The sequence below is a fragment of the Rhinolophus ferrumequinum genome, chromosome X (genome assembly GCF_004115265.2).
Source record: "Rhinolophus ferrumequinum isolate MPI-CBG mRhiFer1 chromosome X, mRhiFer1_v1.p, whole genome shotgun sequence".
Lineage (NCBI taxonomy): Eukaryota > Metazoa > Chordata > Mammalia > Chiroptera > Rhinolophidae > Rhinolophus > Rhinolophus ferrumequinum.
This window is the reverse complement of record NC_046284.1, coordinates 70692409-70836587: the sequence shown is the minus strand read 5'-3', so window position 1 is coordinate 70836587 and position 144179 is coordinate 70692409. Positions and strand designations below refer to the sequence as shown.

General features: G+C 36.7%; 1 protein-coding gene across 2 annotated transcripts; it reads right to left on the bottom strand.

Moving 5' to 3' along the window:
• Window positions 1-31640: 31640 nt before the first annotated feature.
• On the bottom strand, window positions 31641-128689 carry RPS6KA6 (ribosomal protein S6 kinase A6). Of its 2 annotated transcripts, XM_033105704.1 has the most exons (23): window positions 128579-128687; window positions 128139-128391; window positions 109156-109215; window positions 99939-100055; window positions 92439-92520; window positions 91709-91789; window positions 89832-89911; window positions 86605-86711; window positions 86280-86317; window positions 65938-66080; window positions 62863-62933; window positions 62536-62624; window positions 61686-61744; window positions 59910-60012; window positions 58710-58840; window positions 58149-58271; window positions 57567-57656; window positions 56130-56288; window positions 53444-53605; window positions 49122-49198; window positions 46560-46677; window positions 37026-37166; window positions 32825-33248 (listed from the first exon to the last, which is right to left on the bottom strand). In XM_033105704.1, the coding sequence occupies exons 2-23, from the start codon at window positions 128214-128216 to the stop codon at window positions 33123-33125; spliced, it is 2235 nt and encodes a 744-aa protein (XP_032961595.1). In that variant the 5' UTR covers window positions 128217-128391; window positions 128579-128687; the 3' UTR covers window positions 32825-33122. The 2 variants fall into 2 exon arrangements, with proteins under 2 accessions (XP_032961653.1, XP_032961595.1); XM_033105762.1 differs by lacking the exon at window positions 128139-128391 and having other exon boundaries at window positions 31641-33248; window positions 128579-128689.
• Window positions 128690-144179: the final 15490 nt, after the last annotated feature.

Below are 144179 nucleotides of genomic sequence, written 5' to 3'. Positions count from 1 at the left end.
TTCTACTTCGCTCAGATAAGTGTTCAGATGGTTGGACTTAACTCCAAGAAGACAATAATCAGAGGTTACATTTTTGTATTACTGGCCTTCCTCCTTTTTCTAGTTGCCTCCCTCTTTTGTGGGGCTCTAGATCCCACTTCCCTCTTCTGCCTTCATTGTCTCTCATGGATAGGCTTGAGCTTGGGGCTATTCTGTACTGTGTTCCTGGGACTCATCCTGTTAGTCCTACACATTTCTCCCAAGATTTAAGATGACTACGTGACTCATCTTCTTACCTCTTCGCCTAGACAACACACATACTCTCCAAACAGACGGAATTTTAGAATGGGTCCAGCTTATGGCAACCACCTTTAACCTAACTGACTGCTGGATCTGAGGGAAGGAGTCTCTAGGGACTGTTATCCCTGCTTCTACACTCACCTGGTTACAAGCTAATTACACCGTCACTCCCTCAATTTCTTACACTCAACCCTTCCCCAAAGAGTATGTTGAGAAACTGTTCCTAGCCACCTGGAAAGAAAACATGGACAGTAAAAAACAGCAGACTCCCTGTTCCAATAAAACCCAGGCTGTTGCCTGGCTAGATAGGCTAGGCCTTACCACCTCTGCCACCTTCCCACTTTGCTTTGAAAACATCCCTCAGACAACACATCTGGAATTATTCCTTGGACAACTTCCCCCCTCCCAATGTAAGTTCACATTTAAGGTCATCCCAACTTCTAGAGAAGAACGCTGGAACTCCTCAAGACATCACACCCTAAGAACATACAGGGACAGCACTAGATATCACACATTCCTTAGAACAACCTACCCCCACCACCACCAGGGAGGGCATCCTTTTATACTACCTCAAACCAATCCTGTTCAGCAGGATGGTCACATATATTCTACAATACCTCTCAGATCAATCTAGCCTCAGGACTGCTCCTCTCCGCACACCAGTTCTCCCTAAAAATCTACCCTTCCAGTAATTTAGTCCCCACACTCTCCAAAAGAGCCACGGCAGATTGGGATATAATCTGGCAAAAATTAACCGAGACACACTCCTCTTGGTCGTCCAGACCCAAGACCCTTTATACCTATACCTATGGGTTTTGTAAGACTTGCGGTGAGATAATGAGGCTAAGAGAGTCAGGCGGGTTGAGAAAGGTAAGTGCTTTATTCTGCGCTCCCAGGCAAGGTTCACCGTCCGCAGATGGGGGCGATGAAGTCGCGCCCAGGGTAGAGGGAGGGAGGCATATATGCGATTTTTGGGGAGGGGGTTGGCTGAGTGAGGTGGCAGATGAGCAGGCCCCCTTAGCGCAGATCAGGCACAAGGGGCTGTGTCCGGAGTTGCTTATCGTACCAGCGGTCTGCTGCCTTTTCTGGGAAACGCCAGGGGCCTCAGTCTCTGTCATGCGGGGAGGGGTCTGACTTGGCAGAGGGGTATGACTTAGCTCCCGGCCACTTTGACCATGCCCGTAGCTGACCTAACAGGTTTAATCTTAATTTAATACCTGAAGAAGGTCTTTTTTTTCTTCTGCAGTACTAAGGCCTATATTACTTTACCCCTGGCTGGACAGGCCACCATAGCCTTATTTTCATAGCTCCTATGGCAGACTATGCTCCTGGCACCAGCTACATGCCACATGTTTTAAAACAATCATGTCCTAGCATGTGAAGGGCTGCAGTAATGCCAGTTTTAATCCTGCTCTTAACCGGAGTTTTGGGAGCATTTGGTGCAGCCTTAGGTAGAACTTCTGTTCATCTATCTGTCCAACTAGCAAAGGCATTAAAAGAAACCACTGACAGAATATGACAGCTTGCCCAACATGTAGATTCACTAGCAGGGGTAGCTCTCAAAACAAACGGGCCCTAGATTTGTTAACCTCCTATATAGGAGGGACCTATGTCCATCTTAAAGAAGAATACTGTTTTTACATAAATCATACTGGGTTCATAGTTACTCATTTAGACACTGCTGATGAACTAATAACGTCCATAGAAAGTGTTTCAGACTGGTGGGCGTCCCTTAAAGCCAGACTCCTACAATGGCTATGGCCCCTTGTAGCCCCTCTAATAATCCTCCTCCTTCTACTTTCATTCGGGCCCTGCATCCTCAACCTAAACTCACTCGGTTTATTTCTTCTCACCTAGAAGCCATTAAGTTACAGATGGTACTCAACATGGAGACACGTATGGACCTGCAAGAGCTGCCCATCTACCGGGGACCCTTAGATAAACCTCTGGATAAGCCCTAGTTGCTGGTCTCTTGTCTACGCCCCTCCTCAGCCTGAAGTAGCCAGAGCGGTCATCACCCCTATGCCCTAACGGCAGTTAGGGTTAGGTCTTCAGAGAGCGGATTGAGACAAGTTAGTTAGTGTGTTGTTAGGTAGACAGGGAGGTCCCAGGTGGAATAAACAAAGGCAGCCATATCCTGAAAGTCCAAGTTTTGAAATCACTCCTTCGCTCCAGGACAAATTGTAACAGTGCCTTGAGGTTAACCATAAAATTCCTTTTGGCCGGACAAATGGAGCAGATTTGATAGATAGGAGTGGGTTATTTTGTTAATACCCTCAGGATGGACAAACAGAACAAACCTGGTAGACGAATTTCATTAGAAGGCACCAATTCCCTTCTTCAAACAGGCAAGAGAAGATATAAGAATAAGAGCCTTTGCCTCATTCTGGGCACCCCATTCTAGACCCCTTCCCGCTCGGGAACTCTGACCCTTTGCTTTCAATAAACTATCCTCTTTTTTAAAACTCCTCCCCTCTCCTTGGTCCATGCTTCCATTCTTCGGTCTCACGAGAAACGATCCCAGCATTCTCTCAAAAATCTCCTACATCACAATTACTGAAATTTGAACAAGTTTTCTTTATGTGGTATTGTCCTTCCTATGTGAAACTTCCTTGGGAAAACCTAGAAATTAGTAATTAATGTGTTTTCTGGCCTGGCAGCAACTCAATGGATTTAAGAATTTCACCAAAGAATAGTCGGAAACAAAACAAACCGTTAGAGATTATGTGTGAAGGAAGAAAATGACACAGTACTGCCAGGGTAATAGCTATAGGTAAGGTAAGTGCTTTTTTCATGTGTATATTGCATAGGTATCCTCAGGGTACCTTTTTATGGTACCTGGAAGCCTTAGATAATGATTTTCAGACAGCCTTATTCATAAGCAGTGGCTGCGTAAATGGTATGATGGAATGACTGAGGGGTAAAGAAAGATCATTCCTTGATGAAAAACAGTGGCCAGATCGGGAGCTTAAAATGCAAACGTTATAAATGTTGAAGTAGAGTTGAGTGCTAGAGAGAAATAAATTACATTAGATGCATTTATCAAGTTAGTTGATTTTTTAATGAGACTAGAACATGGAACTGGTGATTTAGTCAGAGAACTAAAAGGAGATAAAAGTCCAGGCCTGGCTTGTGGAGTTAGGTTGACAGATGGCATTCCTAGCAATACAGCTACAGTAGCTGAGGGCACTGGTTTTGAAGGGGTACAGATCACTCAAGGTGAGAGGCACAGTATAGGAAAGCTGCTGAAAACAAACTCACAGTTTTACCAAGAGCTGGTCCTTTTGTCCAAAATTGTCACTCTGAAAAAAAAAAACCATATATATATATATATATATATATATCCAACAGCTTACTTTCCTAGTGAAAATAAGCTAATTGGGTATCACAAGAATCCCAACTCAGAGTTTTACAGTAATCCAGCTTCCCTCCACTTGTGAAATTCACATCACGCCTCCAAGATATCCAACTTGTGATTTCCATACGCTGTCCACTACCTCCCATCTTTCTTCCTCAGCCACCCCCACTCTTACTCCACTCTCATATTTACATCCAGTGCTTTGTGCACTCCTTATTTTCCCTCTAGATTATCCCCATTCTAATCTTGCTTTCCTTCATACCCACCTAGATCTCAAAGTATACCATTTCAATACTGTACTCAACAGCACCCTAGATTTATTATTTTTTGACCCTGTTAAATCCAAGTAACCTCATTTGTCACTCTAGTCCCCAGGTCTACAGAGCATCCTAGAAAGATGCAAGAGTGAAAATGCAGAAAAGTCCTGAGCAAGGGTGAAAATGCACATCGGGTCCCAAGTTCTCAGAAAGTCAATATCATAGCTATTGGCATTTAAAATATACAGTTAAAGTTCTTCAACATTAAGACTTGGCACTCACACATGCTTACTTGGTGGGAGTGAAAATTGATAACTTCCTGGAGGACAAATTGGCAGTACCACCCAAATTTTTAAAGTATATATTTGATGACCCTGTTGACCCAGAAATCCCACTTCTAAGAATCTATCGATCATCTGTGAATACTGGTATAAATTCACATGGTTATTCTTTCTAGCATTGTTTTTACCATGGGAAAATTGTATGTATTTCAAAGGCTATCAATTAATAACAGACTAATTGAAACATTATTGTACATCCACAAAATGGAATGTTAGGTGACCACTGAACAGAATGAGGTAGGTACTGTTGTAAGAGACTGTTAGCATGTAAGAGACTGTTAGCATGAGAACTGCTATCTTCAGGTCAGGGTTAACAGCCCCTAGCCTGAAACAACATAATTATAAAATTCCAGGATGTGGGCAGTTGCAGCATGGCGACTAGAAGTCCTGTAGCTTATCTTATACTCCTGGTCTCCTTGTCCTGCAGTAAATCTTATACTCTTTGAAGCTATGCAAGTCCTGTAGCTTATCTTATACTCCTGGTCTCCTTGTCCTGTAGTAAATCTTATACTCTTTGAAACTATGTAAGTCCTGTAAGTTTATCTTGTACTCTCAGAAGCTATGGAAAGCCTTGAAAATGCTATATAACCCCTTGGCTTTAAGTGTTTGGGGTCCTTGTTAAAAACCCGCTGCGTCGGGCAGAGACGGGGACCCCAGCCGGCTGGTAATAAACCTCGCTGTGTGACTTGCATTATTGTGCGGGTTCTCTGTCTGTCTGAGGGGGACAATTCCGGATCTTAACACTGTCATGAAAAGAAATATTGTTAAAAAATAAAATCTTGCTAAGTTTGAAAAAGTCAGGTGTAAAGTTATATACTATAATCTTACATTTGCAAAGAAAAATGTATACAAAATTATTTTTATATGCTTAAGAAAATATTTGGAAAGGAATACTGTAAACTATTAATGCAGATGATCTCTGAGAGGTAGAATGGAGAAAACATGAAGGGGCAGGATGGAATTTGAGTTCTTCCTGAAACAGTTCAAGATTATTTGAATGTTATAACAAGCATCCATCCTTTTGTAATAAAATATATAAGCTTTTCACATTTTATGGCAAGGACTTAACATTGATCTGTACACAGAAATGAAAGGGATAAGAACTCTATATCCCTTACTGTATATAAAAGGTACAGGAAACAAAGATGAGGATGACTGAAGGCAATATTGAAAGCCATACAGTAGTACTCTTTTCTTAGGGTACAAAGTGAATTTGTCTTAGGAACTTTATCTTATTTCGATATCTATAATTTACAGTGAGGGGCACTTTGATCTGATATTAAGTCTCTTACTAAAAACACTCCAAAAATCTCCTACAAAGGAGTTTAACAAGTCTCCTTTAGGAAAAAAGTAACAATTCAACAACTTCCCCCCCACCCCGCTGTGTTACAGAATAGCCCAAGGTGAGATTTGGGGTACAAGGCTTTGAAGGAGAGGGAATTAAATGTGGAAAGTACAAGATAATGAAAAATAAAAGGGAGACACTCCAGATTCCAAACATTCTGCTGTTTGGGATCGGAGAGCTAAGGAGTACACTTCAGATATAACTGGCTGAACTCACTTCCCTGAAGTGTATGTCAATGAAAAACCATCCAGCCTAAGAGTAAGCTTATGAGTTTATATGAGCCAAACTGACACAATTGCTGGGAAGCAAAGTCTCGGATTGAGAAAATGCTCTGGAAAATGACCGTTTTTCAACTTATTTTATACATTAGAATCAAAGGAGGAAGGTTGCATGAAATCCATTGGTTGTAGATTAAGGGGGTGGGAGAAAGCAAAGTGGGGAAATCCCTGGGATTGGATAAAAAGCAAAAAGAAGAGACACATTTCTTTTACATTGGTGGGCACAGGATAGCTAGTAGCATTTTACAACACCTAGAGATGGTATTTGGGGAACAAGACAACAAGGAGGGATTTTATAGTTTCTTGTTCTGGTGTGGTGGGTTGTGCCCCCTGGGGGGTCTGGAAAAAGGGATTACTCTGACATTCCACCTTAGTTAGGAATTTTTATGTTCACGCCATCCTTTGTGGTTATTTTCAGTCCCCTGAGCTTGTCAGGTTTGACATGTGGCCCCTTTTCCGTCCACATGTACAGAGCTTTTATGCACATCACTGCACTGTCTCCCAAACCTCACCCCAGCCTATGTTTCAGTGCCAGTTAAATCAAGCAGGAGGAGGAAAGGAAGGTTTAATTCTACTTGAGTTACCATTAACATTGTCATTTATTTCATAAGTATAAAAAGCAACCTAGAGGGGATTGTTTCTGAAAGACAACCTTTTCTCAGAAAGCAGTTAGCACACCCAGGATATGTAGTGACTACCAAAGATGAAGTTCTGCTTAGTTTACTTCTTCAGACAAGAACTAAGGAAAATTGTTCCTTCCCCCACACAAGCCATTATCTTGCTAATTAGACTAATGAGGGATTGCTAGTCCTCCAAAATGCTGTGTGCTGAGCCCATTTTCTCTTTGTGGGGCCTTCACATTTCACTGATGCATTAGAATGAGTTTTTCTTCTCACCCAGAGTTGAATGTACTCTACTCCCACCCCCAAATTTAAAGCAGGTGTTATGTGCTCAATAAATAACTTGGGTTTTTTTCATGTCCATTTTCTCTCTTTTCCTAATTCCTTGATGTTTTCTTTTCTTATGGTTTTGATTTTCCTATGGTGAGGAGAAAAGAGAAGTGCAGTCAAAAAAACATGATTATAGCCATGAATCTTTCCTCCACACTGACTGTGGGGGCAGGTAGTGCTTATTAAACAGAACTATCGGGGTCTTTTTTGTTGTAGCTGCTCGCTCGCGGGACATGAAAGAATTCATGAGTCAGGTAGAAATACAGAAAGATATACTAAAATAAGAGAAGGGTCGGCTGGGCAGAGTGTGCTGGAAACAACTGCAAACTACTGCGTCGAGTCTTTGTTTGTCTGAAGTTTTATACTTTCTAACCAGTATGTAAATTGCTTCAGCCTGTGATGGAATTTACTATTGATTTAGTCTTTGTCCGTTGGGGCGGGAGAAGTGGTTAAACAGGTTTTCGAAACCTTTGCATATGTAATGTAGATTAAAGTTGGAGTCAGCAGGGGATCCTATACAGATGCAAAACCGCTCCCAAGTCACAGGGACAGCACTGGGCTGAAGTAAATAGAAACATTGAAAGAGGTATGCATAGTAAATGTATAGGAAGCAAAGAAAGAAAAGAAAGCTTTCAAAAATTCCCAGGCTAAATTACTCTTGTTAAATTGAATTACACCAGAGGTCCAAATCTCAAAATGGAAGATTTAGTGCCACCATTACAATCCCATCTCATCAGTTTTTTCATTAACAGTTATGTTAAACTAATCCCTCCGGGCCCCGCCAGTGGCTCAGGTTGGAGCACCGTGATACTAACTCTGATACTAACTCTGTCGCCCATTGGATTCCCACATGGGCCAGTGAGCTGCGCCCTCTACAGCTAAGATTGTGAACAACAGCTCTCCCTGGAGCTGGGCTGCCAGGAGCACCCGTGGTTGGCGAGAGCTGCCGTGGGCTACCGTGTGCTGAAATGAGCGGCCAGTGGCCAGCGTGAGCGGCTGGCAGCCGGCGTGAGTTGCCGTGAACTGTTGTGAGCGGACTACCGATGACCGGCGACCAACTGCCTCAGCTGTGGGGAGCGCAAGGCTCAAAATACCATCATGAGCTAGGGAGCTGTGTCCCACACAAGTAGACTGAGAAACAATGGTTTTAACTGGAGTGTGGAGGTGGGTGGAGGTGGAAGAAGGGGGAAAAAAACCACTAATCCCTCTGTGGCCACAGCACCCTGGGCTCATAGGTGGTACTCGGAACAGAATCTTATGGGGTCTTACTGGCAGTTTTTTCTTGCTTTGTTAATTATTACAAACTATTTAACTGGAATTTTATAAAAGTTTTCAATGGAAAGCTTATCCGTTATGAACTCTCCAAGGATAATGCCACTAATTTCTAATTTTGATTTTATAAAATGTGCAGCTCCAGAGCACCAAAGCAAGTTTTTAAAACTATACGTTCACGTGCAGTTGTAAGAAATAATGCAAAGAAATTCCATATACTTTGTATCGCTTTCCCCGAATGGTAACATCTTGCAAAATTATAGTACAATACCACATTCAGGACAGTGCGAGTGGTACAGACCAGACCATTTCTATCACCACAGAATCCCTCATGTTGCTCTTTTAGAGTCACTTCCCTCCAGCCCCCATCTGTAAACTCTGGCAACCACTAATCCATTCCCCATCTCTAGAACCTTATCATTTCAAGAATGTTACATAAATGCAATCATACACTATATAACTATGGAAATAGCATTTTTTCCTCAGCATAATTATTCGGAAATTTTTCCAGGTTGTTGTATATATCTATTCTTTCCTTTTTATTGTTGAGTAGAATACCACTGTTTGTTTAACCATTCACCCATTGAAGTATATCTGGGTTGTTTCCAATTTGGAGCTATTATGAATGACGTTACCAATGTTTGTATACATATTTTTGTGAAAATACGTGTTTTTTCTCTGGGATAAATCTCCAGGAATAAAATTGCTGGGTTGCATGGTGGTTGAATATTTAAAAAAAAAAAAAAAAAAAAAAAAAAAAAAAACACTGCCAAACTGTTTTAAGAGTGTCTGTAACAACAACATAGGAGAGATCCACTTTCTGCATATGACACATTTTTTAAATCTTAGCTGTTCTCATGGGTGTGTGTAGTTGATACAGGAGAGTTAGCATGTCCCTAGGTAGACAGGGAGGTCCCTGGTGGAATAAACAAAGACAGTCATATCCTAAAACTTCAGGTTTTGAAATCACTCCTTTGCTCCAGGACATAATGTAACAAGGCCTTGAGGTTAATCATAAAATTAATTTTGGTTTGACAAAAGGAGCTGATCTGATAGATAAAGAGTGGGTTACTTTGCTAATTCCTTTAGGATGGGCAAGCAGAACAAACCTGGTAGACGAATTTCATTAGAAGGCACCAGTTCCCTTCTTCAAACAGTTCCCCTTTTAAGGAGGCAAGGGTAGGTATAAAAGTAAGAGCTTTTGCCTCAGTCATGGGGCACCCCCCCCATTCAGGAACCTCTCCCGCTTGACAGCTGCAACCTCTTCTCCTGCCTCTAATAAACTATCCTCTTTTTAAAACTTTTTGCCTCTCCCTGGTCCGTTTCCATTCTTCGGCTACACGAGACACGATCTGGGCCCGCACTCAGAAACTGCCTGCAGATCCAACCACCTACATCATAGTGATATGACATTATGGTTTTAATTTGCATTTCCCCAGTAGCTTATAATGTTTAATACTTTCTCACAGATTTATCTGCCATCTGTATATCCCCTTTTTTTTTAAATTAAAGTTTTTTGGGGTGAAAATTGTTGGTAAAGTTACATAGACTTCAGGTGTACAACACTGATACATCACCTACAAATACCATTGTGTGTTCAACACCCAGAGTCAGTTCTCCTCCCATCACCATATATTTGATCCCCTTTACCCTCCTCTACCACTCCCCTGCCTCCTTTACGCTCTGGTAAACACTAAACTACTGTCTCTGTCTATGACTTTTTGTTCTTTCAGTTGTTTGTCTTGTTATTTTGTTGTTTTTGGTTTATATACCACATATCAGTGAAATCATATGGTTCTCTGCTTTTTCTGTCTGACTTATTTTGCTTAGCATTATAATCTCAAGATCCATCCATGTTGTCACAAATGGTCCTATTTCATCTTTTCTTACCGCCGAATAGTATTCCATTGTGTATGTATATCACAACTTCTTTATCCATTCATCTATCGAAGGACATTTTGGTTGTTTCCATGTCTTGGCCATTGTAAACAAAGCTGCAATGAACATTGGAGAACACGTGTCTTTATAAATAAATGTTTTCAGATTGTTTGGGTAGATACCCAGGAGAGGGATTGCTGGGTCATATGGTAATTCTATTCATAATTTTTTGAGGAACCTCCACATTGCCTTCCATAATGGCTGCACCAGTCTGTATTCCCACCAACAGTCTATGAGGGTTCCTTTTTCTCCACAGCCTCTCCAACACTTGTTACTATTTGTCTTGTTGATGATAGCCATTCTGAATGGGGTGAGGTGATATTTCATTGTGGTCTTTATTTGCATTTCTCTGATGATTAGTGATGTTGAGCATTTTTTCATATGTCTATTTGCCATTTGTATGTCCTCTCTGGAGAATTCTCTCTTCAGGTCGTCTGCCCACTTTTCAATTGGATTGTTTGTGTTTTTTTGTTGAGTTGCATGAGTTCCTTGTATACTTTGGATATTAGCCCCTTATTGGAGGGACTGTTTGCAAAAATCTTCTCCCATTTAGTTAGTTGCCTCTTTATTTTGTCGCTGGTTTCTTTTGCTGTGCAGAAGCTTTTAAGTTTGATACAGTCCCATTCATTTATTTTAGCTTTTACATCCCTTGCCTTTGGACTCAAATTCATGAAACGCTCTTTGAACCCAAGGTCCATAAGTTTAGTACCTATGTTTTCTTCTATGCAGTTTATTGTTTCAGGTCTTATTCTTAAGTCTTTGATCTATTTTGAATTAATTTTGGTACATGGTGACAGAGAGCAGTCCAGTTTCATTCTTTTCTATGTGACTTTCCAATTCTTTCCACCACCACTTATTGAAGAGGCTGTCTTTTCTCCATTGTATCTTTTTTGCTTCTTTGTAAAAAATTATGTGGGTTTATTTCTGGGTTCTCAATTCTATTCCATTGGTCTATGTGTCTGTTTTTCTGCCAATACCATGGTGTTTTGATTATTGTTGCCATGTAATACAGGCTGAAGTCAGGGAGTGTGATACCTCCAGCATTGTTCCTTTTTCTTAAGATTGCTTTGGCTATTCGGGGTCTTTTGTGGTTCCAAACAAATCTGATGATTTTTTGTTCTATTTCTTTAAAAAATACCATTGGGATTTTGATGGGGATTGCATTAAATCTGTATATTACTTTGGGTAATATGGCCATTTTAACTATGTTGATTCTTCCAATCCATGAGCATGGAATGTCTTTCCATTTCTTTTTGTCTTCTTCAATTTCTTTTAAAAATGTCTTACAGTTTTCAGTATATAGGTCTTTCACATCCTTGGTTAAGTTTACTCCTGGGTGTTTTATTCTTTTTTTGCAATTGCAAAAGGAATTGTATTTTTCGTTTCATTCTCTGAGATTTCATTGTTAGTATATAGGAATGCAATGGACTTTTGTACGTTGATTTTGTAGCCGGCAACTTTACTGTATTCGTTGATTGTTTCTAATAGCTTTTTGGTGCTGTCTTTAGGGTTTTCTATATATAGCATCATGTTATCTGCAAAAAGTGACAAATTAACTTCTTCATTCCCAATGTGGATGCCTTTTAGTTCTTTCTCTTGCCTGATAGCTCTGGCAAGGACTTCCAACACTATGTTGAAAAGCTTAGGTGATAGGGGACAGCCCTGTCGTGTTCCTGAACATAGAGCAAAGGGCTTTCGTTTTTCACCGTTAATTATGAGATTAGCTGAAGGTTTGTCACATATGGCCTTTATGATGTTAAGGTATTTTCCTTCTATACCTATTTTATTAATTGTTTTAATCTTAAATGGATGTTGTATCTTGACAAATGCTTTTTATGTATCGATTGATATAATCATACGATTTTTGTCCTTTATTTTGTTTATGTGGTGTATCACATTGATGGATTTGCATATATTGAACCATCCTTGTAACTCTGAGATGAACCCTACATGGTCTTGATGAATAATGATTTTCATGCGTTGTTGCATTCAATTTGCTGGAACTTTCTTTAGGAGTTTTTCATCTGTGTTCATCAGCAATATTGGTTTGTAGTTTTCTTTTTCTGTGTTATCCTTACCAGATTTTGGTATCAGGGTAATGTTGGCTTCATAAAATGAGTTAGGGAATACTGTCTCTTCCTCTATTTTTTGGAAGAGTTTGAGTAGGACAGGTATTAGGTGCTCTTTGAAGGTTTGATAGAATTTACTAGTGAAGTCATTGGGTCCCGGACTTTTACTTTTGGGAAAGTTTCAGATGACTGATTCAATTTCCTCACTGGTGATCAGTCTATTTAGATTTTCAAATTTTTCATGATTCAGCCTAGGAAGGCTATATGTTGCTTAGAAGTTGTCCATTTCTTTTCGTTTATTGAATTTTGTGGCATATAATCCTTCGTAGTATTCTTCGATGATCCTTTGTATTTCTGTGGCATCCGTGAAAACTTCCCCTCTTTCATTTCTGATTTTCTTTATTAGTATCTTTTCTCTTTTTATATTAGTGAGTCTAGCTAGGGGTTTGTCAATTTTATTAATCTTTCCAAAGAACCAGCTCTTTGTCACATTAATTTTTTCTATTGTCTTTTTCTTCTCTGTTTCATTTAGTTCTGCTTTGATTTTTATTATTTCCTGTCCTCTGCTGACCTTGGGTTTCATTTGTTCTTCTTTTTCTAGGTCTTTAAGGGGTAACGTGAGGTATATATCTGGGATTTTTCTTGTTTCTTGAGACAGGCCTGGAATGACATAAATTTCCCTCTTAAAACAGCTATTGCTGCATCCCAAAAATTTTGGTAGGATGTATTTTCATTCTCATTTTTTTCTATGTGTCTTTTGATCTTTCCTCTTATTTCTTCTTTGACCCAGTCTTTCTTTAAAAGTTTGTTGTTTAATCTCCATGTATTTGTGGTTTTTCCTGCTCTCTCTTGGCAGTTGATATACAATTTCAAAGCCTTGTGATCAGAGAATATGCATGGTATGATTTCACTCTTCTTAAATCTGCTGAGGCTAGTTTTATGTCCCAATATATGGTCTAACCTTGAGAATGTTCCATGTACACTAGAAAAAAATGTATAGTCTGATGTTCTAGGATGAAGTGCTCTATAAATATCTATTACGTCAATTTCATCTAATGTGTCATTTAGGGCTGATATTTATTTATTTTCTGTTTGGATGCTCTTTCCATAGCTGTCAACGATGTATTTAGGTCCCCTACAATAATTGTATTTTGGTCAATTTCCCCTTTCGTTCTTTAGTAGTTGCTTGGTATATTTTGGTGCTCCCTGATTGAGGGCATAAAAATTGATGACTGTTATGTCTTCTTCTTGTATAGTGCCCTTTATCATTATGAAATGTCCATCTTTGTCTCGTGTTACCTTTTGTATCTTGAAGTCTGTTTCATCTGATATCATTATGGCTACATCTGATTTTCTCTGGATACCATTTGCTTGGCGTGTCGATTTCCACCCTTTCACTTTGAGTCTATGTTTGTCCTTGTAGCTGAGATGTGTCTCTTAGAGGCAGCATATGGTTGTGTTTAGTTTTTTGATCCAATCTCCTATTCGGTGCCTTTTTATTGGTGAGTTCAGTCCATTGACATTTAGGGTGATGATTGATATGTGAGGACTTCCTATGATTCTATCTTTGGTTTTCTGGTATGACTGTGTCTGCATTGTTTCTTTGCCTTTTTGTTGTAGTCTATTATTTCTCTGTGGTGGTATTCTATATTTCCCTCTGTTTCTACTTTTATTACGTTATGTATTTCCGTTCTGGATTTTTTTTTTTTGTATGGTTACTGTCACGTTCAGCGCAACACAGGCAGTGAGAGAAGGAGAAAGGGTGGCGAAGTGTTAAGAAAGAAACAGAAATCAAGAAACTTATGAAACAGGGGGCCAAGGGTCTCTCAGCCTCAAAGGACTGAGAGCCCCGAATCGGCCCACCTTTTGGCTTTCATTGATGTACACACGAGGAAGTAGCATTGTTTTCTCCACGGTCTGTGAGTCTCATACATCATACCAGAAAACTGATTCAAATCAATCACCCTTGCCTACAAACAGCTGGAATAGAAAGTCCCATGATGTCTTAAGAATTATGGTATGTGCCTCCCCAGGGACAAATCTTTTATGCTGAAACTTATTGATAAGAATGGAAGGAGAACTGATGTTATCACGTCATTGACTCACTTCCAAAGCAGGTTGTGGGAAGGAATATCGCCACATAGGCCAAAGCTCTCCTTAGCCGGGAGAAGGTGGGGGCTGTGCCCACCTCTATCAACCCCGTGAGTTCTCCTGGTGGTCCCTTCCTGGTTCCACCTGGCTTGGGGTGTTCCTTCCATGAGAAATGTTACCCGTCATTGGCTGACCAACCGTCTTTTGTGGGTCAACAGAGAGACGTGAGGTGTAAGCACAAAGGTGAAACAAAGTCCCTGAAAGGAACAGTCTCATAGACTCTTCTTTTTTTAGAGATAGGCACGAGGGGACAGACAGTTAGGCTGCTGAGTGACAACAGGTTACCATTAAGTTTATGTAAAGGAATGCTACATATTCAGAGTATTCCATTTTCTTCAGCATGCTTACTTTCTCCATTTCCATATTCCAGTTCAGGCCTTTACTCTCCCCCCTTTTATGTTTTGGTTGCCACAGATTATCCCTGTTGATGCTGGTCAATAGCTTCCTTCAGTATTTCTTGTAGTGCAGGTCATGTGTTAGAAAATTCCCTCAGTGTCTGTATGTCTGGAAAGATCTTTATTCCTCCTTCACATCTAAAGGATATCTTTGCTGGGCATATTATTCTAAGTTCATAATTTCTCTCTTTTAATAGTTTGAATATTTGGTTCTACTCCCTCCTGGCTTGTAGAGTTTCTGCTGAAAAAATCTGATGATATGCTAATGGGCTTTCCCATTGTTGTAGGTTACCGACTTTTCACTGCCTGGCTTGAGGATTCTTTCTTTGTCATTGATTTTAGAGAGCTTCAATACAATGTGCCTTGGAGAAGGCCTGTTGGAGTTGAGGTGATTAGGTGTTCTATTTGCTTCTTGGATTTGAGGATCCAGTTCTTTCCACAAGTTTGGGAAGTTCTCATCAACAATTTGTTTGAATATATTCTCTGTTCCCGTCTCTCTTTCTTCTCCTTCTGGTATGCCCATTATTTTTATATTGCTCTTTCTGATGGAGTTAGACAGTTTTCTAGAGATTTTTCATTTACTTTAGTCTCAAGTTTCTTTCTTCTCCCGTCTGTGTCATTTTCAGGTTTCTATCTTCAATGTCACTGATCCTTTCCTCCATCTGGTCAACTCTGCTACCTAAGCTGGCTATTTCATTCTTCATTTATTTTATTGAGTTCTTAATCTCCAGAAATTCTTTTGGGTTCTTTTTTTGAAATTTCAATCTCTTTGGTAAAATGTTCATTTTGTTCTTTGATTGTGTTTCTGAGTTCATGAAACGGCCTTTCTGTGTTTTCTTGCATCTCATTGAGTTGTTTCAGAACTGCAATCTTGAATTCTCTGTCATTTAAGTCACATGTTTCCATATCTTTTTCATTTTCTGGAGACTTTTCATTTTCTTTCTGAGTTGTCTTGTTGCCTTGGTTATTCATGGCAATTAATGATTTATTATTTCTCTTCCTTGACATCTACAGGAGTGGATTCTGCAACAGATTGATTGGAAGGGGTATTTCTTTTGTTTTCCAGTAGGTATTGGTAGAATGTTTTATTTTCTCTCTGACTGCAGCTTTTTATTGTCTCTCACACTGCAGTATTATGTCTTCTCTGCACTATTCCAGCTTCTCACACAATGGGGGCCTTCCCTGGAAGGTGGGCTTCTCTTTTGTGAACAGTTTGCCTGGGTCATACAGCGCCTGCTCAGTGGAGGGATGTGGAGAACTTCTGAAGTTCCACAGCTCTTCCTGCACCAGATTCAGAGCCCATGTGTTTCAGGAGCTCTGTTTACTCCTGCAGGGATCCACCCAGATAGGTGGGGACAAGGGCAGGGTTCGTTGTGAGAGATGGCCCAGAGCAATGTTGGGGACCACCACCACAGCTTCCACAGCTCCCTCCCATTTTCCAGAACTAGCTGAGCTCCGAGTCCGTGTCAGTGGACTGCATTTCTCAGAACTGCAAATATTCTGTTCTTTTGCTCTGACACTGCTACTGTTCTGCTTCTAACAATGGGCAGGTGAGGGTAGGGCGAGATCTGGGAGGGTAAGGAGAGGTCAGCTAGGCTCCTCTCTTAAGCCTTTCATCCTCTGCTTGGCAGTGAGGGCTTAAACCACCATTTTCATCCTTCTTCCCTCAGTCTTTGCTCCAAGGTCTCTGCCGTGAGCATTGGGTTCAGCCCTGTTATATGATGCTCCCTCAGTCCTGTGGGCCATTAGTGGAGCCCTAGCAGTCTGAGTTCTTCCTTCTCCCACAGCTGCAGTAGTTCTGGAATGCAGCGAGCTTCGAGTAACGAGGTAGGTCTGCGTCCTGCACCCACATGGCCCCGTCTCTGCACTTCTCCCTTCCCTCTTCCCCCAGTTGTGCAATTTGCCCACCTTTAGGTGATTTCAGTAGTGTGCCTCTTAGTCTTGCCTGTGTGCTGCGCAGGGAGTCCTTTGTGGAGTTATAGTTGTTCAATTTGTTGTAAATTTCAGGGAAGATTTCAAGAGGCTCACCTCATGCCACTATTTTTATGACAGCCATCATTTGTTGAAAAGGCTATAGTTTCCCCATTTAATTGGTTGCACCTTTGTGAAAACAAAATCGATTGGAGATATTTGTACTACTCTGTTTCTGTATTCTCAATGCTATTCCATTGATCTGAGCATCTATTCCTTCACCAATACCACACAGTCTTGATTACTGTAGTTATATTGTAATCTTGAAATATGGTAGATGGGTTCTTCTTCTTTATTCATCCTTTTAAAAATTGTTTTAGCTATTCTATTTCTTTGCTTTTTCATATAAAATTTTAAAAAAAAATTTTATTGGGGAACGTTGATGAACAGTGTGTTTTTCCAGGACCCATCAGCTCCAAATCAAGTTGTTTATCTTCAGTGTAGTTGTGGAGCGTGTAGCTCACTTCCAAGTCCAATTGCCATTTTCAATCTAGTTGCAGGGGGCACAGCCCACCATCCCATGCAGGAATTGAACTGGCAACCTTGTTAAGAGCTCATGCTCTAACAACTGAGCCGTCTGGCTGCCCCCTGGCAGATCAGTAGCAGCTCATCTCATTGTCTTCCATCTAGTTTTGAAGGGCACATCTCACTGGCCCATGTGGGAATCGAACCAGCAACCCTGTTGTTAAGAGCTCATGCTCTAACCAACTGAGCCATCTGGCCGCCCTTCATATAAATTTTTAAATAAGTGTTTAAATTTACAAATATTTTCCTGGGATTTTGACAGGAGTTTCATCAAATCTGTATATCAGCTTGAGAATTGACATCTTCACTCTGCTGATTCTTTCAATCCATGAACACTGTATTTTTATTTCAATATTTTTTTAAATTTTTTGATAGCCTTTTGTAGTTTTCAGCATACAAGTCCTATAAATGCAGCTAGATTTTCAACTGTTTCATTTTTTTGAAAGATTATAAGTGGGTTTGCATTTTTCATTTTGGTGTCCACATGTTCATTTTTAGTATATAGAAATACAATGTATTTTGTATGTTGATCTTGCATCCTGCCATAGTGCTGAACTTATTTAGGATTGCTAGGAGATTTTTTGGTATATTCCTTGGGATTTACTACATAGACAATCATGTCCTCTTCAAATACGGTTTTATTTTCCTTTCTTGCTTTATTAGACTGATAGAACTGCTCTCATTATGTTGAATAAGGGCAGTGAAAGTAGACATTCTTGTCTTGTTCTCAACCTTAAGGGGAACGCATAGATCTATCACCATTAAGTATGTTAGGGATTCTGTATGTACTCATTATGAGGTTGAGAAGGTTTCCCGCTATTCCTATTTGTCTGAGAATTTTTATCATGAATAGGTGTTGAATTTTATCAAATAGTTTTTTTCGGACTCAATTTGTATAATTATTTAATTTTTCTTTATTAGACTGTTAATATGGTGAATTATACTGATTGATCTTCAAATACTGACCAAGCCTTGCATCCCTGAAATAAACTTCACTTGGTCATGGTGTATAATTCTTTTTATATGTCTCTGAATTTTATATTTTCCTAAGGATTTTTGCATCTATATTAATGAGGATTTGGTTGTGTAGTTTTCCTTTTTTATTGCCTTTGCTTTTTGCATCATAGTAATTCTACCTTCATAAAATGTATTGATAAGTGTTTTTTAATTACAAATTTAATGCACTGAATAGTTGTAGGACTTTTCAAACCATCTATTTAATATTAGGTGAGATGTGGTAGTTTGTGTTTTTCAAGGAATTGGTCCATTTCATCTAAGTTGTCAAATTTATGTGTCTAGAGTTGTTTGTATTATTCTGTATTTGTATCCTCTTTTTAAGTTATTTTTTCCCCCTTCTTCAGCCTCCACCCCCTACTCTGGTTCAAGCCATTGTTTCTCAGTTTAGTTGTGTAGGACACAGCTCCCTGGCCCATGCTGGTATTATGAGCCCTGCACTCCCCCCGGCTGAGGCAGTCAGTTGCCAGTCATCAGTCAGCTGCTCATAGCAGCTCACGGCCGCTCACGCTGGTTGCCGGCCACTCATGGCAGCCCACAGCAGCACACAACAGCCCAGGCCGTGGCAGCACTCAGCAGCTCACCTCCAGAGAGAGCTAGTGTTCACAATCTTAGCTATGGAGGGCGCAGCTCACTGGCCCATGTGGAAATCGAACTGGTGTGGCCATCAAAATGGCAGCGTGAGGTGAGCCTCTGTAAAGCTCCCCTAGAATTTACAACTAATCAAACAATAATAACTCCACAAAGGACTCCCTGCACAGCAGACAGGCAAGATGAAAAGGCCCACTACTGAATTCACCGAAAGGTGGGCGAATCCCACACGAGAGGGGGAGGCAGGAAGGGAGAAGTGCAGAGACGGAGCCGCGCGGGTGGCGCAGGACACAGACCTAGTTCAGTGCTCCCAGCTCGCTGCATGGCGGAACTACCGCAGCTGCAGAAGAGGGAGGAACTCGGACTGCTAGGGCTCTGCTTATGGCCCACAGGGCTGAGGGGGCAGCATATGACATGGCTGAACCTAACGCTCACGGCAGAGACCTCGGAGCAAAGACTGAGGGAAGAAGGCTGAAAACGGTGGTTTAAGCCCTCACTGCCGAGCAGAGAATGGAAACCTTAGGCACTGAGACTAGCTGCCCCCTCGCTACCGTCCCAGAGCACAACCGGTCCCCACCTGCCCGGTGCTAGAAGCGGAACAGTAGCAGTGTCAGATCAAAAGAACCAAATATTTCCTGTTCTGAGAACTGTGGACCGCAGACAGAGATTCGCAGCCCTAGTTCCGGCAGAGGGGAGGGAGCTGTGGAAGCAGGACCGGCTGTGGTAGTGGTCGCCGCCATTGCTCTGGGCCACTTCTCACAACTCACCCCGCCCCTGGCCCCACCTATCTGGGTGGATCCCTGCAGGAGTAAACAGAACTGTCGAAACATACAGGCTCTGAATCTGGTGCAAGAAGAGCTTTGGAACTTCAAAAGCTCTCTGCATACCCACAAGGACACTGCGCCCTGTGACCCAAGGGAACTATTAACAGAGGAGAAGCCCGTCTTCCAGGGAATACCCCATTGTGTGAGAAGCTGGAGTAGTCCACAGAAAACATAGCACTACCCTGTGAGAGAAAAAAAAGGCTGCAGTCGGAGAGAAAATAAAGCATTCTACCAACAAGTACTGGAAAACAAAAGAAAGACTTCTTCCTATCAACCTGTTGCAGAAGCCACTCCTGTAGATGTCTAGGAAGAAAAATAATAAATCAGTAATTGCCATGAATAACCAACGCAACAACACAGCTCAGAAAGAACGTGAAAAGTCCCCAGAAAAGGAACTTAAAGATATGGAAATATGTGACTTAAACGACAGGGAATTTTCTAATACATGACCTGCACTACAAGAAATACTAAAGGAAGCTATTCGACCACCAACAGGGACAATTGGTAGCAACCAAAACATAAAAAGGGGGAGAGTAAAGGCCTGAACTGGAATCTGGGAATGGAGAAAGCAAGCGTCCTGAAGAAAATGGAATACTCTAAATATCAAACATTCTTTTAAATAAACTTAAGGGTAACGACTCAAGAAAAATCCAGCACTAAAATATATCCTGTAATAAAAGAAGAAACAGAGGGAAACATCATAGAATACCACCACACAAATAAGAGACAACAACAAAAAGGCAAAGAAACAATGGAGACACAGCCTTACAAGAAAACTAAAGATAGAATGACAGGAAATCCTCACATATCAATAATCACCTTAAATGTAAATGGATTGTACTCACCAATAAAAAGGCACAGAGTAGTAGATTGGATCAAAAAGCTAAACCCAACCATATGCTGTCTCCAAGAGACACATCTCAGCTACGAGGACAAGCATAGACTCAAAGTGAAAGGGTGGAAATTAACACTCCAAGCAAATGGTACTCAGAGAAAATCAGGTGTAGCCATTATGATATCAGCTGAAACAGACATCAGGGTGAAAAAGATAACAAGAGACAAAGATGGACATTTCATAATGGTAAAGAGGACTATACAACAAGAAGACATAACACTCATCAATATTTATGCCTCCAATCAGGGAGCAGCAAAATATACCAAGTAACTACTAAAAGAACTAAAGGGAGAAATTGACCCAAACACAGTTATACTAGGGGACCTAAATACATCACTGACAGGTATAGATAGATCATCCACACAGAAAATAAATAACGAAATAGCAGCCATAAATGACACATTAGAGGAAATGGACATAATAGACATATATAGAGGACTTCATCCTAAAACATCAGACTATACATTCTTTTCTAGTGTACATGGAACATTCTCAAGGATAGACCATATATTGGGACATAAAATCAACCTCAGCAAATTTAAGAAGATTGAAATCATACCAAGCATATTCTCTGATCACAAGGCTTTGAAATTGGATATCAACTGCAAAAAGAAAGCAGGAAAAAAAAACACAAATACATGGAGATTAAACAACCTACTTTTAAAGAACGACTGGGTCAAAGAAGAAATTAGAGAACAGGTCAAAAGATACATAGAAACAAATGACAATGAAAATACATCCTACCAAAATTTGGGGGATGTAGCGAAAGCAGTTTTAAGAGGGAAATTTATATCATTACAGGCCTATCTCAAGAAACAAGAAAAATCCCAAATAAATCACCTCATGTTACACGTTAAAGAACTAGAAGAAGAACAAGTGAAACCCAAGGTCAGCAGAAGAAAGGAAATAGCAAAAATCAGAGCAGAACTAAATGAAATAGAGAACAAAAAGACAATAGAAAAAATTAATGGGACAAAGAACTGGTTCTTTGAAAAGATTAATAAAATTGACTAACCGTTGGCTAGACTCACTAAGATAAAAAGAGAGACGACACTAATTAACAAAATCAGAAATGAAAAAGGGGAAGTTATCACGGACACCACAGAAATACAAAGGATCATCCAAGAATACTATGAAGGACTATATGCCACCAAATTCAATAACCTAGAAGAAATGGACAAGTTCTTAGAAACATATAGCCTTCCAAGGCTGAACCATGAAGAACTGGAAAATCTAAACAGACAGATTACCAGTAATGAAATTGAATCAGTCATCCAAAACCTTCCCAAAAGCAAAAGTCCGGGACCAGATGGCTTCACTAGTGAATTCTACCAAACCTTCAAAGAGGATCTAATACCAATCCTGCTCAAACTCTTCCAAAAAATTGAAGAAGAGACAGTACTCCCTAACTCATTTTATAAGGGAAACATTACCCTGATACCAAAACCTGGTAAAAAGGTTTTGATACCAAACCTGAAAAAAAAAGAAAACTACACACCAATATTTCTGATGCATACAGCTGCAAAAATCCTAAACAAAATTCTAGCTAATCGAATGCAACAATACATTAAAACGATTATGCATCACGACCAACTGGGGTTTATCCCAGGGGCACAAGTAAGGTTCAATATATGGAAATCCATCAATGTGATACGCAACATAAACAAAATAAAGGACAAAAATCATATCATTATATCAATTGATGCAGAAAAAACATTTGACAAGATACAGCATCCATTTATGACTAAAACACTTAATAAAATAGGTATAGAAGGAAAATACCTTAACATAATAAAGGCCATATATGACAAACCCTCAGGTAATCTCATAATTAATGGTGAAAAACTGAAGCCCTTTGCTCTAAGTTCAGGAACACAACAGGACTGTTCCCTACACCTCTGCTTTTCAACATAATGTTGGAAGTCCCTGCCAGAGCAATCAGGCAAGAGAAAGAAATAAAAGGCATTCACATTGGGAATGAAGAAGTTAAATTGTCACTCTTTGCAGATGACATGATGCTATACATAGGAAACCCTAAGGACTCCACCAGAGAGCTATTAGAAACAATCAACGAATACAGTAAAGTTGCTGTCTACAAAATCAACGTACAAAAGTCCATTACATTTCTATATACTAACAATGAAATCTCAGAAAAAGAAAAAAATAAAAACAATTCCTTTTGCAATTGCCACAAAAAAATAAAACACCCAGGAATAAACTTAACGAAGGATGTGAACTACATATATACTGAAAAGTGTAAGACATTTTTAAAAGAAATTGAAGAAGACACAAAGAAACGGAAAGATATTCCGTGCTCATTGATTGGAAGAATCAACATAGTTAAAATGGCCATATTACCCAAAGCAAGACACACATTTAATGCAATCCTCATCAAATCCCAATGGCTTTTTATTAAATAAATAGAACAAAAAATCATCAGAGTTGTTTGGAACCACAAAAGACCCCAAATAGCCAAATCAATCTTAAGAAAAAGGAACAATGCTGGAGGTATCACACTCCCTGACTTTAGCTTGTACTACAGGGCTACAATAATCAAAACACCATGGTATTGGCAGAAAAACAGACACACAGACCAGTGGAATAGAATTGAGGACGCAGAAATAAAACCACATAAATATGGACAGATAATTTTGACAAAGAAGCAAAAAACATACCATGGAGAAAAGACAGCCTCTTTAATAAATGGTGCTGGCACAATTGGAAAGCCACGTGCAAAAGAATGAAATTGGACTGCTATCTGTCACCATGTGCCAAAATTAACTAAATATGGATCAAAGACTTAAGCATAAGACCTGACACAATAAACTGCATAGAAGAAAACATAGGTACTAAACTTATGGACCTTGGGTTCAAAGAATATTTTATGAATTTGTGTTGAAATGAAAGGGAAGTAAAAGCTAAAATAAATGAATGGGACTATATCAAACTTAAACGATATCTGCACAGCAAAAGAAACCAGCGACCAAATAAAGAGGCAACCAAGTGAATGGGAGAAGATTTTTGCCAAACATTGCCTCTGATAAGGGGCTAATATCCAAAATATAAAAGGAACTCATGAAACTCAACAACAAAAAAACAAACAACCCAATTGAAAAATGGACAGAGGACCTGAAGAGACATTTCTCCAAAGATGACAAACAAATGGCAAATAGACGTATGAAAAAATGCTCAACATCACTAATCATCAGAGAAATGCAAATAAAAACCACAATGAGATATCACCTCACCCCAGTTAGAATGGCTATCATCAACAAGACACATAGTTACAAGTGTTGGAGAGGCTGTGGAGAAAAAGGAACTCTCATACACTGTTGGTGGGAACGCAGATTGGTGCAGCCGCTATGGAAGGCAGTGTGGAGGTTCCTCAAAAAATTACGAATAGAATTATTGTATGATCCAGCAATCCCTCTCCTGGGTATCTACCCAAAAAATCTGAAAACATTTATCCATAAAGACACATGTGCTCCAATGTTCATTGCAGTTTTATTTACGGTGGCCAAGGTATGGAAATAACGAAAGTGTCCTTCGATAGATGAATGGATAAAGAAGTTGAGGTATATATATACACAATGTAATACTATTCAGCAGTAAGAAATGATGATATAGGAACATTTGTGACAACATGGATGGATCTTGAGAGCATAATGCTAAGCGAAATAAGTCAGACAGAAAAAGCAGAGAACCATATGATTTCACTGATATGTGGTATGTAAATCAAAAACAACAAAAGAACAAGACAATCAAGTGAGAAACAAAAACTCATAGACACAGACAATCATTTAGTGGTTACCAGAGGGTAAGGGGGGTGGGGGGTGGGAGATGAGGGTAAGGGGGATCAAATATATGGTGATGGAAGGAGAACTGACTCTGGGTAGTGAACACACAATGGGATTTACAGATGATGTAATACAGAATTGTACACCTGAAATCTATGTAATTTTACTAACAATTGTCACCCCAATAAATTTTTTTAAAAAAGTTGTGGTGTATATACACAATAGAATACTATTCTGAGGTAAGAATAGATGAAATAGGACAATTTTTGACAGCATGGATCGATCTTGAGATTATAATGCGAAGAGAAATAAGTCAGACAGAAAAAGTAGGGAACCACATGATTTCACTGATGTGTGGTATATGAACCAAAAGCAACAAAAGAACAAGACAAACAAATGGGAAACAAAAACTCATAGGTACAGACAATCGTTTAGTGGTTACCAGACGCTAAGTTGGGAGGGGGGTGGTAGATGAGTGTAAAGGGGATCAAACATATGGTGATGGAAGGGGAACTGACTCTGGGTGGTGAACACACAATGTGATTTATAGATGATGTAATACAGAATTGTACACCTGAAATCCATGTAATTTTACCAATAATTGTCACCCCAATAAACTTTAATTTAAAAAAAAACACAAAAATTAAAGAAAGTAATCAAGGATTAACTTTTTGAGTGGTACAAGTGTGTACCGATATTGCCTAGCTAGGTTGTACATGAGAATGAAGTATATTTTATAAAAATGCTAATGGAGGACAATGGGTATCTTCTTTTATTTTTATTTTTTAAAGGAAAAAAGGTAGTAAAGGAATAGACACGTTGCTAAAGGAAGATTATGTGATTTTAAGAAATGATGGAGAGAAAACAGAATTGCTAATCTCACATTTTACTTCCATTTTTTCTGCCAAAGGGAGTAAGCTTCACATTGAAAAGATAAAGTTAAACATAGTTATGGAGACACAAAAATAAAAGATAACAGGTAAAATTACGTAAATGAATATTAGTGTCAAGCCCCTAAGTGATTTACATTTTTTGGCAGTGAAATAACTTGCAGATGTGATCACAAAATCATCAGTAATCTGTGAGAAATTATGGAAAACAAGAGGACTTGACAAAAAGCCAAGAGTTTTGAATGTGATGTCTGAGGTTTTGTGTTTTGTTTTTTTTTTTTATTAAAGTTTATTGGGGTGACAATTGTTAGTAAAGTTACATAGGTTTCAGGTGTACAATTCTGCAATACATGAGCTATATATCACATTGTGTGTTCACCACCCAGAGTCAGTTTTCCTTCCATCACCATATATTTGGGTTTCTGAGTTTTGAAACAGATGGGAGGAAGTGGATTCCAGAAACTGTAAGCTAGTAGTATACTTTAGATCCCTAGCAATGTTCAGAAAATAACTTAACAAACGATACATTTAAGAAGTGAGCGTCTTTGGGAATCAAATCATACAAATTTACTTTATTAATAGGATTATTAGACTGGAAATCAGAATTGTAGAAATAATGGATGTGAAATTCAGCATGGCATTTAACAAAGTCTTTACACCAAAGTGGAAAAATGTAGAACTATGGGTTGAATAATTGTTTTATTATGTGGTTCTACAACTAGTTACAAACATTCAAAGATTCATGTGAACCTGTAGGAAGTGTAGTTGTATGTTGCAAAGTAAAGCAGTTTGGCACTTAATCATTTGTACAAGTATAGACTGAGGTGGAGGAGGAGACAACATGGATAGATGGCAGTATGTGAGAGGAAAACCAACCCAACCATTGCAAACTAAGCTAAAAATTTCTGCTATGCATTAAAATTATGGATCTAGGGGTGGACAGGTGGCTCAGTTGGTTAGAGCGTGAGCTCTGGGCAACGGGGCTGCCGGTTCAATTCCCACATGGGCAAGCGAGCTGGGCCCTCTGCAACTAGAATGAAGTCAAGGAGCTGTCGCTGAGCTCCCAGGTGGTCAGATGGTTCAGGTGGTTGGAGTGTGGGCTCTCAACCACAAGGTTGCTGGTGCAACTCCCACAAGGGATGGTGGACTGCGCTCCCTGCAACTAACAAGGGCGACCGGACCTGGAGCTGAGGTGCACCCTCCACAACTAAGATTGAAAAGACAACAACTTGACTTGGATGGAGCTGATGAGTCCTGGGAAAAACACTACTCTTCCCCAATAAAAAGTCCTGGAAATACACACTGTTCCCCAATAAAGTCCTGTTCCCCTTCCCCAATAAAAAAATAAAAATAAAAAAATAAAAGTATGGATCTAGAAAAAATTAGTAGTGGACCCCATATGGAGTACTTACTCCTGAAATTAATGCTTTAAGAAAGTCAAGGACAAGTGATTAGGATGGTGAAGAATCTGAAAAAAACTGTCATATGAGGAATAGTGTAAAGAATTGTAACATTTAGCCAGGGAAGTAAAGACTGAAGAGCTGAGGTTAACAATGAAAACATTTTTTTTAAGTACTTGAACGCACTGTGATTTGAAAAAGAAAGCATATTTGTTTTCTGTTTATCTTAAAATTGATCTTAAATAAATTGATCTTAAAATAATGTATTTAAATATTTATCATGCATTAATATAATTATATATAATATGTATTTAAATTTATATATAAACTTAAATTGATTTTATTTAAAAATATTTAAATATTTGTATTTAAATATCAATTAATATTAATTTAAAGTAATATAATTAATCAATTTAAATATATTAATTAATATTAATTAATATTTATATTTAAATAAAATTAATTATTATAATATATAGTTTATAATTTTTATATAAATATTTATTATAAATAGAAATATATTAATATAAACTATATTTAACATCAATTAAATTTATTGATATATATTAACATGATTATATATAATATATAAATTTAAATTGATCAATATAATTTAAATATTAAATATATTAAATTTTATAAATATATAATTTAAAATTAAATATTTATATTGTATAATTATTATATATAAATTTATAATTATATTAAATAAATATAATATATTAATATATTATATATTACATTATAAATATATAAAATATATAATTAATTATATATTAATATTATATTAATTATATAATAAAAGTTTTAGAATTAATAAAATAGGCTCATGAACAATGTATAGCAACTTTCAGTGAAATCTGCAAGTAGCTGTAGGTGTTTATAAAAGCAGACAGTTTTATATCCATAAATGATCAAGCAAGGTCAACTCTAAAATGTTAGAAAGTTGCAGCCTTTTTATTTAGTACTCAGAGTATGCCATTAATTTAACATATCTTGATAAATGTTGCTCAGTTTTAACAAGAACAAAAATAAATATAATTTCTGTTATCTTTGGCATGTTGTAAATTTGAAATGATAGCCATTTCTTTAGCAGCACTGTGAGGGAAAAAACACTGTAAAATGCCCTCCTGGATTGGGTCTTACATGAAAAATGTAGTACAATGAAAACTTTAATGTCAAAAGGAACAGTGCTTTAAAGGAAACATTTATAAAATCAATGATGGCATAAACTCCATAAATGTAGTCAGAAGAAAACAGTTATCTAAACATTGGGGACTTTTTCTTTCAATTGCAGCTTTTCAGTTTTTACAAGTACACGTGAATCAAATTTACATACAACTTCTATTTAACTCTATTTCTGTCTTGAGAAGTGCAATAAAACGCCAGTGAATATCATATTTTCTGTATCAGAAAGTAAGTTTAGGAGTCCCCAAGTGCTTGGGAAGTGTTGGGAAGAGAATTTTTTTTTTTTTTATTGTGGCAACTGCAAACTATACTCTGTGCATAAACCCAATGTTAACTCAGAACTTCTAACATATGCACTGTTTTTTAAAAAATCAACAGAAACACCATTCTCCTTTTTTTTGTGCTGTGTGGAATTTAGTGAAAGATAAATTCTCATTTCTAAACCATGCTGGCATTTGGACATTTAATTAAGGTTTCTCTTGTATAACTTTTAAATGGCTGTTTCTTGTGAGACTGCTTTTATGATGTTAAAAATAATTTAATCATACTATACAACAAACTTACATAATTTTTTTTGCTCTAAGTGGTCTCAATTTCAGAGTGAATTTGAAAATAGAACTCAAATGTGACCTGAGCAATATTAGTTGATAGAAAAGAAAAAAGCAAATAAATCTAATTGGTCACATTATAACAATTTATTAAGGAACTAATGCTCTAGAACCGTCCCACATAAAATTAGATGCTTAAAAATACCTTTTAAAGAGGTTAGTTCATGTAATTAGACAAATGAAAGCAAAACAGTCATCCAAAGACGTTCTATTGTACAAGCTTTAGAAATGTTAATATATGTCTTCAAAACAATCTATCAGGCTAAAATCTGAGGACCCTGATTAGCCACACAGATAGGTTTCCTCGCTGGGTCATAATGCAATCAGGGAGTAGTGATGGCAATCAAAGCATGGTGTTTGCACGGCTAATTTTCTTGTGCCTCTCACCAGATTTCACTGTGTGTGAATACACACATATCTGTGCTTGTGTGTGTGCCTGTAAATATAAATAAATGAAATCTTCGTAAAACAGTAAAAAAAAAAAAATTGTGAATATAGAACAAATCCTAACTTGGCAATCATGTATATATTTCTAAGTATTTAGTTAAGATTTCTTGCTGGTCAATAAACTAAAAGGTACATAATTTATGGACTACAATTTAAGTAAGCAAGCTTGAATTTGTGTATTCTAAAAATACTTTTCCTGTTTTTCTTCATATTACAAAGAAATCAAATGCTTATAATTTAGGACTTACTATACCTTAAAGTATTAGCAACAAACTCAAGTGATCAAGCATTACCATTGTACTCAATTTACATGGAATTCACTATATTGTAAGACCAAAACTAGGAACACTGCATCCATGAGGAAAAATGTATTTGTGAATAATCACTATCAATGCCACTACTCTTGCATAGGAAGGCAGACAGCGCTCTACTGAATTGTTCTTTTAATTTTAGCATTTATTTTCAGATACACGCCAGAATTACCTGAATAAGCTTTGAAATGTAAGAAATTGTTCTTAAGTTTAATTGCGTTGACAAATTTGTACTCAATATGGCTTGCATTCTTTTTGAGAAATAACATTGTGATAAATAGGATCTCTGTGTCCTGAAACCTAAACAAAGGATTTGGAGACTTGGACTGCACTTAGTTTCCATTCAACCTCTGTGCTTTTTTTTTCTATCAATACAATGGGAATAGGGGCCTGGGGGTGGTGGTGCAGGCGGACTCAAGTAGTGTGAAAAACAATACAGATAAACATGGCTTTAAGAACAATTGCCTCCCTCCACACCATTCTGTCATAGAAATTCATTGTGATTTAAAAGTTTGGAATGTTTTTTAAGAGAATGTAAATTGAGAAGTACAAAGCAGCGAGCTACGCAAAAAACAATCTGGCCTTGGGGCAGAACTGTGTTAAGTTCCTTGCCTAAAAAATAACTTGCCTGATAGTAATGAATTTTGTTATTCTCATCTAGTTAGATTGCCTAAAAATCCAGCAACTAGAAACTCTTTTGATTAATGGACATCTTTCTTGAAAAATGCCAATTATCTATAAGCCACTGACACAAAAATGTTAATGAGATGTCTCTCCTTAACAGTTTAGCTGAAAATAGCTGCTCTGTGTGAATGAAAGTTCTTATTTTTGGAAAGGGAATGGGAAGGTGAAGGGTGTGAAGTCCTTTTGGGGCACAGAATCCTTCTGGAGCAATTTAATCATGGAGTTCTCTGTGAGGCAATGAAATAGGATAGCACGTGGGGGCTGGAAAGCCAAAGGAAAGAGAATGCCAAAGACATAACTTTGCCTAGTTTAAAGCCTATGATTTCTAGTTAGCCTTAAGGCCAAGGTAAGCGATTCTTTTCCTTCAAATATGAAGTCTCTTGTCAGGAAAATACTATTGATCAGTATAAATGTGTTTCTGTGGTCAGTACTTTTTAAAACATGTTTCAATTAACACCAAGCATGTAGTCTTGAGTTGTGAGTTGACTACACATATGAAATTCCTTTGGGCTAATCAGAGGTGCTATCAAAATGTTTTCTTAGTGTAATTACCGATGGCAATAAATTATAAAAATCAATGTTTAGGTATTACTGGGTCTAACAAAATAGGCTAAAGTTCAATTTTCATGAAAGAACTGAACCCCCCCCACCCCCAAATCATCTCCGGCACATTTTCTTCCAAATGGTTTCCTGAGTTTATTCATGATAATATGTGCTTTAGGACATTAGACTGTTACTCTATCTGAGCAAAACTGGTATTTTCCCTTTGAGAAAAAAAGCACATTCTCTCCCTTCCAGACTACAATGAAAACCCCAAACTGTGCTATCATTAACTACTACCAAGATGCATAAACTAGAAAGATAAGCAATGCAAAATAATCGTTCACGAATCCATTAGAAACCAAGGTTTCTTCAAGTCTTATAGAAAGGATTTGTTTTTATAGGTTAAGCATTTATAGAAGCCCCAGCAAAAAATGTCCCATTCACATCTGAGTTTGTTGCTCTAAGAGTTCTAGCAGAAATGGACATTAGGCATCCCTACCTGGGTTCCTTCCACAAAATGAGGGTGTAGTTTGAAGCTTTCCCTTATAATAAGGTTCCCCCCACTACTTTTGTTAAGTTACCATGTTTGAGTTTTCCAGCAGAAAACTCTTGCACAATTATAGGGAAAATCCACTAGCATATTTGTCTTTTACACATTGTCAATCCTCACTGAATGATGAGGAATTATGCTGTTCATTCCTTAATTCTGATTGTGTTCCTTTCATAAAAGCACTTATGTCATGATCTTTGTGTGCGAACTCATTGCAAAATTAATTAACATCTACTTTTAAAAACTACTGATTATGGAAAGACTGAAAATTATTTTGTGATCATTTCCCAATTTCACTTACCCTAATTCTATTACTAGAAAAGTATACGTGGAAATAGTACCTGTTTTGAAAAGTTCAACACCAGAATCATACCTCTGAGTTTGTCATATCAGTTTTGATAGGAAGGCATAATAGCATAAACAAGATAATGACAAGAGGAAAATAAGTCAGAATATATGGACACAAATTGTTACATGCAAGTACTTCTAGTAATAAAACAAAACAAGGAAAGAAAAAGCCAAATTGAGACATAAAAATCCATGAGATATGATACCAGTCTATTTCTAAGCAGTTTTCTATGTGACATAAGATGTTCTTTAAAGTCTTTCAATTACTGCAAAAAGACACCTCAAATGAGGATACATACTTTTTAATACATCACACCCAAGAAACAGATCTTTGTGCATGGAATATATATCACTTACATTATAAAGAGACTATGAATAGTTTCTTTTTATTAAATACCAAAGTTAAAAGTCTCCTAGGCTAAGTTGTATACTTCAGGAATCAGAAATTAAGTTGTATACTTCAGGAATCAGAAATCAACTGTCTCTCTGAACTACACAAAATAAAATACACAGCAAACAGTACACCTAGCACACACAAGTAGTTCACTTATATTCACTATAAAAAACTAATATTCTCCAGTTTACATTCCTGTGTTCTGTCAGTAGTAGTAGTAGTAATGGTATTTTCTTCAACAAAACAAAAAGATTCTTTAAAAGTCCCTCATTTAGAGCAAACAATACATACTACAGTGGCTCTGAATCATAAATTTAGTAAGACCCATTTGACCAAATTTTTTTATAATGATTTTAAAATGTGCTCAAATTTTATGTAGGTAATTACTATTACTTCCTATTTAAAACGTCAGTTTATCTTCTTGAAGTATAACTATTATGTAGTACTGTCTAAAGTTTACTGAAATGCATTATACTACATCATGTGCACTAAGCCCAAAAACCCAACTACAGTAAAATTTCAACTAAATTTCCATAGGATTCAAGGTAGACTAATATGCTACACTGTAATTCAAAGCACACGGAAGTCCCAAAAACAACATTGTAGTTCATTTTAAGGGGCACAGATGATGATTAAATTCAACGGGTTCACTTGAAAGTCAGCTATGTAACACCAAGGTAGTGTCAACACCACAAACTTCATTTTCAAATGTTTAATTATAACCTATTCAGTAGATAACAACACCAATATAAAGTCTTTGGCTAAAAAATTCTTCACTTACACTACGGTTCCATTAGATGTGAAATTTACAGAAGCCTTATGGAAACCTTTATTTCTAAATGAGGCCACTTATGGATAATATACAGGTCTGTCTGCAAACATCTGTGATTCAATTCTTCTGTAAAAATTTTTGCACCAACAGTATCAGGAGTTCACATTATTAGCACAAATGAATTTGCTCGGGCACCAAACTATTATGTCTATTTTTTAGTAACTAGAGTGGAGTTACTACCAAATGAATGGAGTCCTTTGGTTGTACACAATAATAAGCTCCTACAATATATTTTTTATTCATTTTTCTTTTTTAAAAAAAGCCTACTCTTCAGGATCTGATGTTAAAAAACACTGAAATTTCTTGGCATTAGACTAGTACAGTCGCATCTTGATTGTTGGTAATGATTCCCCAAACCATTATTGTATGAAACCAGTAAAACTATTAACGCAACTTTACTTGAAAGGAACTTTAGAAGTTAGTGTGCACAGAAGTTGTTAGGAACTTGTGGACACCAATCACATACTTAAATAAATACTTGGATGCTACTGCAAAACAACATTATGAATACTGTAGAACTGTATGTTTATTTTTTAATCTCACTCCCCCTAAATAAGGAGGCTTAAACAGAATATTCAAGTAACAGTAGCAGAAAACAATGCCTTTCACGTAAGATTAGGCAAAAAACAACGCATTTAATTTTCTCTTCATCCAGGTTGGCTGAGGAACACGAAATCTTATAAGCCAGTTGATGTTCCCTTTTTCATGCTCCTTCGCTGAGCTAAGCTTGAAGCAGCAACAGGCTCTAGGACTGGTTGAAAGGTCTCGTGAGTCAGAACCGAATATGTGGCAACCATTGCTCCCTAAAATAATGAGAAATATTGCAAACTGAATAATAATCACTAGAATTAAAAACAAAACAACTCTCACGTTATATCATGAGAAATTTAACTAGAATAGAACCTTTCCCCCATGAAAATAACCAAGTATACTTGATCTGTGCACTTATGCTCACTTGATGAATTAGTTCCTGATTACTTATATATTTTTATTTCAATAACTATGCCTCTTACAAATTTTTAAAACACTAAAATATGACAAATCAACAGTAAGGAAATTGAAAAATCATTCAACACCTCCCCAAAAGCAAAAGTCCAGGACCAGATGGCTTCACCAGTGACTTCTACCAAACATTCAAAGAGGATTTAATACCTGTTCCCAAACTCTTCCAAAAAATTGAAGAAGAGGCAATACTTCCTAACTCATTTGTGAGGACAATACCCTGATACCAAAACCTGGTAAGGATAACACAAAAAAAGGAAACTACAGACTAGTATCTCTGATGAATACAGACACAAAATTCCTATACAAAATACCAGCAAATCGAGAACAATACATTAAAAAAAGATTAGACATCACGATCAAATGGGGTTTATTCCAGGGGCACAAAAATGGTTCATTTTTTTGGTAGATACCCAGGACAGGAATTGCTGGGTCATATGATAATTCTATTGTTAATTTTTTGAGGAACATCCATACTGTTTTCCATAGTGGCTGTACCAATTTACATTCCCACGAGCAGTGTATGAGGGTTCCTTTTTCTCCACAGCCTCTCCAACACTTGTTAGTATTTCTCTTGTTGATGATAGCCATTCTGACTGGGGTGAGATCGAATATATGCATATCGATCATGTGACACACCACATAAACAAAATAAAACATAAAAATCATGATTATATCAATAGATACAGAAAAAACACTGGACAAGATATTAACATCCATCTATGACTAAAACACTTAATAATTCAGGAACAAGACAGGGACACACCTTCACCACTGTTATTCAACATCGTATTTGAAGCCCTAGCCAGAGCAATCAGGCAAGAGAAAGAAATAAATGGCATCCAAATTGGGAATGAAGAAGTTAAATAGTCACTTTTTGCACATGACATGATTCTTTATATAAAAAAATCCTAAAGACTCCACCAAAAACCTATTAGAAACAATAAACGAATACAGTAAAGTTGCTGGCTACAAAATCAATCTACAAAAATTCATTGCATTCCTGTATACTAACAACAAAATTTCAGAAAAAGAAATGAAAAAAACAATTGCTTTTGCAATTGCAAAAAAAAAAAAAAGAATAAAACACCTAGGCATAAACTTAACAAAGACGTGAAGGACCTATGTACTGAAAGCTATAAGACATTTTTAAAAGATTGAAGAAGACACAAAGAAATGGAAAGACATTCCGTGTTCATAGATTGGAAGAATCAACATAGTTAAAATGGCCATATTACCCAAAGCAATACACACATTTAATGCAATCCTCATCAAAATCCCAATGGCTTTTCATTAAAGAAATAGAACAAAAAATCATCAGAATTGTATGAAATCACAGAAGACCCCAAATAGCCAAAGTACTCCTAAGAAAAAATAATAAAGCTGGACGTATCACACTCCCTGACTTCAGCTTGTAATACAGCGCAAAAATAATCAAAACACCATGGTATTGGCAGAAAAACAGACACACAGACCAATGGAATAGAATTGAAAACCCAGAAAAAACCCACATAAATATGGGCAGATAATTTTCGACAAAGGAGCCAAAAACATACAACGGAGAAAAGAAAGCCTCTTCAATAAATGGTGGTGGGAAAATTAGAAAGCCACGTGCACAAGAATGAAACTTGACTGCTATCTGTCACAATATACCAAAATTAACTCAAAATGGATCCAGGACCTAACATAAGACCTGAAACAATAACCTGCATAGAAGAAAGCACGGTACTAAAATTATGGACCTTGGGTTCAAAGAGGATTTTATGAGTTTGACCTTAAAGGCAAGGGAAGTAAAACTTAAAATATATTAATAGGACTATATCAAACTAAAAAGCTTCTGCACAGCAAAAGAAACCATCATCAAAACAAAGAGACAACCCACCAAATGGGAGAAGATATTTACAAACAAACACCTCCAATAAGGGGCTAATACCAAAAATATATAAAGAACTCATACAACTCCACAACAAAAAAACAAACAATCCAATTAAAAAATGGGCAGAGGGCCTGAACAAACACTTCTTCCAAGAAGACATATGAATGGCCAACAGATACATGAAAAAATGTTCAACTTCACTAGCTATTAGGGAAATGCAAATCAAAACCACAATGAGATATCACCTCACCCCAGTCAGAATGGCTATCATCAACAAGAGAAATACTAACAAGTGTTGGAGAGGCTGTGGAGAAAAAGGAACCCTCATACACTGCTCGTGGGAATGTAAATTGGTACAGCCACTATGGAAAACAGTATGGATGTTCCTCAAAAAATTAACAATAGAATTATCATATGACCCAGCAATTCCTGTCCTGGGTATCTACCAAAGAAACCTGAAAACATGTATCCGTAAAGACATATGTAGCCCGATATTCACTGCAGCATTATTCATGGTGGACAAGACATGGAAACAACCCAAGTGTCCTTCAAATGACTGGATAAAGAAGATGTGGTACACGTAAACAATGGGATATTACTCAGCCACAAAGAAACATGAAATACTGCCATTTGCAGCAACATAGACGGATCTTGAGATCATTATGCTAAGCGAATTAAGTCAGACAGAAAAGTCGAGAACCATGTGAAATCATTCATATGTGGGATATAAAACTGAAAGCAACAAAGGAATAAGACAAAGAAATAAAAACTCATAGACACTGACAACAGTTTAGTGGTTACCAGAAGCTAAAGGGGGAGTGGGACTAGAAGAGGGGAAAGGGTGTCAAATATATGGTGATGGAAGGAGAACTGACTCTGGGTGGTGAACACACAATGCAATACATAGGTGATGTATTATAGAATTGTACACCTGAAATCTATATAATTTTACTAATCAATGTCACCCCAATAAACTTAACTGGAAAACACTAAAATACATCATTTTGTCAGTCTTTCATCACTCATTTAATTTAGTTTTAAATATTTAAAAACTTTTAGTTTTTAATAGGAAATGTATATATTTAAGGTATACAAACATATTTTGATACAGTAAAATGATCACTGCAGTCAGGCTAATCAACATATCTTCTCCTTAGATAGCTATCATTTTGTGTGTGAATAATATTCCATTGTGTGGACATGGCTGTGTGCATCACAATTTCTTTATCTCGAAAAAGACATCTACGCTTTCATGTTCATTAGAGCATTATTCACAATTGTCAAGATATAGAAACAACCTAAGTGTCCATCAACAGATGAATACATGAATCACTAAAATATAAAATCTAGGTTCAGTGTTTATAAATATAGGAATGTGCACCAATGGTTATTAATTTAGAAACCAACAGCAATCTTTGTTTACACATGAAACTTGTCATTAGTCCACTCCTAGACCTAGTGTCTCCTAAGAACAAGTCAAATACAATCAAGAGACTTATTTATCATCAGGAAGGCAGTAGGTAAATAAGGTTAAGAAGAGTCCATGGCTGTTAATTAAAAACAAACAAACCAGAACAAATCTATAAATACATCTTTAAAAAATAAAGATATTTTAAGATAATTACATAAGTATCATCGGTGAATAGTATGCAATGGCTTTATTAGGTATCAAGCATTTAGAAGGTACATAAAAGTGTTTCACCTTAACAACATATGCTGTATCATTTCTATTTGGCTGATCACTGGGCAACTGTTCTCTGTGAATTATCCACGAGTGTTTTAATACTTGTTCTGTAGTGTACCGCTGATGTGGGTCCATATGTAGCATATGGGAAAGCAAATCCTAAATTAAACAAAAAAATATATATATGAAACTATATATCAGTAAAAATTTTAGTAAAATATATTATTTCAAATTTTCTCAAAATATGAAAGCATTAGTATATTTGTAATCTGTTTTATTCGACCTACCCTTAGGAGAAACAAACCTATATTCTGAATAGTTAACTGTCCAAAGAAAATCTTGAAATAGATATATAGCAAATCTTTATGTTTTTAAAATCAGGGGATATAAAATCTGTGTGTGGAACTAGAATGTGGTTAGTGAGGAAAGAGAAAATGTAACGTTGCAGGAGTTATCCTGGAATATGTTAAGTGGTCAAAAGAAGAAAGTAACTTGCTCTTTGCTGGTAAGTTGGCCCCAAAGTATAAGGATATGTGTAGGTATACAGATATCACATAGAAGGGAGGATCCCATGTCACTAACACACCTAGTAACTAGGAGTTTACTGCATAAAATACTAAAGAAAGCAAAACATAAATCCAAGGTTAGAAGCTGACTGCTAGGATAGGAGTGGTCAGAGTATCGTTAAGTTTTTCATCAGATAAGTATGAATATGCTTATTTTTACCTTTGTTATAATAAAAAGTTATAAATATAATATAACCTTATAGTAAAACACAATTTTAAATATATGAAATTATGTACTAATTTTAAGTAAACCCTCTACCAACTATCTTTTAGAAAAAACAGAAGTAAACTCTCCTTAACAAAGCATCTTCTAAAATAGAAACAAAATCATCATTTTGTGAACTTTTCATCAATAGAAATAGTAACATCAGAATTTGAAAAAAAATGTAATTGGTTAAAGCTATGTAAGAGAGTAGAACCAATAACAAAATATTGGAAAAAGAACAGATGTGAAGAAAAAAATGGAAAATAATATAATAAGTGATTACATAATAAAACAGACCTAAATGATAATCATAAAAATGATAAATGTGCAACAATACAAGGACTTCTGCCTCTGGCCAAGATAGAATGTCAGAGAGTGGATACATCCACCTGCTTGAAATGACCCCTCTCACGCCCCACTAAAAACACGTAAAATATAGGAAACAACAGCTTTCCAAAGGTCAGATATGAGGCAATGAAAGAGAGTAATCCCTAAGAGATGGGAAACAAATCAAGTAAGCCTTATGATTGCCCCAGCTGAACACCTTGAAGAGTTTTCAGGCTGCTGTGCAGGTAAGAGAAACCCAGGCAGAGCATGGCATTTCCTAGAGTTGAGGAGACAGAGTTAGGGGAGACCAAGGAAATTAGTGTTAGCAGGGTAGACTACCAGAGAGGTGAGAGTTGCACAGAAAGAACTACAGAAACCTGTAGATGGTTTCCCTGAAGTTTTCAGCAGATTACTGATAAACCCATATGTGTGACCGAAAAATAAAAGAAAAATAAAATAAAAACTACCAACGGCAATGGGAAGAACTATCTGAAAGGATCGGAGAGAAATCAGAGCTCATGCAGGGTAGAGAGAATATTTATTGCCTATTCCCATCAGCCAGACTGGAAAATCTAATTCATGGAGTATTTTGTAGAGTACTTGTAAGCAAACTGCCTGAGTAGTGAGTAGCCCTAGACTAAACACTGCTCTGGTCCTGCAGAAGCCCCAAAAGTAGCAAATCATTTTCCCTAACTTAACTGTGGTCCAGAATAAAGCTCAAGAATATTTATAGAAATACAAAAGTGTACAGCAGCCACCGGGGTAAAATCCACTTGTCTGGCTTCTTATCAAAAATTATGAGGTATATGAAAGAGAAGGAAAATAAAATGCATAATGAGAAGAAAAAAAAAATCAATCAAAATTGACACATGTGACTTTGGTGATGGTTTCTTGGTTTGTAAACATGTCATAACATTATAGACTTTAAATACATCCATTTTGTTGTATTATCAGTTAGTTATACCTCAGTAAAGCTGTTTTAAAAAATCAATGGCCTACCCACTCACCAAATATTCCCACTCACCAAAGTATGTTTCTATATATGAAAATTAAATAGGAAAACAATGCTACTCTGCTCATAATTAAGCCTTATCTATCTGATCTTCTGTACTTTCCTGAGGATTCTGGGGGATAATTGAAAGGTACAGGTAGTGATGGTGAGAGAATGAAAAATAATTTTAGAAGATGAGTCTCTACAAATATTGAAATACACTGCTATGCCTTAAATTTCAGCCATGAGGGTCCCTATTGCTAATGGAAAGTTCAAAGATCAACAATGATTGTCAGAGTGCTTTAAACATTCTTTTTTTTTTCTTCATAAATTTTATTGGGGAATATTAGGGAACAGTGTGTTTCTCCAGGGCCCATCAGCTCTAAGTTGTTGTCCTTCAATCTAATTGTAGAGGGCACAACTCAGCTCCAAGTCCAGTCGCCGTTTTCAATCTTTAGTTGCAGGAGGTGCAGCCCACCATCCCATGTGGGAATTGAACCGGCAACCTTGTTATTGAGAGCTTGCCAACTGAGCCATCCAGCTGCCCCTCCAGCAGCTCGATATGTTCAGTCTAGCTGTGGAGGGCGCAGCTCACTGGCCCATGTGGGAATTGAACCAGCAACCCTGTTGTTCAGAGCTCGTGCTCTAACCGACTGAGCCATCTGGCCACCCCTAAATATTCTTAATATCAGCTAACACTTACTGAACACTTATATATGCCACATATATTAACCTGTTTAATCTACATAACAACCCTGAAGTAGATACTCTTACCATGTTCACTTTACAGATGTGGAAACTGAGGCATAAATAGGTTAAGCATTAGTCCCAAGGTCACATAGCTAGTAAGTAAAAATATGCATCCAGGCAGTCAGAGTCTGGCTCTTAAGTACTAAACTATACTACCTCTCATTCTTTCCCAGTAAACTCAATATTGATGCTTGAACTTTATATAGTTATCACTGCTTTCTTTTTTAAAGTCATAACTATCATGAATACATAGTAAGTGCTCAATGTTTATAGCATTAAGTAAGCATTCGTGGAAAATATCAAAATTCCCGTTCCAGAAAAAAAAATTCAGTTTTTCATAATGAAGTACAAGAACACTGAAGTTTTATCAAATATTCATTGAAAAAAATTAACTGAAATTAAGGACAGTTAAAGCTAGGGAGGTCATATAATTTGTTATCCAAACCAACCAGGGCACTTGAGAATGAAAGGCATAAACCAGGACAGTCCCAGGCAAAGTGTGATGTATGGTCAACCTAGTAGTTTAAGCAAAAAGGATGTAATTACTCCTGGGGTAAAATTCAGCTAAGTTATATAAGACTAAGATACTTTTATAAATGTTCCACAGGTATTTAAACACATAAAAATGGCCAAATTATAGACTGATTTCCAAAAGCAAAGTGGATTCTCTTGAAATAAAAATAAAATTGCAGTAAATATATCCATACCTTAAATGCCTACGTTATAATTATTGTTTCTGAGGAAAGATATGAACAGAATGCTGATTGGTTTATGCTATCAAATGCCTCTATGGCGGTAGTATCAACATTTGCTACTTTCTTTTAAAGGAATTGAATTTTAATAGGACTTAAATTATCTTATGTTTTCTTTTTAACCTCTTTCAGAAATAAGATACAAGATATCCTTGACAGAATGACAAGCAGAGGATGGATGACAAATGAAAGAGACGAAGTGTCATTATCTTAAGTACTCTTCATTAAATTTTCTTGATAGCTAAGAGGAAAATGAGCTTACCCACAGTTCACAAAAATTGTCACTTTCATATGAATAATTTTCCATTTTCTCAAAGTGGATATATTAGTAGTGCTGGCAAGTTTTTTAAAAAAGATACTGAGCTATGACAAGAATGATCACTTATATACAATCAGTTGGGTATTTAGTTAAGTAACCTAATTGGAAGAGAACTGTTACTAGTAAAGAGTGATTAATGTAATCTAACATAGAGCTCAAGGATTTCTTATTGTTTTATATCCATTTTAAGTAAAAGCCAGCAAAATTCCAAATTCTTTGAACATACAAGAACACAGGAGAATAGCAATTTTCTTATTCTCATAGTACTCAGGTGAAAAATTCAATTAAAGTTTGGAAACGACTAATAATTCATTGTTTCTACTTCAATTTTAATCATATGACTGAGATAATTTTTTATCACAGTTATTACTAATTATACTGTAAGCCATTTTCATTTGGTCAACTGTGTTACAATTCATAGTTCCACAGCATAAAAGACTGAGTTCCATATATATTTAACACTTTCTGCCTTGATTATAGGTTAACAAATAAGAGGTATAAAACTAAGAGTAAAATGCTAATTATTGAATTTGTCTGTGTATTTCCCAGCTTTCTTTAGGCATTGTAGTCTTTCTATACTATAATTTGGCAGAAGATATTTGAAAGCTATAGTACTAGAAGCCCTAGAAGGATTTCAATATAATGTTTTACCTGTAAAACTGCTCTGTAATGCAGATTATGTTAAGAGTAATATAGCTTCAGATACTTAATTTCTATACTACAGAAAAGAAGTGAGTGAAAAATAACAGCTTTCCTTTGAGCTCTCTATTACTAAAGGGTTATAGACCTTTTTCTCCTCCATTCCATCCACACAAGCCAAGCTAATAAAGCCTTACTTCCTCCAGAAAGTCTTCCTTAGAATGTGGTAGGCTGAAAAAGAGTACTGGACTGAAAATCAGTTCCAGCTCTGCCAGTGATTAGTGTGTGACTTTGGACAAGATAAACTCTATTTATCTTGGTTTATCTATCTGCAAAATAATGGACCAGATCCCTTTTAGCTCTACAAATCTATGATTTGTAAATACATCAACAACAAAAAAATCTATTAAAAGCAACCTCAAGTCAAATGGAGAAGAAATATTTGTGTAAAACTTGATCACTTATTTCAAATTTATACTCATTTACAATAGGGCAGTATTTATCTTTATATAATGGACCAAAAAAGCTTGCTGTGTAAATTAACAATGCAAGGTTTACCTGAAGATTAAATAAATGTCTAATCACTATGCAGTATACCTGAAACTAATGTAATATTGTATGACAACTATAACTGAAAAATAAATTTAAAAATAATCTTAAAAAAGATTAAATAGTTTACGAAAAAGTATTCAAGTATTTATTATGCTAGATGTGTAAAGAAATACAAGAATAAATATGACATTTAAAGCTCCCTGAGTGGGAAGACTAAAAATGTACACAAATGAATATATGACAAAGGAGAATCTGGTAAGTGTTTTAAATAATACACATACAACATAGTAATGGGTACAAGGTTAGAGGAAAAGCAGAAGTTGTTCTTTTTAAAGGAGGTCAGGGAAGAAGTCATAAATAATTGTCCCATAGAATTTCTACTGAGCAATTCTTTGTTGGCTAAGGGTATATGTACTTGAAATAATTAACACTTTATTTAAAATAGTCTAAAATATAGGTAGAATGGTCTTCTAAATAATTAATCAGGTATTATTGTGTTTATTTTTAATACAGAGTGACACCATAAAATTTTTGTTACTCTCTTGTCTCTTCTACTTTTGCTTTGTTTCGCAGATTCTTCTCTTCATCTCTCCAATGCCTTCAAAGCCTGGGTTTAGAGGTGAGGACTAAGCTGAAATTATTATAGCTAAGACTCACAAAGCTCTCATGACTTCTATCACCTCCACCATTTAACTGAATAAACAAAGTCTAGGAACTCTGAATGGATAGGAAGCAAACAGAAGCATCTTCTATATCCTTCTAGTGGTGGTACTAACCAATAACAAAAAAAGCATTCAAATGGGAAAAACAGCTTGTCAGGAACTATAAGTATTAGGCTGGTGCAAAAGTAATTGTGGTTTTCACAATTATTTGTAACCTTTTAAACCGCAATTACTTTTCACCAACCTAAAAAAAGAATTGTCATGAGGTGGCAGCAAATACCACAGTTCTCACCACTAAAGAAATAGGGGCTGGCCCGGTGGCTCAGGCTGCGGTTGGCGCTCCGTGCTCCTAATGCCAAAGGCTGCTGGTTTGATTCCCACAAGGGCCAGTGGGCTCTCAACCACAAGGTTGCCTGTTCGACTCCTTGAATCCCACAAGGGATGGTGGGCTCCGCCCCCTGCAACTAAGATTGAATACCGCTTCTTGAGCTGAGCTGCCGCTGAGCTCCCAATAGCTCAGTTGGTTGGAGCGCGCGGGCTCTCAATCACAGGGTTGCTGGTTCACTCGTCGACTCCCACAAGGGATGGTGGGCTGCACCCCCTGCAACTAACAACAGCAACTGGACCTGGAGCTGAATTGTGTCCTCCACAACTACGATTGAAAGGACAACTTGACTTGGAAAAAATCCTGGAAGTACACACTGTTCCCCAATAAAGGCCTGTTCCCCTTCCCCAATAAAATCTTTAAAAAAAAAAAAAGAATACTAGTTTAAGGGGTTATGGGCAACTGAACAATAGTTTACCTTCAGCACTAATTTAAAATACGCAAAAAAATCAGTGTTAAAATGTATATGAGATAGTGTTTTAAAAGATACATCCAGTCATTTTGCTCAGTAATTTACCATCACTTTCGGAAAAGTTTCAACGACAGAACTAAAGTCACTTAACCCATAAAAAGGGAATAAATGAAAGGCCTTGTGTCATATTTCAACAATATCCCTAGTACCTTTCCCACCACCCTTTAACTCCGATTCAAGCCGTTGTTCTCAGTCTAGCTGTGGAGGGTGCAGCTGCCTGGCCCATGTTGGTATTATGAGCCTTGCACTCTACCCGGCTGAGGCAGTCGGTTGCTGGCCGTTGTTCGGCCGTTCACAGCAGCCCAGGTCCAGGTCAAGCCCAGCTCACTGGCCCATGGGGCAATCGAACCGGCGACCTAGGCGTTAGGAGCACGGGCTCCAACCATCTGGCTGCCCCATCTAGTATCTTTTCCTATGTTAATTTCCCTAGAATATCAGACTAAAAGTGAAGGTGAGAATAAAACGTAACTTTAATATGTACAAGTATTATTCCTTAAGCACTAGGCAGACATAAACATAAAACGCATGCAACACTGAAAACTAAAAATCTAAGCACAATTGGAATATAAATAGCTATTTCAGCATCACTGTTGCCAGTTTTTTGTTTTTGTCTTTTTAAAGAATGGAAGAGGATCATATATATAGCTTTAAACATTACAATTGTTCCTCGGGAAAATACAATTTCTGATGCACAAACTGGCTGATGAGAAAATACATGTTTAATTAATAACACTAGTAGTTTCAATCACTTTACAAGGGGAACTCTGACAAATTATAAATAAACCAAATGCATAGAAATGGAATTTTGGAGTTGGAAGTGTTACTAGGAAAATGATGTTGAACACCTCGGTTCTTGTCTTCTTGAAGGAAAGAATTCAATCAAGAGATAGAATTTTATACAGCATGAACAGAAGTTTGTTAGTAAAAGAAAGTACACTCTGAGACATTGAGGGGCTGACCCAAGGGAGGAAGAAGCCACACCTCACATTGTATGAAGGCTTTTATGTCTATGGGTAGAATTGCCTCCCCCTCTCCCTTCTCTTATCTCTTTCTCCCTCTGAGGTGCCTAGTCCTCTGGCATTCAGCAATACATTTCTTTGATTTAGGGGCATGTGTAAACCCGGAATCCTGTTGGGCTAGGAAGGTACTGATGACAAACAGGATGTGCGCCCCCCCATCCCCGTTTTTAACAACACATCTCTGATTTACAGGTATGTGTAAGCCTGTAGTCCTGCTGGGCAGCTGCCAGGCATCTTGACCCAACTAAAAACTACAGCAAGAGGCTTTCTAACTGGGGCTAAATCTCTCCTTCTCCTGCTCATTTCTATCTATCTACCTACCCTATCAGAAGGACACAAAGGGAGAAATTAGTCCCTACATTTTACAGATGAGAAAACTGAAGCAGCTAGTTAGTAGATCAAAATTAACACTCAGATCTGGCTTCCAATGTAGTAGAAGGAATACCTTCTATTACATCCCACAGCACACTTGTGTTACGGCTAAGATCCAAACACAATCTGTTCTCTGGTTTTCTGATGTTTAAAAGGTAATAACAATCACATCCCTGATTTATTTATTCTACAATGATCAAGACATGAGATTTACTCCATAATATACCCTCCAGAATAGCTAGTGTTCTTGAAACAATTAGATTTTATCATTAGCAGATATTAAACATAAACAATTCCTTTTGTCTTAAAATGTTTTCTACTTCAAAAGGTGGCTTAAAAGCTTCCGGTCTCTATAAGACACATGCTGACAACCCTTGGGCTTATGTTTTTTTCTTTAAGGAGGGCACAGCTCAGTGGCCCATGCGGGGATCGAACTGGCAACCTTGGTGTTATCAGCACCATGCTCTAACCAACTGAGCTAACCGGCCACTCCTGGGTTTATGTTTTAAAACTGAAAAATTTTAAATTATAAATGTGAAAATTAGCAGTCAAGGTTTGGTCAATGGTTTTTTTCCTAAATTACATAAGACCAGTTACTCAGCAATAATACAGCAGTCACTAGCCACATACTGCTATTAAACACTTATGAAATATGGGTAGCCCAAATTCAAATAGGCTGTTAAGTATAAAATACACACCAAATTTTGAAGACTAGAAAGAAAAACGGATGTAAAACATCTCACTAATATTTTATATTGAATAGATGGTGAAGTAATTTAAATATACAAGGTTAAATAAATTATATTATTAATTTTCACCTGTTTCTTTTTGGTTTTTTTTAATGTGGCTACTAGAAATTTTAAAATTACATATGTGGCTAGCATTATATTGGCTATGACATCAATAATAAATATCTAGATAAAAAGTTTGTATATTCTCTAAGAATAAGTTAACATAAAAATTGCCTACATAACCACTAGTCAATGTATGTGCTAAAGAAGAAACGATGTGTAAAAAGACACTATGTGAAGAAAGAAACTTTAGTTGGCTTAAACATTCATTTTTCCTCAGAATATTTATATTTTTAGTTTTGGTTAATACTAACATTATATTCCCTAATAAATACCGTGTTTCCCCGAAAATAAGACCTAGCCGGACAATCAGCTCTAATGCGTCTTTTGGAGCAAAAATTAATATAAGACCGGGTCTTATGTTATTTAAGACCCGGTCTTATACTAAAATTAATTTTTGACCCGGTCTTATATTAATTTTTGCTCCAAAAGACGCTTAGAGCTGATTGTCCGGCTAGGTCTTACTTTTGGGGAAACACGGTATAAACTGATAAGAGACGAATAGCCCAGAAGCATAGCAGAAAAAAGTTAGCCATTGTCTTGTTCAATCCACACATACACGTTGAGTTAAAAAACAAATACTGACATATAACACTATCAAGTACTTTGCAAATACAGACTAGACTATAACTTAAACATTTCAGCAATTTAACATGAATGCAACAAAACAAAACATATATCTAATTATACCTTTGCTCCATCCGAAATATTGTCCCAGTTTCCACCACTCAGAGAGAACTTTCCGTTGCCTATGCGCAGCAGTATCTCTTCAGGAGTATCATTGGGGCCATTAGTAAATGGAGTGTAGCTATTAATAAAATAGATTTTAACAGAGATGAGGGTCTAACATACATATTAAATCTAATTGAAAGTGATGAGTAGAAGACTACATGTAAATATTTACTATAGCAAATTAAAAAAAAAATCATCTATTTATTTCCCTTTACTGTTCATATCAAATTTGATACTTCAAACAATGAACTTAATCCTAATGAATTATTTAATAAAATGGAGTTTTGCCTATGTCAATTTTTTTACTTTTGATCAGCGAATCAATGTAAAATAAAATAAAAACTGTGGCTTTTCATGTAAAACTAGTCTTAAAATCAGAACAGAATAAACATGCTAATTTTGTATTCACCCAGGCATAAATTAGCAAACCAAATATACCCATCATGAGAAAACTGATAATTTTGTATATTCATAAAAATGTATTTATTATATTGGTTCAAATTTATTCACTAGCATTTTATGAATATTACCAGTTTAAACAGGTTAACAATACTTTTAATTAATGTCTATGAAAAATGGGTTAGTAAACTCAGTATAACAAAAAACCCTCTATAGCCATTAAAATTATGTGGAGCAATATTCATGGACAGGAAGATAAAAATACTGTATAAAGTTAAAGTAGTGGTAGAAGTGGGAAAAGGGGGTCAAATATATGGTAATGGAAGTAGAACTGACTCTGGGTGGTGAACACACAATTCCATATATTAGATGGTGTATTATAGAAATATGTATTTGAAACCTATATAATTTCACTAACCAATGTCACCCTGATAAATTTAACAAACAAACAAAAAAAGAATGACAAAAAGAATGATCAGTTTTGTACCATTTTAACAGATGGAACTGAAAATGGTATTCAAATTTGGGAATGGAAAGACAGGGTTAAAAAGCATGAGAAATGTCTTAATATGTTAATGTCTTAATTCACCCATGTGACAATTAAGTTGAGATAAAACTAAACACACATTTATACACACCATCATGTTTTGTATAGTCATAAAGTACTTGAAAGCAGCACTCTAGAAATGATATCCCATTGTTTGAAAACAATAGTGTGCTGACTGCAGTTCATAAGCAAATTTTAGCTGTCCTTAATTTAACACTTGCTGTGGGCTATAACTAAATATTTTGCTAAAGTTTGTAATATATCTAAAAGTACTGATGTATGTATTCATCACTAAGCCAATACATAGTTTAGTTACCATTTACATAACTTACAAAGTTTCTATTATGTCAAGCATACTTCAATTGTATTAAATGGCTTCTTTATAAAAAGGCACACCTAAGTACATTATAATTGCATTATAATTCTTCAAATTATATTCTATGCATTAGACTTTGCTAAACCTAGCTTTTTTCTACAGCCTTAAATTTTTGCTCCTAAATAAAAATATTAAGAGTAAAACATCTCGAAAAAAATTAATTAAACCAAATGAAAGCAAAGGGAAAAAATAAGATAAAAACAAAAAATGAGAAGAGAATAATGAAGCAATAAATCTAATCATACATCAAAAAAGAGTAAAACAGCACTTGTATTATTTGTAATTACCAACAATAACATAATACAATTATTACTTTTAAAAATTATTTCTTTAGCCTTTTAAGAGAAGGCAGCTGTGTGTGTTTCTGTAATTTAGTATTCTGCTACTATTTAGATTTGTTATAAAGCTCAATCTTACTAAATCTCTATTGCCAGGAGAGCCAGAATTCAACTACTTTAAAAAAATTAACTCATGGGATAACTGAATAGCTCAGGTGGTTAGAGCGCGGTGCAAATAACAAGATTGCTGTGTTCGATTCCCACATGGGCCAGTGAGCTGCGCCCTCTACAGCTAAGATTGTGAACAACAGCTCTCCCTGGAGCTGGGATGCCCTCAGCGGCCGGAGGTTGGCATAAGCTGCCATGAGCTGCTGTGGGCTACCCAGTGTGGCTGGGTGGCCAGCGGCAGCCATCGTGAGCTGCCAGACGACTGGCGACTGACTGCCTCAGCCAGGGGGAGCGCAAAATACCAGCATGGGCCAGGGAGTTGTGTCCTACACAAATAGACTGAGAAACAACAGCTTGAACCTGAGTGGGGAGTGAGGCGGGGGCGGAAGAAGGGGGGGGGAATTAACTCAGTATCAAGTTCAGTAGGCAAGTACCTGTTGAAACAGAAAATTATTTTATGCTCAAAGAAACACTTTCCAATAAGCAAGGCACTCAATGTAAAATATCAAAATAAAATATATGCTTTAAAGTATTAGCTCTAATGAAAACTCTTTTAATTATATACCTGAATATTGCCTCATTAAATGCCTTACTTTAGTTTTTAAATTTTGTTAAGTAAACAATATGTAATATTTTGAAATGTTGATAGCAATTTCCTTAAGGTTATTTTCATCTGTCCTCTTTCTAGATGAAAACATACAGGTGAAATTCAAATAATGATGTGAGTTATTTTGAGTATGTAAGTTTCTTACCCCGCCAACATTGTGTATAAAAGGACTCCCAGACTCCAAATATCACAGGCAGCATCGTAGCCCTGTTGCATAAGAACCTGAGAAAAGAAAACTCATTATCTGGTACTACTCAGTATAAACTCAATTTTCTCATCTGAAAGAAATTTGTGCTTCTAATACTCTCACAAATGTTCACAACTTAAACACTTAAGATTATTTTAATCTTTTCAAAGATAGACTCACTTAATGTTAAAAGCAAAGTCTTCTGCTATTACCAAGCATTGAATAAATGGCTATTAATAAAGTGATTAAGTAACATGGGTCACACAAAAACACAACCTTGTAAGGTATGATCCCTGAACTCAATGAACTTTGATTTCTCCTCTTATGAAAATCAGATACAGACATCAAAGTTTAAGACTAATTTGTACAGAGAACTTAATGTATACTATACACAGTACTGTCTTTTAATCCTGACACTGACTCTATGAAGTGATATGATTATTTCCATTTTGAAGTTGAGGAATCTGAGGCAAATGTTAAGTAATTTGCCCAGTATAACAAAAGTAATAAGTAGTGGAGTAGGTATTATTACTCTAGAGCCTGTGCTTTTAATATTTATAACTGTCTCCTTACTACACGAGATGATATATGATCTTATGAAAAAGATGAATTTATATTTTATATACAAGGCTTATGTCTTGAAAAGATCAGTATATTTCTGGATCACAAATACACATTTGATAAATTCTGGTTTCATCAATTTTTCATACAATAATTTAGGTAGCTGTTTTTTGCTGTTGGGGCTAGTGTTAATAAAAATTAAATAATAAATTTTATATGCATTAAGTTTTCTCTATGAAGTTCATAGAGTTTGTTAGAAAAATAAAGATGAAATGAAGCCTTTTTTCATTTAGAAAAATAAGTCCTCTGCTAAAGCCTTTAGACATAGGAACCAAATAAAAACATTAACACATTAATAAAATGGGGACGGTATAACCACCATCACGGACATTTTATTTGTAAGTTTGGCTTCGACAATTGCCGGATATGAATATAGTTACCTTCCTACTTGCATCAACTTAAATACAAGAAGATAGAAGTCAGAATTAAAGTTATTAATGCCATTGTAACAGTGACCCTGTATCTTTTATTTTTGAAATGTAAACCTCTGATATAATTTGATTTGACTGAGGTTTGCCTTGGGACTTTTTGAAAGTTTTTTTTTTTTCCTTTCTTTGCTTCCCTCCCCTCCCACCAAACCTTGATGACTGTTTACTGTACTACATACACTATGCATACCAGTTCCAATGGTTTTATTTACTTCGGACCAGTGTGCACACCTGCGTCAGCAACTTGGGAGGGGTTTTCGGCATCTGTGTGGGATTCACTGCTGACCCTGGGGCAGACCAGCCTCTAGGAAGTGCTTTTTCCTGGAGGTGCCTAGCCAACTTCTCCTTCTTCCTCCTTCTGCCACTCCTGGTGTGTCTATAAAACCTTTTGGTAATATTAAGAGGGGAAAGGCAGTCTTTGTGAGAGGGAGTCCACTGTCTTCCCTTAATGCTGGCATTTTGGAATAAAACTGCTTTTCTTTCTACCAACCTTGCCTCTCGCGTTTTGGCTTGGCGAGCAGCCGGACCTTTTGCACAGTAACACGATTAACTTTCTCATTTGGTTTCCCAAATCATCAAAAAGTAACATAGACAGAGACTCTCATTCCCTTTGCTCTAAAGTTCAACTTAATTCATATTTGGAGTGAAACATATGACAGCCCAGAGCAGAGCAAAACAGGATAATTTTACAATTATTTTATAAAAGAGATGCAGACAACAACCATCCAATTTACTGCAAGTTCCTTTAATTCAGGATCATTCTTAGACCTCAGTAGGCATTAAATATCACTTGAATAATATAATGGATTTACTTTTATAAATTAAAGAATTAAACCTTTTTGGAGATATATTAATTTTTGCGACACAGGTAGAGAAGCAAGCACATCTATTATGTCTACTTTAAGAGGTTGATTGAATTGATTCATATAAAAATATGAATGAATATTCCTTGCTATTGTTAAGCTGAAATTTTAATTAGTTTATATCTTAGCAAAGATCTTGTTATACACTGTGATGAAATAATGGATTTATGCCCCCATAATGCTGTTATTACTCAAATATCTGCATAGATACTTGAATATTTCTGATTCTAGTTTAAAAGATAATGCATTTCATATATTTCATGACTCATTTATGAACAGGTCTGAAATTTTACAAATATTACCCAAATCTCTATTTTATTTACAACAATTTACAAGTATTCATTAATTGCTAGCAGGAGCTTCAGCACTAGATAATAAAACTTTTCAAAGGGTTTTGGAAATACAAATACTAGCAAAAGGTAGTTCAGACACACGAAGTGTTGTCCACAAGTTCACCTGAAAAACTTCACTATTACAATGGTGAGAGTGTCTTACTATTATACAATGGAAGTCTGTTAGGATAAAAAGCATCAAAAGGCTGCATTCTTCTCTGGATTTGCACTCATTTAAAAATGTTTACTTAGACTTTAAGCTAAAAAATGTTTACCTAATCATCAATCTAAACACAGACATAGTATATATTTTGCATTTTAATGTCTGCTTTGGAGATGTTCATTTGGGACACATTCACCCCTAGTCTTTTTCCAGTGAGAAGTTTCCATCATATCAAGGGGTCCAAGACCATAAGATTAAGTCAGTATTAAGAATTTGGCTATGAAAATGGTTATTCTGTACTCTTCTGCATGTCTCCTGCACAAATGTTAGAATATTAATGATGACTACATATCCTATCTTTAACAGAAGAGCCCTAATCTCAACTATTCTGTCCTCCTATCCTATAAAACCATTTGAAATGTCCAAGAAAGGCTAATTTTTTAATGTCTGATTTATATCTCTTACACCTGGGGGCCATACAATAACCCCTTCTTGGGTCGTGCATGCATTCCAATTTTTATTGGAGAAATATCGTTTCTGTATATTTTACTTTAATAAAAATGTGTGCATTCCTTGTTCTATGAATTTAATTAAAATACAGATTAGAGCACATTCTCTAGATGTGTACATGATTTCTGATAGGCAAGTCTCTTACCATGAAGACCCTGTAAAGCAGGTGATATGCCTCTTCCTCCACATCTCCATCTTAAAGATTTAATAAATTTTAACATTCTAAGTTTTCTTTAGAAAGTTATTTCTCTACATTTCTATCTTTATTGTTAGAAATATTTATTTTTCTAATAGCTACATTAAAATACAGATTTGTTGATATTTAAATATAAATGGTTAACGTTAATCTGATGTGCCGTTTTATTCAGAAAGGGCTATTTGATACAAAAATAAAATCAGAAAACATGCACATGAGATGGGAATTCATCCTCAAATTATTTCATTCTTCTTCTCTGACTTGGAAATTTCAATTTTTCAAACTTTAATTTTTTTTTTATTTTGCTTTGTGTTGAATATACAATATAATAATCCATATGGGTTAGCATAATTCACAACACATAAGAGCAGCTTCTGACTTACAAACAAATCTTAAAAAGAATCTATATGACCAGTGCCATCCTTGATTCATTCTTTCATCAACCATACTTTCAATTTCTGTGGGAGTTGCTACAGTCAAAACTCCCACACCCATGATCAGAACTGGCTGTCTGTTGGAGCTTGCCAAATGTGAAAGCTTCACCCCTTAACCTCCCCAGCCTTACCTTTCCTGAATCTTCCCTCTAAGATCCACATATGAATGTTATTTGCCAAGAAAAATCCTATGGCTTATAATAAAACCCCGAGAAGCTGTTTTCTCCAGAAATTAGAAAATCCTTAAACAATCAGGGATGAAACTATCCTTATATGTCTATTATGTATAATGTTAAACAATTATAAGTTACCTCATGTTCAGCACAACCCAAAATATCTGAAAATCTATCCTGGCTTTGTAACTGAGTGAGTGCTGGGTCTTGAAAAAGTTATTTATTTAGGTACTTTAAGCCTCATTTTCCTCATTTATAATATTTAATATGTTGAAGGTGGAGTTATCTCTATTCTCTCTCCCAGCTCTAAAATGGTATGGTTCTGAAACTAGTACATAACCCAAAGAATAGTATAGTCTGACTATTACATTTAGGTTGATTTCAGATGATAGTTCCTAGTCTGAATATTTATATCAGGGGTTATCAGAATTCACTGATTTAAAGAGCTTTATAGTTGAGAGTGGACAAGATAACTCAGCTGTTACCTACCTACCCTAACATACATATACATTCAACTAAAGGAAAAGAGTGAAGGCAAAAACTGAAGTTTTAAAGAGTACCTCAGGTGCTACAAAGTTTGCAGTATAGCATGGAGTTAAGAGAAGTCCATTTTCTCCTCGAAGTTGTTTTGCAAACCCAAAATCACAGATCTTAATGGAGTCTGCATTGGCTGATTCATCCATGTATAAAATATTACTAGGTTTAAGATCACGATGAACAACCTTGAACATAAAACAAATAAAAAGCATAACATTTCTCTATCGCTAAATAAATATTTGTGAAATAAAACATTTTAAGTTAATATATTTCCAGGAAAAGGAACTTTCTTAAGCATAAAATTTTGAAAATGATACTTTCTCCAACCTGGATAGCCTTGAAAGCCTGAAGTACACAGAGGGAATAATCTCTATCAGACAGATGCTCCAGTTTCTATTCAAGCCACCAGTTTTGGTAACCACTTCCAATCTCAAAGTATCAAAACTCAATTCTCAGTTCCACTTCTGGTTATAATGGACTAAGACCCTGCTCCACATGCCCCTCCTCAGAGTAAACAACTATAAAACCCGAACATAATACAAAACTCAACTACCTGAAGGTACTGGAGAGTGAAAAAAAGCAGATAGACTGGCTGGGAGTACATACTTGACTGACGGAAGGAAAATGGGGAGCTGTATGAATGGCTTTTAGGCTAGGGTTAAGTGCAGTTTTGATGGCACACAGTAACGGTGAAGACACACATGGAAAAGCCCACAGACTTTCTGGCCTGCAGGACCAGAAAAGAGATGCTGGGAAACTGTGAATGCTGAGTGGAGGGATACTGTAAGGTAAAGAGCCAGAAATGACCCTTGAACCAAAAATGTGCACAAGAGGCTCAAAGTAGTTAATATAAAGATAAAAGATAGAGATCAAGTTGCTAGCCCAAAAGCAGAGTTTTCAGTGCAGACACTGCCAAGAAAAGTATTTATTGAAGCAAAACAAAACAGAAACAATAATAATCATTAGAGAAAAATAACAGAATACAAAACAATTTCTATACCTTAATATTCAAATGTGCAGTATGTAATCCAAAGTTATCTGATATACGAAGAACCAAGAAAATGGAACACAGTTTTAAGAGAAAAAGAAAAGTCAACTAATTCCAACTCCAAGATAAACCGCGGTGGACCTAACAAACAAGTGGCTATTATTATACGTGATGTTATGGAGATGCTAGCTAACATTATGGTGGTGATCATACTGCAGTATATAAATGTATCAAACCAACACACTGCACACCTTAAAATTACACAATGTTATGTCAATTATATCTCAAAATGTATTATGTAAAATTCACAAGACTAAATACAAAAGAAATTTAAAAAATTAAGTGGCTATTATAATTACACAATGGAGTAAAACAAAATATGCTTTCACCGCATGAAACTCTCAGCAGAAAAATAGAAACAATAAATAATAACCAAATGAAATGCTAGAAATGGAAAATATTCTGAAATTCTCTACACGGTTATTTTCCTACAGATATTATCCATCCACTTCATTTAATCTAGTCTTATCTTTAATTAGTAGTTTACCATACGGAAAGCTCTTCAAAGACAAGGACCGAGTCTTACTCAGTTTGAATCTGCAAAACCTTTTACAATGTCTGGCATATAGAAATGCTCAATGCATCTCTGTCATTAATTTATTTAATTGATAAAAGAACCAGAAGGTTTCTAAAATAATAAACTAAGAAAAGATGCTTAACATTTTCCTCTTCTCAAAACTTCTGGTCGTCCTTTATTTTAGAGAGTGTTGATAAAGACAATCAAGGAATTAAATTATAAAAGAACTACCCCTTTAGCATTATATAATTTATATTTGAAAATATTTAAAAATATACTCTATTAAACCACACACAAAACTGAATCTTGGGTTATTTTTCTTAATTATAAGAGGGGCTCACGTAGAATTTTCACTGTGTCAATTTTGAATTGTCAATTTCTTTATTGATAATACTTAAGTGGATACATATCCACTATTACAACTAATTAAAACTTACATTTTTAAATTATTTGTGGCTTTGTTTCCTTGCATAGCAATATATAATAAAAGTTGACCTTTTTTGATAACATTTGCTTTCTTTATGAAAAGACAGGAAGCAAAATAACAGGTCTGCTCCTCCACTACAAATTTTAATGTATTGGTATTTCGAATGTTTAGAATCCAAATTTCTTACTGTATTTGGAGGACGGGTTGGCAAGGATCAAAATACACACAGTCCTCTTCCTGCCAGAGCTTTATATGTTAGGTATAGCATAATTTGAATCTTATTCACAACATGTCCTTGAATAATTCTTTTATGTTTCACTTTTAAGTTTGATTAGGTTTAATATTAGGTTAGTACAAAAGTAATTGCGTTTTAACAGGTTAAAAAAAAAAAACACTGCAAAAACCACAACTACTTTTGCACCAACCTAATAATTTTAAAGTCCAGCTTAGATACATTTATATCATCCAAACCACTTTTAAAACTAATGTGCTATTTAATCAGGGCCAACAGGCAGAGTGAAGAGAATTAATAAAGTATTATTCATTTTCCAAAATCCATAAACTTCACTACATTATGAATTTTAATTAAGACATTCTCTGTAAAATATACTTGTATGTGATAGAAAAAGGTTATCCATTTTAGGTGGTATCCCCTATATATGATTTTATGAAGATGTAAGTCCTAGAATTGAAGGGAAGAATATAATTATAACTTACTCCTTGACAATGAAGATAGTCCAGTGTCTTAGTTATTACAAACAGTATATCACTAGCTTCCCGTTCTGTGAAACATTTTTGTTTGAGAATACGGTCAAGTAGCTCTCCTCCTTTCATCAAATCCGTAACAAGATAAACATATCTACCATCATCATAAACCTAAAGAACATAAATGTTTAAATTACATTTACTTTACTTTTCTAGTGAACCTCCAGTGTTAAAAAGAGACATTTCTTTATTGTTAGGATAGTATAGGCTACACGGAAGATTAAACCAGCCAAATAACCTCTTATACAGTCCTGTGAGACCATATTAAACATATATAGAGGGTACCAAAAAAAAAATGTATACACATTTTAAGAAAAAAACTGTATTAAAATTATGCTGATGGTAACCACTTTGAGCACCTTTTGTAATTGCAGAAATCAAATGTAACTTGTACTCATCTTTTGTTATCGATATATATTATTACAATTTTAATACAGTTTTTCCTTTCTTAAAATGTGTATACTTCTTTTTGCACCCACTGTATAATTTTATTAACTTTTAAAGTTGTATGTTATACTTCATCAAAGGATATAAATGGAAAAATAAAACTCTGTGCCTCTCAAATGGCATCTATCTATCTCATTTTTGACTGTATTATAGACATTTTTCTTCCCTATTAATACTAAGCTTCCTTCTGGCAATACATATATTATCAGTTTTTTCAAAATTCTCCCCACAGTCCATTATCTGACATGGTGTCTTAAATATTTGTTGAATTCAAATATTATATCAAGGAGAATAAATAAGAAAAATATGTATACACTCTCAGGGCCAGAGAGAGAGAGAGAGGTAAACTACTGTTTAAAGATTCTTAATCAAAAGGCTTATCATATTATCTAAAACAAACTGATTGAGGTGATGGCTGATTTGTCTGCCTTCTCTACAGAGAAAGGAGCATTATTTTCTTATGTGAAAAGCCAGCAGTCAGTAACATCTATTAATATGAGTTATATGCTCATTTTATAAAACTACAGAGTAATATATTGTTTTGCTCAAAAAAAAAAAATCCATAATGCAACAGTCAATTTCTGTAATCAAGAAAGTAAAATCTTCTAGAATTTGGCAGATTCCCAATCTGCTATATTTTACAGTACTACGGAATAATAAATAGTACTAGTTATAATTGTTATTAACTAACCAGACTATGCTCAAGTATTTAGGACACTCATTTACCAACCATCAAAGTTCCTTTTTGACAGTCTATAAGGGTAGGAATACAGAATCATAGGGGATAAATAAGAATTGAAGTAGCAAATTTAAGAGTCTTGAGATTTTGTTGCATGACAATAAATATACCATACACATGAAAAGTTTCAATAAGAAAGTAAAGTGCCAAATCATAACTTCATTAGCTTAGCTTTTGAATTAGCTTAGATTTTAAATACCTACATCTTTTAAAGTGATAATGTTGGGGTGTTGTCCATAGCGCATCAATATTTCAATTTCTTCTGAGGGGTCCCTGTTACTTCTGTCAATGATCTAAGAAGTAAGACAAGACAAATCTCAGAGAAAACCAAATTATTTTCTTTGTCTAAAAATGAATGATACATTTTCAATTTGGTTATATTTTTAAGCAAATGCTTAAAACTCAAGAGTGATGCTTGTTTCATATTATTTTAACATTTAAAAACCTAACAATAAAAAAGTCCACTTTCTTTAACATTATGCTCCAGTTAACTGAAACTATACTAACTGATAATGTGATCCAAATGCAATAGTAATTGTCACAATTGCTCAATCTTAACATACTACCTTACAATAAAACTATTAAAAAGCAAGACATTCATGAAATACACTGTTTCTCCAAAATAAAGTCTTGGAAAGAAATTCAAAATGAAAATATTAAGTCTTAAGAGTTCTTCCTCATTATCTTATCTTTGCAATCTCCCCTAGCTCCACTGAAAAATGTCAGTTAACCTGTCATTTAACTTACACATATAAAACAAAAACAGTTAGGCTCAGAGCCAATACCTTCACGGCAAATTCCATGTTGGTAGCTATATGTATGCAACGCTTGCAAACAGAATAGGAGCCAATACCGATATCCTCTTTCAATTCATATACTTCACTAAATCGTGCAGGATTTCCATTTATCTGTTTTTAAATGTAAAATACTAAGATTAATGCAATATTTTTCATTTTCTATCTTTTCTCCTAAATATACATTCATCTTAAATCTTTAAAAAAAAATCAAGAATAATTAATTCTAAAAGTTTCATCAGTATTTATAAATGGCTTAAACAGATCTGAGCTGATCCTAAATTGCAGGCTGTCTAGATCCCTAAAGCCAACACAATAAATAAACTAGCTTATACATCACCATTACATTTTCTTGCCAAAAGAGATTACATAAATATAATTAAAAGTTACTACCGTCTGCTTTATTTCAAGACATATGGCAACACCTTTAATTCATTATTATACAGAGATAAATGAAGTTAAAAATCACGTAAAAATTATTGTAAATCCATTAGAAATAACTAAAAGAAATAATTATCCCTAAACTATATAATTTGATTATGTGGAATTTACCTGAACAACTGGAAATACGTCTGCACTTGTGATAGAAGTGATTTTATATTCTTCTTCAATAGAAGTTGAAACAAAGCTGAATCCTTTGAAGAGTTGATGGGTATTAGCACTGGCTGGCAAACCAGGAGAATCTAATGTCCAAATAATTATATTTAATTAGAACTACATGGACTTCTATGATATAAAATGTCAGCATTTCTTTGAAAATAAAGGGAATCATTAAATATTAGCATCAGACATGCTACATTATATATTTGATTTATTGTGTTATCCGTCTCTCCACACTACTATGCAAGTGCCATGTGGATTGTAATTTTCATGCTGTTCACTGCTGCATCCTCACTGTTTAGTACATTGTAGGCATTTAATATTTGTTGAAAAATGTATGAAACAAACACCACTAAAAGTAAACCTCATTAGGGCAGCCGGATGGTTCACTAGGTTAGAGTGTGAGCTCTCAACAACAAGGTTGCCAGTTCAATTCCCGCATGGGATGGTGGGCTGAGCCCCCCGGCAACTAAAGATTGAAAACGGCGACTGGACTTGGAGCTGAGTGGCGCCCTCCATAACTAGATTGAAGGACAAAGACTTGGAGCTGATGGGCCCTGGAAAACCACACTGTTCCCCAATAAAAAATAAAAAAAAAAAAATCCTTAAAAAAAAAAAAGTAAACCTTGTTAAATTCTAAACTGTAAGAGTCAGAATGATATATCTCATGTCTTATCACCTACCCCCTACCCTCTAATGCATTAACGTGTCAAAATACTTTTAAAACAAAACAAAAAACCTTTCACCTTTGCTCTAGTCCCTGCTTCTGATAAATATTTCCCATTTAAAGCCTCTACTTGAGGTGCTCAAGCAACACTGTATATAGGAAGGGAAAAATCAACCCTTTGCAAACTTACAATTCTTTTAGCTTTTATTTAAGAAACTAGTTTATTTTTTTAACCATATAATTCAGGGGTGTCCAAACTTTTTTCAACGTTTTTCACCAAGGGCCGTATGTCGTAAAATACAGAAACAGCCGGGCCACTCACTCGAGGTGAAGTACGTATTGCCTTACCTGGTTTATTTAAGTAAACTAAATATATTTTTGGAATTTGCTGCGGGCCAATTAACAATGGATCGCGGGCCCGCAGTTTGGACACCCCTGATCTAATTGAACAAAAAGCCCTGATATTACACATAAACATGAATTACCTTTAGGTGTTTTTGCAGTAAATTCAGGATCAAAACAAAAAGTATCATCTGCTTTTCCAGAAGCAGGTTTGAAAGGAGGTTTAACTTCTCTTTTATATAATTTCTAGAGCAACAGCACGACACAAAAACATATTAAAACTTTAAAAATTATTATACTTTATAAGGGAAAGCAAAACATAATATTCACAGTCCTTAAGAGAAGAATCACAATTTCATAAATGAAATTTCAACAAACTTCAGATACCCATTAACCAAATTCTAAAAATTTGAGAGATAATGTACAGAATCAACTGACACCAGGAAACATAGTAGGGATGCCACAGGTTGCATTCACAAGGAATAATGATGCTGGGTTTTAGATATCAAAAACTGGCTTGAATCTCCCCTGGTAAAATAACCATACAGAATATGTCATAATGTTACCATAGGGAAATAGCTAACAATACTCAAGGATTTCAAAATTAATAGACTACTTCAATAACTATATATTTCACCTAAAATATTGTTTTCACATGAAAATATGCATTAAAGGAACTGTCTAGGGCTCTTATAATAGAATTCAAAAAGTTAATATTCTCTAATATTCTAACTTTCTAAAATTTGTATGGCCTTGTAGGATACTAATACTAGTGGCTTATAAAAATAAATCAAAATATTGCCTTCTAAAACTTGTTCTATAAGGCAGGTGAAATAATGACTTGATCAGTGAATAATGGCTTTCTACCTCTGCCCTAGAATTCAAGAAACTTTTGAAAAAATTTACGTTACCAAAACCAGTACTAGATAATCAAAACTGCTTATCTATGATGATTAATAGTACAGAAAATACATAAAACTGTGTTATAAAACAAACAACAAAATGTGGGTTTTTCTTAGAAAAGATTATAGTAGTCTAGGAGCTGCAACTTAAAAAAAATTCTATACATGACTTAGAATTCCACAATGTTTCTGTTTTCACGTACTCTCCAAATTTAGTGAAATACCTGTACAGAGATATCCACTCTTTAACAAATTTCATTTGTCCTAATACATGACAAAGAACCATTTGAAATTAAATAACATCTTAGATTTTTTAGAATTCATTTTCTGTAAGAATCTGCCCTATCATTCATCCCTTTTCGCCTTTCTCTTCTTTCTCCATATTTCTCAACCTAGAACAGGGGAGAATATTAACCATAATTACTAGGTAAAACAAATGAGAAACTAAAATTTACTATTATCCACATATCTTCTGGTTCAAGGTATTTTTATTTACAGGTGTCGTACATCATAGCGATTACCTTGAACCAGAAGATGTGTGGATAAATTTGTAAAAATAGGGATGGATTTTGAGGGTATTATGCTAAGTGAAATAAGTCAGAAGGAAAAGGACAAAAAGTGTATGATTTCACTCATATATGGAATATAAAACAAAAAAACCCACAAATTAACAAATAAAACAACAAACTCATACATACAGACAACAGGTTGGTGATTGGTTACCAGAGGGGAAGGAGAGTGGGGGGAGGGTGAAATGGGTAAAGGGGTTCAATTATATGTGACAAATGGAAACTAGACTCATGATGGTGAGCATCTGATAATGCATACAGATAGGGAATTATAATATTGCACACCTGAAACTTGTATGTTATTAACCAATGTTACCCAAATAAAAAATTCTCATACTAAATATAAAACAAATGGATTGTTTATCAGCAAAGTCCATACACTACCATTTACTCTTCAGCTTTTGCTCATATTAAAGTTATTCAGTAACAAATTTTCAACTGAACTTACATTCCAGTCAATATTTGCAAAAAAAGGATGTCTTTTGATTTCCTCAACTCCTTCTGAACCTATAAAAACGGAGACTTTTTTACTGGTATGATTTTTAAAATCTTTATACCTAGACTTCAGGCTGTTATCTATAAAGAGGAGTACACATATTTCATAAATTCCTTGTAGTGAAAAGTTTGATTTCTCATCTGATATTTTATTAATTGATCATTTAAATTAAATATGATAAAAATAACTGATATTCATATTGAAGCACACAGAGAATCATGAAACACTGAAATGCCTTCCAAATCAAATCAAAACCATGCTTAATATAACATTAAAATTTAAGTACGTTTTCTTTTCTTTGTAATTCAATTTATGGCCTCATATCTATATGCTAAATTAAAAAGTACAACAGAATAAAGTAACATTGCGATTTTAACATAAGGACATAAATAGGATAATAGGATTACATCTGGATCAAGGGAAAGGCTACCAAAAAGTGGCCAAATAACGAGCAGTTATGGAAACATTATTTACCTTGAAGAACATTGGGAAAGCAAAATAATTATCATCAAATGTCTAAAAGGATTACCTATACAATTCTGTGAATTATTTCAAAAAGAGGTAATCCATATGATATACATAATGATATATGTTAAACAGAAGTACTGAGTAACTAGACCACTCCATTTTTCAATTATAGACGAAACAGAATTTATTGGAATCTTTGCATGTACAAAATGCAAAGTTGTAGGTATGAATACATAGCAACAGTAAAGGAACTGAAGCCAGAAAACATAAAGTTATAATCATCTTCCCAAAGCATGCAGTATATTGTTATAAAAGCTAAGAAAATAAACAGTACCCAATCTATGTACTGGATTCCTTTTCAATAACATTGTTAGAAGACTTTGTGCTTCAGCACTAAGAAACCGAGGCATTCCAAGTTTTGCTCTGGAAAAGAGAATTTTAGAAAATTTAAATCTAGCCATACTTCTCTAAATTTACAAACCTCAAAAAGAATTTTAAAGAATGCTTTCACGATGGCAAATAATGTCCCCCATATGGTAAGAGAAGGGAACAAGACAGTGTGAAAAATGTTTTTTTGGTGTCGATTTAAACCCACAACAAGTTTCTCAAAACTGAAAGCCAGAAATTTTTCCAAAAAGAAAAAAATAGTATTTAAACTTACTTTAATATCATATTCATGGTCTCATTTCTGTCATTACCTTGAAATGGCAGTGTACCAGTAAGCATTTCAAACTAAAACAAACCAAAAAAATAACACAATCAATTTAGCACAACTTAGAATACACAAAGAAATTCTTTAGGAAAAAAACTGAGACTTGTAATACATGATCATCAAATCATACAGGATCTACATGACAGTAGGTCAAAATAGGACCAGAAACCTAGGTCATTTAGGGAAATACACTTCTCATACCCACTCCACTGATAGGTGATCTGTAGCAAATGAAACCAATTTTTTTCAGTACTGTCATGTTTGGTTAAGTTACCCAAACCAAAGCAATTTGGAAACAGACACAAGTCATTTTCTTTTAAAACAAAGATATGCTTTTAAAGCAAACAACTTAACAGTAGAAAGAAAGTAAAAATAAGCATAGAACCATTTCAGATTCATACATGATGAAGAAAGATTTAACCATTCTCACTCCCCTCACTTCCCAAAAAACAGGAACCAAAACAAGAGAAGTGCGTGCGCGCGCGTGCACACACACACACACACACACACACACACACCGGTATCTTTTATAAAGAAAAAAATTGAGACAGTTGTATACAGGATAAGGAAAACATTTTCCCTATGAGATTTAATTGCAATGCAAATAACTAGGACATTAATTAATTGTATGGAAAAAGTAGGTCTAAAAATGAAGATCTATAATTATAGTTCATTAAAAAGTTTTTATATTCCTAATATATAAAACTCAAACTTAGATCCAATAATGGCTTTGGCCTCAGTCCTCTGTTCATTTATCTGAACTTACAACCTTAGTTAGTTTATCCATTCAACTCTCTCCTATACCCCGTGAGGACTCTCAATTTGATTCAGCCTTAATCTCTCTCAAGCCCATTTTCCCTCCCAAATTGACAGTAAGGGTTCTCAACTGGAGACTGAGGAGGTAGGTGTAGGAGTGAAAGAAAGGGAAAGAAGGGAAGTATGGTGCATGAGGATCATCTCTCTCAAGCTCCAGACCCCAAACCCCAAATTTAAAGTAATGGTTCTCTACTGGGGACTGGGAGAGTAGAGGTGGGAATGGCATGGACAAAAAGTAAAAGAGAAGGACAGTATATCAGAATCATACCTCCCCCTTAAATAAACTACTGTGTTTCCCGAAAATAAGACCTAGCCGAACCATCAGCTCTAACGCTTCATTTGGAACAAAAACTAATATAAGACCCGGTCTTATTTTAATATAAGACCGAGTCAATATAATATAATATAATATAATAGCCGGTCTTATATAATGTAAGACTGGGTCTTATATTAATTTTTGCTCCAAAAGACGCATTAGAGCTGATGGTCCGGCAAGGTCTTATTTTCAGGGAAACACGGTAGTAGGTACTTAATATATCGATGTGTCATATTGTGTGCCATTCAGTGGTAAATAGGCAAAATGGATTACCAGGCTTCAAAAGCAAACTGTATTTAATTCAATAGCTATTAATTTATTATCTTACTTAATACTACAAATTCAATGCTTAATCTTATACCAAATTAGTCCATATGTTAGGTACATAGAAGGAGATACAAAGTAGTATAAGACATGATTGCTCTCATCAAGAGGTTTACAATCTTTCTAGGGACATGCCTGTAACAATTTGACAATAATATATGGTAAGGTGCTAAATTCTATGATAACTAATTAAAATATCATACGACTGCTAAACACAGTATTCTGAAATCTAAAACCTGGTAGACCTTTTTCTAATTTTTTATTAATATATAGGTGACATACCATATCATACTAGGTTCAGGTGTAGAACATAATAATTCAACATTTATATACCTTATAAATCACCATTAAGTCTACTAACCACCCGTCACCATACAAAGTTATGGTATTACTAACTATATTCCCTATGCTGTACATAACACCCCTGTGACTTATTTTATAACTGGAAGTTTGTACTTAATCCCCTTCACCTTCTTCACCCCTTCTCCCACATAACTGCCCTCCAGCAACCATCCATTTGTTCTCTGTATTTATGAGTCTGTTTAGATTCCACATATAAATGAAGTAATTTTGTCCTTTTCTCTCTGACTTATTTCACTTAGCATAATTCCCTCTATGTCAATCCACATTGTTGCAAATGGCAACATTTCATTCTTACTTATAGCTGAGTAATATTCCATTATATATAAAATCCCACCAACAGTGCATGAGGGTTCCCTTTTCTCCACATCCTTGCCAACACTTTTTATTTGTTGACTTTTTGATAGTAGCCATTCTGAAAGGTGTGACGTGATATCTCACTGTAGTTTTAATTTGCATTTCCCTGATGATTAGTGATGACAATCAATCTTTTCATGTGCCTGTTGGCCATCTGTAGTATCTCTTTTGGAAAAATGTCTATTCACTTCCTCTGCCCATTTTTTTTAATAAAAAAAATTTTTAATATTGATTTGTATGACTTCTTTATGTATTTTAAATATTAACCCCTTATTAGATATATCATTTGAAAATATATTCTCCCATTCAGTAAGTTGCCTTTTCACCTTGTTGATGGTTTCCTTTGTGTGTAAAAGCTTTTTAGTTTGATGTAGTCCCATTTTTTGCTTTTGTTGCGCTTGCCTGAGAAGACATGTCCAAAAAATATTTCTAAGGCTGATGTCAAAGAGTTTACTGCCTATGTTTTCTTCTAGGAATTTACGGTTTCAGGTCTAAGTTTTAAACTTAAATAGTTTATAAAAGAATGCTATTTACATTTTCTTTCAGTAACTTTAAAAGAAATCAGAACACCAAAACTCTAATTATTATTGTACAACAGGTAGCCAAACAAAAGTTGGTCTTTTTTTTTTTTTAAAGGAGAGCGCAGCTTACAGTGGCCCATGTGGGGATCGAACCTGCAACCTTGGTGCTGTCAGCACCATCGCTCTAACTGAGCTAACTGGCTACCCCAAATACAAGTTTTTTAATGATAATTATAAATTATTAGAACCCTATTCTCACCTGACATCTCCCACAATTCTAAATAATATCAATTTTATATTGGCATAATTTGAAAAAATAACACTACTTACCATAAGTATACCATATGACCACCAATCAGCACTTTGGGAATGACCTCTCCTACTTACTACTTCAGGAGCCATATATTCCACTGTACCACAAAAGGAGTAGGCCTTCTTTTCTTGATCTACTGATTCCTTGCTGAGTCCAAAATCTATAACAACAGTGTTACACAAAAATATATCTGAAGATCTTCAGAAAACAGAAAATAACAGAAGAAACAAAATTATGTATTTAAACCTTAAAATTATTCACGGATGGCCTATAATTATTCTTAAGAAAACTGTGAGGCCAATAAGGGAAACCGTCTGTATTTTATGATACTCTTTAAGACCACTTAAAGATTGCTCAGTTAAATCTCATGTCAAAATACGCGTTTTCACGTCTATGCCAGAATATCAATCAACAATTTCGAGACAACTAACAACTAAATCAAAGTGATATGGGAGAGCTCCCTCACTACAAAAGCTTTAAGCCTCCCCCACTACAGAAATTTTAAGTCTCCTTTTCCATAGTTTCTTAGCTCCTTAGCCCCTGGCTTTGATTACTCTTCTAATCAGCTTCTGAATCCTAAAGATTGCTCCTATCCTGAATCACAGGATGTCTCCCACCCCTGCCTCAGATAACTACTTAAAAGCCTGTGACTTCCCAACATCCCCCAAGCCATTCCAGATCTAACTCTTGGCCATCCCAGAAACCACATAGGTTTTAACATTCCCCCAGGCCAGTATACTTGATTGTAATCACTGAAGCCTAATGTTCTTTCCAACCTATTCTGGGCCCAGCTCCTGGACAATGGGACAATTGATGCCACCTAAATAGGGCTAACAGATTTATTAATTAAAATCTATTTTTTTCTCATTCAGGGGCTTTGGGGATGCAGAGGATACCCCAGCAAGATTGCTAGTCCCAACCAAAGGAGCCAACCCAGTCTTCCAGGTGGATCCCCAGACCTTCCTCTCATTTGATATCAGATAGGGTGAAAGTTCTGTGAATCCCCCAATAGGTAGGAACAGCTCTACGCCCCTGCCCAGCAGGAAGCAGATACAGAAGAACAGACCTCCTGTCCCTCAGCTTCCCATGAAGTTTTATGGGGATCACATCTCTCGGGGGGGGGGGGGGGGACAGGCAGGCAGAGCTAGACACGGGGTCTCTGCATTACCACCCAAAAGACCTCCCCTCTGTCCAAAACTTCCCCTTTTCATTGTAAACAAATGGGTACAAGATACCCAACTACATCAAAATGGCCACTCACAACCACAGCTGCGCAGTCTAAAAGGATGAGGTAATAGCCTCTTGTCAACCACAGGTGTCAATCAAGTGGTCCCACACCTACAAAGGAACAGCCCACTCTAGAGAAAAAAGGATAAAAACTCCAAGTCCTCGCCAGTCAGAGCTTTTGAGCCTCTTCTTTTACTCAGCCCTCTGCAAATTCTTTGGAGGATACTTTTCTCCTAATAATGCCACCTTCGGACCTTGAGCCATTCTCTACTGCTCTCTGCTCTGCTTCTTTGAAGTGTACTATCTCTTCTAATAAACTCCTTTCACCACTTTCCTTCTGTGTCTCGTTCAATTCTTTGCTCGAGACACCAAGAATCTGGACACTGCACAGACTCACTCTCCAGTAACAACAGCTGCCATAGTGATCTAAGTTTTAAAGCAGACTAAGACAGAAAAGAGTAACTTAACCCTTTAAAAAATATTTTTAAAAAAGCAAATTTTGCTTTGGCTTTGGTGGGTTTCCATTTTTCAGGCCTTCAAAGAGCTAAAGGTATCAATATATTAAAATTAATCATTTCTATGTACTAGCAATGAAAAATTGGAAGTTGAAAATTTAAAAGTAACATTTATAAAACCACCAAAAAACCCCATGAAAGCCACAGGTATAAATATCCAAAGTATATGTAAGACTTGTAAGCTGAAAACTAGAAACAGCGATGAAAGAAATCAATGTAGATCGAAGTAAATGGAGAGATATGCTGTGTTTGTGGTTTGGAAAATTCAATGTTGTTATGTTGCACAAAATGGCAAGGACTGAGAAACTCAAACAGCACACAGAGATCAAGGAAAACGCAGCTTTATTTTGCCGGCCCGCGTCGGGCTTCCAAGTTTGAGAGGGTTCGCACCATTGCTATTGTGGCATTAGGGGGTTGGTTAAAGCCGGTTGGGGTGACGGGAGAGTTTCTAACGGCTGTTATCGCTGGAGACTGCTCTAACGTGGTATCGCTGGAGACTGCTGTCCTCCCTGTTGATGATCGGAAGGGGAACCCTAGAGATAATCATTTAAATCGAGAGGGCGATAACCCCATTGGGCAAGGATGCAGGCGGTAGTCTGACGGGAGATGGTATTTTTAATGAAGCGGACAAGGGCATTGAGAACACACGGGCCAATGGTAGCTAGGAGGAAAATGGAGAGTAAAGGGTCCGCCAAAGGGAGGAGGCAAGAGGTCCAGGACTGAGAGCCAAACCCCCAGGAGGCGAGCTCTTCACGATAGCGCTGAATGCGGTCACGGAGTTCACGGACGTTGGTGGCGACGATTCCAGACTGGTTTATGTAGTAGCAACATTCTTCTTGAAGGAAGAGACAGGTCCACCCTTTTCGGCCGTGAGCAGGTCAAGTGTGCGCCAGTTCTGGAGGGCAACCGCAGCCAGGCTGGAAAGTTGGGTCTGGAGTGACGTGAGTGAGTCCCTGACGCACTCCATGTCATCATTGAGTTCCTGAGAAAGCTTGTAGTAAAAGTTGATGGAGGTCCCAAGGCTGGAGGTACCTGCAGCAACCCCAGTAAAAATGCCAGTGCCTATGAGGAAAGGGATAACAACCGCCCGACGGGCACGAGGAGAAGGGGAAATCTGAGACTGGAACTGTGATTCAGTGTACAGGGAGGCGGAGGGGGATATAAAGGTGAGGATGCAGCCAGTGTCAGTGTCATTGGCGCCTTGGCATCTAAAAAGTAAGCCATCCTCGCAGGAGTGGAAAATACCGGGAGGGGCACAGTGGGGTAGTGGTTTAGTGAAGTTGAGGCAGTGGGGGTCAGGGACCTGTGTACGGCCTGGGGGCAGATAACAGGCTAAGTTCGAGGCAGGAGCTAGGGGGACGGGGCTGCCTATCAGGCCGGGGATGATGGGGGTGTTAGTGGTGTTGGGCAGTAACCAGTCGGGGGGAACCGGGATACCGGAGAAGGCCGCAAGGGCAAGGGGTAAACAAATCCAACAGCCAGAATTGGCGGAGGGGGTAGTAGAATTAAGCCATAGTCGGTAGGATGTGTTGAGGAGCTGCCGGGTAAGGTCCTGGGTATCTGAGAGTGGAGTGAGCTGGTGGAGGGAAGTTAGGTTGAGGCCATGGTAGCGGGGCTGGGGCGGAGTAGCCCAAGCTATCGCAGCAATCCAGGTTGCCGCAATGTTGCGGAGGGCAGTGTCCTGGGCACCTCCGCCATCGGAGGACCCGGCCTGGGCCAACTATGACCAGCAGACAGACCCTCGGGGGAAGGAATTGCAAGGGGACCGGAAGGTCTGAGTCAGAGTGGCGGTCCAATAGGTGTGGCCGGATTCTGTGCAGGTGGTCAGTGTGGTTCCTCGGTAGCATTCTTGGGGCATGAGGGTGTAGAATTGGAAGTAGGCTCTTGTCCCGGATCCCCGGGTGCAGGGACATTTTGAGGAGAGACTTAAAGAGGAAAGGCAAAAGAGACTTAAGAGCCAGAGGGCTGCAGGTAAGCATGAGCGAAGAGAAACCCATAGTAGAAATCCGAACAGGAGGAGACCCCTCTGGCCGGGGGTCCAATCAGGCGGGGTTGCAGAGGTGAGCAGAAGAGAGGCCAGAAGGGTCAGCAGACAGAGGGTGGTGATGGTAAGGGGGGGCACAAATGAGAACTGTCATTCAGGTGGTCTTCTTAAGTGTAATCTTCAATGGTTCATCGGGTACCGGGTGTGGGGTCCAGGCAACCTGGTCCGGTTCCGCTAGCTTGACGTGGGAAATGGTGGATCCACGGTGTGATATCGGAGACCTTAAGGGCAGTGGGGGTCACAAGGATTACTGTCTGTGGGTGCATCCATATTGGGCGGAGGGGCTCACGCTTCCAATCTTTGACCCAGACCCTGTTACCTGGAAAATGGAGATGGACGGGAGTCCCTAACAAGACAGGAGTTCTTTCTAGCAGATGTGAGTGTAGGCCTGTAAGGGTCTTTCCTAGGGCAATAAGCTGCCCTTGGAGGTGGGAGTTGCCTACTACTCTGAGGTTGCCTGAGATGGATGATAGCAACGGGGGAAGCCGGCCATAAAGAATCGCAAACGGGGAGAAGCCATCCTTCCGAGGAGTGCACCAGGAGCGGAGGACGGCCACGGGAAGTAGGTCCGTCCATCCTAGAGAGGTCTCTTGGCAAAGCTTAGACGTTTCTTTGAGGGTACAGTTCATGCGCTCTACTTTCCTTGAGCTCTGGGGTCGATAGGCCGTGTGAAGCTTCCAGGAAACATTGAGGGCCAAGGCTAGAGTCTGTAGAACATCTGAGACAAAAGCTTGTCCGTTGTTGCTGTGAATGGTGAGGGGAAGCCCATACCGTGGGATGACCTCAAGAACCTTCGTGACTTCTCTGGCTCTCTCAGTTCGGGTGGGGAAGGCTTCCATCTAGCCCGAGAAGGTCCAGACTAAGACAAGAAGGTATTTTGTCCTGCGGTGAGGGTTCATTTCTGTGAAGCCTACCTTGAGATCCAGATCCTGTTCGTTGGACCCCAGGTGGTGGGGTCGGTCCGGTCTTGGGATTGTGCCTGGCACAGGTGGCACAGCTCTCCGTGATAGAGCAGCATAAGGCTGTGAGTTTGGCTACATAGAAGTTTTTGGTCAGCAGCTTTTCAAATCCAGTCTTCCCTAGGTGGGAAGTAGAGTGATGTTCTGAAGTGATGCGGGGAGCGAGGGCAGCCGAGATAAACAAGCGGCCATCACACAGTATCCACCAACCCTGAGGATGCCGGGTGCCCCCCCCATTCTGTGCCCAGCTGTCTTCCGCTGCGGTGTAGGTAGGGATTGGCGTGGCTAGGGTGGTGGAAGCAATGATGGCTGTGTCTGTGTCCCGGGCGGCTGTCTTTGCGGCTTGATCGGCCACGCGATTGCCAGTAGCCGGCTCATCATTCCCTTTCTGGTGTCCTCGGCAGTGGATGATAGCTAGGCGCTGAGGTTCCCAAACAGCTTCTAACAGCTGTAGGATTTTGCCTTTGTTTTTGATGGTTTTCCCGTCAGATGTGAGGAGGCCACGTTCTTTGTAGATAGCCCCGTGTATGTGTACGGTGGCAAAAGCGTACCTGGAGTCTATGTAAATATTGACCTTTTTGTCTCTTGAAAGTTGTAGTGCCCATATGAGAGCCCAGAGTTCTGCTCGTTGTGCTGACCACCCAGCACGGAGTGCTTTTGCCTCTAGAACCTCCGAGGCTGTAGTTACAGCACAGCCAGCTCTATGCAGCCCATCCTGTAGAAAACTGCTGCCATCAGTATAGAATGTAACCTCTGCGTCCTGCAGAGGGGAGTCCTGTAGGTCAGGCCGTGTGGCATGAACCTCAATGATGACTTCTAGGCTGTCGTGTTCAGGCTTGCCTTCAGCTGTGGGGAGGAAGGTTGCTGGGTTTAAGACTTGAACAGTCTGGAGGCTTATGTGAGGATTTTCCAGAAAGAGCCCTTGGTATTGGGTGAGCCTGGCGTTGGAGAGCCATCGTGGACCCTGACAGTTCATGAGCGTAATTACAGAATGGGGAACATTGACTGTGAGTTGTTGTCTGAGGGTGAGCTTGTCAGCTTCCCGGACGAGGAGTACTGTAGTGGCTAAGACCCGCAGGCATGGGGGCCACCCGGAAGCGACCAGGTCCAGTCTTTTGGACAGGTAAGTGTGGGGAGCCATGATTTCTTGTTATTCTAAAGCCTTGCAGACTGGCTCAGTTTATGATTAACTTGTTTCAGCTTCTAAGGCATTATCTCTGCCTGCACCTGGAGGGTGCTTGCAAGCTGCTAAGGAATGAGGTGGGAGTGACTGGTTCTCGGACACTGAGGACTGAAGACTAGCAGGATAATTGGTGGGCTTTGTCATGAGATAATGACTTTGGGAAAGTTTCAAGGATTTTGTAGTTTGTATGTAAAAGTCATAAATTTACTCTTAATGAGATAATGGATACTCATGATTGTTAAGCTGCATGTACAGACGGTATAAATTGGTGAAGAATAGTAAACTCGGTGCTTCAGGATCACTGAAGACCGGCCGCATCATCATTTGTGTGTGTCTTTTTTCATTCCCACTCCCCCATTTGGGTACTGTTCGATTTGTGGCGGCTGGCCCGTCACACTTGGCGCCCGAACAGGGACCGAATACGGGGGTAACAGTGAGGAACACCGCGTGGTTAGGGCCCGGCTCTTATTGAGGAGCTTATTTCATGGATGCGTGGTGAGTAAGGCACTGTCCCCTCGGTCGAATAAATGTGTGAGTGAATGATAGCTCCACGACTTCGTGTTACGGAGCTTGTTTGGGCCCTAATCTGAGGTTCCGGTTCTGTCATATGGCATAACGGCGATTGGGCTTCCGCCCACCAGTTCGGGGATTTATACCGAAACGCCTTTGTTAAGACAGATTTGGTCCCATAAGGGGGGCCAGACGGGCATCTGATTGTTTTTCTTTGTTTGAAAGAAGGGCCGAGTCAGGGAAAAGAGAAATAGGTCACGCCAGCAGCAAGGACCTGTGTGTTAGAGGACTTAAGAAAATGGGTCACGCCAGCAGCAAGGACCTGTATGTTAGAGGACTTAAGAGATTACTTGCCGCCCGTGGCAGCAGGGTGAGCAAAGAACAATTAGATAAATTTTTAGAATTTGTAAAGGAAGTTTGTCCATGGTTTCCAGATGAAGGTACCGTCAGCTTGGAGACTTGGGAAAAGGTTGGAGAACAATTACAAGGCTATTATAGTGTCCAAGGACCTCTGCAGGTCCCTATAGAAACATTTGGATTGTGGACTTTAATTAGAGATTGCTTAGATCTTAAAAGGGAAGGCTGTAAGTTAGAAAGAGTAAAACAGACAGGAAATGAAGAAACCCTTCCGTTTGCCGCTTCACTGAAAGAGCTGGGAAAAAGGGAGGGGGCTGATTATGCTGAGAAAACTTTTCCATCTGCCGCCTCTCCGGAGGAGAAAGAGGAGGGGGAAGAAGTCAGATATGCAGAGGGACTTGCTAAACATAATAAAGAGCCTGTTAGCCAGAAACCTCCAGATAAACACTGGGAAGATTTAGACCCTCAAGATCAGAAAGATTTAGTAGTGGCTGCAGCTCATGAAAGCAGGCGGTTTGTAAATCCTATATTTACACTTACAGACCAGATAAAGATGATTCAAGGACAATTAGTCGAGCTCAAAGTTGCTGTGGGTAAAGAAAATTGTCCTCTGGGTCCCCAGATTTCTTTAAGAGATCAGTGGGATCCTCGGGGTAAAGACCCCCCCGCCAGGATATGTTAAACCAGGGTCAGATTCTGTTGTGCGCTCCCCTCTTCAATTGGCTTGCAAAGAGACTCATAAGCAGGGAGAGTCTTTAAAACAATTTGGAGTATATCCTGTCTTTGACAGGCTTGACCAGACACACACCCACTGCGGTGTTATGACAAAAAGGGCCACTTAGATAGATACACCTCCATGTGGCTGCTCAAAAAAAAAAAAAAAATCTTACTCCTTATTATAAATTTGTGGCCAGTTTAATTCAGGAGAAGCTACATCTCATGTTATTAGACATTGTCTTGATGCTTTTGCTATGATTGGGACACCTAAAAAACTTAAAACAGATAATGGCTCAGGTTATACCAGCAAAAAATTCTCTTTATTTTGCCAGCAATTCTCTATCAATCATGTTACTGGCATTCCTTACAATCCCCAGGGGCAAGGGATGGTTGAACGCACTCATGGCACATTAAAAGTCAATTTGCAAAAAATAAAAAAGGGGGAGTTATATCCCCTGACGCCCCATAATTACCTGTCTCATTCTCTCTTTATTCAAAAATTTTTGACCTTGGATGCCCATGGTAAGAGTGCTGCAGAGCGCTTTTGGCATTATTCTGCTGCCCCTCAGGCTTTGGTCAAATGAAAAGACCCACTTACAGGCTCTTGGCAAGGCCCAGATCCAGTCCTCATATGGGGCCGAGGGCATGTTTGTGTTTTTCCACAGGATGCAAAAGGCCCTCGGTGGCTGCCAGAACGATTGGTGCGACATGTGGACCCTCTACCTGCTGATGACATTGATGACCCTCAGCAATGCAGAAGAAGACCAGACGTATTGGGTCTATGTTCCTGATCCACCAATCCTCCACCCTGCTGTATGGGATGGTTCTGAGATTCCAGTCTATGTCAATGATACTCATGCCCTAGGATTGCCTTCTGATGGACACATAAAACAACATTTGGAAAGTTTTGTAAATCAGGCACTCCCTGCAGTCAGGTGACTGATTTACAAGATGGGACTAGAGATTGGACCACTGTTGTTAAGTCTGTTAATGTATCTGCTTGTGTTCCTTCCCCATATACACTTTTGATTGGAAATATTAATGTACACTTTGTAGAAAATCAATTTAATGTTTCCTGTAATAATTGTTCTTTAACAAATTGTATTTCTTGGGTGCCGTTAGAAACTAATGTTATGATACTTAAACAACCATCTTTTGTTATGCTTCCTGTTAATATCTCTGGACCTTGGTATACTAAAAGAAATTTGGCATGATGCTAATGTGTCTTTAGATATGTTTCAGCTTCATGAGAAAATTCAAAATATGAGAGAGGCTGAACCCTTGAAATTTGATGCAGCTCAGGCTGCTTCTGAGTTTATTGATGCTCTTAGAAATGCTATGCCATCTATGCCTCATATTACCCATTCTGTTATGATTTTTCTTATATTGGACATCTGTGTCTGGTTCTGTGCCTACTCCCCATCCTCATTAAATGTTTTATCAGCAGGATGTTAGACTTGCGAGCTGACATCCATCAGCTTGAACTTAAGACAAGGCCTTAAGTCTCTCTCTCCCCCTTGTATGTATTGGGACGGGTTAGCCAATGACGGGTAAATCCTGGGAGGTCCTTCAACACCTAAGACAGGGATTGTATTAAAAAATACAAGTTCCAAAGACGGGTTAATTGATGAGACGGTCCCGGGGTGCCTAAGACAGGCACCGTCACCTTATATCTCCTGTAATATGGATTTTGCTTCAATAAAATAAAAAAGGGGGAGATGTGGGGAGCCATGATTTCTTGTTATTCTAAAGCCTTGCAGACTGGCTCAGTTTATGATTAACTTGTTTCAGTTTCTAAGGCATTATCTCTGCCTGCACCTGGAGGGTGCTTGCAAACTGCTGAGGAATGAGGTGGGAGTGACCGGTTCTCGGACACTGAGGACTGAAGACTAGCAGGATAATTGGTGGGCTTTGTCATGAGATAATGACTTTGGGAAAGTTTCAAGGATTTTGTAGTTTGTATGTAAAAGTCATAAATTTACTCTTAATGAGATAATGGATACTCATGATTGTTAAGCTGCATGTACACAGACGGTATAAATTGGTGAAGAATAGTAAACTCGGTGCTTCAGGATCACTGAAGACCGGCCGCATCATCATTTGTGTGAGTGTCTTTTTTCATTCCCACTCCCCCATTCGGGTACTGTTCGATTTGTGGCGGCTGGCCCGTCACAGGTAAGCGATAGGCCTCTTCCAGGGCCTAACTGTTTGGGTTAGGAGCCCCAATGCAGATTTGTCTTTTTCATGGATAAATAGGCAGAAAGGTTTTTCCGTATCAGGTAGACCTAAAGCCGGGGCTCTCCTGAGCAAGTCTCTGAGTTCCATGAAGGCTTTTTCCTGTGCCTCTCCCCATTTTAGGGGCTGTTTGTCCTGTCCAGTGAGTGACTCATAAAGTGGTCGGGCTATGGCCGAGAACCCGGGGATCCATTCCGACAGAATCCAGCTGCCCCCAAAAATTGACGTAGGGCCCGCTTAGTGGTGGGCCGTGGAAGGTTGGTAATAACCGTTTTTCACTTTGCGCTGAGGGCCCGTTTTCCTTGGGTGATTATGAAGCCCAAGTATTTGACTTCCTGTCTGCAGAGTTGAGCCTTTTCCCAGGACACTCAGTACCCTTTGGTGGCCAGATGTGGTAAGAGGGCAGCTGTGGCCTGGTGGCAGGCCTCTCTGGTCGGGCATGGTGACGAGGAGATCACCTACGTATTGCAACAGGGTGCAGTTGGCTTGTTCTCGTGGGAAACTCACGAGGTCAGAAGCCAGGGCCTCACTTAACAGTGTGGGGGAGTTTTTAAACCCTTGTGGAAGCCTCGTCCAGGTGAGCTGCATTTGACGCCCTGAGTTAGGGTCAGTCCACTCGAAGGCAAAAATGGGTTGGCTTATAGGGGCCAGTCAGATGCAGAAGAAGGCGTCCTTGATACCCAGGCATGTGAACCAGGCGGCCTCCAGTGGGATCTGGCTGAGAAGGGTGTAGGGATTGGGAACTACTGGATGTAGAGACTGAGTTACTTGATTCACTGCACGGAGGTCCTGAACTGGGTGTTATTCACCATTTGGCTTCTTGACGGGGAGCAGCGGTGTGTTCCAGGGGGACTGACACTCAACTAGGATGCCCGCATCCTTCAGCCGTTCAAGATGTATCTGGATGCCTAGCTGGGCTTCCCTGGAGATCGGGTACTGTCAAAGCTGTTGTGGCTGTGCTCCGGCCTTTAGTTCAATTATGACAGGGGCCCGTTGGCTGGCAAGTCAGGGAGGACTGTCCTCTGCCCACACCCCTGGTACGTCAGTTCGGTACAATTTAGGGTTTGTCTTGACGGCCTCTGATTCAAATAGTCTGCATTCTTTGTCCCTAGGTGTGTTGAGGGACAGGACGAGCTGCGGTTCGGCGGGGCTCAAGTTCATGGTTGTTTGGCCTGGCGACTTGAAAGAAATTTGTGCCCCTAACTTGGTGAGTAGGTCTCTTCCTAGCAGTGGTATAGGGCACTCTGGTATGTATAAGAACTCATGGGATACGACGTGGCCTCCCACCTTGCGGGTTCGGGACCGGCAAAACGGCTGACTTATTGCCTGATCTCCGGTGGCCCCCATGATGGTTACAGTCCGATTAGTCAGGGGAGCCACTGGAGTGATAATCACCGAGTGTTCTGCTCCAGTGTCTACCATAAAGGTTATCTTCTGGCCCCCTATGTCTAAATCAACCGTGGGCTCGCGGGGGCCTAGCAGTAGAGAGCCTGGTCCCCGTCAATCAGAGTCCATGCCGGCCAGGCTGATGAACTCAGGTTCACTTTCAGCAGGAGGGGCAGGCCACGGATGGTTTCTGGGTTGAGGCCGCTGCCGACTGGGACATTCATTTTTCCAGTGTCCCATCTCCTTGCAGTAGGCACATTGATCTTTCTTGAGCGTCCCACGAGGCTGTGTCGGATTTCTTGTTTGTCCCGCAGTCCTCCTCAGGTTGGTGTTTTGTTGGAGTGCTGCCGCCAGTAGAGTTACCTTCTGTCTCATCTTCTTATCGGCTTCCCATTTGGCTGTGTTGTCACGGTTGTGGAACACCTTGTGGAACACTTCTAACAGTTGAGTGATGTTCATCCCAGTGAAGCCTTCCAGCTTCTGGAGTTTTTGGGGATGTCAGGGGCCGATTGCACAACAAAAGCCACATTTACCATTTGCTGATTCTATGATGCTTCTGGGTCAAACAGGGTGTATATGCGGAAAGCTTCGCATAGTCACTCGTATAATTCCCCGGGCGTTTCTTCCCCATCTTGAGTTATATCAGCCGTTTTTGACATATTTGTTGGTTTCTTTGCTCCCTGTCGGAGACCCCGCAGAATGGCCTCTTGATATCTTCTGATAGCACCCCTACCTTCTTCCGTGTTGAATTCCCAGTCGGGCCAATTCTCAGGGGCAGCCTCGTTAGCCCATCTCCCAACGTCCATGACGCCTGTTGGAGCCATCTCCTCGAGCCCTTTTAGGGCTTCTTGTAGAATTCTCTGCCTCTCCTCAGTGTTGAAGAGGGTACGAAGCAGCTGTTGGCAGTCTTCCCAGGTAGGCCGATGCGTTTGGATGATGGACTCCATGAGGTTGATCATGGCCTGAGGTTTTTCTGAATATGTTGGAGTGTGGTGTTTCCAATTTGGGAGATCAGTGGTTGTGAAAGGCTGATACTAGATTACATGCTGACCCGACTAAAGGGTGCCATCTGGGCCCACAAGATCAGGACCTCAGTCTTGCAGAGAGTCATCTGGAGGGCTGGGAGTTTTGCGGCCGAAGGCGGTGGATGGGAACTTGGGACGCGGGCTCTGCGGGCCGATCCTCAGGTTGAGCAGCTGTCTTGGGGTATGGACTCTGTGCGTCGGTCCTCGGGTTGAGCAGCTAGCGGTGAAATGGAGGGCGGCAGGGTGTCCAGGATTGCATCCGGAGCAATTGGCAGGACCGATGGGACATACGGTGGTGGCAGAATTGGCAGCTCCTCTTCAGGGTCCCCTTGGTGAATGGGCTTTATCAGAGAGGCGTTGGGAGTTCCTTTCCAGGTCTGGGCCACAAGAATCCTACACTTTCCCTTTTTACTAGAGCAGAACCGTACCCAAGGTGGAACGGTTCTGGCAATTTCCAACCAGGAGTCAATGTATGGAAATTGATCCGGGTGACCAGAATTGCCGATCACCACGATGTAGATGCATCAGACGATGGCCAGGTCTAGGGTCCCTTCTGATGGCCACCCGACATTAAAAGTGGGCCATTCTAATTCACAGAGAGTTCTTAATTTTCCTGGGGTCATGCATACTCCATAATATCCGCCAAAACCCTTTTTAAAATTCTTTAACATGCAGTCTAAGACTGTGGGCTTGCTCTGTTTCCCTCCCATACTGTACCATGTCGCAGAGGTGAGAGAAGGGGGTGTTCTCTCAGGTGCTGCCCTGCTCACGCCCCTTGCAGGAACTTAGGAGCGTCTTGGCTTAGGTGTATCCGTATAATCTCCGGACAAGGTCACTCCGTGGAGTGAATCACCGTTATGCCGTATGAGGCTCCACAAGAATCAGGGTGGAGCCCACTCAGATTCGTACCGGGGCCGTGGAACCAAACAATCAGGCACACAATCAGGCACTCACACAATTACACCGGGTAGACACCCTCCCAAGGGCATCCCTGTCTGGATAGGTTATAAGAACCTACCAGGAGGTGATCAGGTTCCCCTTCTGTCATGTGGGACAGGACTGACTTGGACAGTGGCCCCGGGGCTTACCTGGTCCGACGGGAGGATCCGGCTAGTTGTCCCCGGTCCCTCTCAGTGGGTCCAGCTGGGGAGGTGCGGGCCGCGGTCACCCGGGGAAGGTCGGGTTCCGGGTCCGCCGAAATCGGTGGGGCGCGCCTCTACCCTTCTCAGTTCCCTGTCGCTCCGCGGCCCGCCTCTCGCCCCACACCGGTGGCACAAGGGGCCAGCGCGGTTGGGTTTCCCAGTCAGGGAACCAAAAATGTTGCAGAAAACGGCAAGGACCGAGAAACTCAAGCCGCACACAGAGATCAGGGAGAACACAGCTTTATTTCGCAGGTGGGCTCAGTGGGATCGTTCCCAAAGACCGAGCACTCACGGGGTCGGGCGTTTGGTTATATAGCGTCGGGCTTCTGGGTTTGAGAGGGTTCGCACCGTTGCTATTGTGGCACTAGGGGTTGGTTAAAGCCGGTCAGGGTGACGGGAGAGCTTCTAACGGCTGTTAACGCAGGAGACTGCTCTAACATGCTGGGAAAGTCCCTAGCGGCTGTGATTGCCAAAAACTGCTCTAACGTGATATCGCTGGAGACTGCTCTGACAGTTAAAGATGTCAATTCTCCCAAAACTGACATAAAGACTCAAAAAACTTGAATAAAAATCCCAGCAAGTTTTCTTTTGTAGAAATCAACAAGCTGAATTTAAATTTTATATAAAAAGACAACGGGAATAGAATAGCCAAGACAAGTTTGAAAAAGATGAAAAAAATTGAAGGACTTACACTACCTGACTTCAATACCTATTACAGAGCTATAGTAATCAAGATGGTGAGCTATGGAAGGATAGACATATACATACAAATGGAACAGGACAGTGTCCAAGAATAGACTAATACATACAGTCAATTCTACTATAATGCTTGTTTTGAAAATGAAAACTTGTTCCAATGCAATTGATACATTAGGAAACAATTTGAGCATAACACTAATTTGACTTCTGAATTTCCAATTTTGTGTTGGCTTATGTGCAATTTTGTGTGCAAAAACCACTGGATGAAACACTAGAAAACTGCAGGCAGCTGACCCAAGCCAAATAGAAATGCATACATGCACACACCTCAAACATCTTCCAGCTATTTCAGCTCATCGTGTGTTATGAGCCACTTCTGTCCACTTGTAGTGTTACACTTTTCCCTCAGTTCAAGATAATCTACCTTCCACTACTTCACAATAACTTATAAACTGCAACCTTTCTGACACCAATTCTGCAAGTAAATTTCAGCACTTTTTTCAAGTTAAGGTACCATATTTATTGTAGTATTTATATATTTTTAATATAGAACATGTAAAACAATGCTATCATTTCTATCAGTCCCCTTTCTTTTTTAATTTTTCAATTTAAAAGCTGATAAAACAATAGCATCGTTTTACATGTTGTACATTATTAAGAGTGCCCACCAATAGACAACTGGATAAAGAAGATGTGGTACATATAAACAATATTACTTGGTTATAAAAAAAAGAATGAAATCTTACCATTTGTGACAACATGGATGGATCTAGAGGGTATTATGCTAAGTGAAATAAGTCAGACAGAGAAAGACAAATACCATATGCTTCCTATCTTTCTTTAATGTGTCACTGGTTATATAGATTACTGTAAAACCCCTAACCTCATTTCACCATAAGTCCTGTGCTTTTTATTATGCACTTATGCATAGTGCAATGATTTTTAAGATCACATGTGTTGCATTATAACAGAACTGGCTATATATTTTGTCAACTGATTTCTGAGAAAGGTGTAAAAGCAATTCCATGAAGAAAGGTCAGTGCTTTCAACAAATGGTGCCAAAACAATGATATTGATATAAAACCTAAAACCTAAAATTGTAAAATTTCCAAAAGAAATACAGGAGAAAATCAAGTGATCTTGGATTCGCAAGGATTTCTTAGCTACAACATCAAAAGTATAATCCATAAAAGAAAAAAGTTAACTGGATTTTATTAAAATAAAAAACTGCTCTTCAAAAGACACTTCTCAGAAAATGAAAAAGAAGCTATAGACTGGGAGAAAAACATTTGAAATCACATATCTAATAAATGACTTATTGAGTATATTTAAAAGTTAAAATTCAATAATAAGACAAACAATACAATTTTTTAATGGGATAAAGATCTGAAAAGACACTTCTCCAAAGAAGTAAATACTACATGAAAAGATGCTCAATGTTATTAGTTATTAGGGGAAATACAAATGAAAACCACAATAAGATACTACTACATGTCTATTAGTAGAGCTAAAATAAAAATCCTGACAGTACCAAGTAATGATGAAGACGCAAAGCTAATAGAATTATCATACATTGCTAGTGGGTATGCAAAATGGTACAGCCACTTTGGAGGTTTTTCATTAAGTTAAACATACATTTACCATATGATCAAGCAATCTCACTCTTTTGGTATTTACTCAAGTAAAATAAAAATTTATGTTCACATAAAATGGTGGCTTTATTCCTCACTGCCAAATTAAACAGGAAACAACCCAAACATCCCTTAATTAGGGATTGGATAAACAAACTACAGTACCATTATAATATGGATCACTATTCAGCCATGAAGAAAATTGATACATGCAGCAATATGGATGAATCTCAAACGTACTCTACTAAGTAAATGAAGCCAGACTCAAAAGATTATATATACTGTATGCCTCTCTTTATATTACATTACGGAAAAGGTAAAACCATAGAACCAGAAAGTAGATTGGTGACTGTCTATAGGTAAAGTGATGATTGATTTATATTGGGAAAACTTGGGGGAATGATGGAACCATTTTATATCTTGACGGTGGTTTTAAGAATGTATGTATGCATTTGTCAAGGTTTACAGAACTAACTATATATGAAAGAGTGATTATTTTAATTAAACTTTACATTTTAAGACAAATGCAAATTCACTGCAGTTATATGAAATACTACACAGATCCTGTTAACCCTTTAGCCAGGTTCCTCCATGGTAACATCTTATAAAACAATATTATACCATCAGAAGCTATAAGCCCTATATTGTTCTTTTAAAATAAAATACCCACATTAATATTTAACTTTAGAGCACCTAGAAACTGATTTTCTAACCATGCTCAGTATTTTTATTTAAAACTCACTTATCCTTGTATAATAACTAAATGCACTGATTTTCAACATAATTAAAAAAAAATATTTTCAATGTACTACTTACTATGTTCTTTCTCTACATCTTGAGACTTTTAAACTCTGCACATTCCGTTTCAAAAATTAAATGTCATAAAAGCTAGTCTTCGAGGTCAGTTCAGCTGAACTGATAAAACTGACAAAACTGATATTCAACACTAGAATTTGCTCAGCAATCAATTGAAATTTTTCTTTTTTTTTTTTTTTACATTAAGAGTTAGCTACAGGATTAAATTAGACATAATGTTAATTAGTCATTTTTCTAAGCCATTTGAAAAGAAACTGTAGAAATCAGCTATAAAAAAGGGTCTTTTTCAGGTGGGGGGGCAATATATCTGTGTAATTATAAATGACTGTTTCATAAGACTTTAAATTTTAAAAGCAGCCAGAACACAATAATTTAGTGAGTACTTACTATTAGTAAAAGTAATCTTAGTGACTAATTTGCAGATAACCATAAAGATTACTTAAAATTTTTTAAAAATTATTTTCATATATACATTTTCTCTTAAATATTCAGCTCAAGTACAGTGTGATTTAAATTTCTGACACTGTATATTTTTCTTCCCTCTCTTTATAGAAATTACCCCTGAATTTTGTCCTGTAGAAAACCCAAAATAGCAACCACAGACAATTCAAATCAATTGTGGGTTCAAGTTACAATTTTTAATGGCATACTATAAGTAAACATTTTTTTATAAACCAGGGAAATAATATTATACAGTTGGTTTTTATATAGATTACTGGGGGGTGGGTTCCAGAAAAAATTAAGCATAAAGATAATATAAATATTAGCAAATATGCAGATATTTGGAGGGTATCCACTCTGATTCTACTGATCCTCTGCCATACAATCATAATCTCAGTATGCGCTGTCAGGCTCAAAGCACAGTCATACCAAGGAACCTTTCTAGAGTATACTGTTTTCAGAGTAACCTGTAAAATATTAGGTCCATTCTTATATCTGGAGGATTTTTAAAGTGGACAGGTAAAAATAAAGGTATTGCCCTCTCCTAACATTATTCTGGGGAAACTCAGGATGTTGGGGAAGACCTTGCCTAGATGAAACATTCCTAAATCACAACAGCCCACTGATATCAATGACAAATAGTAATTAATCTACTATTTTTGACTACAGTATTCAAAATAGAAGGAGATAGAAAAGGAAGGAAGATGGGAGGGACAAAGAAGACAAGAAAGAAAGTCACAGAGAAGGTAAGAAAGAAAGAAAAAAGAAAAAGAAAAGAAAGAGATAATAGAAAACTAAAGAAAAGAATGAAAAAATGAAAAGTCAAGTCTTAAAATAGTTGCTGTGAATGGTCACACTTTATTCAGTCTTACTGGACTGTTGAGAGGGTAAATCCATAAATGTATTACTCATTACAAAACTTTGAATTAGACTATAATCATAAAACAGTGTAAATTATCTAATATTTATTACTGTGTACTTTCTTTAAAGCAATACTGGTGCTATTTTAAAGCAAATAGATTAAATTGTGTATATGTAGTATATACTGGGAGTGCCAAAATATATATACAAGTGGACATTTTGGTCAATGTTGCTCAAGCAGTAGTTCACCGTAATCAGAAGTGTCTGGATGCAGATGGTAACCACTTTGCGCATCTTTTGTAATTGCTGAAGTCAAACGTGACTGTATTCATCTTTTTTTTTTTAATTAAATTTATTGGGGTGATAATTGTTAGTATGTATTTATCTTTTGTTATCAGTATATATTGAGTATTACAATTTTAATACAGTTTTTTCCTTTCTTAAAATGTATATACATTTTCTGGCACCCTCTGTGTGTGCACGTGTGTGTGTGTGTGTGTGTGTGTGTGTGTGTATTTTCTTCCTGTTATAAGGCTTGTGTCCCATACTTATAAATTAACATTGATTCTAACTACTCTACCCTCCTCAGCTAGTTTAAATCTAAAAGGTATAAAAGCAGAATTCACATAATTATAAGACTAAATATGATTTTGCATCATTATTCACCCATTTAACCTTAATATAGAAGAGAGATATAAGTATGATTTATTCTACTCTTTTTCCACCGTCCTTCCTCATCCCTGACAAAGCAGGTATAATTTATTAAAAATGAAAAGAATTAAATTCTAATTAGCTTTGCAACTGAAGTTTGATTGGTATAAAATAAGAAGTATATATTACATAAAATCTCAAAATTCTACTGTTGTCTCTTCACATATTTTTTTTTCTTTCCTTTCCCTTTCAATCCCTTTAAATCTACTGTGTTTCTTTTATATATGAATAAGAGAATCAGGCTACGAGTCAGTAAGATTCACTGAACTGTATGTGAACTTTGTTACATTTGCTTGAGTTTTCAAGTTAACAACTTCATACTTTATCTTTACAGTGCAGCAGTATACATAGTTAGGAATTTTAAAACAACTTACCTTTAAAGTGTACTGGTCCAAAATTCTCTGTAAAGGCTACATCTCCATTTTATTTATATTTTAACATTCTGATAATTAAACACAGAATATACTATCTATTTAAAACATAAGTAACCTTTTGAGATTGGCTCACTCAGCATAATGCCCTTGAGTCCATCCAAGTTGTTGCATATATCAAGAATTCTTTCCATTTTATAGCTGGATAGTATTCCATTGCATGGATGTATCACAGTTTGTTTACTCACTCACTCTTTGAAGGACATTTCAGACATTTCCAGTCTTATTACAAATAGAGCTGCTATGAAAATTCATGTATAGGTTTTTGTGTGCACATACAATTTTATTTCTCTAGGACAAATGTCCAGAAGTGTGACTACTACCGTGTTTCCCCGAAAATAAGACCTAACCAGATCATCAGCTCTAATGCATTTTATTTTAATATAAGACCGGGTATAATATAATATAATATAATATAATATAATATAATATAATATAATATAATATAATATAATATAAAATAAAACTGGGTCTTACATTAATTTTTGCTCCAAAAGACGCATTAGAGCTGATGGTCTGGCTAGGTGTTATTTTCGAAGAAACACGGTACATGGTCCTATTTGTATCTTATTCTCAAAATAAAATCAGAGATGTTAAGTGGTTGCCAGGAGTTAGGGAGAAGAGGGTGAGGGAGGGTGTGACTATAAATGGACAGCACAAGAGAGTTCTTTTGTGGTTGTAGGACAGTTTTACATATTGATTGTGCTAGTAGTATTCAAATCTATGTATGGGATAAAGTGTCACAGAATTACACAAAGACAAACAAAAACCAAATGTATGCAAAAACTGGTGAAATCCAAATAAAGTATATAATTCAGTTACTTGTACTGTACCAATCAGTTTCCTGGGTTTGATAATGCACTACAGCTTTGTAATACGTCACCATTGGGGGAAGCTGGGTGATGCGTACACTGAACCTTTCAGTACTATTTTTGCAACTTATTGTGAATCTATAATTATTTCAAAATAAAAAAAATGTTTAATGGTATAATAAGAATACTTTATGTCTAAGAATTCTGTGAGAATTAGCACAGTGTTATACATAGTAAATCCTCAATAGTAAAAATAAAGTAAAATAAAACATGGTTTTGCAAATAAATAAAATGAACCTCTGATAGTGAAACACTTGGTTTAAAAGTTTATAATTCACTGTATTTCAAATGTGATAACTACTTACGATAAATCTTTCAGTCTAGACTGAAATTAATATGATATGTTTTTACCGAGAAAACCAAATTCATTTCTTAACTAGAATAGCAACTTTATTGTATAATTTTTTGGTATTATAATTAGAACATATTTAGAGCTATCTCATCTACCCTTTAAATGAACTTTAGTTCATTAAAGAGATGAACAAACTGCAAATTAAATCAAGAAAGAGGAAAAAGGAAAACGGGCTTAGACAAGTATGTATTAAAATAATGAAAAACATAAAACAAGCTTAGGGTAGAATAAGAAAACATGCATACCTGTTAACTTGATATGTCCTATCTCATCAAGCAAAATGCTGTAAATAAAAATTAACATTCAATAAGATGGAATTAAATATTTTATATAAAACATTTACATAAAACTCATCAAACTTAAAATAGGTTAGTATCTATTTCAAATACTGGAAAATTGTAAATGATTAATTTAAAATCAGTAGGTTTCTTATGAAGATTACTTTTCATAAGTTTCATATAACTGTAAAATTCACATATATGCTCATATGCTCTTTAAAATAAAAGACTTAATAGAGAAAATGTAGTTTTATAACATTGGTAATAGGGATACATAAGAATATAGCCTTACTTTTCTGGCTTCAGGTCTCTATACACAATTCCTAATTGATGCAGATGATCCAAAGCAAGGGCTAGTTCTGCCAGGTAGAATTTCACGTCTTCCTCTGTAAACATAACCTAAAATAAAATAATAAGAAAATAAGAGAAGCAGAGAGATGAAACTGACCCCTTTAAGAATCCTTCTCTTTAATATTAACCATTTTAATGTAAATCTTCCTAAAACATATTATGTAGTTTGCATATCTTCTTACACTGAATGCACTGCACAGGATTTACTCCTTTTTTAATGACTTTGTCATAATATGATTATTAATTTTACTACTCTTCTACAATACAGTGATACCTTCAGCTTCATTGTAGTATATAGGATATTTTGTTTTAGCACTGGCAATTTCACTATTTCTACAATTTTTTCCTTCCTGTCTACTACTCAGGAATTTCGCTTTGAGCAGCTCCTACTAACTCAAAGCTTCTAATATACCAATGCAATTTCTTAAATTAGTAATTCTTACATTAAACACAGTTCTAAACCCAACCTCTGACCTAAGGAGTAGCTCCAGACCTCTTCTGCTAGTAAAGTACATGAGTTTAATGGCATTGTATTATACGTCAATATTTTTGTGACTGGGAATAGAGCTGCTCTGATGAAGTGAGAAGAGAACTGGGGTTGGAATCAGAATTAACAGTGTAACGTTTGACATGTCACTTGGCCCAGTAGCCTTCAGTTTCTAAACCTGTAAAATAAGGACAATGATATCTGTACATCTATCTAACAATGTTGTTGTGAAAGTCAAATTAGTTTATGTGGGGAAAAAAAGCTTTGTAAATTGTAAAATGCTATGTGTGCAATCATGAGGTATTATTATTATTATTATAGGTTTATGTCTATGTTCAATCCTGACTTAATTTACACAGAAAATTGGGCACTACTCAACCATTAGGTGTAATTTTTAAAATTTATCAAAGGCTTCCGATTGGCAAAACACAAATAAGTTGTCTAGAAATTGTTTATTTTCACTAAAGAAATCTCTGCATTATTAGAAAAGTGTAAAATTTGAATGAAGTATCATAAGATCTTGTAATTGGCCTGCCCATTATAATTATGGCCACTGAATTACACAATGTGGACTCAGTTTACTAGTAAAATTACAGAGAATGAACAGTTAAAGAAATTTTGATACACAACCTACTTTTAAAAATTATCTATAGAAAAGCAAAGATTGTTCCTAATGTAAGTTTGAAGAGAGCTTATTTGAATATTATAACGGTAAAAGTATGAGAACATCATTTTCATTTGATATTTTATGAAGAATAAAAATACTTGTTACTTATTTAACTTCCAAGGAAGGCTAACCAAAATGTTCATAAAAACCATAAAAACCTAACACATAAGAAAACCCAAAACAAAAATCTTTCAAAGTCCAAATTAAAGAATAAATTATGTCTAGGTTAGTTTATGGCAAGCATATTGTCATAAAGTTGTATCTGTGGAAAGCCTCATGATGGATGCAAATAAGAAACTTACTAAGTAGAAATTATATGCCAGTCACTGCACATTCTGTTATTACAATCTTCCAAACACTATGAGGTAGGTATTATTATCACCTTACATAAGGAGAAAGACTCAGTGATGAAGTAGCTTGCCCAGAATAACACAGCCACTAAGAAACACGTCCAGGATTTGAACTTAGGAATACCTGTCCCAACGAACTACCTCTCCCAGAGAAGCTGCTTCTGCTATGTGCAACTTTTCTTTTAAGTTTTAGGTTCACTACCACTAATGTTTTCCTATTCACTAATGATCCTTAAATACTAATGACCATAAATACCCCTGAAAATGAAAATCATCTAAAACCCCAGCACCCTGAAGTAAGCATCGCTAGTCTTTTGCTGTTTGATCTTCAAATCATCCATGTATGCATGTATATGTGTGTGTGTGTATGTGTGTGTTAACACACACGCAAACACTCTGTAGTAGCTTCCTTTCCCCCACTTACTATTATATCATAAGCGTTCTCCCATAAAGAGTTTTCAATAGTTGTAAAATATCAATATACTAATTTACCTAAATGTTCATTTAGGTTATTTCCAGTTTTTCACTATTTTAAATAATTATATAGTATGCATATATATTTTTGATAGTTACTATGATTATTTCTCCAAAATGGATACTTAAGAAATAAAACAGGAAATAATAGGTGAAATTGTTGCATATATCAAGAGTTCTTTCCATTTTATAGCTGAATAGTATTCCATTGCATGGATGTATCAGTTTGTTTATTCACTCACTCTTTGAAGGACATTTCAGACATTTCTTTGGAAAATAGTTTAAGAGTGTCTTTAAAATAAGTTAAAATGCACATACTATATAACCCAGTCATTACAATCTAGGTATTTAACCATGAAAAATGAAAACATGTCCATATAATCACTGGTGTGTGAATGTTTCTAGCAGCTTTATTAGTAATGTCCAAAAACTGTAAAAAACTCAAAACATCCATCAACAACTGAAAGAATAAACAAAGTGTGGCATATCTATACTGTGGAATACTGCAAAGCAGTAAAAATGAATGAACTATTGGTACATGTAACAAGGACCAATCTCAAAATAATTATGCTGAGTTAAATAAGTCAGACAAAAAAATACATATTATATGGTTCCATTTATATAATCTCCTAGAAAATGCAAATCAAACAGTGCCAGAAAGGAGACTAAGTACAGGTGGGGCAGAAAGGAGGAGGCATTACAAAGGGTTACAAGAAAACTGTTGGGATGTGGGATAAGCTAATTATTTTGTCTATGATGATGATTTCACAGGTATATACAAATGTCAAAATTTATCAAAGTGTGTACTTTAACATGTATGGTTTATTATATATCAATTATACCTTCATAAAGCTGTTTTAAACATGAATAAATTAAACACTACTTCCAGAGACATTTTGGTAGCTTGTATAGCCAAAGTCCTAGGCTTGCCCCTATTTCCTTTGTCCAGTTATTGAAATTGATCTTGTGCCTAAGGAAATAATGAGTAGCACACTGAAATGATCTAAATGACAGGCAGACAGAAAATGCCATTAATTGGCACATCCACTAAATACTATGCAATAAGACAAACAGAATAATTACCATTTAAAATTTCTATAGAAAAAAGTAATTAGCAAAAGGACGAAAATGATTTTTCTTAGTTTTGTTTCAAGAAAAATCTAGTTAACAATTTACAAACAGATACTCACCTCTTTGGATAATCTTGTGAATACATCTCCTCCCCTGAGAAAATCCAATATTAAATACAGTTTCCCTTCAGTCTGAAAGGCTAATTAGAAATTAGAATTTAGTAACAGAATAATCTTAAAGGCTTAAAAAGCTTAGTAAACTTTTAAATTGATCTATGTTTAGAATTTTATCACTAAACACTCTATAGCAATTAAGCATTTATTAACACGGTCCATTATTGGATAATATTATCTCAAAATCACTAAACATTATATAGCAATTAAGCATTTATTAACACAGTCCATTATTGGATAATATTATCTCAAAATTAAATCTGGTGCTGAAATAGCTATAAACCCCCTTCCCAGAACATAATCAACCTTGCATGTGGCTTTACACAGAAACTTCTACCACCCTCATTTTCCTGATTTATTGAGTATCATGTTCTACTGCAACTGCCTGAACTCTGCCACCCCACCTACTGAAAATCTACTACTGTGTTTCCCAGAAAATAAGACCTAGCCAGACAATCAGCTCTAATGTGTATTTTGGAGCAAAATTAATGTAAGACCCGGTATATATTATATTACATTATATAATATACATTATATACTATACTATACTATACTGTACTATATTATATTATATTATATTATATTATATTATATTATATTATATTATATTATATTATACCTGGTCATATAGTAAAATAAGACTGGGTCTTATATTAGTTTTTGCTCCAAAAGATGCATTAGAGCTGATTGTCCTGCTAGGTCTTATTTTTGGGGAAACACGGTAATTCTTTCAAGCTCAAACAAAGTGCCACCTCCTCTATTAAGCTTTCTCCCCTTTTCATATTTCCCTATAACATCCTTACCTTTCTTTCTCATCAGCATTACTTCTACTACTTTTAACATCTCATTGTATTTTGTCTCTCTTATGGTACTTACTCCATTTGGTTTGTGTAATTAATTTGTTCTCATGTCTGTATTCCATATAGATTATAAATTTCTTGAGATCAAAGACTGTTTCACCCTTTCGAGCTCACTACATCTAATACAGTGTTTTACACACAAATGGTATTTACTGATTAAACTAATGACATCCTGGAGATTCAAGGAAGTCTTCAGATACTATTTTCATTCCATTAGGGTAACCAGGGAATGAAAGAATAATGGGTGGGGATTTCTTGAGGATTTTTTATAGAGATAATTGGGTATATATTTTAATGTATTATTTGTCAGAATTACCTAAGAATAAAATAGCTCCTATTTCTTTAAATTTCAAAAATTGAACGTGACATAGTAGACTGTATCAGCAATTTAATGACGTATATATCTTTGAATTTCCAAGGGAAGCTGAACTCTACCATATCATGCATACTTAAATTAGCAATGGAACTATGATTTAAACTCAGAATTGTCTGACTCCAAATTCATGTTGTTTCCATAATACCTACTGCTTCTCACTAGTATTCCTCTCCCCACCAAATTTAAGGAAGAATAACTCAAATAGACTAATAAAACTACATGGTCCTCTTACACAGAACCAGGAAATAAGATAAATATATTCATTATGAACATGTAAGAGGAGCACATCCAAACACCAGAATATTTTGAATAAATTATCACAGCAGTTTATACTCTACAATCACTGGAGGTAGCGTATAGAAATACTACCAGACAAGTAATCAGAAGACATGATCTTGTTACCTTAGACAAGTTAATCAAAAAATACAGGAAATACAACTAAAAGCTGGAAATTGATTCTTATTTCAGATAAATACATGTCATATAGTTGAATATATAAAATCAATTTGAAATATTTATTTCCTGTTATATTACTATCTGAAAAAAGAAATCTCTAATTCCATAAATTTAAAAAAGAGATTACATACCATAGTGCAACTTGACAATAAATGGATGATTTACTTCCACCAGTATATCCCTCTCCATTTTTGTCCGAATTCTGTCTCGAACTGAAAATTATAGAAGGTTAAAATATTTTACTATTATATATAATTTCAATAGACATCCCATCAAAAAATCATCAAAAACATAAAATATAACTTTACAAGTGCCTACATTTGCAGTCTCTCTCTATATATATTCCTAAACAATAATTGCCATATTCTTAAAGCTAGCAAATTCAGTTTAGATCTAGATATGGGTTAAAGTGACATAAGCAGGTATGTGGCTAACGTGCATTTATTATGTATTAGTCTCTATTGTTCAAATGAGTTTACTGATTAAAACTGAGCACAGTATTATTATCACAGCCTAAAAAATGGTGTCTGTAATAATATGTAGGCAGTTGTACATTCTAAATATGCAATACCAATGTAGATGGAACAGCAACAAAAGAAAATATAGCTTAATAAAATAAGTTCACTTTAATTAAATGAAATGTATCACTTTTTATACCATTAAATTTTTAACAGGGTACACATTCACTAAATTAAGGTATATACAAATATCGAACCTAGAAATATCACGTATGAGCTAGAAAACGGTAACAATTACTAATTTTAAAATTAAATCTACTTACCTCATACAAGCAATACACAGCATATTTCTTAAAACAAATTTTACCAAATTCTATTTTAATAAAGCTTTCTAATTTTCTACCTTTTAAAGAAGCTTTTTTTAACACCTTCATTGCATAGAGCTGCCCAGCATCAGGACCAGTCTTCTTTCTAACAAGAAAAACCTAACAGGGGAATTAGGAAAAAAAAAAAAAAAGTAAAATTCACATTTCAAGGTATTTTTGCTATACACACACATATCCTTGCACTTTCTTTAATTTCACAAAGATATGCCTTCCTCTATATACTCTTAGTTAATATTTTCTCATTTTCATTCATTTAGTAAATCACACTCTCATACATACTACTGCAGAAATTTTTAAAAATAGATGACATGGTGAGGGACTTTGAGAAGTTTGTGATATAAAAGATAAATAACATAACAAAAAACAATTTGAGCTAAGGGAGCTCCTTTTAAGACCCAAGATTCTTTTTGTTACCTTAATAAACAGGAAACAAATGTGATGACCATTAATTTGATACCTTCATTCCTACTTCCCTATTGGTCCATTTTAGAAGTTAACAGACATTTTAATCTATTAAGAATTAGATGTAATTCTTATCTGTCTGACAGGTAAAAGAATCATGATAGCAAATTATCTCAATGAAAGTTAAACTCTTTAAAGTTACCAAGCAAGCTTAACTAATAATATCTCATATTTTTAAACTAAGATTATGACTCATTAAAAACTAATTTTTTTAAAAGCCTCAGTCATGAAGATAAATATGAATAGATTGCAGTTTTTCAAGAGCTATTTATTAGTAAAGGGCTGTTTCATTTAAAAAAAAAAAATAGTAAATCTTGTTCATTGTCTCAACCTGCCATCCCCAACTCTAACAAATTCTATTCAAGTGTTGCTTAAATTAAAGATGTGATCAAATAACTAACTTGTTCACATAAAACTGCAGATGGGTGAGCTGTTGGGTAATTTTTTGCTTTGCCTCTTTCCTAAGGTATTGCTCAAGACACTTTATTCCAGATCTTTTATGTGCAATTATGTATCAGCCAACTCGAGGCAGAGGGGAGATGTTTACTTTATGGAATCTGCTTTCTTCTATCCTGAAAGTAAGGCTTTATTTCAGACCTAAACGCTAAAACCATTTCAGGTTTAGCATTTTCACACTCATCTAGGGTACTGCTTCTCACACTTTTTGTGTAAATAAACCAGTATTTTTTCCCCTTTCCTCCAATCCACTGTAGACCATACACTTATAAAATATAATCAAAATGAATTATTTAGAAAAATAAAATTTAAGTGTCATACAAAATACAATCCCTTTTTAAATTGATTCCACACATAAAATTGCTGTTAAATTTCTGTAAATGTTTCTAAATGCTGTCAGTTTTGAACATGTCTCGTGAACTAGTACCAAACAGTTCATACCATACATGGACTAATCAAGAGAATCCACATACTAACAAATGGTTGTTTTTTTGCAACATAAAACTCTTTGAAAAAAAAATAAAGAGCTTAGGGGCTGAACCAAATCATAAACTTTTTGCATGTCACCATAAATATTTCTGTATTGAAAGAGCAAACAAATTAAAACTGTTACCCTCTGTTACTTTCTTAAGATCTAGTCTGAACTCCAACAAGATTTCAAAAAACAGCACAGAACCCTGAACAAGTGTTCATCTTGCCACATAAGATTACAGTGGCTTCTTTCCATGGACTTATTTTTACTTGATTTAAACTTGGAAACAATATTCTTAAAAGTCCATAATTTTTCACTGATGAAAATGGTAATCATTTGAACAAAGAGCGCCAAATTTAACATACCTATAGTCTACCCTCAGTGTCCTTCATAAAATAGAAGCATGAGAAAATAAAAGTAATTTCTTATAAATGACCAGTGTTAAATAGGGCCTTTTAATCACAGAAGATTATCATTCAACCTGGGTTAGACAAAGTATGCACACAAACTAGATTATCATGGTGTTCTAAATGTCATATAACACCTATTGAATAAGCTCAAGAAGTTACGAGCAGCCCAGATGCATATTTTATCATGTTTTTTTCAAGTTTTTAGTTGTTGGCAAACATGTGGACTTGTACATTATTTGTATAGCTGATTTAAGAGTCAGTTTATCAAAGTTTCAAACAGTAGATTAAGTGAATTGCCAACACACACACACACACACACACACACACACACACACACACACACAGCTTCAAAACAAAGCAAATGGCATTAACCCTAATAACCAGACTCAATTGTCAATCAGTTTTACTGATGACAGCAAATAAATGAAGATAACTAGTTTCCTTTTCCGTAATCAATATCGTGTGACCAAGAGGATAACAACAAAGGAGTCCAGTTATTTTGTGAGCATGATTCCACAAGTACAACTATCTTTTATCAGTCTCTTCCAGGAAAGTAATTCTCAACCTTTTGGTCTCAGGAATCCTTTTTTAATGTTAAAAATTATTGAAGACTCCAAAGTGCTTTTGTTTTTGTGGGTTATATCTATTGGTATTAACCATATTAGAAATTAAAACAGAAAAATGTAACTATTTATTAATACATTAAAAATAAACCTGTTACATGTGAGCATAAATATTTTCATAAGGGTAACTATATTTTCCAAAAGAAAAAATGAAAAGTGACATTGATTTACCTTTTTGCAAATTTCTAATATCTGACTTAACAGAAGATAGCTGGGTTATCTTATCTGCTTCTGCAATTCAATCTGTTGGAATTAAGTTGTTTTGATTCAAGTATAGGAAGAAAAATCAGACCTCACACAGATATGTATTTGGAAAAGGGATGAGTGTTTTATTAGCCTTTCCATATAATTGTGGTTATTTTTCTTTGATATGACACAAGAACTTGACAAGTAGCAGTTTCTTAAAGATTAGTTGCATGAAGAATACATAACCATATTCTGTTATGTAATAAACCACCGATCTACCTTACACTTTGAATGAATTTTATACTCATGTCTGATCTGAAAACACCATGAGTTGGTCATCTCAAAAATACTGGTTCACTGAGTTATGCAGATCTTCCAAATGTTGACCGTAGGAATCTCATCAGAAAAATAATCTTTTGAGAATTAAGAAGATAACAAGCTCATGGTGGCACATCAAATTTTTCCACATTAATTTTTTTGCTTCAATGCTCAAATTTTATCATTGACAAAAATAGTTGTTTTCCATGAAATAACAGGCTCACAACATTCATTTTTTAAGAAATCATCTACCAAATACCTAATTTTAGGCAACCATAGTTTGTCAGTCATTCTTTCAAGTTAAAATGGTATTCCACGAAAAAAGTGGCTAGTTCAGCTCACTATTCAAAAAGAAAAAAAAAAAATCACACAAGTGCTGCCTTGAGACAACCATCATAATCGACATGCAGCTAAAGTGCTGTGTATGTCCTCATTTTATCACACAACATTAAAAAGAAGTGTACTCAAGGGTTGAAATTTGAGAAATTTCATCATTGTTAACACCTCACCAAGGGCATTCTTTAAGTTAAACTTGCATTTTTTTTTTTAAACTGTACCTGTGATAGTGAAGAATACAATGACTACTGATAGTTTGGAGTCACTGCCTCAATTGTGCCAAGGTGCCAGAAATTTTACAAATATTATCTTAGTATTATCATCAAATAGTTCTGACCTTGAGGATGCCCTGGGTGTAAGACAGACCATACTTTGAGAACCACTGTTCTACAACATAGACCTTAGCAAGGTTTAAAACAATGGAGTATAGAAGGCAAAAAGGGGCAGTCAAGGGAGATAGAAGAGGATGATAGTCCAGGATTTCCGGAAGACACTAGCATAAATCAGCCACTTTTCCCCTAGCTCTTTTAGCACTCACTAGTATTCCAATATGGCATCTAATAGAACCCATCTTTCACAGTCTAAAGAAGTAACTTTATTTGCTTATCACCTGATTGCTTCTTTTCAGGTCTTATGGTGAACTTTCCTTGCATAAGAAAACATCTCACTTAGCTCTCTTTTCCATGATCAACTATGGAAGAAGTTTCATGGCTTCAAACTGTTGTATCTAAAAACATATCTTGATCAGAGTGATTTCTTTTCAGTCACCCTAATCCAATTCTTAGAAATTGTCTAGAACAGAAATGAGTGAGTTATTCCAATACACTCTGCATTTGGTGACATATTTTGCATTAAGAAGTACCCAGTAAGTGTTTGTTGAAGGTAACTGAAAGATCACGCAGTTTTAATGTTGACTAAAGACAAAAGGACCAACTGCAAGTAATTAAGATGTAAACGTGTTTTTTTACAACTAGCTCCTGATAGGGGTGGCCGGTTAGTTCAGTCGGTTAGAGCATGGTGTGCTAATAACACCAACCTTGTCGGCTGAATCCCTGCATGGGCCACTGGGAGCTGTGCCCTCCTTGAAAAACAAAAACAAAAAAGCAAAAAACTAGCTCTTGATAGTTAATCTAGGGTTTAATATTTTCTTTTTATAAAATTTTTTTATTTATTAAATTTATTGGGGTGACATTGGTTAGTAAAATTATATAGGTTTCAAGTATGCATTTCTATAATACATCAGCTATATATTACATTGTGTTCACCACCCAGAGTCAGTTCTCCTTCCATCACCATATATTTGATCCCCTTTTCTCTCTTCTACCACCCTGTTTTCCACCTTACCTTCTGGTAACCACTAAACTATTGTTTGTGTCTGAGTTTTTGTTTGTCTTGCTCATTTGTTGCTGTCAGTTTTATATCCCACATATGAGTGATATCATATGGTTCTCGACTTTTTCTGTCTTATTTTACTTAGCATAATAATCTCAATATCCATCCAAGTTGTCGCAAATGGCAATATTTCATCTTTTCTTATGGCAGAGTAGTATGCCATTGTGTATATATACCACATGTTTAATTTCAAAAATTCATTTTTAAGTCCTATAGTTAAAGGCTTTGCTTTAATATCATATAAACCAAGAAAAATTTATAATCCAAGAAGGTTATAATGTATGCTTTGTGTAAATATGACTTTACATGTGAAATACAAGGAAGGCTAGTCTGACAATTTCAAACATGTTTTCATGTTTTATTTGATTGTGTTTTAAAACAATTTAAGTTGTTTTGTGTACTACATTTCAATACATACATTAATGATAATTAATAGTATTATACTTGTTTTGTTTAGTACAGAATTGTATATTCATGTTTCGTGATGGTAACGCATGGTTCTTTATTGTACAATTTTACAACTGACTTTAGTAGGGCTTTTCCCCTATTAAATAAACTACAAAGATATTTAATGTTTCAAGGATCTATATAGGCTAAAATTCAATTTATTGCATTTTAACAATGAACTTTTGCAGAAAATCTTAAATAAGGCTGCAGCCCAAAGTTTCTTGGAATTGTTCCTACACTTATCTGATTCACAGCCTTATCCAAATTCCTGAATAGGTTCAGCATATAACAAGTCACACCCACACAATGCCTACACAAATGATGCAATACTGATAAGCAAGTATGTTCACATCCTAAGAAGAAAAAAATATAAGCTATCTCCTTAATATTTCTTTGGTTGATAAATTGCATAAAGATCACTATTCTGTATTTGGGTATTAGGAATTTGTAGAAGGCTTCTATGATCTCCTTGTTAAATCAAAGTTCCTGCACAGACAAAGCTCAGTGTTCTCTGAATTTAATGACTATGTTGACAACTTGTCAGTGTGTTGCTATTTAATGTGAAGATGTTATTGAGGACATTTCATTATGTTATATACTGTATTCTCTCTATGAAGCCCCGTGAGAAAAATTTCTCTAGTCTGTTTGATCTGTTTCTATCTTAAAGATACTGTCAATAATCATAAAGTTAAATAGACCAGCTTCTTTATAATGGCTGCTGGAAAATTTAAATTTCCTCTTTGTCCCACTTCTAGAAGACTTATAGGCTGTTACGCCATGCATTTGTGAAAAACAGTATTCCTGGCTTCACCTAATATTCCCTGCTCTAATTTTTCTGCTTCCATCATGTTCTCCACTTATTTTAATTTAGTATTCATCTATGAAAGCCTTAAATGCTTTCTGGAACAAAGCTGGATATAAATAAACACACATATGAATAGATATATCAAATGTCAAAACAATTACTTTTAATGGCTTCAACTGCTTGCCTGGTGAGATTTTATTCAAGTTGATATTTAAGCACTTATACATATGGGATGTGAAAGAACTGCATCTCTGTTCTTTGAAAATCAACATCATAAAAATATAATGTAAAATAGTTAAAAGGATACTGTATTTTTAAAAACATAAAAATAAAGGTTACTCTACAGTTCAGTTCTACAAACAACACACACGCACACAATCTATTAAAAGTTCCTTCTTAGTTTTACTCTCCCCAACACAACTACTCAAGACCTATTCTCCTTGTCTTCATATATCTCTTATACCAATTCACTGCTCAACTATGATCCACCTTAGTTTGCCAATTTTGTGTCCTGGAAATGTTTCTCTATGTTTATATGTTATACCTATACCACATAGATATTGGGCTACTTTAAAACAATGTCTATTTTATATTCACCAATAATGCTTTTACAACAGTTGAGCACACAGTGGGTGTCTTTTTTTCTCCTATGATTTTTATCAGGAAAGGGTTTACTGCTTTTCTAGAATTTGTGGTTAATGTAAAATAATTAGGTTTCTCAATTTAACAATGTATTTCAAAATATGTTAAAATCAATAAGATAATCTATATTCCTTTTAAAATGTTTCACAGCATAAGTAATCACTGCTCAACTGCTTTACTTTTTTCCCTTTTGAAATTACATTTCAGTCACCCTGAAATTAGTAGTTTCTCCTTATCTTTCTTCTCTTAAACTGTTGTTGCTGTGTTCCTAAGGGCTGCTATTGTGTATATGCAATAATTTTCATGTCTTAGATGTTAGATGTACAAAAGTCAGGAACCAGACTTACACACTTCTCCAAAAATCATATGCTTAAGCACTTAATAAACAATTTTAATAATGAGTGCCAGAGGTAATCTTTTTCAATTTTGCTTTCTCCCTTGAAATTTAAGCTCCATGAAAAGGAGTTTCACATAATCCATGTATCACTCAGTACCTACCCTTGCTGTACTTTACACACATACTGCTTTTAACAGATTATAGATGAATTCATGCACTTATACATGAATTGATACATACATTCTGACTTCTGTGATAGAGCTAAGGAATATAGATGGAATCACCAGGAGAGAGCAGGTTGTGATTGGGTTAGCATGAAAACAGAGAAACAGAAACACCTTTTCCTACGAAAATTGAGAATCAAGCTACCTTGATTTAGGCAGCTAATAAAGAGCATGCTATATTTTGTCCTAGAGAAGTGAGCCCAGGGATTGGAAAACCTTGATTATTATGAAAAAGTATAAAGAAATGGGACTAAAAGTACAACAGAAATAAAAGGAGTAAAAATAGAAAGTTACCTTTGTATCCTTTAACAAGCTTAGAAATGGCACACTTATCAGATTTCTTTGTGCACACTTTTTTTGCTAAATGTTTAGAAGAGAAACAAATGTGGAAAACAAGTTTTAATTACCTTTCCAAAAGATCCCTGACCAAGAACCTTGAGCAACTCAAACTGTGTAGGGTCTGCTTTCTCATATCCTTCCTTAACGTGATGAATAATAGGGATTTCTTTAACAACTCCTCCATCCTGTAAAAAAGAAATCCAAAGAATACTCATATCCAGTTGCAGCGTCTTATAATAAGCTTAAAAGCAGAAACTATGCCAGAAATAATTTAATACCCAACTCCTACAATCTAGCAGAGTTTTACGGGCTACTAGAATTCCCATTTCCCTGTTTTCTAATACATAGAGACACACCACCATCACTATCCCTATTATATAATATCATGTAAATAAAAGCATATAAAATCTATGCTTCAGCTTTCCCTTCCAACTAGGTAGAAGAAAAACATCAACAATTAAGAGTCTTAAGACCCTCACTGGAGTCTGACTTATGAGGTAGATGCAGAGAAAGAGATAGACAAAACTTTGTAAATTGTAGGGCATGGCAAAAATGTGAACCTCAAGATTTCTTTTAAATAGTGTATTTTACTACACCCTTTTAAATAGTCAATGACATATAAATATGTAAGTGTCCAACTAGCCACATTATTGAAAGAAAAACTGGCATTGACAAAATCTGCAGAGCCCAAACAAATGTTTCCAGGCCACAACTCTACTTTTATTAAAACTTTGTGTAAAAGTGATATGTCAGATTTCCTAACACTTCGATCAGGCAGAAAGGAAACCACCTAGGGAGTGTTTCTGCTCCTTGATGCAGGACTCTACTCAGCTGTGAAGACTAGTCAAGTGAGCTGTAATCCTAGTCCTTAGAGAAGCACAGTAGCTAGGATGAAAAAAAAAACAAAACAAAAAACCTCAGATATATTGCCAAGGGCTGGGATATATTATCCAACCTTCTGACTATATAGAGGAGAAAACTGAGACCTACAGAGTTTAAGCTCACAAGACTAGTTTATCACAATGCCTAGAAGTCTTGGTGGCTTTCCATTATAGCATATTAATTGTAGGCTGGATGGCAAGAATGTTCTCAATAAATTCACTCTGGACCAATCAATGGTGGGTATGGCCAAAGTGAGCAAGAACATAGTCCCAAGAAAGCTAGGCTTCATGGCAGCTAAAGTAACTTCCATGTTATAAATAGGCAGTAAGATATTCACTCTCGCAATAGGGGCATCTATAGGATTGAGAAATTTTAGCTTTACATATTAGAAACCACTAATCAGTCAGAAATGAAGAATCAGCTCTGAAAGTATGTCTGTGGATGTTTCTTACACATCAAAATAATATTTCACTGGACCCTTTTAAGTAGGTATGAGTGAGTTTCCCCTTTTGAAGGGGTCTTTTTTAAAAGTCAAGAACCTTTTGTTAATGCAAAAACATATGCTTTATAGCTGACACTTGGGGATTAAAGTATGGCCTATCTGTATGCACCTTTGCAATATAATGTATGTACACCAAATCAACATACGATTGCACACACTTTTTACTCTTACAGGCAACAGAGTTTTCATTACATATTGTGAATGTGTAAAGGTAGACCCTGTATCTTCTATTTGAGATTTAAATCTGATGTAATTCAATTTTACAGTGGTTTGGCTTGGGCCTTTTGGAAGTTTTTTTCCCCTTTCTGTGCTTCCCTCTCCCCAACCAAACCTTGAGGACTCTGTTTGCTGTGCATTTACTATGCATACCAATGTCAATAGTTCTGTTTACTTCGGACCAGAGCAGGGCAACTTGGGAGGGGTTTTTGTTTTGCATCTGTATGGGACTTACTCCAGACCCAGGGGCAGACCAGCCCCTAGGAAGCGTTTTATTCTGGAATTGCCTGGCCAACTTCTTCTTTTCTTTGTTCTGCCCCCTCCTTGTGTGTGTATAAAACCTTTTGGCAATATTAAGAATGGGAAAGGCAGTCTTTGTGAGAGGGAGTCCACTGTCTTCCCTTAATGCTGGCATGTTGGAATAAAACTGCTTTTCTCTCCACCAACCTTGTCTCTCGCGTTTTGGCTTTCGTGCAGCGAGCAGCCGGACCTTTTGCACGGTAACAAATGTAGTACTAGTCTTCAAAGTATGGAATATAACAAAAACATACTTATTGGAAGTTTTCTCTAGAGGAAAGAACACCGCTGAAAGAGTCAACAGACTATTAATTTTGCTCCTAGCTCTGCCATGCATAAGCTAAGCAGCCTTGGCCAAATCAGAAATCACTACAGTGTTCTCACATGACAAGCAAGTTATGTTAGATGCGTCTTTAAGGTTCCCTCCAAGTCTGTGATTCTATATTGAACACAAAACAGTATTTTTACGTTTAAGAAGGCACTTTAATTTCTGATGTGCTTAAGATCATCATTATAAACATGGTCATTAGCATATCAGTTTTTTTTCTAAATTTTCACAACTAGGAAACAACTGTATTCTAATTTCATTGAACCTAAGCAAAAGTCTTCCAAATGAAAATGTCTGCCCAATGCCCTTTCTTTTCCTAAAGGCCACATATGTCTATCCATTAAAAACGCAGTCTTTCAATTATCAGCAGCATTGCCCTAAGTCTCCAACATGAAAATGCTACACTAGATTAAAATTACTACTTTTGTCAATAGATAGGCACTACAGGATATTGTTACAATGTGTCCTAACAACTTATTACCTTGTCTTTCCTACTAAGACTGTGAGTTTCCTGAATGCAGGTATCACATTTCTCTCTGCATTAATATAATGCTTAGCACAATTATTTGTTTGATCTTTTGGGTACACACAGCCAAAGAAATCCACCCAATTTCATAAAAAGGGAATGAAGAAAAACTTACTTTTAAAAATATAGATTTCAAGGGTAAAAGTAACCAATAAGAAACCTTCCAAATTTTTTTTTTTAATATATAAAGGAAACAGGAAAACAGAAGATTCATTCTGGATAATGGAATTGTGCCAATTTTGAATAGAACTGACTTTGTGATGGCAATAGTTCTAAATTTAATAAAATAAGCCTTTTCCTTAGAGTGTGAGGAATATAAATAAATATTTTTCCAGATTATTCATGGTCAGTATTGTTATTGCACTGTGCTATATACTCAACACAAATGAAGGGCATGACCCCAAAATCTATAGTTTAAAAAAAGGCTGATATTAACTGACTAGCCATCTGTCTTTTCTAATAAAAACACATATTCATAGGCAAACAACTACTATTCATTTTATTACTAAATTAAGGCTAGTTTGCCTTTATGTAGACAGTTAACAATGCCCCAGCTGCAAATAAAAATCATTCGTAGCATATTTATTTATTTAATACATGTGTCTGGGTCCCACCTTCAGAGATTATAGTTCAGTATAACTAGAGTGGTACTCAGTCATGTGTACGAGTATGTTAAAACTTCCCCAGATGATTCTGATACATCGTCAGGATTAAAAAAAACACTATTTAGATGCTTCTAACATATATATATAGTTATGACATATAAATATAGATACGCACAAATATACACACATTTGCTTATTACAAAAGTGTTTTATCATGTGTATGCCACTAGCTCTTTTTCACTTTCCAAGTATGTGATACCCTCCTGTATAATCACTTCCAATATTGATCTTTCTAATTTCATCTGTTTCCCACCACATTCTTGTCTATTGCCTAAAATTCCTCAGACTTCCCAAGGGTATATTTATGATTACTATTAAAATATTTTTTTTTGTCATCTGCAACCATCCTTCCTTCCTCTACCTCGATTTCTTCTGGTTCTGCATCATTCCAAAAACTTGACAGTGGCAGCAATATAGCCCGAAATAAGGTAGTAATGTACTTAACAGTGATCCATTTGTTTTTTTTCCCTAAGAGTAAATCATCTTCAAAATTTCCCTATCCTGGTATAATAAAGTTGTGATATATCACCTTATCTTCCCCTATATACTCTTTAATCTTTAATTATCTACTCACTCAACAAATCAACAACATTCATGATGCATGTTATATATCCGACACTGCTACACAGTGGGGATACAAAGATAAAATGTGAACTTGAAGATAGTATATTTTGTCAGAAATATCACATCACTTAATGACACAAAAATACACAATATGTTATAGGCTGAATTGCATTCCCTCAAAATTCATAAACTGAAGTTCTAACCCCCAGTACCACACAATGTGGCTGTATTTGGAGATAGGGTAATAAAGGTGAAATGAAGCCATTAGTGTGGGCCCTAATCCAGTATGACTGGTGTTCCTGTAAGAAGAGGAAATTAAGACATAGACACACACAGAGGAAAAATCATGTGAAGGCATAGGGAGAAGACAGCCATCTATAAGGAAAGGAGAGAAGCCACAGAAGAAACCAAATCTTGATCTTAGACATAGACTCCAGAATTGTGAGAAATCTGTTGCTTAAGTCACCTAGTCTGTGGTACTTTGCTATGGCAGCCCTAGAAAATTTATACACAATACCTAATTGATCTGTGTAAAGAAAATTGCTACTGTGAAATTAAGATTTAATAACTTTGAAATAGGGACCACTTTTCTTTCCAACATCAAATGACAAATCTGAGGAAAGTATGATTACGAGGGTTTTTTTTAAACGTTGTATTAACTGTTGATAAACAGAAAAACTATTAAGGTTCAACCACAACCAAAATAGTATGTTCTAACTCCTATCTGTGATCACCTTTTTTTTTTTTTTAAAGATTTTATTGGGGAAGGGGAACAGTGTGTATTTCCAAGACTTTATTGGGGAACAGTATGTTTTTCCCAGGAACCATCAGCTCCAAGTCAAGTTGTTGTCCTTCAATCTTAGTTGTGGAGGGCACAGCTCAGCTCCAAGTCCAGTTGCCGTTTTCAATCTTTAGTTGCATGGGGCGCAGTCCACCATCCCATGTGGGAGTCGAATCGGCAGCCTTGTTGTTAAGAGCTCATGCGTGCTGTAACAAAGTGAGCCACTTGGCCGCCCACCGAGAGCTCAGTGGCAGCTTAGCTCAAGTTGTTGTCTTCAATCTAGCTGTGGAAGGTGCAGCTCACTGGCCCATGTGGGAATTGAACCGGCAACCCTGTTGCTCAGAACTCGCACTCTAACCAACTGAGCCATCCAGCCGCTCCATGATCATCTTTTTTAATTTAGGGAGCCAAGTATGCTGTAACACTGGAAAAAACAATAAAGTACAAAACAAACTGCCAAATACACTATTGCTCTATTCATTTGGCAACTGATTTGATTAGGAAAAAAAATCACCTGTTGATCAGAAAGAGAAAGAGCTGATGACAATCTATTAGGAAACAATACTATATAACTCTATTACAACAGTTTCATAGGACTGTTGAACTAAGAATAGCTACCTTCAGAAAACAGGTCAAAACAAAAGAAGCAGGATTTTTAAAGCCTATTTTTGTTTTGTTTTTATGTAATAATGTAACATCCATCTGTTCAAACATTTGCTTTATTTGTGGGTAGTTAGGTCAGTTTGATCACCCTTTGATTCCAAGAAGCATTTAGTGGATTGGTTAAAACTTATGTGTGGAGACCTGGAAAAGCAGCTTGATGTAGCCTTCTCATGCAATGAATAATCCAGGGCCATTGTAAACCAAGCCAAGTATCAGCATCCTTTAAAGAAGGCTAACAGTAGTAACAATATAAATGTCAAAATTGTATCAATTTACATGATGACTGAAAATTTTAAAAGGGTGACAAATAAGTTCCCACTTAGGGGTGGTTTATTCTACTTACCAGGGACAGCTCTTTAGTTCCCTCATCTATAAAAAGTGAATAAAACCTGCCCTATCCATTACAGATCTGTTGTGAGTTAACTGAGAATTTTGAAAACCACAAAACATCTATAAAAACAGAAGTTATTGAACTTATTTATATTGTATCTTTGAGGTACAGCATACTCCATCTTACAGTGGCTGTCCATCATTATTTAGTTGAACAAAATTGATTATCCAAGTGTTTTGCATATCTGTAGTACAAAGGTTCCAAAAACAATTTTTTAAGGGTAAATGAATAAAGCAGAGGCAAGCACCAACTTTACAAGGGAAGAAAAATAATGAAGTACAGCAAAGCTAAATGTGCCATCGAAATGGAAAGACAAACAGAGGAAGGAAAAATCCACGATACAGGAAGTACGCCCGTCAGCTTAAAATCCTACTTATGACTACACATGTGTTTAAGTAAAAATGCACTTGCCAAAGTATTTTTAAAGGATTCTTATGAGAGACTTATGTCAAGAATGGTTTCTAAAAATAGAAACTTAGGACTTAAAACTATCAGGAAATCAGTTTTCTAATGTACATTTTCAGCTAAATATAACATTTACATTTCTGGGTAATAAAAACATAAATTAATTTAGTGACTTAACATATTGCTGACCTTGTGCTAATGGAATCACCAAAAAATCTAATTGTTAAGTGAATCTTCCTTTGAAATCCTAAAATATTGGTAGCATTAAAAATATGTATTTTATTTCAGGAAATAACAACCATTCCATACAAACTTTAAAAATAAATTGACCATAAACTAACAAATAGAAGACATCTATGTTTGTTTTGACAACATAAAAAAATAACTCATATCAGTCATCTACTAAAGAAGAACTGGACATTGTTGGGACAAATAGGGGACCAGGTGGTGCAATTATGATATCAGATATTTTTTTATCAATGACCTGTTACTTAACACTTTCCAAATGTGAAGGCTGTCTTGAGAAATGGAACAATACCTCAAAACAAATCTAGACATAATAAAATTATACTAACTATAATTCAGCTTTGATAATTATATGCTAGATATAAGTATATGTAGTTTGGGAAGCTATGTATGTATGTATGTATGTATGTAGCTTGTTTCAACTACCAAAGCTACAATAATTGAGATGGAGTGAATTGGTTGTCTAATTCAGTCAATTGCAAAACAGTATTAGGCCACATAGATACCTGAAGTTAAAGAACACTGTCTCTACAATCCTCCATTATTGGAAAAAAAAAAAAAAGACAACCAGTTTACACAGCTGTCAGCATCACATTTGAATAAGCAATTACAACCCCCCCAAAAAAAATCCTATATATGAAACCATTAATCAAAGGGATGATAAATTTATATGGCTAGTGTTTCTTATCACCCATATCATTTAATTGACACAAGTACTTGAACCATCACACAGTAAAAGCACATTATTTTAAATCCAGATAACTGAGGCCACAAACTAAATCAAATTCTTGGAAGTGACTCTAGGCCTTTACTCCTCAAAACTTCAGACTCCACTTTTTAGCAACTCAAGGTGACTGTCTAATGTAATCATACTAGCATCTAGCATTGTATATTTTTACTGTCTATTAAAACTGTACTTCTTGACTCATGTTTTATTAAAATTAGGAAGATAAATATTTGACAATTCCCCTATGTATATGGCTACACATATACATTGGCTACACATACATACATATGCACACATATACATGCTTTTTTTCTTCCTCCTGTGATGTGGGGCATGGTATTTCCTTGTTAATTTATTAATACTGAAATAAACCCTTCCCCTTTTGTAAAATACTGCCTTTTGTATTTTCTTATACTCTTAACTTTCATAAACTATCAACATAAATATTACTATGCTTTTTAGTCCATACGATCTATAGTTCTAGATGATTTTGATAGTTTATATTTAATTACACTCAAAATTAACATGTTATTAATATTCAGTATATTATAATAGCTAAAACGACATTTTATCTCTCATCTTGTTACTCAGAACTGAGATTATCATTACATCATCACTACCTGCAGAAACAGTTGATTTTTTACATAGAATATCTCAAAGGAGAGTCTTGGACAAACCCAACTTAAATCTCTGCTTGTTCCTATATGAGAAAAATCCACTTATGAACAAGTTTCGGGGTGGGGGGGGAGACATGAAAGTTGATTTTATCCACAACTAAATAAGAAAAGGATGGTGCTTCCTTATTTCCCACTTCTTTGAGTCTGCACAGTACACAGCTGACTTAACAGGAGGCACACTGGGTCGTAAGTCTTGATTCTGCTACTTGTTAGTTTTATGACCTAGTATAAATCACAACCTCTCCAGGTCTCAGTAGACTACTGAGCTTGAAACAAGCTACCTACCTACATACATACATACATACATAGCTTCCCAAACTACATATACTTATATCTAGCATACAATTATCAAAGCTGAATTATAGTTAGTATAATTTTATTATGTCTATACAATGAAGGTATTATAAATACTATTTCTGAGGTTCCTTCCAGCTTACAAAAATCTATAATTCTAAGACAATATCGACAGAAGTGATAATCATAAAATAACATAAATGGAGATGTCTACCTTAGTCAGACCCTCCCTAAAATCTTAAGAACACTCTTCTGTAAAACTAGATCTTATAAAATGATAGACTAGTATATAGGCCTTGCATAGAAAGATCTGATAGCTACGCAGCCTTTAAAACTAGTTAGAAACTTCTGAAATAATTTAGATATAATCCATTTTGAAAGTCAGGAAATAGATTTTAAATGACCTGAGCTTATCCTTGTAGTTAAATACTTCCGTGTTACATCTCCTTTCAACCCTAAAGTTGAAGACAATCTTATTTAGTTTATGTTTTTCACTTTTCTGTGCATTTCTCTCATTTAAGTATAGTCGGTTACATTATATTAATTTCAGGTGTACAACATAGTGAGTCAACATTTATATACGTACCTTACAATGTGATCACCTCACTGAATCTAACAATCATGTCACTGTGCAAATTTATCACAATACTATTGACTACATTCCCCTATACTCCCCCACCCGTCTCCCTTCTGCCAACCATCAGTTTGATCTGTTTCCATGAGTCAGTTTTTGTTTTGTTTTGTTTGTTCATTTCTTTTGTTTTTTAGAGTCCACAATAAGTGAAAGTTTAATTCAGAGGATTCTGTATTTAAGTAACCTAGTTACTCATATACTAACAAGTAAAAATTTCATCCATTATACTTGGGTGTAAAATGGGTGAATTTCATAGCATGTAAATTATACCTCAATAAAGTTGTTTTAAAAATTCATGTATAAGAATTTCTGACAGAAAAATCTGTCTTATATTTTGAACTGCTGCTGTTTTATTAATCATTGGATTTACTTATTACTAACATACCTGAATAAATTTCTTTAAATGGCAGAAGATTTTCTCCTTTCCCATTATTTTCTTTCCTTATATTCTAAAAATGTAGCTTAATAAGTTAACACAAGTACTTACTTGGCAAGAACCTGTTTCACCCTCTTCCATTGGCTCATCATCCATTCTAAGATCATTTACCTGCAAAATATTGTTCAAAAACTGAAGTTCAAGAGAACTAGACAAGGGTAGTAACAAAGAAAAATATAACCGTAGGCATTTCCCTTCACAATCTAATAAGATACACACTTACTGAAACACAAAAGGACAAAGGACACATAGAAGGTACTAAGGAAAGGAACAATATTAATAGTTTCCAGATTGTCCTTGAGAATCCTTGAATTTCAGAGCTGTATGTTTCATTTCATATTGTTTAGAGCTGTGCTATGACAAATTAACATATACTAAACATATGACCTGTATACTTTCATTAAGACTGTCCCCAACCAAATATATTTATCAGATGGCAAAAAATACCACAGAAGAAATCTACTGTGGCATTCAAAGCAAGTTATTCAAAGCCAGTTAGGATGGGAAGAGTTTTATATAATTGCACTGTTGTGAATTCCTTTCCTTTCATTCAGTTCAATTAAATTTTTACTTACTCTATAGAAGAATAAGCTGTAGGAGAAAAATATAAGTGGCCATGGAAAAACAATTATTTCAATATACAAAGCTCAGTAGGTAATAACACTCTTCATGTACTACTTCAGGAAAAGAGTAAGTGTAGGAGGATTTAGATAAGGGTCTGCAAGCTATGGCCCATGGGCCAAATCTGGCCCCCAGTCTGTTTTTGCAAATAAAATTTTACAGGTACACAAACACATCCATTTGTTTCCATGTTACCTATGGCTGCTTTCTCACTGCAATAGCAGAGTTGAGCAGTTCAGAGATACTATGCTTGCAAAGCCTAGAATATAAACTATTTGATCCTTTACAGAAAGTTTGCCAACTACTGATCTAAGATGTTTGAAAATTAAGCAACAGCAAGATGGTATAGCAAAAATAAATTTTACCACTGCCTATTTGTGAGTCCACAGAAAAGTACAAAATCAAAAGAAGTAAATTAAACAGAGCTTCTGGTGACAGCCAAGATGAAATAAGCCTATCCTGATTATAAACTAAAACCTTTGGACAAAATACAAAAAAAGAACTGAGTACTCTGAAAATTAAACAACAACAAGCAGTTTAGGGAGGGAGATAAAAAATTGGAAGAATAACCAGTACTCTGGTGAGTTTCCTGAGTTTGTTTTCTACCTTTATCTCCTGACTTTGACCCAAAGAGAGACTGAGTTATGGAACTCCATAGTGGGCATAAACATAATTTCCAAGAGAAAGCCCACTTTCTGGACAGAGGAACAGGAAAAGATGCATGTTTGAGCAGGTGAGCATGAGAAAAATCTGAAGTTTTCTTTTCCCCCATTTTTTCTTGACTCCCAGGCCAGTTCCAAGGCAAGCCCCAATCAAGAGAAGACCTTTACCTCTCTAGTCAGGAAAAGAGGCCTGTATGATAAGAAAGTGTGGGGTAATTCCTGTGTTGTTGTTGTTTTTTTTCTTTTTTCTTTTCTTTTCACTCTCTCCTTCACTTCACTCCAAGGACAGCCCCAATAGCCCAATAGTGCAGAACTGTGTAACAACATGAAAGGCTAAAACTCTGAGAGACACTCACATTTCTGATCAGAGGAACCAGGATAAAGGGTTCATGGGAACTAGAGTCCATAAATGAAATCATGGGGAGGATAGAATGGGAGAAGGAGATCCTTTCCCAATTCTGTGTATGAACAGACTCAAGTCCTGATCTCAACAACAAATTGTAACAACCAACTGTGGAACAGAACCAAAGAAGCCTAACAAAGGCTCTGAAAACTGAACTGCAATTTTAGCCAGCACTCATGTCTCAACACAAAACAGTCCACAAACCACTATTAACACAGAATCCTGATAATTGAAATTTTATTACAAAATGACTGAGGACTATCCATAGAAAAAGTTAATATTGTTTTCCTCTGTTACCTTAGTTACTGGTTACTTCCTATTAATACCATCTTATGACTAATTTATCATAAAGCTGTGGGTCTGAAGGAACTAGAAATAAAACTAATGTAAATGAGTCAAAGAGATAACTGTATCCTAAAAATCATTTCAGTGCACAAAAATGGCCTATAAAAACAGAACATTCCATTATTCCCATCTCATTTACGTTCAACAAGATACCAGATTTTCAATATAAGAATATTCATTCCTGTAGAGGACATCAATATTCAATAAAATTTAGGTCACTTTCTCCTATATGAAAACAAAACTATTTTCAGAATTCTCCGGGACATCAAACCTTTATTTCAAAAATAAAATTTGTAATTTGAAAAGACAAGCAGACAGGGCTGTTATCCCCCAGTTAAGTGCCAAATAGGGAAGAAACAATTTCCTACAGAAAATTCTAGGAAGCTTATAAACAACTATAAAGTTGGTAATAATTAACTCAGATACTGCAAAATCCAAGTGAATAATTCTTTAAAACTACTTTCATTTTCTCAGAAAAAAATTAAGTAGATCACTTTTGAAGATTCTGGGCAAATAGAAACACTAAACTGAGTTGCTGTACTCATACTCACCTAATCTCATAAAATTACACAGGTCAGCCTCGTTCTTTTTTCTTAGGATTGCTTTGGCTATTCGGGGTCTTTTGTGATTCCATACAAATCTGATGAGCTTTTGTTCTATTTCTTTAAAAAATGCCATTGGGATTTTGATGGGGATTAAATTAAATCTGTATATTGTTTTGGCAGATAATCTTGGACAAAGGAGCCGAAAACGTACAATGGAGAAAAGAAAGCCTCTTCAAGAAACAGTGCTGGAAAAACTGGAAAGCGACATGCCAAAAAAAACAAAAGCAGACTGCTATTTGTCACCATATACCAAAATTAACTCAAAACGGATCAAAGGCCTAAATATAAGACCTGAAACAATAAAGTGCACAGTAGAAAGCATAGGTAATAAACTTATGGACCTTGGGTTCAGAGAGGATTTTATGAATCTGACCTCAAAGGCAAGGGAAGTAAATGCAAAGATAAATGAAAGGGACTATATCAAACTAAAAAGCTCTGTAAAGCGAAAGAAAAAAGTAACAAAACACCATCAACAAGACAAAGAGGCATCCAACTGAATGGGAATAAGAGGCTAATATCCAACATATATAAAAAACTTATATATAACTCAACAACAAAAAAAACAATTCAATTAAAAAATGGGCAGAGGACTTGAATAGATACTTCTCCCAAGAAGACATACAAACAGCCAACAAATGTATGAAAAAATGTTCCACTTCATTAGCTATTAGGGAAATGCAAATTGAAGCCATAATGAGATACCACTTCACATCTGTTAGAATGGCTATCATCAAAAAGAAGTATTGGAGAAGCTGTGTAGAAAAAGGAACCCTCATCCACTGCTAGTTGGAATGTACATTAGTACAGCCACAATGGAAAACAATATGGAGGTTCCTGAAAAAATTAAGAATGGAATTACCATATGACCCAGCAATCCCTCTTCTAGGTATCTACCAAAAAAAACTGAAAACATTCATCCGTAAAGATATGCCGTGTTTCCCCAAAAATAAAACCTAGCCAGACAATCAGATCTAACGCATCTTTTGGAGCAAAAATTAATATAAGACCCAGTATTATATTATATTGTATTATATTATATTATATTATGTAAGACCCAGTCTTATAGTAAAATAAGACCAGATCTTATATTAATTTTTGCTCCAAAAGACACATTAGAGCTGATGGTCTAGCTAGGTCTTATTTTCAGGGAAACATGGTATATTACTATATTATATCATGTCATATCATATCATATCACATAATACCCGGTCTTATAGTAAAATAAGTCAGGCAGAAAAAGTCTTATAGTGAAATAAGAGTGGGCAGTGAAATAAGTCAGTGCTAAGTGAAATAAGTCATGCAGAAAAAGTCTTATAGTAAAATAAGACCAGGTCTTATATTAATTTTTGCTCCGAAAGACAGTAAAGCTGATTGTCTGGCTAGGTCTCATTTTTGGGGAAACATGGTATGTACCACTTTGATCATTGCAGCATTATTTATGGTGGCCAAGACATGGAAAAACCGAAAGTGTCCTTTGATAGAGGATTAAATAAAGAAGATACAGTATATATACACAATGAAATAATACTCTGCCATAAGAAGCAATGAAATACTGCCATTAACGACAACATGCATGGATCTTGAGATTATCATGCTAAGTGAAATAAGTCAGGCAGAGAAAGTCAAGAACCATGTGACTTCCCTCATATGTGGGATATAAAACTGAAAGCAACAAAGGAACAAGACAAAGAAACAAAAACTCATAAACACAGATAACAGTTTAGTGGTTACCAGAGGATAATAGGGGAGGGGGATAGTATGAGAGGTTAAAGGGGGTCAAATATATGGTTATGGAAGGAGAACAGACTCTGGGTGGTGAGCACAAAATGCAGTATATAAATGATGTATTATAGAAATGTACACTCGAAACCTATATAATTTTACTAACCAATGTCACCCCAATAAATTTCATAAAAATTACAAAAACCCCCAAAAAACAACAACTTAATTATACTCAAAAAAAAAAATAGGTATGGCCATTTCCCCAGTAGACTTTTTATCTTTTAATTTTAAAACTGAACTCTATAGTCAACATAGTGCTTATGGAAAATTTGATTGCACCTGCAATAGTTATTTAAAATGACTTGTTTTGATATTTTCTGACTTTTTTTAAACTTTTATTAAATTTATTGGGGCGACACTGCCACTCTGCAAACCATATTGTGAAGCCATTTGTCTAAACCATATTGTGAAGCCATTTGTTTAAACCATGGCCTAAGAGTTTTAACATTTTTAAAAGGGTTGTTCAAAAAAGAATATGTGACAGGTTATATGCAGCAAACAAACTCTAAAATATTTATCTCTTTACAGAAAAAAAAATTGGTATAGTATACACAGAATATTGCTTTACCCAGAATATATTATTTCCTAACACTCAACTTGTAATTAATTCCAACTTACTTTTACTCTTATGTCCCTTGCATCCTTCTAAAGAAAAAAAAAAAAAACCCCAGCAAAATAGATTCTTATTTTTCATGCTTTGAAACCAAGAACTTTATTAGCAGAAACTTGTGAAGTACACCTCCATGAAGGCAGGAAAAAGAAGAGTACATTAGATTTTAGAAGCTGTTAATCCTAATAAGTGATTAATGGTAAGAATATTTAGTTCACTTTTTGGAACTGACATAATTCAACCAAATTACAATATTTCACTTGTGTCATACTAATTGTTAAGGGATTTAATATAAAGAAAGCCAACTATACTGTTTTAAAAAAATAGAGAATGTAGTATAAAAATTGAAATAATGGATGACACTTCTGTTTCTCTCAAAAGAGATAACTCTAAAGTTACAAAATTTATTCAATTAGGATGAGTCTTCAAAACAATACCGTAATTCAAAATCACTCTCTAACTTCAGAGATGCTGTTTTTAGAGAAATAGCCATGGTCCTCTTAAAAATCGCTCTGCAACATAGAGCCTGACAGTTTCAATAAAAGGACTGAAGTCAGTTCTATGTTATCCAGCCAGGCCCATGTTTACTAGGAACTGCTTACATGCATCTGTTAAAATGGGTCACATAAGCTATTATTCATCTTGCTATCCAAGTTCTGCACAATGTCATTATGAAAATAAGGAAAATAAGCCTAATTTCAAAATTTACTACTACAGCTACAATAGTCATTTCTGTTCTTCACCATATTTTAGCATACACCTCAGCAAGCTGGAGGTAGAATATACAAAATCAAACATCACTGAATTGAGAACTATCACTAGCAACTCAAAAGGTGACTTGTTAACCTCTAGAAACCTCATTATTTCAACATCGATGCAGTGAGTCCAAAGAACTAAGAGGCCCGAATTCAAAGGCAATTAATTAGTAAAAATAAGTTTTCTTTCTCATGTAGTAAAAATGATTGTAGAATAACACTAAATAAAAGCAAGAGGGACATAATAAATCTCTCCAACTACCATAATTGAATGCCAGCAAGGGAGGTACGTAAGGCAGGAATGAAGTACAAATTGAATTGCCATACATATTGAGGTTCCACTCTTGACAGCTGATTTGAATACGAGGCAACCTACTATTATTCTTAAAAAAACGTTAATATTTAAAGAGTAAAGAAGTGTAAAGGAGTTCATGAATCTGGGGGTGACTGGATGGCTCAGTTGGTTAGAGCACGAGCTCTGATCAACAGGGTTGCCGATTCAATTCCCACATGGGCCAGTGAGCTGCGCCCTCCACAACTAGATTGAAGGATGACGACTTGGAGCTGATGGGTCCTATTGAAACACACTGCTCCCTAATATACCCTAATAAAAAAATTTTAAAAAAAATGAATCTGCAAGTAATGAACACCACAGGAGTATGGAATTAAAGCCTTAATACCCCAGAATGTTAAATTAAAAAAAGTTTTCTATAAGCCTAAATTTGTAGTTATTTGTGACATAATATACTATCTATCCTTTCAGACATTTCCTTGTGACTATGGAAGAATGGATGGATATACAGTTAACTGGTTTTCAGTTATCAAGGCAGAAAGCTGGAGCAATAACCAACTGAACCCTATCTAGTAAATATCACAACACCTTACACACACATAGGCATTTAATAATTATTTGTTGGATGAATGCAGCAAAGTAATAGCTAGAACTAATTAAAACCAATCTAAGTATCACCCTGCTTTAAAAAGGACCAGTAGTTGTGCAGATTATAGGTTACTATGAGTTGAACTAAGCACATGGATACTATATGCACATTAGAAGGTACGTGTGAAACATTTGGGTTTTTAAAACTTTGGTTCAAAGACAGAAAAGCAGCTTCTCCGGTTACTGTTCAGGCAGGAATTTTACTCTGCTTGGTTGAAATCAGAACTAATGAATTTAATAGTTTTGAATAGCTCCTAAGTGTTTCCAATGCCAAGGCACTGGCCAGTATCATATGAGTCAACATATGCTTTGGAGAGTTTACTTTCAAAGGATACATGTATTATATGTGGTACAGATGAATGCGCATATATACATGATATGTACATATATACATGACACTCTTTAATAGTAATTCTTTTCATTGTAGTAACCTCTTACAGATATGAGGTCCATGTAATTTCATTAAAATACTACCTTGGAGAATATAAAATAGGTTTAACTTGTCCATTGAGTTAAATAGCAGGGGAAAAGGAGTATTTTGTCTAGGACACCTAAACTTTAGAGTTCTTTTATTGAAAATAAGAATTTTATTACTCTTCTCAAACATTATATACACAGCATAATTATTTTATTTACTTCTCAAAATAATCATAAACACTTTTAATTTCTATTTTATATTTATGAGGAACCTAAAGAACTTTACTTTGCTTCTGCACATTTCTCAGAAAGCAATTGAGCATATTTGTGTGGATCTATTTCTGGATCTATTCTGTTCCACCCATCTATGTGTCTATCCTTCCACCAATACCAGTCTTAATTACTTGCAGTAACACAGTAAACCTTACTATCTCGCATAGAGTGATTCCTTGCATTTTGTCTTTTTCAAAATGGTTTTAGATATTCTAGCTTCTGTACTTTTACATATGAATTTTAAAATAAACTTGTCTATGTCTATAAAAAACCTTGTTGGATTTTGCTGACCTTTATTTTGAGTAGACATGGCTATTGAATCAGCAGATCTGATTTACTGATCTGATTGCCAGCAATCATATCCTCTCCTTATCTTCAATGTCGTCCTTATGGGGGAGACAACAATGTACAGAGGAAAACTCATGAACTTAGAATGATGTAAGTTCAAATTCCTTATGTGCCTCCCACTTATTTGTATGTCTCTTTCTCATGTTAAAAAGACACACTTTTCCTTACCAAGTTCTGTTGAAGAGTGAATAAAACTGAAGAGATAACATGTGATCACTAAACGTCTTATCTTTCTCCCTTAAGTTTAGATACATTTAAGATGAAATGGATTAATCTTTTCGGGTAAAAAATTTACATTGGGTGTTAAAATTATTATATTTCCTCTTAAAGTCCCCAACCACTTTATAGGAGAGGCAGATAGGTCCTATAGTAAGAATAATTATCTGTGATCTTAGGAATTTTTGTTAGAGATGTGATAGGATATTTTATTGAAGAGTCACAATCCCCTTACTTAGCTAGCAATATGGTATGCAGATTATTTAACCTCTGAATTACAAGGCTAAACTACGTCAAAATCAGCGAAGACACTAATTTTTTTTTTTACGCTTATGGAAAAGCAAAATATCAAAACTACATAGCAAGAGCATACAAGGCAGCTCAACTACTTCCTCTGCCCCATCTGTATCTCCCCCCCACTTCCCCTTCTCTTTCTTGCCCCCTATTTTCTCCCCCTCCTCTTCCTTTCTTTACTGATGGTAGCAGGTTTATATACTGAGGGCATTCAGTGTATCCCTGAATTGCCCCAATTGTATCACAAACAAACAAAACAGAATGAAACATTACAATTCACAGAAAATTCACTTTAAAGCTAAGTGCTTAGGAACTAATATGCATTTTTCTTGTTGGATGAGAACTATATGATTATGTCTGTTTTTACTTTGGCCTAGAGCTGTGATTCTTTATCCTCAGCTGTACATTATAATCTAGGGAATGATGCCTACGCCACCATAAGATCAGTTAAATATGAATCTTAGTAAGTAGGGCACTAGCATGGAAACTCTTTTCTGAACTCCCAGGTATATCTAATATAATCAGAGTGAGAAACACCAGCACGAGGAAATTCAAGGCCAAATTTGCAATTCCACTATATTTCAAATGTGTGGTATATCTTTAGAGCCTACCTACCTGTGTTCTATTTCATCCTCCAAACCCATCCTCTATTCTTTCCAAACACCTGTTAATTTATCTTATCCTTACCCTGAATATCAAAATACTTCTTACAGGCTACCTCATTTTATTGTGCTTTGCAAGATACTGCATTTTTTTTTTTTTAACAAATTGAAGGTTTGTGGTAACCCTGCGTCAAGAAAGTCCATTCACATCATTTTCCCCATATCATTTACTCACTTCCTGTCTCTGTGTCACATTTCGGTAATTCTCGCAATATTTCAAACTTTTCCATCTTTATGTAGATTAGATGAAGTAGAGGATTGAATCAATGATTTAGAAGATAAAGTAGCCGAAAACACCCAACCAAACAGAATAGCAAAAAGAAATAAAAATCTGGCCCGACCTGGTGGCTCAGGTGGTTGGAGTGCCGTGCTCCTAACGCCCAGGTCGTCGGTTCAATTCCCACATGGGCCAGTGAGCTGCACCCTCTACAGCTAAGATTGTAAAGAACAGCTCTCCCTGGAGCTGGGCTGTCCTGAGCAGACAGAGGTCGGCGTGAGCTGCTGTAAGCTGCCGCGGGGTGTGAGTACTGCCACGGGCTACCGTGTGCCACCATGAGTGGCTGGTGGCCAGTGCAAGTGGCTGGCAGCCGGCGTGAGTGGCCGGCAGCCAGTGAGAGCTGCCGGCAGCCAGCGAGAGCAGCCGTGAGCTGCTGTGAGTGGCTGACCGATGACTGGCGACCTGGCGACTGACTGCCTCAGCGGGGAGAGGGTGGAGCGCAAAATACCAGCATGGGCCAGAGAGCTGTGTCCTACACAACTAGACTGAGAAACAACTGCTTGAACTAGAGTGGGGGGGAGAGGGAGGCAAAAGAAAAGGGGGGAATCCAAAATAATGAGAGTAGTTTAAGGGACCTCTGGGACATCAAGCATAACAACATTCACATCATAGGGCTACCAGAAAGAGAAGAGAGAAAGCAATGGACTGAGAACCTATTTGAAGCAATAATGACTGAAAACTTTCCTAACCTGGCAAAGGAAATAGACATATAAGCCCAGGAAACACAGACAGTCCCAAACACGATGAACCCAAACAGGCCCACACCAAGACATATTATAATTAGAATGTCAAATGTTAAAGACAGAGAGAATCCTAAAAGCAGCAAGAGAAGGACAACTTATAAGGGAGCTCTGATAAGACTATCAGCTGATTTCTCAACACAAATTGCAGTCCAGAAGGGATTGGCATGAAATATTCAATGTGATGAAAGGCAGGGACCTACATTTAAGGCTATTCTACCCACCAAAGCTATCATTTAGAATCATAGGACAGATAACGAGCTTCCCAGCTTCCCAGACAAGAAAAAGCTAAAGGAGTTCATAACTACCAAACCAGTATTATGAGGAATGTTAGACGGACTTCTTTAAGATGAAAAAAGATAAAAAATATGAACAATAAAATGGCAATACCTACATATCTATCAACAATTACTCTCAATGTAAATGGATTAAATGCTCCAATCAAAACATATGGGAGGGCTGACTGGATTAAGAAAGCAAAACCCTTACATATGCCACCTACAAGAGACTCACTTCAGATTGAAAGACACACAAACAAAGTAAAGGAATGTAAAAAGATATTTCATGAAAATGGAAATACGTATTTAAAACAGCTGGGGTAGCAATACTTATAGCAGGCAAAATAGACTTTAAAACAAAGGCTATAACAAGAGACAAAGAAGGACCCAGTAATCCCACTTCTGGGTATTTACCCGAAGAAATCAAAATGGTACTTCAAGAGGACATGTGCATCCATATGGTCACTACAGCATTGTTCACAATGGCCAAGATGTGGAGGCAGCCTGGGTGTCCATCAATGGATGAATGGATAAAGAGAAGGTGGTACATATATACAATGGAACATTGCTTGGCCATGGAAGGGAATGGGTTCTTGCCATCTGCAGCAGCATGGATGGACCTGGAGGGTATTGTGCTGAGTGGAGTATGTCAGGCAGAGAAAAACCGATACATGATTTTGTTTATATGTGGCATCTAAAGAAGAAAAGAGACAAAGAAAACAAACTGATAGATACAGAACATTTTGATGGTTGCCAGATGGGAGGGAGCTGGGGGGATGGGTGAAAAGGGGAAAGGATTAAGAAGTACAAATTGATTGTTACAAAGTAGTCATGGGAATGTAGGGTATAGCACATGTAGGGTAAGGAATATAGTCAATATTATGGTAATAACTATGTATAGTGCCAGGTGGGTACTAGACTAGTCAGAGGGGATCACTTCTTAAATTATATAAACGTCTAACCATTATGTTGTACACCTGAAATTAATATCAGATAATACTGAGTGTCAAGTGTAATTTAAAAATTAAAAATGAAGGGGAAAGGTGAAGGGAATAAGAGTTTCAAATTTCCAGGTATAAAACAAGTCATGGGGATGTAATGTACAGCATAGGGAATATAGTCAATAATATTGTGATAGCACAGTATGGAGTCAAATGGTTGCTGGACATATTATGGCGATCACTTCTTTAGGTATATAAATGTTGAATAACTATGGTGTATACCTGAAACTAATATAATATGTTAGTTAAATTTTTTAATTAAAATCTTAAAAAAAGAATAACGATAAATCTACTTTTCCTGTGCTCTATAAATAGAACAACAAAAAGCTGGATTGACAGCACGTAGGTTTATAACATATTTTACTGAGTATTTTAAGCCTAATTTTGAGACCTAAAGCTCAGAAAAAAAAGATTCCTTTCAAAATACCACTGCTCATTGACAATGCCCCTGGTCACCCAAGAGCTCTGATGGAGATGTACGATGAGATTAATGTTTTCATGCCTGTTAACACATCCATTCTGCAGTCCATGGATTGAGGAGTAACTATGACTTTCAAGTCTTATTATTTAAGAAATATGTTTTGTATGGCTATAGATTCCATAGTGTGATTCCTCTGACGAATCTGGGCAAAGTAAACTGAAAAAAACTTCTGGAAAGGATTCACAATTCTAGGTGCCATAAAACACTAGTGATTCATGGGAAGAGGTCAAAATATCAATATTAACAGGATTTTGGAAGAAGTTGATAGCAAACCTCATGGATGACTACTATTGGAGATTAGAGACTTCAGTGGAGAAAGTAACTGCAGATGTGGAAATAGCAAGAGAACTAGAATTTGAAGTGGAGCCTGAATATGTGCCTGAATTGCTGCAATCTCATGAGAAAAATGTAATGAATGAGGAGTTGCTTATTATGGAAACAAAGAAAGTGGTTTCTTGAGATGGAATCTACTCCTGGTGAAGATGCTGTGAAGAGTACTGAAATGACAACAAATAATTTAGAATATTATATAAATTTAGTTGATAAAGTAGTGGCAGGGTTTGAGAGGATTTGACTCCAATTTTGATTGTGGGTAAAATGGTATGAAGCAGCACTGCAAGCTACAGAGAAATTGTTTCTGAAAGGAAGAGCCAATCGATGTGGCAAATTTCACTGTTGTCTTCCTTTAAGAAATTGCCACAGCCACTCCAACATTCAGCAACTACCACCCTGATCAGTCAACAGCCATCAACATCCAGGCAAGACCCTCCAGCAGCAAAGATTACCACTCACTGAAGGCTCAAAAGATGGTTAGCAGGGTTTTTTTTTTAGCAATAAAGTATTTTTACTTAAGGTTATGCACAGTTTTTAGACATAGTGCTATTGCACACTTAATAGACTACAGTATAGTGTAAACATACTTTTATATGCACTGGGGGGGAATCACGTGACTTGCTTTATTGCAATATTTACTTTATTGTGGTGGTCTGGAACCAAACCAACAATATCTCCAAATTATTTGGACTGTATTTCTTACAAACCATCTCAAATACTTTCTGAAATGAAACAAGGCATACGTAAAATAAAATACTCTCTCTCTCTCTCTCTCTCTACACACACACACACACACACACACACACACCAGGCCATACTTCAAATATACAGATACAAGTTTAAATCTAGCAGCAAAATCAGTTACATAGAATGCTTCCAGGGCAATTCAGAAAACATTTCTATCATCTACAAAAGCCAGGTTAAGTTTAGCTCTAAATCTCTCTCCCATCCAACTTTTTTCCCATCTAAAAACAAACCAAAACTAAACAAAATACACAAAGAACAAAAACTGTCAGCAAGAATAGTAAATAATCTTTAGAAATAACAAAAATATGTAAACATTGTATAGCAAATTCTGTCCAAGTACTCAAGATCCCAAGAGCTCACCAGATCTTCAGAATTGCTGCTAAAGACAAATGACAGCATCTACCAAAAGAAAAATTATAGGAAGGGGAAAAAAATCTTGTATTTCACCCTCAAAATTATAGATGAGGGAGACTATGAGAGGAGTTGTATTAAAACAATAATATGGTCCAAGATAGCAATAGCACCACGTCAGGGCTTATTATGGAATAAGGTAATGATTAGCTCTCTTGATGACACAATCAAGGTAGGGAAATACAGAGGCCCTGCCCTGAGGGAACTGACCTGAATATTTCCAGGCGAAACTTGTTTAAAGGAAGATAGTCTTGGAGGAACTGGGAAGGGACCAGTGGGGGTGGAGGAGGGGCCAATAGCACCCTTTCAATTCCAAATAAACCTGGTGAAAGTATGTAAGAAATACAGATGTTCCTCTTTTCCACATTCCAGAAAGAAGCACAAGTCACTATTTCAGAACATCCCCCTGCACCCAGGGGCTGCTGAATATTTAAGATGAATATTGATGAAGCAAGAATAACAGGCCTAAGGATCATTTAAAAAACATGAAAAACTCCTTTATCTAGTAATAAGCACATTCATGTTTGGTAGTAAAGATTATAAGCATGACAAGCATGACCAAAAATCTTTAGAATGGTTTCCTCTTACTCAAGACAATACAAGAGAGGGAGAAGTTCATTTTGGCTTTTTATCTCCTTACGCTGCAAAGATCTATTTATCTTTGTATTAGTCCAGTGGCTAGCATAGATAGGTATATTGGCAGGCAGGCAAGCATTAAATATCTGTTAAATTGATTAAGTCCTACCACAACATTCCTAATCTCTGTTGTTATTTATTCTTCCGTCTTACTCCCCAACATCTAATCAGTTGCCAATTTCTATTTTATCTCTGCAAGGTCTCTACCATCAGTCCTCTCCTTTCTACCCCTTCTGTCCTAGTTCAAAAATCTCACTATTACTTCCACTGACTAATACAATAGCCTCCTAGCTGGTATTCCCTACCTTCAGTCTCTCCCCAACTCCAATTCATCTTATACAATGACATCGATTATTTTTCAAAGCATAGATCTGGCCATGCCATGTCTTCGAAAACCTTCAGTAGCTCCCATTTACTGAATAATGTTGAACTCTTAAACTGGCTTTAAAAGCCCCATACAATCTGAGCCCAGCCTACCTTAAATACATTGTCTACCTCATCTCACACTCTCACCTCATATCACCTCTCTCACCTTGTATCCTAGCAATATGAGATTCTTCTTTCCTCCAAGAGTACATCCATGCCTTTGCTTATGTTGTCCCACCAGAAAGAACTATGCTCCTTTCATCTCTATGAAAATATTATCCACTCTCGAATGCCCTGATCAAATTCAACCTCTTTCACAAGGCCTTACCAGATCCGTCCCTAAACCACAACTAGCATTGTTTGATGGTCTCATGACTTGTATAATGAGTTTCTTCACATGTGTATTTTGCTTACCTGAATGTAAACCCATGGGGGTGGGGTAAGACTCAGAGTGGTATATCTTTAGGCATTTCACGTTGTAGACTATGTACTGCACCTGCCTTGTACCCAATAAACACTTGAACTGAACCAATTCCTACCATGACAAAAGTTCAGAATGGGGGGGAGAGGAACACCTAAAAATTAAATGTCAGTGAAACACCTCATTAGCCAGTTATAACAAATGAAATTATTTGTCTCTTCTTACCCCCCAAATGTTCGTAAATATAACCTCATATTTAATCCCTGAATCACCCTATCTGTGATTACACATGTGATCACTATACTTAAATGAAATGATGAGATTTAGGAAGGAGATGTTAAGAAAACTGCTCATAATAGGGAAACTGGAGCTATGACCATAGCTATCTAAATCCCAAGGTTTTAATATAGGTGACAATAATTCAGAATTTATGGGCGGGGAAAGTGGCATGATGATGACTGTGGGGAAAGAGAAGAAACTAGTGAATACTGGAAACCTACTACGTACAAAGCACCTTGCTAAGTGTACTAAACCCAGTACTGCATTTCTTTTAAATATAATAACTCTTGTACTAAACCCAGTACTGCATTTCTTTTAAATATAATAACTCTTAAAGATGGTTTTCTCCCATTTACAGATGAAGAAAGTGAGGCTCAGAGGTTAGGTAACTTGTATTGGGTCACACAGCTACTATGAACTGAAGTTGAGATTAGAACCCAGATTAACCAGCCTCCAAAGCCCATGTTATTTCCTCTATTACCACAGAGTCTCATGAAATTAATTAAAACTAGCAGTTTTTTCCCAAATCTGCCATATATTTGCCATCCTGCTTAAATTTTAAAGTCTGTGGCTTTAATCCCAAACTGTTTTTATCAGTGAACTGTATTACTCTCAAAACTAACTTCCTTAAACAAAAGTAGTATTGATAAAGAGATAATATCAAAGTACCAATTATAACATAACATAATGGTATATTAATAATATGCCATTTGAAAACTCTGTATATAATCAACTCCTCCATCAGGAAACACTCTCACCAAAAAACAAACAACAAACTAACTGCACAAACTGTAATATACACAGCATTAACTCATGAAAAGTTAGTTCAGTTTATTAAAACAGGCTGTTCTTTTATGACCCTTGTCCAGAATCACCAATATCCTCAAGTATAGGTAACCCCAGTATAACACGGTTGTTAGGTTCCTAAAAAAAATGCCAGTTATGTCAATCTGTGTTATACGAAACAAAGAACTAGTACAAAAAAGGTGGGTAGGTTCCAAAAATTAAAAGAAACATATTATCATATTTTTATAATTGAGAAATATCTTTATTAAAGCAACTTTCACCAAAAGTGTAACATATTAATATGTGTTAAATAATGTTTTCTTCGTCATCACTACTAAGCACCATTAACCGAGGGAGTTTTCTTTTTCACAAGATATCTTCATCCTCTGAACTTAATACTCCACGAACAAAATGGATTTAAAATTCTGCAGTCAAATCTGATACGACATCCACGCTCAAATGCAAAATTTCAAATGAGATATCTTTTGCTCTTAAAAGCTCTTACTATGTTCCATGTTGTTCAGGGATTTCCCTAATTTCGAATGAGATATTTTTTGCTCTTAAAAGCTCTTATTAAGCTTTGTGTTGTTCGGGGATTTCTCTAATTCTCAAATCGTGTTAGAGCAAAACCGTGTTATAAAAGTGCCGTGTTATACGGGGGTTATCTGTAACACCTCCTTCCCTGATCTTGACAGAATCCAGGCAAGAGTTAAAACTGTGGCTGTCTCAGGGATGATGCTCTTTGAAGTCCCTACTATTCCCAGTAGACCTAATTGAGATAGTCCCTGCAAGACCTCTCACAACCAAAACTTCTTGCTTATCCTATTTCCCATCTCCCCAAAATCCTCTTTGTAGTAGCCAACAGAGCCCATATTTCCCCTTTGCAGGCCCTTTCACTGGAACCAAGCTACTTTTTGTTTGAACCCTCGAACACATTTTTTCATAGAACAATTTTTACAAACAGTGGTTAGGCTCTTCATCATTATACTTCACCATTGTGCAACTGGTTTAAAAATGTTAACTACCCTTAATAATTTTCCCTGTAGGAAAACTTGTTAAAAGTCTCAAACAACCAATTCTCACACTTCTGAATGATAATTCTGGGGTTAACAACTGCCATAAAACAAGACAGTTAAAAGATATTAAGACTCCACAATATATGATAGTGTATATCTTTAATTTTACCATGATTCAACACACACAGAAATTGACAGAAGTTATTTCCTTTGACATTAAAGTTAATAGATTCTCACTTACATTTTCTTTAAGGAGTCCAAAATATACATTTTCAAAATATATATTCTACAATGAAAGCACCCTTAGTCCTAAAAACAATCATAATTGAGTGCCGCAAAGCTCATGCTCAAAGGTTAACATTTCTAAAGCCAACATCAACAAACATGTAATTAAAATAAATATAAATTCTGGGAAGTAAAATTGCTTCCTTCTTATCAAAAGATTACCGTTAAAAACAAACAACACAACAAACCTCTCCTAAGTACTAAGCAGGTCTGTTCATTTTGTTTTCACCTAGAATATTTTTAGTTAATAATCAGTTGCAGGATTAAATCTTACGAATCATAACTGTTTCAGCCAAAGAAAGCCGAAATCCTATCTTTACCACATTACCTTCACCTTTCGTTTTACTTCACTGAGATTAACAATTTCCACTCGAGTATTTTTCAAATTGTTAAAGTAGAGACCCACTGTTAAATCTCTGTAATACCTAAAACATACTGCAAACAATAAAAAAAACAACAACATATGCAATTACAATTTAAAACATTTCTACATTGAAAGCTAACAAAAATAATAAAATAATAGGCACGCAAGAGGCTCCCCACCTTTCATCCCATCCTAACATCCAAGCATTTAACTGTCTTTATAAACCAAACGCCTGGGGCTATGTCAATAGACTACATACACAAATAAAACAAAATTCCTCTCCTCTCAAACAGTCTTGCTAGAGAATTCCTGCAAGTATAAAACATTCCCACATTCCAAGAAGAAATGAACCACTCTTCATTCGTCCTGTTCTTAAGAGATGTAGAATATTAAAATGTATTTTGGAATTGCTTAACTTTGTAGTAAACTATTTCCTGTAAGTAGAAAGGGCTCAACTTTAGACTTCTGAATTTATTTCCACTACATTTCTTGTTAAATGTTATCCTGGCACGTAATTTTAGCCCCAGCTCAGTTGGAAATTTGAAAGGGAAAAAGGAACGAATTAAACAGACAACAGTCGAAAGTGTATTTTAAAGGATGGAGCAAACACTTAAAGACAAGTTTGCACCTTGAGATGTTGAGGAGTCTGAGTCCTACCTCAAAATATCCTACTGTGAATCAATTTGGCATTCAAGTATTTTTAGGAGGTCTATGGTGGTCTCTACTGGAGTACTAGACTGTTGTCAATCCATTAAGGTATCAAAAAGGGTTCCGACTTCCAATCCCCAAAGACCTGATATTGTGTTTAAATGCTGCCCGCATTTACTGGTAACAACAACAAAGCAACAGCAAGAAAAGCTGAGTACCTGTGCACATCTAACTTCTCACCGAAGCCCAATCAGAACAGTTTCAGAAGAGCGGGAAGAGAGGCGAACCAAAATATTTTGTTTGAACCTCGCAGTCTTACCAAAGATATGTCTTGTAAGGGCTGGGGTTTACTTTGCGTCTTTTACGGACCAAAGGGGTAGGGGGAACAGTTTCGTAAGGCAGAAAGAAGATGTTGGGGAAAGAGGAAGGTAGAACTGAGGGGACCGCAGAAGAGGCAGCAGAACATCACCTAAACGTAGATTGGCCTCCAGTTAATTTCCGTTTGGGTTGTTATAAAAAAAACCACAAGCCACAGAGAAACGAGAACGCTAAGTAACTAAGGAGCACTCATCCCTACGCGCAAATGTCCCCAGAGTTAGTCGATCACCTTGTTGGGTTTTTGTGGCGCTGGGTTCCTAAAGCACCCAAGATTCACCAGCGAGCTGGAGTTATCAGCTGTTCCCGAGCAAACCCAGCGCAGCGGAGAGAGAGGGACGCGCGGAGCCAGTCGCAGCACCCGGCGCGTCTCCCAATCCCTTTCCAGGTCGCAAAGTGAAGAAACTTAGTCACTACTCCGGCGTAGCCCACGAGGCCGGCACTATTCCCCATGTACAAGCCCGCTCTCTGGTCCCCGCCCGCTCTGAGCGAAGAAAGCGCAGTTGGGGCAGCGCTTGCTCCGCTGCCCCGCAGCCTCCAGGGGGATTGCTTGGGCACCCCGCTCCCCAGCACCACGCCCCTTCTTTCTCGAGCCCTGGCCAGGGTCCAGAGGGAAGGAGGTGGATGGCTCCAGCCCCTCTTGTTCACCACACTAACCTCACCGCTGCTAGCGCCGTCGCCGAACACCTCCATTTCTTGGTCCCAAGGCTCGTCCTGAGGAGCGATCGGTAACATCGCCCCTTCAGGAGCACTCGAACTGGAGCTGCGAACCGCCAGCACAGCCGCACATCCCGTCTTTTAAGCCTGCCTGCGGCCGCCGAGACCCCCCCAGCCCCGCCTTCAGCGACCACTTCCGTCGCCGCAGGGTCCCTCAGAGGCCGGGAGCGGGGGTCGCTTCCACCACAGGCTGCTGCTCCCCATAGAGAAGAAAACTCTGTGCTGCCTCTCCGAGAGCTGCCGCTCGGCTCCGCTCACCACTGCCGCCGCCGCGACTGGCGCTTGGCGGTGATTACCCCCCCACCCACCCGGGCACCCTTCTTCCCCAGGCCCCCTCCCCGCTCCCAGCTCTGTCAATATGGCGGCAGCGGCAGCGTTACCTGTGCGGCGCCTGGAGCCCCCCACAGCGGCGGCACAACGGCGTCACCCGAACGTCAATGGAGATTCCCCAGCCTGGGGTGAAGGGAGGGTGGGAAAGAGGGGCGGGGGTGGATGCGGAGGACCGCGTGGTTGGGGGGGGTGAAGGGAGGGGGTGTGCTGGGCGGGGTAGGCGGGAGAGGAGTAGTAAAAGCCACTGCTAGCGCCTGGGTAAACCTGCCCACTCCACGGAGCATGCGCGGCGCTGTTCACACATGCTCAGCAGGCCCTCTCAAGTCTACGAAGCAGCCTTGCCCTGCCTACGGGACGATTCCCCAAAAAGATGCGGGGAACTTGGGGGCCCTACTTAGCTTTGGAGGAGTCAGTATCAGGGGTTCTCCAGGAATATCTGCTTGCAGGGCTCACAAAAGGGGTGTCCTATACACCGAACCACACCCATTTTAATACTTGGAGACAAACACTAGAGTGGGGATTTTAGTCCATTATACATTAGCTTCCAAGAAGCATAAGGCAGGAGAAAATGCATTTGAAATAAATTAGTATCTCTGGGCCCTAACTCCCCTTCTGCCTGTCCGGTGGTGTTTCCACTGGTTGCCTTTGTCAATCAATAGTAGTTGGAGCCAACTCACCACCAACAGGAATCCCCAATTTGGGGTGCGGGTAAGAAGGAAACTTTATTCAGTGCAAAACAGCTCAATTGGGATCTAACACCACAGCATGGCTATGGAACAGCTCAATAGTGTTACAACTCAATTATGAAACACGTGTGTGAGGTGGCCCTGTGGCCAGGCCCCTCTCTGGTTAGACAGCTCTACTTCACTCTGCCTGCTCTTTTCTATTCTGGTCCTGTGACGCATGACACATCTTTGGTGGTTCATTCTCCATGTTTCAGCGCTAGTGGGAGAAACACACTTTTAGGTGACAAGGGAAGATGCACTCTCCATACTGGAAGGGAGCTGACTTATATAGCCGAAAGTCCCCTCCCCTGGTCCCTGATTGGCCTGTCATGCAAATGAGGACTCCAAATCTTCATAGTTGGCCCAAAAAGCACTGTCCTGATTGGTTAGAATGGACCTTCTCTGATTGGTCAGTGAAGATGCTGATATAGCTGAGGAGCTCCAATTGGATGGGGAAAGCCTCAGTCCTATTGGTTTAAATACTACTCAAGGAACTCCTTTATATAAGGGCTGACTCAGATGACAGGAACACAGTGCTGGCAGGCAGTTCAGTGTGGAAGGCAGGCAGCTTACTACAGGCTTCTCCCTGAAACACTGTTTGGGTTAGAGGCCTCTGATTAGAAAAGGCTGCTAGGCTCTGCTTTTAAGTTTGATCCTAGCTGGCCACAAGGAATCCTTCTTGGTAGGTATTTTCTTTCTCAGGGTCCACACCTTCATACTATTGATAACACAGTGTTTCTGGTGTACACACACACACACACACACACACACACACACACACACACACCACTTATTGGACTCTACTTGTGGCAATGAAGGCAGAATGTACAAAAGCTAACCTAATACCACCCCGCTCTGAGGATATTAGGCCTGTAGTGACCGTAATTACCATTTTTCTTTCTTCTTCAAATCAAACCTTTCCTACTCAGCTACTGGAAGCCACACACTGTACTAGGTGCTACCGATATAACTGAGATCACATACAGTCTCATACACAGGAGATTATCAAGATCCTTCCCATCAAAACACTTCAGAACCAAAAGTAAAAAAAGTTATTCCACTTTTGAACTTCAAAGAGACTTAAAAGAACAATTGTTAACTGTGACTAAGCCAGCTCAGTACTTGGAGACATTTCTAATGGTGGACATAAAACATACAGCACCTTCTCCCACCTCCCCCCTACTAAGGGCAGTTGTGTTGTGCTCAGTGGATCACAGAGGTTGGCACTGGATTGTAAACAAGGATCACTAATCGTGCCCTCCCACCTACTCGGCTTAAAATCCCGGGGAGAAAGTGATCTTTATGATTCTGTAAAAGTAGAACCTTTGAAAGTAGTGGGTACATGAAGCTATAAACAGTGAAAAATGTGTGTGTGTGCACACGCACATAAACTTGTTTGGCTGAACGGACAGTGTTCTCAACTAAGGCCAACCTTTTTGAACATTGGATCATATCCCTTCTTGCCTACTCAAAGGCTTTGTTCTGCAATTCCAGCCCCTCTCACAGCATCCACCTATTTGTTTCCCTCTACTGGACCTTTCCCATCAGCAAAAAGCATGCTGTTACTGACTTCAACTTGCTTGACCACACATTAGCATTTGATGCAGTTCATGACCCACTCTTCTTCATTTTCCTACTACATCATTGGCCATTTCTTCTCAGTGTCCTTTGCTGGATCATTCCTCATCTTCTCAATCTCTAAAAGTTGTAACTTCTGGGCTAAGTCCTCCACCTCTATCTCCCCCGACATCTTTTATGGGAGATTCCCTTATCCCACCCAATTCCACTGCTTTAAATCCCATCTGTATGCTAAGAACTCTCACATTTTCTCTCCATCCACAAACTCCTTGAAATCAATACTTTTATACATGTAACTGACTATTCTACTTGGAAATCTATTAGGTATTTCAAATTTAACCTATTCAAAACTGAATTCTTGATTTGACCCCAACCAACCTGATCCTCAGTCTGCTCCAGGGCAATTAATGACCTCCACCATCCACCTAGTTTACTGCTCAAATGTCACTTCAGAGTCCTTCTATAACTGTCCCTTCTAAAACACCATTTATATAAATCTCTAGTCTTATCCTGCTTTTTCTTCATAACACAAATTAGCATGTAGTATATGATATATTTTTTAAACTCATTCCTCCCAGCACTAGCATAATGCCCAGAACAAAATGGAGCTCAATAAATATTTTCTGAATGAATGAATTTGTTCCTTGCTATTTTTGTGCATTTGATAAATACACCATATTACCTATATTAAGAAGCTTACTCACTGTGCATGTATTTTTTTGCTTCTATATAAAATTTAACTTTCACATATGTTCGTTCATTTAATATTCCCCTTACCATATAAACATGCACACCTCTCTCATTTAAAAAAATGATCATCAAAATCCCTTCCTCAACTCAATGATTCTAATAGGCTCCTTATTTCTCAAATCATTCAATCAGTTAACAAGTTCTTTTACTTTTATCTCAAATATTTTTAAATGTCTGCTCCATCCCCACTACCATTGCCTCAGTTCACTTCATACATTTCCTTGAACTGATGATACTAATGATCCCTCTTAACTGGTCGTTCTGACTCTAAATTTATACCCTCTCTCTCCAGTGCATCCTCCTTACTGGCAGCCTAGTGATCAAAATTCTTCAATGATTCTACATCATCTTCAGTAAAGTATCCAAACTCCTTGGCTCTGAATGCAAATGTTTTCACCATCTGGCCTCTGACTAACTTTCCAGCTTTCATTTACCACCTCATAGTCCAGTCAAATCTATCCATATGCTATTGTCTTGTCCCTATCCCAGTCTCCCTAGAAAACTTATTCTTAATAGCTATCAATACTAACAACTACTATTTGCTGAGAACCCACTATGCTGCAGGCATATGTTCTTCGTAAATTCATTTAGCCCTCATAATAATTTGTAAAAAATTATATTATCTGTATTTTACAGACGAGGAACCTGAGCTTTGAAAAGGTTCAGTGATTTTTTTCAAGACCTCACAGATATTAAATGGAAAAATCTAGAATTAAAACTAGGTCTGCCTGATGGCAAATCATCTATCCCACTCTGGTGCTCTGTGAAGCCTCTCTGATCTTGCCGGCCTCCCTTTCCCCCACCCCCCACACTCCTTCTACTCATCCCTGGGGAAAATTAGGCACTCATTCCTTTGTACTTCATAGCATCTTTTCTTTACCAGAAAACTGAGCTTTTTGATGTTAGTGAATTAACCTATTAAGCTCTGCATTCATAGCATGTGGCTGGTGCTCAATAAATATGCTGGATGGACAAACCACTCTTCTCTACTCTAGCCAGACACTGAGTTAAAGCTGCAGGATGATATAAAAACGTATGACAGTACTTAACTGCAGAGTTTAATGCTTATTTGTTCTATGTTGACTTCCTATGTCAAAGACACATTTGATTTTAAGTTAGTAGTAACCATGGCCTATTACACCTCATTTCTACTAGCCCATAAGACCTTTGGGTTATTGGTGAAAAACATGGTGACTTCATTTAAGCACAAAGGCAGGTATTAAGAAACACTTGAGCTTCTCAGTCTTCTGCAAAGATTGTTGCTTTCTTTTCAGTCTTCAGGAAATTTTTAGCCTAAAATATTATATATACCTATTCATATGTATCTCTGGATTTCCAGTTATTGTAGCATTGCATTAAAAATTTACACAATATTTGGCAACATTTTGGTGGTTCTGGAACTGGGATGTACTATATCTAGTTTCTAAATAATATATTGCTCATCATAAAAGATGATAAGATGGGCTCCACCACCATTATAACATTGTTCTGAATATTTCCAGGACTAGGGCGAGAGTACACTTAAACGTCCACACTGACTTCTTTACCCTGTGACAAATGGCACACAATAGATGACCATGGTCAGGGGTAAAAGTGGGTGATCATGTAATTTAATTGAAAAAAGTTAACTGACCCATATGAAGATAAAAACCAACTCATCTTGTCCCACTAAGGGGGTGTGAAATATGAACCAAAGGCTTTTGATCAGCAGATCACAGACCACCCACAGATCCTACACTGTGGTTCTAATTTCTATTCTGTGACATAGTAATGCATATTTGGGGCACAATTATAGAAAGAGTCGCATAGTCTCTCAGTATTCTCTGCCTATTTTCCCAAAATTTATAATCCAAATAGCTGGAAAATGGTGAGCCAACACAGAGCATAAAATTAGTATTAGAAAAATATTCAAATATTTTCTTTTGGTGATATTCTGATTTAAAATATAAAAATGGGATTCATGTACAGAATCAGAGAACTTTTAAGTGTTTAAGTTTTAACAAATACTTTTAATCATCAAATAATTCTTTAGGAGTGTCAGACAACTTTCATTCTCTAAATATACTAAGTAACTTTGGGCCCTCTAAAAATCAATTTCAAAAGGTAGAACAATAAATAAATAAATAAATAAATAAATAAATAAATAAATAAATAAAATATTTAAAATAAAAACAAGAAATGAATTCCAAAAACAGATACACTTTTATAAACCAAAGCCATAATGCAAGATGTGAAGTTAATTTGGCTGCCCATACCCTTCACAGTATTGTTCACCAAGGTTGAGTCAATCACTTTGACTGGTTTTTCAATGTCTCTTCTCTAACTCACAATTTTCTGTTTGGGTCCCTTGCAAATCTTGGAGCTTTGTTGAGGAGAGTTCTTTCTGAGATAAAGTTGTACCAGTCTCTGATTAAGGATATGGGAGTAACTATGTTACCCTATTCAAACTTCAAACATATTCATAAACCTATAAAGCAATAATAAATATAAATTTGTACATCTACTAATTCACCTAGTTTCAGACGGTCTTTTGCATATAATTTGCAAAACTGTTGTCACCTACAATAAAACATGTGATTAGATCTCCCATGACTGAAGTAAAGATAAAGGATTTCCCTGGACCCATCCACACCTGCTCACTAGATTCCCCTGGTATTTAAGGTTCTTAAATAGGATTTCTGAATCAGATAATTTCAGTCTTATAGTTATGGTCTTATTAACATTGTACTCTAAGTCATTGGTAAGTGTGCATCAGAATCATCTGCATGGCTTTGTCAAAACACAGATTGCTGAGCTTCAGTGCTTCTGATTCAGTAAATCTGGGTTGGAGGCTGAGTGTTTGCATTTCTACCAAGTTCTCAGGTGATTCTGATACTGCTAGTCTGGGGAACACACTTTGAGAACTACTGCTTTAAGTTATAATTAACTACATAAGTAAGAGGCAGATATTTTAGAGAGTAACTTTGTTCAAAAAGCCTAGATGATTCATTCAAATTTCATATATTTTGAACTCATATAAAAAATGAATAGTGGGAGATGAGGGTAAGGGGGATCAAATATACGGTGATGGAAGGAGAACTGACTCTGGGTGGTGAACACACAATGTAATTTATAGATGATGTGATATAGAATTGCACACCTGAAATCTATGTAATTTTACTAACAATTGTCACCCCAATAAATTTAAAAAAAAATGAATAGGGACTTGGAAAGTAAATGCAAATTTAAACTGGAAAAGAATACACAAAGGAAATCTTATACAAGGTACAAACTCTATTGAGGCACTTTAAGACCTCATTATATAAAAACAGAAAAAAATAAGATAAAATAAAAATAAATAAAAATAGTTGGCATGCTAATAACTACTTATTAGTATATATAGTAGAATGTAGTAAAAGTGTCCTTTTCCCCCCTCATGCCCTGTTTTAGGAATTCAACTGGGAAAATGGAAAAATCAGGAGGTGGCTACAGAAGAAAAGGATATATAATATAGGAGGTGTGATCACAAAATATGGTGAATATTTAAATAAAAAAATTGAGTACAGTAAAAGACACATTGCCATTAATACCCCTCAAAATACTCCCCCTTGCTTCTAATACACTTAAATCCTATCGTTCTTGCCACTTTCTGAAGCAGTTCTGGAAGTCCTCTTTTGTGAGTGTCTTTAGTTGCACTGTCCTCCTGAATTGATTCAAAACGTTAACCTTTCATAGTCATTTTGACTTTGGGGAAGAGCCAGAAGTCACAGGGTGCCAGATCTGGTGAATAAGGTGGATGAGGACACACCATGCTTTTATATGACAGAAATTGCCATATCAGAAGCGGTGTGTGACATGGCGCGTTGTCATGATGGAGGATGAAATAAAGACATTCATGAAAGAGGACTTCCAGACTTCTCCAGAAAGTGGCAAGAACAATGGAATAAGTGTGTTCGAAGTGGAGTGTTTTGAGGGGGATTAATGGCAATGTGTCTTTTACTGTAATAAATTTTTTAAATTTAAGCATTTACCGTATTTTTTGATCCTCTCTCTCTCTTTCTCTCTCTCCATATACATATATATATATATATATATATATATATATATATATATATATATATATACACACATTCAGACTGGGCACAGATAAGAGCAGATGACCAGCTTTTAGGTTAGCTGTAGTCAACAAGTCAGAGATAAGCAGGTTGGAATTAGGAAGATAGGTAGACACTGATATTGGCAGAAGGTTCTTGTCCAGTGGATCGGGACCACTTTAGGTAGATGTAGTGTAGTATCCTGGATAGTTCCTTGGAAGAGAAGTTGCTTTGAGTCTAAGCCAGGCCATACTTAAGTAAGCTTTTTTTTCTTTTTTCCTTCTATTTAGAGCCCTGCTCCTTGATAGAATTCTGAATGTTAAAAGAGCCCACACATTTATGTAAATTTGTTTCCCTGGGAACTAGGGGGTGGAGAATTATTGTAATTTCTGTAGTAACATTTGGACCCCCTATCAGATGAAAGGGGTACATATTTGACCTAATTTGAAGCAACAGAGGCATCCATAATCCTAAACAGGCCTATGTCAGGGTCCTGACATATTTAGACAAAACAAAACTTTAAAAAACAAAAATTGGTTTCCCATCCTAAAACTGGGAATTATTTTCACCATTTTTTTCTGCATTTAGTGATTCAGAGTTCACTTAGCTCATAAATTATTTATTGAATTAACCTAAGTCTAATTTCACGCTGTTTTCAAAGTAAATATTATACAAAATAATCTTGTAACTCCTTTACAAATTCCTAGAAAATACATCCTATATAACCATGAAAAGTTCTTAAAGGCAACACAGCTTCTACCCAAGTTCTCTGATTTTTTTTATGTTTTTGAGTATGATCTAGTATACAAGGTCTGACAATTGTTTGCAGACTTGTTGCACCAATGTTGCTAACCTTATTTGTTGCACCAATGTTGCAGACTTGTTGCACCAATGTTGCTAACCTTATTTGTTGCACCAATGTTGCAGACTTGTTGCATCAATGTTGCTAACCTTATTTGATACCAGAGGGATTATTCATTATGAATTTGTACCAACTGGACAGTTAACCTAGTTTACTATTTGGAAGTGCCGAAAAGGCTGCGTGAAAAAATTAAACGACAATGACCCGAACATTTCCCCAACAATTCATGGCTTTTGCATCATGAAATGCACCAGCTCACATGGCACTGCCTGTGAGGGAGTTTTTAGCCAGTAAACAAATAACTGTATTGGAACACCCTCCCTACTCATCTGATATGGTCCCCAGTGATGTTTTTCTTTACCTGAAGATAAAGGAAATATTGAAAGGAAGACATGTTGATGACATTCAGGACATCAAGGGTAATATGATGACAACTCTGATGACCATTCCAGAAAAAGAGTTCCAAAATTGCTTTGAAAGGGTGGACTAGGCACCGGCATTGGTGCATAGCTTCCCAAGGGGAGTACTTCAAAGTTGACCGTAGTGATATTCAGCAATGAGGTATACGGTACTTTTTCTAGGATGAGTTCACGAACTTAATTGTCAGAACTTGTATTTAAGTGGACATTTAAGTAAAACAAAATTAATATATATTTTTAATATAAATTATACATGCTTAAAATGTACAATATGATGATTTGATATACATAGTGAACGGATTACTATAGTCAAGCTAATTTACATATCTCCTTAGAGTTACCACTTTTTGTACATGATGAGAAGACCTGAAATCTCTTAGCAAATTTCCAGTATTCAATACAGTATTATTAACTATAGTCATCATGCTGTAGATGAACTCTAGACTTATCCATCCTGTAAAATTGCAACCTTTAAGCTCCCAATTCCTTAACCCTCTTTCTTCTATAACTACCATTTTATTTTCTGTTTCTATGTATTCAATTTTTTTAGATTACACATACAGGGGAGATCATGCAGTGGCTTTTTTTTCTGTGTCTGGGTTATTTCACTTAGCATAATGTTCTCCAGGTTCATCCATGTTACAAATGGTAGGATTTCCTTCTTTTTATGACTGAATAATATTCCAAATATCATGTTTGCTTTAACCATTCATCCATTGATGGACACTTGGGTTGTTTCCATACCTTGGCTATTGTGAATAATGCTGCAACGAACATGGGAGTGCAGATATATCTTTAGGGTACTGGTTTCATTTCCTTCATGTATATTGCTGGATTATGTGGTAATTCTATCTTTAGTAAAATTACCATTAACCAGAGGTCCAACAATGGCATTTCTTGTCTTATGAATTTTAACCATTTGAAGAAAAGAATTAGGAAGAAGTCTTACTTAAATGAATAGCTATTCAAACTTAATCTAATATCATACCATAAAAACACTTTCTTGTTTATCATATGACATTGAAATGAGAAAAAAACTCATTGAAAAACATAAATACTAAACCTAAGTCAGAGAAGATTTGGCAGCCTTTTAAATAATAATAAATTATTAATGTTGCAAACATCTTAGAACTGGAATAGATAACTAGGCCTACAAAGAAGGAGGTAAGACACAAAAATAAACTCATACATGTCCTCTCCTTCAACATTCTTTAAACAAATTGATTTTTTTTGATGACAGCAACCAGCATTCCATTTCAGCCTAAAATGTAGAAAAGATAGAAGTGCATCATTTCTACACTAACAACAAAAAAGGCAAATAAGCAACAAAACAATAACACTTTTTGAACGCATCAGATAGGTGAGGTCACAGGGCAAGAGTAGCCTAAAATCCAAAGAAAGACAAACCTTCCAAGGAGAAAAGGAAAGCAAGCACTGATTCACCTATAGCAGAACACGGGGGTAAGAGACATAGGATGCCATAAAGCACTAACGATAATTGAATTAAAATTTTTAATGAATTGCTAAAGGCCATATATGTAGTAGTATATTAGAGAACTTCTTGGAGCTACAGAGACAAGGGAAGTTGACATTTACTCTCAGGCTGTCCTCTACAGACACACGTATGGTGATCATGAGAGAGATTGGTGGCAGGGCAGAACGCCAGTAAAGCCTTCCATTGCAGGCATGGAAGAGGGTGAGAGCCATGATTACAGCAAAGGCAAAAATTCTGTACAAATGCTACTGGGTGATGGGGGGAGGTAGGGGCAGCACACACTGTTGGCCCTCAGGTAACATGTGAATACTCACTTCTTCTGAGGAAGGGTAAAAGAAAAAAAAAAAAAAAACTCCTACTATTTCTTAGCAGAGGGACAAAAAGCTATCCTAGACCTACACAATTAGAGGCTTCCTACTAATGGAAAGGGATAGAACACTATTTCCCTCAAAGGTCCACCAAAGATACAAGGTGAAATTCAGCTGCCATGTAGAGGAGAGATGATATCACTGAGAAAATTCTTCTCTGGAAAACCAAGGACACAGGGCCCGTCTAAGACTGAGGCTAAACCAGAACAACAGAGAAACCCCCTTGTCCCACTATCAACTAACATGTACCAAATAAAAAGCAACAACAAATCAATTGAATATGGATCATAGTGTAAAACAAAAAACTAAAACTTTTAGAAGAAAACAAAAGAAAAATCTTTGTGACTTATGGTTACAACTCTAAAGTGAAGAGTTCTTAAATATGACATCAAAGCCATAATCCATAGAAGAACAAATTGATAAATTAGACTTTGTCAAATTAAAAGATTTTATTCTGCAAAAGACCTTATTAAGAGAACGAAAAACAAGACATGACCTGGGAAAATTATTTATAAGTCAAGGCAAGGCCTTATTTCCAGAATATATAAAGAATTCTATAAACTCAACAGAAAAAAAAAATCCAATTAAAAGACAGGAAAAATACTGGAACAAACACTCCACCAAACAGGACATAGGTATGCTAAGAAGCACATGAAAAGATATTCAACACTGACAACCCAAAATGCTGACAAGAATAGAGCAACAGGTACTTTTATTCATTGCTGCTGCGAATGCAAAATGGTACAGCCACTTTGGAAGACAAAAATAATCATATTCATAACATACAATCCAGAAATTGTACTCTTTGGTATTTACCCAAAGGAACTGAAAACTTATGTCCACAAAATACCTAGTACATGAATTTTTTTTTTGTTTGTTTTTGTTTTTTTTTTTATTTAAATTTATTGGGGTGACAATTGTTATTAAAATTACATAGATTTCAGGTGTGCAATTCTATATCACATCATCTATAAATTACATTGTGTGTTCACCACCCAGAGTCAGTTCTCCTTCCATCACCGTATATTTGATCCCCCTTACCCTCATCTCCCACCCGCAATCCCTTTACCCTCTGGTAACCGCTAAATTACGTTCCCCAGATTAATTTTCAAACCCCGTGGCCATCCTGTGGTCACCGACTGCCCTTCAATCCCTTCACCCGCCCCCCCCCCCCACCCATCTAGCAAACCTCAGTTTTTCCTCTTTGTCTCCAACACTGTTTCTGGTTAGTTCATTCACTTATTCTTTTCTTTAGATTCCGCAAATAAGTGAGATCATATGGTACTTATCTTTCTCTGTCTGACTTATTTCACTTAACATAATGTTCTCTAGGTCCATCCATGTTGTTGCAAATGGTAAGATTTCTTTCTTCTTTATGGCTGCGTAATACTCCATTGTATAAATGTACCACAGTTTCTTAATCCAATCATCTACCGATGGGCATTTTGGTTGTTTTTTTGTTTGTTTGTTTTTTCTTTGTTTTTTTACTTTACAGACAAATTTTACTGAACATTTAGGGTACAGATAATTCCAGTAATGCACAGACTCCCCAGGAGGTGAAGCTCCAGGGAGTCCTTAAATCACTCTGTGAAGCAATGTCACCTTGCTACCAAGACCAGACAAAGACAGCAAGTGAAAGTATAATTACATCACATTTATAAATATTTTTGCAAGAATCATAAGCGAAATTTAACCAAACCAGTACAGCACTGCATAAAAAACATACCATGACCAAATTTGGGTAGTGTGAAGAAGGTAAATTTAGTATGATCTATTTGTCTAATTTACCAACATTAAGAGATTAAAGCAGAAAAAAAAAGCTTAAGTATCTCAATCAGTACAAAAAAAGCATTCAGTAAAATTCAACTTCTATTTAAGCTTTAAAAAATTTAATAAACTAGAAAGAGAAGGGAAATTCCTTACCCTTATGAAAGGAATCTACAGAAAGCCTGCATTAAACTACCTGGTCACCAGTAAAACTTTAAAAAGCAATCTCTGTAAAATCAGAGACAAGACAAGAACATCTGTTACCATCATTTCTACTCAGCGTTGTTGTAGAGGTACTAGCTTGGAAAAAGACAAAAGAAAAGAAAGTATAAGTATTTAAAATGAAAGGGGAAAAACTGAGTTATTTGCTTATGGGTGTTAATTGGAATACTACTCCTAAATATTTACTCCCTCCATATACTAGGATTATATACCCCCACCCTCTTTTAGCTGCATTACCCCTGAGTCCCATAGAAAGGGTTTAGGTGCCCTCCTCTCTGGCTTTGGTTTTGGCCAGGTCACATGCTTTCACCAATGGGATGTGTTAATGTGATTGTGCCCGACTGGTTTGGTTCACTTTTGCTCCTGACCTTGGCTATGAGAAAAGCATCTCTTACATAGTGGCCACTGTTTCAGCTTGGAACCCAGAGTGAGAAGACATGTAGAGGCCAGCAAAGTCCAGCAAGACCCAGAAAAACTGCAGCCTGCTACAGCTTTAATCTAATGCAAGCAAAAAAACTGTTTGTGAGCTATTGGGCAAAAGCTTTTTCATAAATACGCTGGTACTATGAATGTCTGCAAAGTAAACCCAAAAGAAGCTACGAGTAAATTATTAAAATTAGTCAGAGTTTAGAAATGTTCGTAACTGCCTTTCTATTCACATTTCTTTATATGTATATGTAACATTTTTTATTAGTTTCAGGTGTACAAAACAATGTAATAGACATGTATCATTTATATCCCTCACACAGTGATAAACCTCCTCACCCCATCTACTACTTCTTTGACATCGCATACAGCCATTACATTTCCACTTTCTCTATTACTAATGCTGTAATCCGCTTCTTGTAACTATATATATATATATATAGAAAATTGTAGTTGACATTCACTATTGCTCAGCTTCAGCTTCAGGTGTATAGTGCAGTGATCAGGCATTTATGTCACCTCTGAGGTGATCTCCCTAATGAGACAAGTGTCCATCGGATACCCTACAAAATCTTTACAACATTATTGATTACATTCCCCAAATTGACTTTTGTATCCCCGTATGAATGTTTATAGCAGCTTTATTCATAATTGCCAAAACTTGGAAGCAACGAAGATGTCCTTCAGTAGGTGAATGGATACATAAACTGTGGTACATCCAGACAGTGTTATACTATTCGGTGCTAAAAAGAAATGAGCTATCAAACCATGAAAAGACATGGAAGACCCTCATTTGAATATTACTAAGAAAGAGGCCAATATGAAAGGTTATATATTATATGATTCCAATTATATGACATTGTAGAAAAAGCAAATCTATGGAGACAGTAAAAAGAGCAATTGTTATCAGCAATTAGTGGGGAGGAAAAGATGAAGAGGACATTTAGGGCAGTGAAACTATTCTGTGTGGTACTATAATGGTGTATACAAGCGATTACATAATTTTCAAAACCCATAGAGTGTACAAGAACAAGAATGAACCATAATGTAGACTATGGACTTTGGTGATAAGGATGTTTCAATGTAAACCCGTAGATTGTAACAAATGTCCCATTCTGGTGTGAGATTTTGATAATGAGAGAGGCTGTGCATATACACAGGTAGGGGAAATATGGAAAAATCTCTGTATCTTCCTGTCTATTTTGCTATGAATCTTAAATTGTGCTTTAAAGAGTCTATTTTAAAAAATAAGATATTTAACATTACTATGGTATGAATGTTTTTGTCCCCCTTCAAAATTAGATTAGTACTTAGAAAGAAATTGATAGCATTAAGTGATTGTATGAGAAAAGAAGAAACATCTTAAATCAATAACCTAAAGTTCTACCTGAAGAAAGTAGTAAAAGAATAGCAACTTGAACTCAAGGCAAGCAGAAGGAAGGAAATAATAATAATAAAAAGACTGGAAATGAATTAAATTGAACACAGAAAACAATAAAGAAAATCAATAAAACCAAATTTGATGCTTCTTGAAAAGATGAGTCAAACTGATAAATCACAATCAGCACCAATCAAGAAAAAAGGGAAAAGGCACATATTAAAGATATAAAAAATGAAACAAGGGATATCACTACAAATCCTGCAGATATGAAAAGGGTAATAAAGGATACTATAAACAACTTTATGCCCATAAATCCAAAATTAGATAAAATAAACCAATTTCTTGAAAGAAACAAATAAAAGCTCACTCAAGACTAAACAGATGTTCAATGGAATGTTATTCAGGCATAAAAGGAATGAAATACTGAAACATGCTACATGGATGAACCTTGAAAACATTATGCAAAGTTAAAGAAGCCAGACACAAAAGACTACACAGTGTACAATTCCATTTGTATGAAGTGTCCAAATAGGCAAATCCATAAAAATAGAAAGTAAATTAGTCATTTCTAGGGGCTGTAGGGAGGGAGAAATAAAGAGTGGCTACTAATGGGTACTGGGTTTCTTTTTGGGTGATGAAAATGTTCTGGAATTATATAGTGGTGATGGTGATACAATCTTGTAAATATACTAAACTCTACACTTCAAATGGGTGAAGTTTATAGTATGTGAATTACATCTCAATTAAAAACAATAAACAGATAGCATGAATAGTCTTGTATCTATTAACATAATGAAATTCATAGTTTAAAATATTGCAACAGAGAAAATCAGGCCCAGGTAGCTTGACTGGTGAATTCTAACAAATACATTTAATTAAGAAATAATACCAATTATACACAAGCTCTTCCAGAAAATGGAAAAGGCAGGAACACTTTCCAAGTCATTTATAATTCCAGTACTAACCTGATACCAAAAAAGGGACAAAGAGATTACAAGAAAAGAAAAATGCAGACCAATATACTTCAAGAACATAGGGGGAAATATCTTCAACCAATATATGAGCAGAGTTCACAAATAGATTTTTTAAAAAAGAGAATGCATTATGACCAAGAGAGATTTCTCATGAAAATGAAAGGTTAGTCCAGCATTAAAAAAACAATTAATGTAATTCACCATATTAAGAGAATAAAGAAAAAAAATATAGAATTGTTTCAATAAATGCAGAAAAAGCATTTGACAAAATCTAACATCCATGCATGATGAAAATGCTCAGCAAATTAGGAATAGAAACTTCTCCAAACTGCATAGGGACATCTATGAAAAACATACAGTTAACATTATACTTAAAGATAATAATGAATGCTTCCCCACATCCCAAGATCAGGAACAAGAAAGGCAAGAATGTGCTATTATAAATGGTACAGTTTATTTAATATTAACATCCAATTATTCCTTGCTAGTGTATAAACACAGAAAGATTTTTCATAGTGATCTTATAGCGTATGGACATTCTCACCACTGTTATTCAACAGTGCACTGGAGGTTCCAGCCAGTGATATATGAAACGAAAAATGATCAAAAGT

Coding starts and splice junctions, on each gene's coding strand:
- RPS6KA6 (XM_033105704.1), bottom strand. CDS start 128,216: ATGTTACCGATCGCTCCTCAGGACGAGCCTTGGGACCAAGAAATGGAG. Junction 62,934..65,937: donor GGTCATATGGTATACTTATG/GTAAGTAGTGTT, acceptor GGTTTGTTTTAG/TTTGAAATGCTTACTGGTAC. Junction 46,678..49,121: donor TTATACACAATGTTGGCGGG/GTAAGAAACTTA, acceptor TTTTATTAATAG/CTACACTCCATTTACTAATG.